Source organism: Sander vitreus, chromosome 1 (assembly GCF_031162955.1).
Source record: "Sander vitreus isolate 19-12246 chromosome 1, sanVit1, whole genome shotgun sequence".
Classification (NCBI taxonomy): domain Eukaryota; kingdom Metazoa; phylum Chordata; class Actinopteri; order Perciformes; family Percidae; genus Sander; species Sander vitreus.
Genome location: NC_135855.1, coordinates 37,185,530 through 37,329,708, shown reverse-complemented (window position 1 = coordinate 37,329,708; position 144,179 = coordinate 37,185,530). Strand labels below are relative to the sequence as shown.

The 144,179-nt window shown below is 40.1% G+C and overlaps 7 protein-coding genes and 3 pseudogenes across 8 annotated transcripts; 8 read left to right on the top strand and 2 right to left on the bottom strand.

Moving 5' to 3' along the window:
* Positions 1–26,231: 26,231 nt before the first annotated feature.
* On the bottom strand, positions 26,232–30,807 carry LOC144520552 (hatching enzyme 1.2-like). Its single transcript, XM_078254336.1, has 6 exons — positions 30,739–30,807; positions 29,928–29,949; positions 29,726–29,776; positions 28,863–28,994; positions 27,590–27,707; positions 26,232–26,502 (listed from the first exon to the last, which is right to left on the bottom strand). Exons 1-6 carry the CDS (start codon positions 30,790–30,792, stop codon positions 26,247–26,249), a joined length of 633 nt encoding a protein of 210 aa, XP_078110462.1. The 5' UTR covers positions 30,793–30,807; the 3' UTR covers positions 26,232–26,246.
* Positions 30,808–37,438: 6,631 nt separating this feature from the next.
* LOC144520479 (protein NLRC3-like) lies at positions 37,439–48,086 on the bottom strand. The gene is given in 10 exon segments (XM_078254215.1): positions 37,439–40,104; positions 40,106–40,461; positions 41,581–41,627; positions 41,751–41,924; positions 42,181–42,351; positions 42,448–44,221; positions 44,487–44,709; positions 45,316–45,394; positions 47,733–47,847; positions 47,973–48,086. Coding segments are annotated over 10 exon segments (3,192 nt in total). The 5' UTR covers positions 47,998–48,086; the 3' UTR covers positions 37,439–39,876.
* A 1,075-nt stretch (positions 48,087–49,161) lies between these two features.
* Positions 49,162–55,231, top strand: LOC144520545 (uncharacterized). The gene is made up of 8 exons (XM_078254323.1): positions 49,162–49,317; positions 49,415–49,517; positions 49,602–49,721; positions 49,862–49,978; positions 50,099–50,206; positions 53,816–53,894; positions 54,482–54,704; positions 54,979–55,231. Exons 2-7 carry the CDS (start codon positions 49,429–49,431, stop codon positions 54,680–54,682), a joined length of 714 nt encoding a protein of 237 aa, XP_078110449.1. The 5' UTR covers positions 49,162–49,317; positions 49,415–49,428; the 3' UTR covers positions 54,683–54,704; positions 54,979–55,231.
* Positions 55,232–55,507: 276 nt separating this feature from the next.
* Positions 55,508–56,804, top strand: LOC144523333 (NLR family CARD domain-containing protein 3-like; annotated as a pseudogene).
* A 1,470-nt stretch (positions 56,805–58,274) lies between these two features.
* On the top strand, positions 58,275–65,884 carry LOC144520486 (protein NLRC3-like; annotated as a pseudogene). The gene is made up of 7 exons (XR_013502231.1): positions 58,275–58,404; positions 58,993–59,215; positions 59,485–61,197; positions 61,244–61,414; positions 61,655–61,829; positions 61,953–61,999; positions 64,424–65,884. The product of XR_013502231.1 is annotated as a protein NLRC3-like (transcript).
* A 1,942-nt stretch (positions 65,885–67,826) lies between these two features.
* Positions 67,827–78,841, top strand: LOC144520509 (V-type proton ATPase subunit d 1). Its single transcript, XM_078254264.1, has 8 exons — positions 67,827–68,040; positions 69,074–69,245; positions 74,153–74,331; positions 74,787–74,866; positions 75,768–75,845; positions 76,217–76,393; positions 76,630–76,707; positions 77,538–78,841. The coding sequence occupies exons 1-8, from the start codon at positions 67,914–67,916 to the stop codon at positions 77,697–77,699; spliced, it is 1,053 nt and encodes a 350-aa protein (XP_078110390.1). The 5' UTR covers positions 67,827–67,913; the 3' UTR covers positions 77,700–78,841.
* A 2,834-nt stretch (positions 78,842–81,675) lies between these two features.
* foxr1 (forkhead box R1) lies at positions 81,676–88,685 on the top strand. Its single transcript, XM_078254298.1, has 7 exons — positions 81,676–81,796; positions 82,731–82,823; positions 83,185–83,411; positions 85,908–85,976; positions 86,286–86,413; positions 88,023–88,255; positions 88,657–88,685. Exons 1-7 carry the CDS (start codon positions 81,676–81,678, stop codon positions 88,683–88,685), a joined length of 900 nt encoding a protein of 299 aa, XP_078110424.1.
* A 7,116-nt stretch (positions 88,686–95,801) lies between these two features.
* LOC144520502 (C-type mannose receptor 2-like) lies at positions 95,802–105,588 on the top strand. Its single transcript, XM_078254252.1, has 6 exons — positions 95,802–95,894; positions 97,832–97,996; positions 98,710–98,934; positions 99,391–99,617; positions 101,616–101,938; positions 103,825–105,588. The coding sequence occupies exons 2-6, from the start codon at positions 97,842–97,844 to the stop codon at positions 104,014–104,016; spliced, it is 1,122 nt and encodes a 373-aa protein (XP_078110378.1). The 5' UTR covers positions 95,802–95,894; positions 97,832–97,841; the 3' UTR covers positions 104,017–105,588.
* Positions 105,589–116,539: 10,951 nt separating this feature from the next.
* On the top strand, positions 116,540–136,808 carry LOC144523324 (uncharacterized). Its single transcript, XM_078258818.1, has 12 exons — positions 116,540–116,598; positions 124,342–124,485; positions 127,450–127,711; positions 128,478–128,596; positions 129,119–129,362; positions 131,522–131,638; positions 132,611–132,634; positions 133,932–133,973; positions 134,454–134,485; positions 134,758–134,842; positions 134,979–135,119; positions 136,788–136,808. Exons 1-12 carry the CDS (start codon positions 116,540–116,542, stop codon positions 136,806–136,808), a joined length of 1,290 nt encoding a protein of 429 aa, XP_078114944.1.
* A 1,768-nt stretch (positions 136,809–138,576) lies between these two features.
* On the top strand, positions 138,577–143,845 carry LOC144523315 (uncharacterized; annotated as a pseudogene).
* Positions 143,846–144,179: the final 334 nt, after the last annotated feature.

Below are 144,179 nucleotides of genomic sequence, written 5' to 3'. Positions count from 1 at the left end.
TGCACAGCACTGTTTTAAAATTAACAATTTTATTGCACAAAGTAGCAACTAAACATGAACCCAAACAGCAGAGAAGGCGTTTACATACTGCATGACATAGAATAGCCTACATCAGGCATAAATCGCACATGTAACATATCCATTTGTGCATTCATAACAGCATTGTTGCTTCAGGACTATGGTCAGATCATGAGCAGCAAATGCGTTACCAGTAGTAAAAGAAAAATCAAAGAATGAAAACTTCCAGCCAAGCATTGTTTGAATTATGAAAGATATAATGAAAAGTGGCCAGCAAGGAAGAAAACTAAAAACTACGTCTCTCACAGATAACTTATTTTCTTATTTAATGTGGGCAAATCACAGACACGTTTTCAGCTAAAAGCCATCATCAGTGTTCACGATTTCTTACTAAATAGGAAGGTTACTAGTTTATTTAAATAATAACGCAAGAAGCATGAATCATGTTTTACTTAATGTTACCCCTGTGAGGGCCAGCACTCAAACAAACTGCTCTCTCTCTGATGGGCTGTCAGCGCCAGTGAGTAAAGTGGGCGGGCCAGTGCCGCCCTGGCCCATTACTGACTACTGATTACTGACCAGGTATGGCTGCACTCTCTCTCTCTCTCTCTCTCTCTCTCTCTCTCTCTCCCTGACACACACCCACACACACACACGTAGCCTACTGCAGCGTGCAGTTCAGTGTGTCAAACATTTAGAATATTAATCTGAGCCTGTCAGTGGCAAAACGATCACTTTCGTGAAGGCAAATACAAGCTGGACAATTGTCCTATTAACTTACATTGTAGCTTGTTTCGCCACTGCCGACCACAGCGATCTTGCTTAATACTGGACCAATGTCAAACATTGTTGTTCCCATCAGTCACTTAGACACAAAAACAGAGGAACATTGGGTCCAGTTTGGACTGCTAACTGCTAATTATAAGCTGTGCATTGTCCCTGTCAAATAAATAAACGTTGATTGTTCCACACAGGTGGTCAGTGGCGTGGCGTGAATTCCACTCTACAATTAGTACTCAACATTAGTACTTTGAAAGTATTTCTAATTTCACAGAAACCACTGAGATAGATGGATAGATAGATAGATAGATGTACTTTATTAATCCCAAACTGGAAAATGACTGTGTTACAGCAGCAGGTTTAAGACACACAACATCCACACAGAATAACAAGAAATGATAATAAATGAAGTAAAAATACAAGAACACCTACTCCAACTTGAAAAAAAGTAGAAAAAAATGAATTTATACACATACATATATACAAGTAGGGAATGAAAATATACCAGATATATACCAAATATAAACCAGCATATATACACATATGAGAAATATTACATTACATGTCATTTAGCTGATGCTTTTATCCAAAGCGACTTCCAATTAAGTGCGGTCAACCTTGAAGGTGCAAACTCCAGACAACAAGCAGTAAGTGCAAGTACATTAGCTCTAAATAGGTAATGCTACAAAGAGCCATATGAAAAGTGCAGTATCAAGAGATATATATATATATATATAGTATATTTTTTTTTTCTTCATTATCCAAGGTGTAGTCGGAAGAGATGTGTTTTTAGCCTTCGCGGAAGATGTGTAGGTTTTTGGCCATCCTGATGTCAATAGGGAGCTCATTCCACCATTTAGGAGCCAGGACAGCAAACAGTTGGGATTTTGTTGAGTGATTAGTTCTCCCTCGCTGTGAGGGGGCAGCAAGCAGGTTGGCTGATGCAGAGCGGAGCGGGCGGGTTGGGGTATAGGGTTTGACCATGTCCTGGATGTATGCCGGGGCTGATCCGTTCGTGGCCCTGTATGCAAGTACTAGTGTCTTGAAGCGGATGCGGGCAGCAATTGGTAACCAGTGAAGAGAGCGGAGGAGCGGTGTAGTGTAAGAGAACTTGGGGAGGTTGAAGACAAGTTGAGCTGCTGCGTTCTGTATGAGCTGCAGGGGCCAGATGGCACATTCAGGCAGGCCAATCAGGAGGGAGTTGCAGTAGTCTAGACTTGAGATGACTAGAGCCTGAACCAGAACCTAAGCCGCCTTCTGCGTTAGAAGGGGACGTATCCTTCTGATGCTATGCAGCATGTATCTACACGATCGGGTGATAAGAAAAGCTGTGCGACTGAATGACAGAGCCAAGAGAGTTGGTGTACAGAGAGAAGAGGAGGGGACCCAGGACTGATCCCTGAGGAACCCCAGTTTTGAGTGGGTAAGGTTCTGAGTAGATCCTCTCCAAGTTACCCGGTAGGTTCGGTCTGCCAGGTAAGATTTGAGCAAAGAGAGCCTGAGACACCCAGATCCTGGAGTGCTGCAATGAGGATCAGATGGTTCACTGTGTCAAATGCAGCAGAAAGGTCCAGAAGGATGACGATGGAGGAGAGAGAGGCTGCTCTAGCGATGTGAAGCTGCTCAGTGACGGCAAGGAGGGCAGTTTCTGTTGAGTGGCCAGCCTTGAAGCCAGACTGGTGGAGATCAAGAAGGTTGTTCTGGTGGAGATAGGTAGAGAGTTGATTATAAATGGCACGCTCAAGAGTTTTGGAAAGAAATGGAAGAAGGGAGACGGGTCTGTAGTTATATACTTTAGACGAGTTGAGTGTTGGTTTTTTGAGTAGTGGGGTCACTCTTGCCTCTTTGAGGGCATCGGGGAAACAGCCAATTGACAAGGAGATGTTGATGAGATGGGTGAGGAAAGGAAGAAGGTCAGGAGCAATAGACTGGAGAAGGTGAGAAAGGATAGGATCAAGGGGGCAGGTGGTTGGGCGGGCGGAGGTAATCAAAGTAAGAAATATAGAATATATATAAAATATATATAAAAACACGTAGTGAAAGTAAACATGAGTGTGCAATTTGTACTTAGTGTAATAGTGTAATAAATTATGTAATGACAGTGATATCTCACATTCAGTGAATCTTGTGTTTTGGATCTACTGTTGGTGATGTGGCGCTGTTTTTGTTCGGTGCTCTGCACAGATCTCCGTTCATCCTCGGCTCTCTAGTGCTCTGTGAAAGTGAAAGTATGCGCCCTGTGATTTGGAGCTGCTCCAAAATGTACAGGGTTCTTCCTTGGCCCATGTTACACCCTTACACAACGTTAATTGAAATCGGGCCAGTAGTTTTTTCTGTAATCCTGCTGATAGACACACGAACAAACCAAACTGAAAACATAACCGACTTGGATCAGACAATAATGAACCCTCAGGCTTTTTGGGAGGGTTGTGCAAAAACTAAAACACAACAAAAATCATCTGAAAACTCTTAATGGCATTATGTAGCTGTATTTAGGAACAATTGCACTGTCTGCGTTTAGCGTCTTGTTCCTGTTTCTTGAGCTCTGCTCGGGAATGAAGCTTTTTTTATCCAAAGTAAAGATCGGATTTAAAACTTTTCTTACCAGGTTCATCGGTCAACACTTAGTATAAAGAGTGTCTGTAGACAGGAGTATGCATGTGAAGAGATGAGTAAATTTCCATTGCCAAATAAAGCTCTTCTTAAAAGTGAAATTAAGGGAAATGAGGTGTTGCAGCAGCACAGGGGAAAACTTACCAGTGACATCTGCATACATTGTATACTTTAAATTGACATCTAATTTAAAGGGCCAAGACAGACTCATCTTCAAAGCTAGATGTATTATGAGACCAACCAGGTTAGAATCAGCTTTATTGGCCAGGTTTGTGTAGACAAACAAGGAATTTGACTCCAGTAATCTTTGCTCTCAAAGTACAACACTTAACATATTAAGAATAAAAACAGAGATGACGGTAAGAATATAAAAAATAATGTACATTATAACAATACAATAGCATTTACAATTTTACAAAAAATATACAAAAGAGAGGGAAGGAATAGTGCAATATCAGTCAATAGACTGAGATTTTAGGATTTAAATATGAGTACAGTGCAAGGCAGATCAGTGCAATGGTAATATATTAATAGCAATATTGTAATTGTAGGAATGAAATAGACATGAGGTAGATGAGCACAACAGTGGTGGTTGACTTTGTTCAGTGTGAGGGTGGGGGCTATTCTGAGTGTTCAACAGAGTGACTGCTTGGGGAAAGAAACTGTCTCTGTGTCAGCTGGTTTTGGCGAACAGTGCCCTGTATCGCCTACCAAAGGGAAGGAAGTTGAACAGTTTGTGACCAGGATGTGAGGGGTCTGCAGAGATTTTTGCTGCCCTTTTCGTGAAAAAAGAAAAGAAAAAAAGACTAGCACGTCTAATGGCTGCTGCTCTGTACTTGTGACCGATATTGGTCTTGGGACTTGGGATGAGATCTCATCACACCTCTAGTGCACATATATAATTGATGGGTGCTTTCGATAGGTGCTTTGTTGTTCATAATTGAGCATGAATTGAGCATACATTGTTTAATAAATCACAATAGCATAGATCAGATGAGCTTTATTTTATGGATCTCTTTATTTATAGTTTAATGTCTGGTATGAAGGGATGTGTTCTGATAGAGACACCAATGTCATTGGATACAAATTATTGGGAAAAGAGAAAACTGCTCCAGGATCAATAGCACTACACCTCCTAAATCACAAATAAGTCTATTTTTAAATGACTGTTATTGGAGGTTTGAAACAGTTTAGGGAGGTAGGTTAATGTTTTGTAGATTTATCTGTGAATTAATCTTTGGCAAACTAAAGATATATACAGTATATGTGTTCATGTATGTATCACATATAAAACATCAAATATTTACTTTTTCCGTTTGATCTTTTGCTAATTCCCATGCTTTATGGTCAATATTTGTCATTTCTATCTAATGTGAAGTTTGTGGCAAAACAAAAGCTATTCAATACTTTTCTACATTTTGTGTTTTGTCAAAAAAAGAAAAAAAAACATTTAACAGGAAAATAATATTATTTTTAAAGATGCAGTTGCACACGCAGTTAGGTCCGTGGGACTCCAAACAATGAGAAAGCAAAAGACTGTCCACTAAACACAGTCTTTAAAGATTACCCAACATAACTAAAACCCCTCCAGACTGGTTTACCAGGAACACATCCTTGTGTGTCTTATAGAAGATCATAACAAGTCAGCCAATTCATTGTCCCTCCGACAGAAATATGCAAGGGCGTTACTTTTGTCACGTTAACATACTGATCACTTACTGTATTTTTTTACAAAACAAAGCAGGAAGTCATTTAGTTGGAAACACGAGGGGTTGGGTAATGCTGCATTACTGGATGCTTTAGAGCAGCTCCACAGTCATGTTGGCGTGCATCTTAAAACTGACATTTACTGTAAGCTTGACTGCTACCATGTACACACCCCAATTCCAATGAAGTTGGGACGTTGTGTAAAACGTAGGCTTTAGTAAAATGATATTGCAAGTTTAAACATGTGCACAAGGATCAGATTTCCCTCAAGACAAAGTCTGTAACTCCCTAGCAAACTGAATACATTTACGTAGCACTACACCTCCTAAATCACAAATAAGTCTATTTTTAAATGACTGTTATTGGAGGTTTTAAACAGTTTAGGGAGGTAGGTTAATGTTTTGTAGATTTATCTGTGAATTAATCTTTGGCAAACTAAAGATATATACAGTATATGTGTTCATGTATGTATCACATATAAAACATCAAATATTTACTTTTTCCGTTTGATCTTTTGCTAATTCCCATGCTTTATGGTCAATATTTGTCATTTCTATCTAATGTGAAGTTTGTGGCAAAACAAAAGCTATTCAATACTTTTCTACATTTTGTGTTTTGTCAGAAAAAAAACATTTAACAGGAAAATAATATTATTTTTAAAGATGCAGTTGCACACGCAGTTGGTCCGTGGGACTCCAAACAATGAGAAAGCAAAAGACTGTCCACTAAACACAGTCTTTAAAGATTAGCCAACATAACTAAAACCCCTCCAGACTGGTTTACCAGGAACACATCCTTGTGTGTCTTATAGAAGATCATAACAAGTCAGCCAATTCATTGTCCCTCCGACAGAAATATGCAAGGGCGTTACTTTTGTCACGTTAACATACTGATCATATACTGTATTTTATTACAAAACAAAGCAGGAAGTAATTTAGTTGGAAACACGAGGGGTCGGGTAATGCTGCATTACTGGACGCTTTAGAGCAGCTCCACAGTCATGTTGGCGTGCATCTTAAAACTGACATTTACTGTAAGCTTGACTGCTACCATGTACACACCCCAATTCCAATGAAGTTGGGACGTTGTGTAAAACGTAGGCTTTAGTAAAATGATATTGCAAGTTTAAACATGTGCACAAGGATCAGATTTCCCTCAAGACAAAGTCTGTAACTCCCTAGCAAACTGAATACATTTACGTAGCACTACACCTCCTAAATCACAAATAAGTCTATTTTTAAATGACTGTTATTGGAGGTTTTAAACAGTTTAGGGAGGTAGGTTAATGTTTTGTAGATTTATCTGTGAATTAATCTTTGGCAAACTAAAGATATATACAGTATATGTGTTCATGTATGTATCACATATAAAACATCAAATATTTGCTTTTTCCGTTTGATCTTTTGCTAATTCCCATGTTTTATGGTCAATATTTGTCATTTCTAACTAATGTGAAGTTTGTGGCAAAACAAAAGCTATTCAATACTTTTCTACATTTCGTGTTTTGTCAGAAAAAAACATTTAACAGGAAAATAATATTATTTTTAAAGATGCAGTTGCACACGCAGTTAGGTCCGTGGGACTCCAAACAATGAGAAAGCAAAAGCACTGTCTACTAAACACAGTCTTTAAAGATTACCCAACATAACTAAAACCCCTCCAGACTGGTTTACCAGGAACACATCCTTGTGTGTCTTATAGAAGATCATAACAAGTCAGCCAATTCATTGTCCCTCCGACAGAAATATGCAAGGGCGTTACTTTTGTCACGTTAACATACTGATCATATACTGTATTTTGTTACAAAACAAAGCAGGAAGTAATTTAGTTGGAAACACGAGGGGTTGGGTAATGCTGCATTACTGGACGCTTTAGAGCAGCTCCACAGTCATGTTGGCGTGCATCTTAAAAACTGACATTTACTGTAAGCTTGACTGCTACCATGTACACACCCCAATTCCAATGAAGTTGGGACGTTGTGTAAAACGTAGGCTTTAGTAAAATGATATTGCAAGTTTAAACATGTGCACAAGGATCAGATTTCCCTCAAGACAAAGTCTGTAACTCCCTAGCAAACTGAATACATTTACGTAGCACTACACCTCCTAAATCACAAATAAGTCTATTTTTAAATGACTGTTATTGGAGGTTTTAAACAGTTTAGGGAGGTAGGTTAATGTTTTGTAGATTTATCTTTGAATTAATCTGTGGCAAACTAAAGATATATACAGTATATGTGTTCATGTATGTATCACATATAAAACATCAAATATTTACTTTTTCCGTTTGATCTTTTGCTAATTCCCATGCTTTATGGTCAATATTTGTCATTTCTAACTAATGTGAAGTTTGTGGCAAAACAAAAGCTATTCAATACTTTTCTACATTTTGTGTTTTGTCAGAAAAAGAAAAAAAAACATTTAACAGGAAAATAATATTATTTTTAAAGATGCAGTTGCACACGCAGTTGGGTCCGTGGGACTCCAAACAATGAGAAAGCAAAAGCACTGTCTACTAAACACAATCTTTAAAGATTACCCAGCATAACTAAAACCCCTCCAGACTGGTTTAACAGGAACACATCCTTGTGTGTCTTATAGAAGATCATAACAAGTCAGCCAATTCATTGTCCCTCCGACAGAAATATGCAAGGGCGTTACTTTTGTCACGTTAACATACTGATCATATACTGTATTTTGTTACAAAACAAAGCAGGAAGTAATTTAGTTGGAAACACGAGGGGTTGGGTAATGCTGCATTACTGGACGCTTTAGAGCAGCTCCACAGTCATGTTGGCGTGCATCTTAAAACTGACATTTACTGTAAGCTTGACTGCTACCATGTACACACCCCAATTCCATTCTGGGTAATGAGTACTTTTACTTTTGGTTTTACATTTTTTCGATAAGACTTCTATACTTATAACTTAACTACGAAAACAGGACTTGTACTTGTAATGGAGTATTTTTACAATATTGTTTTGCAATTTTTACTAAAGTAAAATATGAAAATGCTTTTTTCACCGATAGTTGCCAATATCAGAACTCATTTTCCTCCTAATCAGAAGAAGTCATTCATTTATGTTTGAAAACATCAAAACTAACCCTAATCATGTGACAGAGATTCATAAATTATTCTTCAGATGCTGCCACATGTTGAGCATCATGAACTAATGAGAAAAGCTCATGCACCAAATCTTAAAGGTTCAAAACTTAGTTAAGAGAAAGGTCTGACAGTGGTTATTCCTGAAAACAATTGGAAAGAAAAAAATATCTTACAGGCATAAATACTCCCGGGAAAGCACAATCACAACTCATTCTTTTTAAAATTCTGAAAAGCAGCTCCAAAGAAATTATCGCAGCTTAAGTTGATAAATAGTGACACTTGCTGGAGATGTGGGGAAGCAACAGGTCCTTTGGTGCATATGCCATATAATTTTGACAAAACTAAAGTTATGTAAGGTAAAATTGTTGTTTTTCTAAGTAAGTTTTAAAAAGTACAACTGATAGGTACTTCAGCCCTGTGTGGCTTAATATCAGAGCCTAACACACTGCACACTACATATCAGAGACTTGTAGTAGAGGATGTAGAGAGGGTGCAGAATGACTTTAAGACACTGGAAATCAATCATCATGTCATAACTTTTTATGAGTGCGTGGAGCAACTGTTCAAGATGGCATCATATTAGAGCGTGACAATAAGAATGTCAGGGAAAAAGGATATATTTGCAAGGCATGGGGACCATTCTTTGGAGACTGAAAGGCTGATCTAATTATGGGGTTAAATGTTTTTTGACAATGGGCATTGTGATGGATGTAATAAGAAACACGTAGCTTTTGTTCCATTTTAGCCTTTATTGGCATCTCTGTTTTGTTTTTGGCCTTTTTTTGTTTGTTGTGTTTTTAGCTTTAAAGGTATGATATATATTTATAATGTTTTCCTAAAAAAATTATCAATTATCACTCATGACCCACTAGAAGTGTGTGGTGGTGTTTGTATCTGCAGACCCTAACCCTCTGCCTCTCTTTTCTCTTTATTTTCCTGTGTGCGGGACGTTTCTGGGCGGTAACAAAGAGCCTATTGGTGTGTAACCCCCAGCCAACAGCAGCGTGCAGGGTGTGCAGTCCGTTCTCATTCCCAACCGCCGCTTTGCCCCTCAGCTTCTCATATCGACACACAAATCTAACTCACACCAACACACAGAAAGAGACAGGCACCTTCCTGCGGAGGTGTGGTTGTGTTTATTTTTGCTTTAGAACCCAATTGCTGCGAAACAAGATGAGAAGAACCTTCTATTCCACTGAATACTGCTTTGTTTGCCGCTACCTCTCTTCATTCACTCTCTATCTCACTTCACCACCACTGCATGATCTCTCTCTCTCTCTCTCTCTCTGGTCAATGAGCCGGGGGGAGGGGCCAACTTTCATAAAAAAAGCCATATTCACTATGGATTTTACCTTTAAAAACTGTTCAAATTGTGATATAAGATGGATACCATGTGGTAATATGCACCTGCTAAACAAGATGGCAATTCTTGTTTGAATAAACACTTTTAGGCAACACTTTCAACTCTTTCTGTAAGTTTATTCAATAATCTGCAGATGGACTCACAGCAACCCACGTACATCAAGTGCATGTATGATCAAATGAGTGAGGATAGGTGTTAAGAGCCTGTTATTCAACTTCAGGCTCAAGCATTATTATATCACAGAGACACGGACATGCTTTGTACGTTACAAATGTTCAGCGTCATACCTATAGGTCACTGGGAGTCCAGGGGTTACATGAATAATAAGAATACATCATTGCCTCTTGGCTCCCATTTAAAACAATATATAGCTTTGCCTTCTGGCTCAGCTCTCTTTTCGTCACAACGGTGCGATAAATTGAATGTAATACCGCACCCGCTGTGCCGATTCTCCGACCAATCTCCCGCTCCATTGTCCCCTCACTCGCGAACAAGACCCCAAGGTACTTGAACTCCTTCACTTGGGGTAAGGACTCATTCCCTACCTGGAGAAGGCACTCCATTGGTTTCCTGCTGAGAACCATGGCCTCCGATTTAGAGGTGCTGATCCTCATCCCACCCGCTTCACACTCGGCTGCGAACCGATCCAGTGAGTGCTGAAGGTCACAGGCCGATGATGCCATCAGGACCACATCATCTGCAAAAAGCAGCGATGAGATCCCCAGCCCACCGAAACTGCAACCCCTCTCCACCCCGACTACGCCTCGATATCCTGTCCATAAATACTACAAACAGGATTGGTGACAAAGCACAGCCCTGGCGGAGGCCAACTCTCACCTGAAATGAGTCTGACTTACTGCCGAGAACCCGGACACAGCTCTCGCTTTGGTCATACAGAGATTGGATGGCCCTGAGAAGGGACCCCCTCACCCCGTACTCCCGCAGCACCTCCCACAGTATCTCCCGGGGCATCCGGTCATATGCCTTCTCCAGATCCACAAAACACATGTAGACCGGTTGGGCATACTCCCAGGCTCCCTCCAGGATCCTTGCGAGAGTAAAGATCTGGTCCGTTGTTCCACGACCAGGACGGAATCCCCATTGTTCCTCTTCAACCTGAGGTTCGACAATCGACCGAACCCTCCTTTCCAGCACCTTGGAGTAGACTTTACCGGGGAGGCTGAGAAGTGTGATACCCCTGTAATTGGCACACACTCTCTGGTCCCCCTTTTTAAAAAGGGGAACCACCACCCCGGTCTGCCACTCCTTAGGCACCGTCCCAGACTTCCACGCAATGTTGAAGAGGCGTGTCAACCAAGACAACCCCTCCACACCCAGAGCTTTCAGCATTTCTGGACGGATCTCATCAATCTCTGGGGCTTTGCCACTGTGGAGTTGTTTAACTACCTCAGCAACTTCCACCAGGGAAATTGACAACAATCCCCCATCATCCTCCAGCTCTGCCTCTACCATAGAGGGCATATTAGTTGGATTTAGGAGCTCCTCAAAGTGCTCCTTCCACCGCCCTATTACCTCCTCAGTTGAGGTCAACAACGTCCCATCCTTACTGTACACAGCTTGGATGGTTCCCCGCTTCCCCCTCCTGAGGTGGCGAACGGTTTTCCAGAAGCACCTTGGTGCCGACCGAAAGTCCTTCTCCATGTCTTCTCCGAACTTCTCCCACACCTGCTGCTTTGCCTCTTTCACGGCAGAGGCTACAGCCCTTCGGGCCCTTCGGTACCTTGCAACTGCCTCTGGAGTCCTCTGGGATAACATATCCTGGAAAGACTCCTTCTTCAGTCGGACGGCTTCCCTGACCACCGGTGTCCACCACGGTGTTCGTGGGTTACCGCCCCTTGAGGCACCTTAGACCTTAAGACCACAGCTCCTCGCTGCAGCTCCAGCAATGGAAACTTTGAACATTGTCCACTCGGGTTCAATGCCCCCAGCCTCCACAGGGATGCACAAAAAGCTCCGCCAGAGGTGTGAGTTGAAAGTCTGTCGGACAGCGGCCTCCTCCAGACGTTCCCAATTTACCTGCACTACCCGTTTGGGCTTACCAGGTCTGTCCAGAGTCTTCCCCCACCCCCTGACCCAACTCACCACCAGATGGTGATCGGTTGACAGCTCCGCCCCTATCTTCAACTCATACGGACTCAGATCAGATGAAACGATTATAAAATCGATCATTGACCTTTGGCCTAGGGTGCTCTGGTACCAAGTACACTTATAAGCATCCCTATGTTCGAACATGGTGTTCGTTATAGACAATCCATGACTAACACAGAAGTCCAACAACAAACAACCACTCTGGTTTAGATCAGGGAGGTCGTTCCTCCCAATCAGAGGGCCACCATATGATCTGAAGCCCGCTTTACTCTTCCTAATAAGCTGATGCTAGTCCAGGCTGCTAAACAGTGGACAACCTGCTCATTTATTTGGACACTGAGGTCATAGGCATTGGGTGTGGGGGACCTAGATCCCGTCTCGCTCAGTCCTCCCCAGACTAAGTACTGTGTTAGCCCTACAAGGCGGCGGCAATCACTCCGACCGTTACACTGATCAGTAGTGGGATGTATGCACTGTGTTTTACACTTTTAGAGAATACAGTAAATTTTCTACTTACAGCATCTGTAAAGCTTGTTAACACGGGCAATGTCATTGACACTCATTTGTGTGGCATCTCCAAACTCAAGGTTAGGATTGCTTTTAGCGGTGATGGTTGGCAAGTCGTTTTTGGAGAAGGAGTATCTTGAGGAGCACAGAACACAACATGTTTAGTATATAGACACACACAGAGACACACACTGGCTGGCTGGCTGGTTGTGCTGTTGACTTATGCCGACCTTACACCAAACAACTTTTCAAGCGATTCCACTGTCGTGAACTAATTTTCCAATATCAGAATGAAATCATGAGAGTCTTGCTAGAGTTGGTTAAATAAACGCGGACCTCGGGGTACTGCCGACATTCATCTAGCGGTAGCTAGCTAGCTTGGTTAAACTGTTCAAAAACAAATCTACTGTAGTTGTAGTCTTGCAATGTGTGACCCTGCAAGATCCCCAGTCTCTACATATTACGACAGTCTATAACATTAGATGTGAGATTGTCTTTAGATGTGAGATATTGTCAGACTTTAGTCTTTTAAAATCTGTTCAAAGTCTTGTAGTGTACAGTAGGCATTAGTTTGTTCGCTCTTTTGGATTTTCTTTCCTTTTGAATATAATATAATGACTTACAATAGAGCAACCTAATAGATAATGTATATTAATACACTATAAAAAGAAGTGGAATGTAATTATGCACATTTATTCAAGTACTTAAGTAAAATTTTGAAGTATTTCCATTTATTGCAACTTTATACTGCTACTCCATTTTGAAAGGCAAATGCACTTTTTTACTCCTCTACATTTATTTGCTTACTTTAGTTACTAGTTACTTTGCAGATTCTGATCTATACAAAATATAAATCCAGTGACAAAGTAGTTTGTATAATTACAGGTTAAACTAAACAGCAGTATATACAGTAATTAAAATGAGCTCCATCTTTACCAGCTGCAACATCAAAGTGATGAACACATTGATGCCAATAATTATAATCCAATAATATCATACATATGAATCTGAAATGAGCCATTCTGTGTATGACTTTGAATGATTTTGTTTTTAACTTGTAACAGTGTTTTAACACTGTAGTATTACTTCTTTTAGGCTACTTAAGTAAAAGATCTGGGTAACACTTTATAATAATGGTACATGAATTATCATGAATTCATGCATGACTACATGCATGAAAAAGCATGAATTCAGTCATGTAGTACTTCATGAACTATCATTAATATACATGGATTTATAGTATCTCATGCATGACTTAATGCAGGAACAATACGTTTATTAATGCATTAATTAAGGTATTTGAATCATCATGACTTCTGATTTATTAATGATGTTCATGTCTTATTCATCAGGTAAATCTGTAGTTAAAGTGACAGAACAAAAAACTGTCCAGTCACAGCAGTGTACATATATTCTAATGAATTATAGTGTTGTAATCATCATTAACTAATTATTACTTCTTCATTACTTCATCATGTTTGTGGCCCCTGAAATAAAGTGCTGACCTGGACCAGTCACAGCAGTGTACATATATTCTAATGAATTATAGTGTTGTAATCATGATTAACTAATTATAACTTCTTCATTACTTCATTATGTTTGTGGCCCTTCAAATAAAGTGCTAACCTGGTACATCTTTAACATTGATAAATCAGATATGATTAATGGTGCCATAAAATTGAAATGTATTAAGAATTAAAGGAGTGGGTTTGCAAAATTATACTAAGGTCACTAGATTTACACAAAATATAGTATACTGCAGATGCACTTTTATAGTTGCTTTATTCACAACATAAGGCACTTAAACAGTAATGCCTGAGAACAATGCTCACCCAAGTAGAATATTTATGAATTTGACTTTTTACTAAGTTCTTAGTAGGTAGGTTTCAGGTCTGTAGACCTGAAAATTCTTTACAAAAAAATAAAAAAAACAGATGCATGATCTGTAAGTGCAAATGTTTACAAATAGTAAACATTCAAAAACAGCTTCAAGATCCAACTTAAATCCTATAAAAAACAACAGAAATACACAATTTTCAAAAAGTATGCAAAATTAAGTTGTAGGCCTATGATGTCCAATAACATGACAATCAACAAGTTGACCCTTTTATTTCTTGTAAATGTCCAGCAAGGATCCAGCTTCTTTTTTTTTTTGAATTGCTGAAGCTGTAGGCTCCTGCTCACAAAAGCCCTTACATGTTTCAGCAAACCTTTTGAGGCTGTCCTTTCTTTTAAAAGTAGACCTCAATGTCTTGTACAGCTCGTGGTTGGTAGCTGCAAGTTCAGCAATTGGTACCTGATCTACATTGGTATTCCGATCTACTCCAAGCCTTGCATAGGCTTCCACTTTGCTGATGCCATCATTCCTCACCATCTCCAGCACCATGTTGTAATGCTGGATGGAGTGGTCAGGGGTTTTCACTGCAAGACAAAAAAGTAGCATGATCAAATGAAACTTAAAACCCACCCTATTTGCTTTATCATCAGAACACTAGCTCTTAACACAGTAGTCAACCCTAGCACACATTGAAATACTTTAAGTACAAATTGTGCAGCAATAGTAACAATAATAAGGTAAAATGCAAACTGGAATCAGAGCTCTCTTAAGTTGCATTAGCAACGTTTCAACCCAACTCTTACTCGAGAACACAATAGCAATGTACCCAAATCAGAATTTTCTAGTTGAGTCAACTCAGCCAGCACTTCAGGCCAATACCTTGAACGCTGACCATGTGACAATTACCCCCTTAAAACATAAAATGTCACTACGACCTCCCTGCAACCAAATATCCTGCATAAAATCAAGGGTAAAATCAATGCTGCTAGCTAGCTTCTCATTTTTTATTTTTTTATTTTATCAGCTTTATCACCTTTAATTTCATGAATTACTACAAAATGAAACTCTTGAATGTTATCTGATAAAAGTGCATTGCAAGCCATTGTTCACACGCTTGCCAAAGATGTTTGTTAGAATGAGAAATGCCATTTTGTACCAATGTATCATTTAAAAAGTTAGTAAGAATTGCACCTGTACGCTTTGGGGTGTCTCTCGGTCAGTAAAGAATGTAACTGTTAAATTACTGCGCACATCTGGACAGCAGTCAAGCAATAGTTAATGCTAGTGGTTAGTATTAGGGCTTGACTCAGAAACTGAGATTCAAATTTGGGTTCCATCGACTGATGTTAATACCTGACTTTTAGGGGCCAGCCCGAGCAAATGAGGAACTAATAGGTATATAAACTGACTAGTGCCATCATAATTACTTAATCAGAGTGATATGTGCCAGAAGATAAAACATGTAAAACATAACAACTGTAGAAGCTGTTCTTTCTAAATTAATAAATCATTAAAAGTATCACAAAAGAATATGGTAATGCCATGTGTGCATTTAGACGGTAGGAGGAATCAAGAGACTACACAGAGCGAGGCATGTGAGCAGGACACATACAGTATGTCTATGACTCTCTATGAAATAGGGATGCCACGATGGAGGACATTTTTTCGCTCGTGAACCAAACGCTGACTGACCACTGCTGTTACAGATAAATGTCAAAGTTATAAGCAGCACTGCTGTCAATTTCGATTATGCCAACTTCAGTCTTTTGTTTTACGATATACAGTCATCCAAAATTAATTCTGGCTGAGCCTGTTTTGCAGATGTTGCCATTTTCTTTGGGAGTTCTTTATGACTGCTGCTATGATGGACTCTGCATCGCAGAGTGAATAAACACCACTACCACTGCACTCTCTTGCAAAGTGTTCTATCAACAGTTACTTTAGGACTTTGTGATACCTACTGGAAGACTTAGCCTGAGAGGTATATATATGCTTCTGCTCACAGATTCCACCATTTTGTCAACATATTCAGTACTCAGCGGCCTCATTCAACTTTTAGTCCTAACATTCAGAGGCTCATCATAGAGTATTTGAACAACTCAGGCCCACATTTTTAAGCTTTTGTTTTGTAACGGACTTGGACTTTTGGTTGTCATATAGGTGTTTACCATATGACCTCAGAATCAGAGGACTCTTCAGATAATTGGTTTATACGATTCATATTTTCTTCATCTGATCTTCTTTTAAGAACAGATCTGTTTTACATATAGCTCTCTGTGTTTTCCTTTTCAGAGCCTTGCAAAACAAACATAAAGTGAGTTCTTTATTTTACTGATCTTCCTTATCGACACATACATTTATGAACTTGTAATATATAAATCATCTTTATACATTCTCTAATTCTCCTCAGTGACATCTATAAATCACCATTCTTTAAGTAATGCATCCACACTCAATGGTTTGCTCTTCCTACTGGAAGTGTCTGGAGTAAATTATTCTGGAAGAGACTAGAAACCTCTGTAGTCTCTTGCTTTAGCTTTTATTGTCTATTATAATAGCATAATAACGATATTAAGCTATAACTAAATTATAAGCAATCTCATTCCATCTCTTTAATGTTTCACTGCAGACTGAAACACATGCCACATACTGCATTTCTTTCTTTTGCAGAGGTTCCTGGATGGTCAGTGCAGAGGTGAAGCACTGTACATTTTGAGACAAAGCATATAGACAAATTTAGAGAGATAATACCTTCGCTACAGATGATGTCAATGTTCTTTTGCTGCCAGTCAACGCACGTTTATGTCTATTGTTAATTTGAGTGAGGGCTGGAGATCATCATGAACCTTACAATAGCTTATATACAGCACTAGACAATGCACATAAAGCAGACACCTTTAGCAGTAGTACTTTACTTTTTTTGTGACTGATGCGGCACTAAAATATGTGATCAAAGTCTGTCAGGATTTTAAAAGGGTATGAGGTTACCAACAATACAGACAAAGCAACTCTAGGATTACCTTTATTTCACTGCATCTTGGAGACACTATAGCGGTTTTTCTGCGCCTTACCTCTTCAGTGGAGGCTGTTGCACTGGGCAGACTGGGTGGAAGATTACACAAGACAAAACAGAGGAGAGTCAACTTAAAGCATAATTTTGCAGTGTCACTATCAGTGTCACATCACTTATCACCTGCTTATTGTTTTTTAGAGGTTGTGGGTAATGTGTGTCATTTCACTCTGCAGAGGCAGAAGGGATGATATGAAGGCACACGAGCCTGCTACTGCCCGCTAATTCAATGTAATGCGGACCACCTGTACCCTTTAGAAGTGACATTCACGTCTTCCAGAAGCTGACACGCCAAATCCATTTTTCGCATGACCGAAGTGTTGTGTAACGTTAACAGTGTGGCATTATTTCAAAACAACAGATCTAAACTAAGTAGCCTAATATGGTGTTCCAGAGCTTTGGGACTACAGTGATAGCGTTATCCATTGTAAAAGAGGACAAACATCAGCTTTTATAGCTGACGTTGACTCACCAGTAAAGGTGGAATAACCAATACGAGAAACTGCGCACCGAGGTAGACACGGCGCTGACGTTAGCTTGTTCTTGCTCAGCTAGCCATGGTTAACAGCGTCACGCTTTGTGACGCTCTGGATACTATAACATGCTTTTCGTCGAAATACCAAATTAGCAAGATCATGTATCACTATGTCACATACCACTAATTCATGCATGTCATACTGCAGGTTTCTAGCCTTTCCCACTTCGCATGAAAGCTGAAGGATTCCATGCCTAGGTTGTTTTCCGAGATCTCGCATCGCTCCTTCCTCTAACTCCTCCCCTCTGCCTCTCCACAATGTCGTCGCGTAACGCCTCTCTGGTGCTCATACTGCAGAAACCGTGTAGAGAGTTTTTCTCTGCCCGAGGCTGAGTCAAGTGGAGACTCCTGAGGTGCTCTGGATTTCCACGAAACCCAGGAGCGATACACTAATTGTCAGAGAACACGGCGGCCCACTAGTTGGCTGGATTAGGCCTCAAGAACGTTTATGATGTTTTTGTGGAGCATCTCTGCAGATAGCGCTATGCGACTTTTAACAGGAGGCAAAACTTACTATTCGAGTCAGGGGCACTGGGCTGAGACTGTCGCGAAAAGGTCACCTCTGCTCTGTTCTCTTGATTGGTTAGGACTGCAGCGGGCAGATGCACATCGCTGATAGGCTAGCAAACCTCACGTTACGGGCCAACATAATCCATGGTAGTTATGAGTTCTGAAAAGCAAATATTGTGTTTGACTGAAGGAAAGGCAACTAAAAGGAAGGCAGTCATTGGCTGATCAGATGGCTACAAAACAAAAAGCTTTTGAAAAGAGAAATAAGGTGCAGGTTATGTCAAAAACGCAATGGAAGCTGAAGAAAGAAACATGCCCAACAGGACATGCTCACTGATGGGTGGTACTTTAACATATCATACTATCAGTCTTCACTTCTTCTCCTGTACTTGTAATCCCATTTCCTTAAACACTGTTTTCCTGACTGATACTCTGTCTCGTCATTTTTACGAAATGCTGTGCACTTTCAATCAATTACCAATATGTATCATTGTTTGTCATGTTTTTTATAATGTATTTATAGTGTTGTAGTGTTGTATTAAAATGTTATTAAAACTAAATTTACTGAAATATCCCATGGTTAAATGGTTTTGTCCTAATTCAGGACCATCATTGGTCCTTATGATTGCTGCATAAGCCACCATTAATCATATCTTATTTATCAATATTAAAGATGGTCCAGGTCAGCACTTTATTAGAAGAGCCACAAACATGATGAAGTAATGAAGAAGTAATGTTTAGTTAGTCGTGAATACAACACTATAATTCATTAGAATATATGTACACTGCTGTGACTGGTCCACGTCAGCACTTTATTTCAGGGGCCACAAACATGATGAAGTAATGAAGAAGTAATATTTAGTTAATCATGATTACAACACTATAATTCATTAGAATATATGTACACTGCTGTGACTGGACAGTTTTTTGTTCTGTCACTTTAACTACAGATTTACCTGATGAAGAAGACATGAACATCATTAATAAATCAGAAGTCATGATGATTCAAATACCTTAATTAATGCATCAATAAACGTATTGTTCCTGCATTAAGTCATGCATGAGATACTATAAATCCATGTATATTAATGATAGTTCATGAAGTACTACATGACTGAATTCATGCTTTTTCATCATTAGTGTACCATTATTATAAAGTGTTACCAAGATCTGAGTACTTCTTCCACCACAGTGACAGTACATTCGAAAACACTCACTTGCTGTACTGCATGACAGAGTTGAAGTCGTAGGGAGTACCCAAGTTGTTAGTTGCCACCTTAACGAAGTTTGATTCAAATCCTGCACAGGAGGAGAGAACAGACCAAAATATTGAAGCATTTGCCCCTGCTAGCTAGAGAGCAGTCTGTAGCTCTCTCGGCTGAGTTGGGTTATTTAAAGTGCTCATATTATACTCATATTTTCAGGTTCATAATTGTATTTAGAGGTTGTACCAGAATAGGTTTACATGGTTTAATTTTCATTTTAATTTTTTTAAATTTTCATATTTGTTGTACTGCATATTGCTGCAGCTCCTCTTTCCACCCATGTGTTGAGCTCTCTGTTTTAGCTACAGAGTGAGACATCTCACTTCTTTTTTGGAGCAGTTTGTGAAAAGTGTTTTCTGGTAAGTCCCTTTGGAGTGGACTTTGGGCTTTTTTACTTTGTAAACCTATAACGTGCACAAAAAAGATATAAAACATAATAAAGGAAAGGGAACAAGCCACAAAGCATAATATGAGCACTTTAAACCACTTTGGTCATGTGGGGTCATGCATGAAACAAAAGATGTTTTGATGGCGCTGTCTGACTACAAAGCAAGGCAGCTTTATTTGTATAGCACATTTCAGCAACAGAGCAATTCAAAGTGCTTTACATAAAAACAGATAAAATACGAGAATAAAAGTTACAGTGCAGTATAAGAAATTAAACATTAAAGAGCAGTTAAAAACAGTTGTTTTTTCTTTATTTAATTTAAGAAAGTTCTGGCACATCCAGTCGTTAATTTATTCAATGCACATACTCAGTTGTTGTATTGGACTATAGTCCCCTGGCGATAAGGTTATGTAAATTTGTGTGTCATCCGCATAACTATGGTAACTTATTTTGTTGTTTTCCATAATTTGAGCCAATGGAAGCATGTAGATATTAAACAGAAGAGGCCCCAGAATGGAGCCTTGGGGAACTCTGCACGTCATATTTGTATGCTCAGATGTATAATTACCTATAGACACAAAGTAGTCCCTATTCTTTAAATAGGATTCAAACCACTTTAGTACTGAGCCAGAAAGGCCAACCCAGTTTTCCAATCGGTATAGTAATATGTCATGGTCGACCGTATATACCATATTTGCCACTATCTGTGTTTAAGTGGATGCCATTAAATACTTTAACAAGAGCCGTCTCAGTGCTGTGGTGTGGTCGGCATCAGACTGGAAGGCATCAAAACTGTTGTTTAGTGACAAGAAAAGGTTGAGTTGTTGAAAAACTGCTTTTTCAATGATTTTACTTAAAAATGGAAGGTTTGATATCGGCCTATATTTGCTCATTAGTGACGTATCTAGATTGTTCTTTTTTAAGAGTGGCTTGATTACTGCAGTTGTTAGGGCCTGTGGGATGATACCTGAGAGAAGAGACATGTTTACAATCTGTAGAAGATCAGAAGACAAATATTTTGAAACATTTTTGAAAACGCCCGTTGGTAGAATATCAAGGCAACAGGAGGAGGTTTTCAGATGTTGTATAATGTCCTCCAGGTTTTTATGGTTGATCGTATGAAATTGTGTCATATTGGAATTAGTTTTGCCTGAACACATATCCTGTACTTGATGTGGAGGCACTGACTGTTTGTCTAATTTTCTGAATTTTGTCTTTGAAGAAGGAGGCAAAGTCATTGCAGGCCTTAGTGGATAAAAGTTCAGATGCTACTGGTACTAGAGGGTTTGTTAACCTATCGCCAGTAGCAAATAAAGCACGTGAATTATTATTGTTTCTGGCGATAATGTCATAGAAGAAGGACCGCCTTGCATTCTTTAGTTCCAAATTATAAATGTGAAGTCTCTCTTCATAGGTGTTATAATGGACCTGGAGATTAGTTTTTCGCCACCTGCGTTCAGCTTTTTGACACTTTTCTCTTCTCACCACTATAACATTTCTCCATGGAGATCTTTTCTTACCAGAGACAGCTTTGACCGCTTTGACCGACAGCTTTGCAGAAACTTTTCCAGGGACCAATTAGCAATTGTTAGCATGTTAGTCTTGCATTGCCAGACCTATATCTCCACAGCGCTGTGGAGTAAGGTCTGGCTCCACCCAGATACACACTGGGATAAGAGGAAAAACACTGGGTTGTTTGCATTTCTCTAAACCAATCACAAGCGCCGGAAGGCACTAAGCTCTGGTCGCAGAGACGGCGGCTCTGTAAAATAGTCTCGGGAAGGCCTTATAACATGATCCAAATTGTCTTCAAAACTTGCCATTTTTAGTTGATAGCTATGTAGCTCGAAATTTGAGAACGAATTTGAGAACGGCAAGGTGAGGGACATCAAAGGCAATTATCCTTAAAACATACTTTCCTTGATCCAGACTATTGGCATGTTAACTGTAGATAGTGGTACTGTTAAGTGTTTTGACCCTAGTGTGTTAGGGTACTATGAGTGGCTCTCGGGAGACGGCCCCCAGAAATAGTGGTGTATGTACGGCGGGAACTCCAGGCGTGTAGACGCTGTATCTGTGGAGCTGTGGACGTTAATAAAGAGGAGTCAAACTTTCACTCGGTTACATTATTGACAAAACAACATGGTGTCAGAAGTGGGATTCTGGAGACATTCCTCGGACGACTCCGTCCCTAGAAAGTAGCCTACGCTAACGTTTAAAGTCTCAACCGCGGTAAGCAACAACACAAATGGCAGATGGATTCAGACGTCCGGACCCTCTCGTTTTCGATGAGAACGTGGCAGAGCATTGGCGCAAGTTTGAACGAGAATGCAATATCTTCATTGCCGCCGCACACAGCGATAAATCTGGCTATAGAGAGGGAACGGTCATTCACATATTCGCCCGCGGTACTAGGAGCAGATGACAACATCATCACTCCAGCGGAATCCAGAGAGAACCCCGAGTGTCTTAAAAGGAAGTTTAAAGAAATATGTAGCCCTGAAACAAACGTGATAATGGAGAGGCACAACTTCAACACCAGACATCAAAAACCTGGCGAAACCATCGAGGCATATGTGAGTACATTGAGAAATCAAGCCAAAAACTGCAATTTCGGTGCATTGGAAAACGAACTGATAAGAGACAGACTGGTATGTGGAATAAGTAGCGACAGTGTCAGACGCACACTGCTAAAAGAGACTGACCTAACGCTGTCCAAAGCAGTACGCATTTGCCAAATCAGCGAACTCACAGAAAAACACTGCAAAACCCTCTCCATGCCAAAAACTGTGACAACCGCCAGTGTGGATGCTGTACAAACAAAACATAAGAAAGTCTACAGCAAAATGAAGCGCACTATGAAGGAAAATTCACCATCAATCTCCAGCTGCCAGAATTGTGGGGGGACCCATCCAGCAAAACGTGACCAGTGTCCAGCTTTTGGCCAGCAGTGCCACAACTGCGGGAAACAGAACCACTTCAAAGGCCAGTGCAGGTCCGCCAAGTCATGCAGACCAAACAGACAGGTAAACCAGCTATACGCCGAAAGAGACACTGGCAGTGACAGTGAAGACACATTCACAATTGAAGGCTTGTCTTTGCATGATGATGAAGGGACAACTGACAAGGAAGGTCGTTGTTTTGTGACTGTTAATGACAAACAACTTAATCTGAAAGTGGACCCATGGGCGAAATGTAACGTTATGTCCCTACACACGTACAAACTCTTCAGGCACGCTGAGGAACTGCACATGCCAATCAAAAAGATCAATCTTGTAGCATTTGTTGGATCTTTGATCAAACCAATTGGCACAGTGACATTATCATGCAGGCTAAATGAACAGCAGTATAGCCTGCAGTTTCAGGTGGTGAAAGAAAATGTTCACTCCATTCTTGGCCTACAGGACAGCCTAGAGATGAAGCTGGTCACTTTCAGCAGTGAAGTATTCCACCTAGACTGTGTAAAGGATCACACCCTGTCACGGAAAATGTTTCAGGAATATGCAGACCTATTCAAAGATGAAGTTGGTGACTTACCTGTAACATACTCGATGAAGGTAAATCCAGAAGTAACACCAGTCGTCAGCCCTCCACGTCGCATCCCAGCTGCCATGCAAAAAAAAAGTGGAACAAGAGCTCCAAAGAATGCAAACTCTGGGAGTAATTGAACCTGTGAATGAGCCTACAGAATGGGTTTAAAATTTGGTAGCAACCCATAAGAAAGAGACGGGTGACGTGCGCCTCTGCATAGACCCCAGAAACCATTAACAAGGCCCTCATGCGCCCTCACCATCCCATGCGCACAGTGGAGGAGGTTGCCGCTCAGATGGCAGGTGCCACCATCTTCTCCGTCCTTGATGCCAAAAGCTCCTTCTGGCAAGTCAGACTGGATGATGCCTCATCTCTCCGCACAACATTCACAACTCCCTATGGCCGATTTAAGTTCCTAAAGATGCCGGTCGGGATTAGTACAGCCTCAGAAGTGTTCCAAAGAGCCATGAAACAAATCTTTGCAGGATATCCATGTGCTATAATCGTGGATGACATCATCATTGGTGGCAAAGATCCTGATGAGCATGAAAGAAACCTGAAAATGGTACTGGATCGTGCCAGACAGGTAAAACTGAGACTGAATCTAAGCAAATGCAAGTTTGGACTCAACGAGGTGAGCTATGTTGGGCACACATTCACAGAGGACTAAAAGCAGACCCTAAAAAAATAAAAGCAATTAGTGAAATACCGCCCCCAGAGGACAAGCCAGCTCTACAGTGCTTTTTAGGGATGGTAAACTACTTGGGTAAATTCATCCCAAACCTGAGTGAACTCACCACACCACTACGTCAGCTGCTTCACAAGGAAGTGGTGTGGAATTGGGCGGAGCACCAACAGAATGCTTTTGACAAACTCAAAACCTGCATCAGCAGCCCATCTGTACTCCATTACATGATGTAAGGCAACCAGTGACACTCACCTGCGATGCTTCACAATATGGTTTAGGGGCTGCCTGTCTCCAAGAGGGGAATCCGGTGGCATACGCGTCTCGCACACTGACCCAGACGGAGACAGGATACGCGTGAATAGAGAAGGAACTTCTAGCAGTGGTCTTCGCCTGCTACAAGTTCTACGACTACATCTACGGCAAGCCGGTCACGTTTGAGACCGACCACCAGCCCTTAGTCACCATTCACAACAAACCATTTCACACCATCCCAGCACGCCTGCAACGCATAATGCTACAGTTACAAAAATTCGACCTGGCTCTCACCTACAAAAAAGGAAAACACCTTTACCTGGCCAACACCCTTTCCCGTGCACCAAGATGCAACGTCAGCCCCCAGAGGCCAGAGTTCGAGGTGATGACAGTTCAACTGATATCTCCACGGCGCCTTGAAGAACTCCGTCAATACACTGCTGCAGACACAGTGCTGCAGAAACTCAGCCATTTCATTTAACAGGGCTGGCCAAGACGTCCGTGCAGCGTACCTACAGAGGTGAGACCATTCTTCAGTTTCCGTGATGAACTCACCGTCGAAGACAGGGTCATCATGAAAGGGAGCAGGGCAGTTGTGCCCACCGCCCTGCACTCGGAGTATTTGAAGGTGCTACACATGGGACACCCAGGAGTTGAATCCACAAAGAGAAGGGCGAGGGAAAGTGCTTTCTGGGAATTGTGAAGCAAAAGTGTGATGAGCCACGCTCACATGTGGTGGTTTCTGAAGGGAAGGAATACAGGCGTAACCGACGCCACATCCTGCCAGTGATGGAGCCGCAGCCTTCAAGGAGCACCACATACACTGATGAATTGAACACAGGAGGATACACACCCAACGCAGACATGGAGAAAATACAAGGGACTGAAACAACTAAACAAACACCACCAGTACAGTGTCACAGACAAGTCCAGAAAAGCCTCCCACCAGTGTATCCCAGCAACACGTGGAACCGCAGGCCAGGAACCCAGTTCAAGCTGCCACTTCCATGTATCTCACTAGGCAGAGTCTCTAGGCCAAATACAAAATACATGAACTGAACTAGCTACTCAATTAGTCTATTGAATCCAAAATGTTTGAACTAACACTTTGTTCCTTGAGAGCTACATAATGTTTCATTCTGTTAATGCATTTAGTTGTGGGATACTCGCAGAGTTCATGTTATGTAAACCAGATCATATTTGTGTTTCTATTATAAAACTGCTGTTAGTGCAGAAGTATGCGATTCAATGTTTCTCATGTTCAGGAGCCACAGCTAAAGAAGGGGGATGTAGATAGTGGTACTGTTAAGTGTTTTGACCCTAGTGTGTTACGGTACTATGAGTGGCTCTCGGGAGACGGCCCCTGGAAATAGTGGTGTATGTACGGCGGGAACTCCAGGCATATAGACGCTGTATCTGTGGAGCTGTGGATGTTAATAAAGAGGAGTCAAACTTTCACTTGGTTACATTATTGACAAAACAACATTAACTAACTAATACATAAATAATAGTTCATTTCTTATACAGCACTGTAACTTTTATTCTCGTATTTTATCTGTTTTTATATTTTTAATTGTTTTTAACTGCTCTTTAATGTTTTATGTAAGGCACTTTGATTTGCTCTCTTGCTGAAAAACCCAGTCTCACGGCAGTTCGTTAAAATTGTCACGTTATTTTTAATCTATTGATTTGTGTACACGGACACGTTCATCATATTTTTCGTGGTGGTCAGCACGAAATGGGAAGCATCAAGAACTGGAAAGGAACCCATCCACCGCCCCAACCAACCTCCCTGCGCGGATTTTCGGCTTTTCATACTACTTGCTACCGCCTGGCCTTGCCTAACACACTAAACTGACATGGTGAACATTTAGACATTATACCTGCTAACTATCAGCTAATTAGGATTGCCATTGCAAGAATGTTAGCATGTAGGTCAAAGCAAATGCTAACAGCCTCACAGAGCTGCTAGCACAGCTGTAGACACAGTCTTGTTACTTTCCTTATGTGTGACTCTTTGATCAAGAGGGTATAAGGGACCTGACCTGGCTGAATGTTCGCGGTGAGGATGGAGACGTAAGTGTCTCTGTCGGAGCGGACATGCTCGTGATGGAAGCCCAGAGCGTGGAGAACCTCGTGCTGCACCGTGGATGTGTACAGACAACCGTTTTTCAACAGGGAGACCTGCTGCACGCCTCCCTGCCGGCCCACGTAGGACCAACACCTGACACACACACACACACACACACACACACACACACACACACACACACACACACACACACACAGTTAAATCTCAGTAAAAAACTTTTTTTATGTACAGGATGTATTCTTCAGGATGTGTTTTTTGGGGAATCTTGAAGTGAACTATTGAAATGGATCCAAAAGGCGTACTACATCGCAAAAATCGGCAAAAATTAGCGTTTTCTAATTTAGTTCAACAGAAACACATTTCCCCTTTAAACTTCTCATTTGGATTAATTCAAAGAACTGTATAAGGGCCAAAAAAGGTAAAATTATCAAATTCTTCATACAAAAGAATCAAAAATTGGAGCTTAGTCCAAACATTTTCTTCTTCTTCTACATTCTTCTTTCGTCTCAGAAGCATGTTACTGCAGAATACTTAATACTTTGATTTTGCTGATAATACTTTTACTTAGGTAGGATGAGGGTTGAATGCAAGAACTTTGCCTGTAACGGAGAATTTTTACATTGTTGTACTGGTACTTATACTTAAATAAAGGTTCAGAGTACCAAACAAACAGGCAATCAGAAAATGGGAGCAGATGTAGAAAGTATTGAATGCAATCATAGATTAATGGGATTTTATTGTGACATTGTCTGGGGAGGACTTTGCATGTGTGACTTTGTCAGTTGTGTCTTTTCATGTTAGCTGTGTGTGTGTGTGTGTGTGTGTGTGTGTGTGTGTGTGTGTGTGTGTGTGTGTGTGTGTGTGTGTGATTTGGCCTCCTGATGTCTCATACAGTAGCAGACAGTGACATGCATTGGAGATGGCTCAACTACATTTTTGGATAAAAGCGTACGATCTTTTCTGGGAAATAATCTGAATAGTTTTTTTTTTTAAATTTGGTCTAGTTACAGTTTTTAATTTTGTTTTCCCTGAAGACTTGTTCCGTTTAGTTTTTTCTTTTGTCTTTATAGTCATGTGACAAATGTATACATTCATATGAAATGCCTGTGGCATACATATCTTGATAGCCCAGGTTATCCTGAAAAATGTCTATAACTTGACTATGCATTACGTGTGTGTGTGTGTGTGTGTGTGTGTGTGTGTGTGTGTGTGTGCCTACCCAGTTCCAGAGAAGAAGCTGAGGTAATCCTGCTGCGTAGTACGCCAGACAAAGCGAATGCAGGTGTATTGATGGAAGGTCAACAGGCTATTAATGATGATGTTGAGCTCTGCGATGGCTGCAGAGACAAAGAACAGGCTGCTGAGAAACAGTTCATACATTTCCTTAAACATAGAAACTATTGATTCAAAGTCTCACCTCTTATATCAGTTGGCAATCACAGACCTTGGTATGTGTGGGTAATAAATAAAGTCTGTACGAAGTAATAATTCATTCATCCTCTTTACTAGTATCGTCTTTAGTTTTACAATTTACTTATAAAATGGCTTTAATGATATTGCAGATTAAATTTAAAAAAAAGTTCATACTAACCAAATTAAGTTATTTAAGGGTATACATAATTACATAAATGGCATGTCTAGTATATGTGAAGAAATTGACAAATAAAGATGACTTGACTTGATAAAGGGTACCAACCAATCAATCGATAGGCGATATAATTTACATAAAAATGAGACCTGACATCTTGAATCATGTGGCACTGTTTAACACATCTGCATATTACAGGCATGGTGAAGAACTGCTAAAAGTTAAGAGATTTTATGATGATTTTATGATGATGTAGTTTGTGGTGCTGTTGAAATGTATTGCTTCACACTGACAGGTGTTTCTATGATTTAGTCTCTCCTCATTGATATAAATGGGTTGGACATTAGACACAAGTGTTGTAGTCCTCGAGATCGGTCTCGCCTCGGAATCGACCGCATTTTACTCAATCTTGTCTCGGTCTCAGATAAAGAGGACTCAGGGTTTTATTTCAAGACTAGGCAACACCACAACTGCCTTTTGACTATTTTATCAAGGCATTACTCATGATATGGCAGTAAAATAGGTGAATGAAGAAGAATCCTAATTTGTTTTTTGTGGGTGTTTTTTATGGGACTATAGATCTTTCAGATCAATTTGAAGAGTGCCTATGGTTAACATTTTTCACATTTTATCGTGTCATGCAGTGTGGGACTCGCACTGCTCTGGGCCACGTTCAGCCTGGATAAAACGTAGCAACGTGTATTTTTAAACTGAAACTGCGGTGTGTTGTTGTGTGCGCAGGCGCTCTGCATTTTTCTTACCATGGGTTTACAGACACGTCTCTGCTGATTGGGCATCACCGAACTTGCTAAATTACTTTTTATATGAGATTTTACATACTTCATAATCTTATTTCATTGCAATGACACTTTGGTAGCTCTAAAACAAAGTAACGGCAGCCTACTGTATTCAGGGCCGATGGTGATGGGCACGTAGACGTACCTTCTGGTTTTGGGCCACATGCAGCCTTTGGTCACGCAGGGGTCAGCATTCCTCTTTAAATTTGGTGCAATGTCGCCGTGGATCAGGGGTGTTTCTGCAGAACAACAAATAAACAGACACGTTTGACATGTTGACAGAAATGGACCAATGAGACAAGGCTTTTTCAGTTTTGATTATCCCTTATTTCTTCTATAAAATGTAAGAAAAAAAGTGAAAAAAAACTTGTCAGACCAACAGTTGAAAACCTAAAGATATTCGATTTACGCTGATATATAAGAAGAAAAACAGCAAATCCTCACATTTAACAATCTAAGACCAGCAAATATTTGGAATTAATCTTGGATATATGACTTAAAGCTTTAGTGCGTAACTTTTTGATATTAATGAACGTCATTGCCAAATCATCAGCTCCACACAACTCTCTCTGTATTTCTCAGTATGACTATGTTCAGAAGATTCTGGCGACTTTCCCGCGCAGAAACTCAATTGAAGATAATGACCTCTTCTGAAGAGTCCATCATGTTTTTTTAATCCTCCGTGTCCTCCTTGGCTACTAGCAACTGGGGGGTGTTGCGTGTTCAGGATTGTATCATGTGGCCGCGCCGACAGTTTTGTTGTCATTATTTTGAATTCCTCATGGGGGCGACAAAAACTACGAACTATAGCTTTAATTAATTAGTTCATTGCTTGTCATTATCAACTGTTGACAACTTATTTTATGTTGATCGACATCGACTAACTTTTTAGTTTCATTTTTTTCTACACTAAGTCTTATTTGTTGCCATCATGTATTTAGAGTTAGATCATATAAAACTTCTGTCTTACTTATGCCAGCATTAGCTCTCTCGATGATTTTAGAGACGTCCATCGACTCTTCTGGAAGCAAACAGAGAAAACAGATGACACCAGAAACAATGAGCAGCGGTTGAACTTGTCAATTATTTACATGTCAGATGTGAATCGAGAGGAAGAGAAAAGATACAATTCAAGGTCAATGTTTGAGGAATTATATAATTATTCAACTCACTTGTTGGAGCTCCTGTTGTTCCCTGCAACACAAAGGCACGACATTGCACATTATTAAATCAGGTTTTCTACCGTTTCATGATAACTCGGTTTCTGTCAAGTGAAAGCCGTCCTCATGAAAATGCGCTTTTTAAAAATTGTATTAATTTAAATTAAAGGATAACATGCTCTTTTATGGATTGCAACAATTTCCTTCATCTTAAAACATAAAATCCTTTAAAAAAACAATTAAATCAAGGGTGTTAAACTCAACTTCAATAAGGGCCACACTTGGAAATAAGAATCACATCAGGGGCCAGATATGTAGAGTTTATTAACATGCTTTTATGTAATCAAAGTCAAACATATTTGACTGTATTATTGCATGTCTCATATAGCTTTCTCAATTACAGTTATGTCGACATAAAGCCCTCAAAAAAAGTTCCTTAGCCATCATAGAGTTTTGCAAATCAAGCAAAACAATGATTACATTTTTTACAGCAACCTGTTTCACAGCCTAAATATGATGACTCTCTGCTTCTGTGGTAATTCCTGAGTCTCAAAGTCAGCAAATCTGCAAAATTCTGCTTTGAGTGTCACATAAACAGTTTGAAAAAAGTTTTCCGTCTTTTGGGTGTCTGCACACTACTAGGCAGGCCAAAATCTATTGTGAACCTAAATTGATATGCGGGCCAGATCAAAACTTGCAAGGGGCCGGATTTGGTCCGTGGGCCTTGAGTTTGACACATGTGAACTAAATTACTTAAAAATCGCACCAAACTCATAACAAAGGAGATTGTTTTGAAGCCCACTGTTTTAGGAGTCAGACTTACCGGGAGAACGTTCGTCAGCGACAAGAAGAGGACGAGAGAGATCACTGGAGTCATGATAGTGGTCCTCTCCAGTTAAACTGCAAATCTGAAAATAAAATCAAAATCTGAACAGAGTTTGGTGGTTAAGGAATATCTTTCATTACAAGTGCTGAATATGATAAAGTAAGAAGATTAGGAAGGAGATCCATGGAGTTTACCTGTGTTAGCTGGACTCTGATGCTGGATGCAGCAGGTGTTCAGCTTCGGACTCTTTATAGGCACCTCACTGGGTGTGGCCGAGGATTCTCAAATATCTGTTACGCTCCGCTGTCAGTCAAATATTTTGCTTTTGTTAAGCTGCTGATAAGAATAGTTAAACTCACAGGGAGTGTTTTGATTATTTTACTTATGTAAAAGTACATTTTCCACATATGAGTAAAAAGTATGCATTATAGACAAAAAATTGCCCCTGTGGTTGTTTTTTATCTTTATATTATAACTTTGGATTATTATTACTGATGCGCAAATTTATAACCACCATTCAACCCTAGTAGAAGTATAAAGTAGCATTAGATGAAAATACTCAAACAACACAAGTTTATTTAGTTGCATTCCGCCTCTGAAGATATCAGATATATAACCATGAATAAAAAAGGAAAATAAGAATTCAGGCAAGAAAAACTAAATCAACTAGAACCAGGACAATGGGAGAGTGCAGACCTCCAAGGCGGAAAGATCTGTCTCGCATTGTTCAAGTAAGTGAAAAATAATGTGTGTATGTGTGCCCTGTGATTAAGGTGTGCTCCAAAATGTAATGGGTTCTTCTTTGGCCCATGCTACACTCTTCCACCAAGTTTCATGGAAATCAGGCCAGTGGTTTGTCTGTGATCCTGCTGACAGACAGACAAACCAAATATAAACCTCCTTGGATTAGATAATAATCAAACCTTAGGCCTTTTGGGAGGGATGTGTAGAAGAAGAAAAAAAACACAATAACAAGAATCATTTAAAAAAACGTCCATGACATTAAGCAGCCGTGGAATGCATTCAGAAACAATTCGTGTTTGAGTTTAGCGTCTTGTTCCTGTGAAAAAAACAATAAACAAACTTGCTCAGGGATGAATCATTTTTTACCCAGAGTAAAAGATCCGATTCTGATGACTTTTCTCACCAGGTTCGAGCAAAATACCTTCATCAGTCAACACTTGGTGAATAGACTGTAGTCTGTAGACACAAGTATGCAGGTGAATAGTTGAGTAATTGCTTATTGTTCACTTTGAGAAAGACAGCGGCTGGAGTGAAACATGTCTTACGTCATAAAGCTTTGCTTTACAGGTCATGAAACAACAATCTATTTACCGAGTGTTGACTGATGAAGGTAGTAGTGATAAAAGTACTGAATAAGATCTTTACTTTGGGTAAAAATAGCTTCCTCCCTGAGAAGAGCTCTAGAAACAAGTTTTTGTTTAAAACAAGACACTAAACTCAAACAGAATTTAGTGTCGTTTTTTGTTGACACATTCAGTTTTTTTGACACATTCTTCCCAACAGACTTAAGGGTTCATTGTTGTTCTTGTTTTTCTTGCCTTTGCTCTTATTTTCTTACTTATATATATATATATATATATATCTTAAGTAGGATAATAAACTTAAGATTATTATCGTGGTTCAGGTGTTCCAGTAGCACAGAGGCATGCAGCTGAACTTAAACTTTAAATTGATATTAAAGCTTGACTGCCATGATGTAACTCTAAAGAACAAAGTCTTCTCACATGTATGATAGGTGCTTTGTTTTTCCCAATTGAGCATAATTATACATTACATCAGAATAGAATAGATCAGATGAGCATTATGTTATGGATCTCTTAGTTTGTGATATGTCTGTTATGTAGGGATGTGTTCTTATAGAGACAACTATATTTGGTATAAAAATTGTCAAAAAAAAAAAAAGAAAGGGAAAACTGCTCCAGGATCAACTACGGTTGATAAGCATCTCCCAAATTATTACATTTTGGAAGAAAGAAAATAGGAAATAGATTGCAGATAAGTGGAGAATATATATTAGTGTTATTATTAGTGTTTCATTTTGTGACATGTTTCCTAAACACAGAAATGCAAAAGTCTGACTAACTGGCAAAATTATATATTATATAGTATTTCTAGTATATATCCACGACATTGCATTTGCAGGATTGCTCTGGTGCCGCTGGAAATTCCGCCGGATGTCCTTGTCCTTGAGAGACTATAATATTTCTAACCAGAAAGATTATCATAATCGATAAAATGCTTTACCTGTTTATTATAAACCACACAGGTTTTCTGTGCCACGTCGACCTGAAAAATAACCAGAACCGACATTGTTGGAGTTGTAATCAAAAATCTACTTCCCCTGGCAAATTTTGTGCTATCACTGCGACTTTTTTGATTAATTCTTCTTTTTGTTAATTACAGTTTTGACCAATTAGTAGCTACACAAGTAATCAAGAGTGCTAATTTCTTAGCAAACATGGCAGACATGACGTGGTACCGAGCTTTTCAGCCAACTCTCAGCAGATTTTCCAAAATGTTGAACTATTTCCTTTAAAGTTTAACTTGATTACTTGAAACTTACTTTAAAGCTAATTTTCAGTTTGGAGTCCTGGAGACCCCCAACTTAAAGGTCAAACGTGATTTTGAACTGATTATATTCAAGCAGAAGTACACCTCCTTTATCTGAAAAACGATGCTGCATCGATAATCGACCAGACCATAATCAATTATGCCTTTATCGAAGGCATAAGAAACGAGATTTTCTACGTTTCTGCATTTTGTGTTTTGTCAGAAGGAAAAATAACATTAAACAGGAAAATAAAAATGATTTTTAAACATGCTGTTGCACATGTTGTTGTTGGGTCTGAGGGAGTCCAAACCATGAGGAAGGAAAGTCTGTGTCACCTAAACACAATCTTTAAAGGTCAACATCACTCCACTCAAACAACCAACAACACCTCCAGACTTGTTTACCAGGAACACATTCTTGTGTCTCTTATGTAAGATGTCACACCAAATAATGTATGGATGGGGAAATACTGTAGTTGGAAGGTGGTCCATGCAGGCCAGCAACCATAAAATAACAATCTATCAGATGGCTCTTAATCCAAGTTAAGTTTTTCAGTCATTTTAAATTGTCCAATTCTTTCAGAAGTTTTTTTTACTGGAAATTAGAAATATACCTTCTTATAAACTCTGTATGATCTTCAGTTCTTTATTAAACTACTGTATATGCTCATTCCGACAAAGTCTTATTTGCGCTACTTGCGCTAAAAGTCCTCTCATTAATTGATGTATTTCTGTCTGTCTGTCTGTCTGTCTGTCTATCATCAAAGTCTTAAGAAAGTCTTAAGAACAAGAAGGGGAACAATCTAGTTATTGTATCGACACAATGAGGCATACCACGCTAAATGACTGAGAGGGGATGGAAAAACGTCATGGAAGGATCCTTTCAACAGCCAATCAAAAGCTGTGACAACAAACAAAGTGAAACGTGTCAAATGCATGGTTGAAGTTCAGTTAACAGGTCATTATTTAGATTGAAACTGTACACATTTGTGTTTTTCACTTTTCATAAACCCATCTGTACACATTGCTTCCCCCCCCTTCCTTTTCTATAAAGCTTAAATGTCCTGACGCAACGTCACATTTGTCTTTTGTTGAATTGAGGCCCACAGGCACACTTTCCACCTGGTTCCAGTTGCTTTGTAGAAAGACCAGGAAGAAGATTGATTTCTGGGTGAGACAGGTCAGTATTTATAAAGAAACTGTCCAACTCAGAAAAACAGCAGCATTGGTCGTTTGTTCAAATGTGGAAAATGTGGAAATTCTTCTAGCCAGCAACCTCTTGCAGTGCCGTGATTAACAATAGTCATCTCTAAATGTACTTAGTTACTTCCCTTTACTGTCTCTAACATGTGTTAACCCTCTGTTTCAGGAAAATACATCCAATGGAACTGGGACTACAGCCAGTTTGAATACTGTGCATTTACATTACATTACATGTCATTTTGCTGACGCTTTTATCTGAAGCGACGTCCAATTAAGTGCTCTTAACCTTGAAGGTACAAACTCCGGGCAGCAAGAAGTAAGTGCAAGTACATTAGCTTTAAATAAGCCAAGCTACGAAGAGCCATATGAAAGTGCAACTGTGAGGTTTTGTTTTGTTCTTCATCCAAGGTGCAGTTGGAAGAGATGTGTTTTTGTTCTGTGGCGGAAGATGTGTAGGCTTTGGGCCATCCTGATGTGAGTTGGGATTTTGTTGAGTGATTAGTTGTCCCTCGCCGTGAGGGGCCAGCAAGCAGGTTGGCTGATGCAGAGCGGAGTCGGCGGGCTGGGGTGTGGGGTTTGACCATGTCCAGGATGTAAGCTGGGCCTGAGCCGTTCGTGGCCCTGTATGCAAGTACTAGTATATATGCAAGTATTTAGTTTTGGTAAATTCCAATGGAGGTTATTAAATCACTAAAAATCTCAATTTGGTATTTGGATCCTTCCCCTGTTGCCTTGCACACACCAGCTGTCCCAGTTATTCCATTAATTAAAGTTATTTCCCAATAGAAATGGCTATATACTATGCAGTTTATCTTTTGATAACTAACATGTAGCGTAGCCAGAGGGTCAAAAAAGGATAGGAAAGCAAACTTCTTGAATTCCAACAAGTGCATATAGTGTGCCAAATACACGTATAAATGAGACAAAGTTCAAATAAGAAACAAACAAACTTGAAACTATCAAAAGAAAAACTTGAGCAAAATAATAAAATTGACTTGTCCCAAATGAAATAAAGCACACGTTTGTGGCCCAGGATAGTAAATGAAATGTTATACAAAAGCAATGGCAAAATTATAGCAAACTGAAAATTAATAAAATATGAAAATAACTAAAGCAATGTGAAAAAAATGCACAAGAGACAAGTGTTGAGTGTAGGGAATCTCACCCACTTAGTCACAGCTTCACACACATCAACGACTCAATTACACTTGAATCAATTACAAGTGCTAGTGCTTCTATTACCACATTAATAGACAATTAAAGTCAATCAATTCTTTAGCTTTTACCCTCTCATACTATACTGTAGTACAACTAAGCATCCTCTGCTCTCTACTGGCCTTAACGGTGTATAGCACTTGACAATATTTTGTTGAGAAAATCTACCTAAAAAATAAATTATATTGGACTATAACAGTGATTTTGGACACATATTATTATTATTATTATTATTTTTAATGAAACGGCCGTGCATGTGTGACATTAAAATCACGTTATAGCAAAGAAACACATGTAACCTAAAGCCCAGATGTTACTGATTCCTTGTTTTTGTTTAATTAGTTAGTTTATTGTATTTAATATAACTATACAAACTACATTACAACAACTTTAAGTGATCGCAGAACAGTACATATAATCATCCTCTGCTCTCTACTGGCCTTTGTAAGTCAGTGTCACATGTGCACAGTATAGGTGTAACTCTATCCTCTTAGTTGAATGCACAGCCTGTGTGATGATAGCTGGAACCTTATGAATGTAATTCTAACTTTTGTATATAGCCCAATTGATTATTTTAAGAAGCAGGCATCTAATGATTTGAAGATAATGAAGTAATGACAACAAAACTGTCGGTGCGTCCACATGACACAAACCTTCCGTGATCACACACCACCCCCACGCAGTAACTTGTAGCCAAGGAGGACACAGAGGGTTAAAAAAACAAGATGGACTCTTCAGAAGAGGTCATTATCTTTGCTCGAGTTTCTGCATGTGAAAGTCGCCACATGACACCATTTTCTAAACACAGCCATACTGAGAAGTACAGAGAGAGTTGTGTGGAACTGTTAGTCTAAATTAGCTTTGTAGCAACTCATTCGGCAATGGCTTGAATGTAACGGACGTTCATTAATATCAAAAAGTTACTCACTAAAGCTTTAAGTGATATTTGCTCTCTTTCATTTGAAACAACCCTTGGATACTGTCAGATAGCTGTTGGTTATTTACTCTATACATACTTTTGTGCAGTTTTAAAGTCAACAAGATATTTAAATTTTAATGCTGTAAGTTTGATGAAGAGTGGGTTAGTTGGTGCTCTTTAAATGGTTTTATTTACATTTCTTATGGCTCTCTTTTGAAGGATGAATATAGGTTCAGTGTTTGTTTTGTTTCCCCACATCCGAACAGTAAGTATGTATTTAAATCCCTTTGAGATGACACACTGTGATTTAAGGCTCTACATAAACATGAACTTGAATCAGCAGAAGGCTAATATTAGGAACATTTTTATCTTCATCTCTGAAACGCTTTGCCGATATTGACACGTGTTTTATTGTGTTTATTGTCAGACTCTTTTTAGACTCTCTTTAAGAAGTATGTCTTCCTTGTTTTGGGTTTCTTTGCAATGAAGGCAATTGTTGCCAATGCTGATATAGCAACTTTTCTGCAGGATTTTCATCCATTGAATCAGCCTTTCACCATCTGACGGGACATGCACACGCATCTGCATTTGAACAACAGCCAATAGGAACACCCTCTCTCTAAAATGACTTGTGATTGGCCAAAGTCACAGGCTAGATTTTCTAAAGCCTGAAACTGAGCCAAGAGGAGGTGCAGAAGTATAGTTTTCTCCCAGACCACTTGAATTACAAAATACTATAAGATTATTATGGGATTTTTGCCCAATGACGCCAAAAAAAACCCCAGCTTTAATCAATCAATCAATCACTTTATTTACAATATATTGTGCAGCAGTAAGACAAAAAAAGATAAAAACACAAACACACTCCATAAAGATACAGATTAGAAAAGAAATATGAGTTAAACATATTTTAAAACTATAGAATAAGAAAATTAAAATCTAAAACCTTAATTTGGGTCCTGGGTGGGTATACTGTTTGTGCTGTGTCACCTTTTTCTCACAGAGTTAAGTTAAGAGAGTATGATTGTATTTGTATAACTAATCAATTAATATCAAGAGAAATAATTAAGGCTTATATATTCAAAGGTGTAGGTAGGATTGTGAAGATCCAGGACTTAGCCAAAGAATTTGAACATCGACAACTTCTCAGTCTCTCCCCCCTTTCTGCTAAAGCCCAAAATGGTCTCCTAAGCCCCTCCCCCCACAAGGGAGAATGAATGCGTGTGCATTCATTCCCCCCCCAGCCCTGATTGGAGCATCTGAACAGGGAGCGGTGGATTTTTGCAAATCGCACTACAGGCTAGAGGAGCTGGATTTTTTTTTTTTTTTATTACCTGCTTTATGTAGTTCTACTCAAACATAGGGTGAGTTTCAGCAAATATGACAGAAAGTTAGTTTTATAAGACTTACCTACTGCATCTTTAATCACTCAGTCAGCAGTTTTAGATGTTTCTGTGCAGATTTGTAGATAAATATTGAACTTAAACTGAACAAAAAATAAAAATTAAGTATGCTAATAGCTAAAATGTTAAATGTGGTTTTGTTGTTAAATGTATTTATGTAAAAATAGCTTACATTTTAAGTTTTCAGTGACAAAAAAAACAACATCCTGCACTGATTCTGTTTTTCGTGTATCTCTCTTTTTCGTGTTTATATCTGTGCTTAAGAGAGGTATTTGTGTTGAAAGGTCTCCTGAGCTTTTTGCTCATTGCTGCATTAGTAGTTCCCTGTAGACAGCTAGCTTAACCTACCCACAGAAAGCTGCAAGCCAAGTAGCTTTTGCTGTACAGTCAGATTTCAGTTCTTTTCACCGGCTCAGGTTTGTTGGCCCATGTCAAAAGGTTGTTCAAGTTTTTGTGTTTTTATGACCATAATTCTTAGAGTTAAAATTACAGCAAGGGAGCCAGCCTTTACAATTTACATTTACAAATTAAATGAGAAAAAACGTAATCTTCTGTGTTGCTTTTGTTTTTGGTTTGAACTGTGCCCCCAAAACTGAGGTATGTGCCAAACTGCAGATTCTATTCAATATCTTTGCTAAAGAGTGATATTTTAGGACTGCAAGCATTTTGGTTCCACAAAAAGCCATGAGCAGAGGAGGTATTGCTTTGCATGCTACGTTTACACCTAGTCTCGGTTCGGAGCGTGTGTGTGCGTCGCACGGTTCGTCAGTACGCTGTTAATGTGCACTAACCACTTACTGCCATAGTGCCCACTTTCGAAACCTATGTTAAAACACTTACTGGAAACAGCGAGGGGAATGAACAACATGAACGCAACACATGGCAGCTGATTGGACGAACGCGTCACGTGGTTCAGGCTAATTTCAAAACAGACTCTAATGGCGTCTCGTTCTGAATACGATCTCGTATTTTACGAAAATAGTTCACCGAAAAGTGTTTCTGAAAACATTTTAAGCGAGAAATAGGCCATACAGTTGCTGAATCTGTCTGTTTTTTGATCGACAAAGGTCAGTTTAAAAGATTTTCGTCAGATTTTGAGAGGCGACGAGCGCTCCTCAGGTGGAGTGTGGAGTGCTGCAGGTCACGTCACATGCAGAAATGTCAAGTGGGAGAGATAAGGAAGGCTGCCCGGAGTTGGAGGATGCTCCAGCGTCGTATATAGTCTGGTGTGTAGGAACATTTTGGATTTCATGTTACCTATGATGACAGCGGAAATAAAACAATAGATAGAACTGCCACTGTATGCATGTATTGTGCAACATGCATTCAATATGCTAATTTTAGCTATATCATATGCTGAAGTATATTTCTGGAGTGTTAAAGATTAAAAGAAAAAATAACAAGAACCGTACAGAACCTAAAACCATGATACGAACCGAACCGTGGATTTTGTGAACCGTACCACCCCTAGTTTACATGCAAATGTGCAAATGAAGATTTCAAAAATCTCCACTCTGGCCAGAGTTTTTAGAAAGAATCGTTTTCAGAGGCGAATTCTCCGTTTGCGTGTAAATGAAGGGCACAAACAAAGGGAAATGTCTCAGTTTTTCAAAATAACCATGTATGTGTAAACAGGGCCGCAGTCTGATTTCAGTTGTTTTAAGTGGCTCCTGTCTGTTGTCTCATCTGTGTTGAGAGCTGATAAGATTCAGTATTTCTTTAAGCTCTGTCCATCACTTGCTCTAACAGTCACTATTTCTACTTCTTAACGTCTTAAGCGCCCTCAGTTTAGGAACCCCTGTTCTACACAGGAGGCAACATTCATTCTTCAAACTGTGAAAGATAAACTGATGGTGGTAAAAATCTCGAGTCAGTCCCTAACTCGTGCATTCGTCCAAACCCAAACGCAGGGTAGAGGGGTTCAGTGAATGTGGAGTGGAAAGTGTGGAGGTGGATCTGTTTGATCGAGGAGACAATGGAGGGGAGAAAGTAGAAGGACACAGTGCCAGCAGCCCAGTCCAGATACACTGCTATTCTGTAGAAGTCAGAGGGAGGGAAGTGTAGCTATGTCTGTTGGTGTGTTATTGTGCCAAGCAGTGTAACTCTTAGTGGTGCAAAGCAGACTCCAGGACTGATCGTTCCATCCAAAACAGCAGACATCACTGTCTCCTCTCCTGTTGATTCCTCTGTATGTCACTCCTATATGAACCATTCCTTTACACCGGACCTCCCAGTAACAGCGCCCATTCAGACCCTTGCTACACAACAGCTGTTTCCAGCTGTCAAATCTCTCTGGATGATCAGGATATGGCTGCTTCTCCTTCACCACCATCACTCGTCTGTTGTCGTCAGACACTGAGAGGTTTCTGTGTGCTGTGTCTGGGTCCAGTGAAAGCTCACAGAAATCTGAGGGAGGAAATAAGATACAAAAATGCAGCGTTAAGTTGACTTCCTCTTGCAGCAACTACAGTACTGCAGCTTCCACCACGATTGAAAATGACGTTGGATGGAAACATCACTCGCTACTGATTGGTAAAAGCAAAATTATATAAACCACACACAAAAGGAACACAGTGCCAGGCAAGTGGACAGCTCTATGTACAGGTGTGAATGTGACTACAATGCATTGGGGACGCATTTAGATCTGCCGCTTATGGCCGCATTCTTTCAGCAATGTGTAAGCAAATATGTCCTGGGGCCCAATGAAGGACCACCTACGCAACTGACGTCCTCTGCGTAAGCGTAGCATTCTTAAATCATGTATGCTGGCTATGTCCACAAGGTCTGACATTTTCGAAAAGGCCATAGACCTTAGTGTCTATGGAGATTAATTTATGCATCCAAGTAATTGTAGTTTCAACAAAGCTTTAATTTAAAAACACTGGATTAAAAATATAAAATACAAGACGTACAAGTGTTCATCCAAACACCATCAATTGTTTAGTGTGCACAGGAAGTAACTCTGGCCTTAATACACAAGGCAGTCACATGATCTCATGGCATGAAGTCACATGACTGCTAAGATGTAGTCCATTTGTGTTGCCAGAGAAGATGGTGTCCGAGCAGCTTCAGATGATGCCCCTTCCACTGCTAAGAGGTGGAGCAGGATGGTGTATCTGTAAAGCGCCTGGGAATGGTTTTCAGAACCATGTTGTAGGCTGAAGACAAATGATGTCTCAACCCACATCCCCTATTTAAAGAGGGTCACTCTACTTTAACTAATATGGCCTCCTTTACGCCTCTTTTAAACCACCTATCCTCTCTGCTGTTTTCATAGACCTTAGTGCGAGTGCATCAAAAATATTGGGTGCAATTGTAAATCACAATGACTAATGCAATCACTGGAGAGAAACATCAAGTCTATATTATTAGTCTTTGCTGGTTTCATGACAAACTCATAGGGAAAATAGGTCTTTAGAAAGTCACTATAACCACCACTGTATTTACCAAAAAGTTCAAATATTCCTTAATGCATGATATTTTTTACATGGGGATTTAGTCAATAATCATAAAAGTTTAACTTACACCTGAGGGGTGATGAGTTTAGACGACGCTTTCCACAATGATCAATCCTGTGAAAGAGGTAGAGAATTGTGAATGAGAGAGAAAGACAAATGAACACAGACACTAAAACATGCACACAAATACAACTGGTGTAATGTACTGTATCTGAACAATTATATAATCTATTCTACTTGAGAGTTTCCAGTTTCCAGTGTGGGTCATCTAGTCCGTCATACAGCAGCGTCACTCCTGAGTCTCCTGGATGGTTGAAGCTCAGGTCCAGCTCTCTCAGGTGGGAGGGGTTGCACTTCAGAGCTGATGCCAAATCAGCACAGCCTTTCTCTGTGACCAGACAGCCTGACAGACTGTAAACACATACACAAAGCTTCATGTTTGATTGACACCCTCATTAATTAATCATTTTGACGCAAGCTACATTAACTGTTAAATCGAGGGGTTCACAGGCTCAGCTCACCTTATTGTCTAATGCTACATATTGAAATACTTTAGGCCAAACAGAAAACGGACTACTAAGGAGGTCAGATAACTTTACTGCTGAATAATGTTAATGATTATAAACCAATAATCTATTTAAAAGTTAATCTATCAGCAAATACTGACCAGAGACTTTCCAGTTTACAGTGTAGACTTCTAAGTCCACATGAGAGCACCTTCACTCCTGTATCCTGCAGGTCATTGTTACTCAGGTCCAGCTCTCTCAGAGAGTTCTTGGAGGTGAGAACTGAGGCCAGAGCTTCAGCGCTTTTAGATGAGAGGTTACAGCCACTTAATCTAAAGAAGAAATAGTAGTTTGAGTGTGAAGTGTTTCCTTGTTTTCTAGAACAGAAATGTAACACATGTTATGCTTCCATGTATCTGTACACCTACAGAGCTGTTTTGGATGCTTTGACCACTGGCAGCAGCCGCAGAAAACCCTGCTCGGAAGCAAAATATTTCCTTAGGTCAAACACGTCTAGATCTTTTTGTGATGACAGTAAGATGAAGACAAGCGCTGACCACTGAGAAGGAGAGAGTTTGTCTCCAAAGGAACTTCCTGATCTCAGGTACTGTTGGATCTCCTTCTCTAGAGAATGGTCATTTAGCTCATTCAGACAGTGGAACAGGTTGATGCTCTTCTCTGGAGAAGGATTGTCCCTGATCTTCTTCTTGATGTACTGCACTAGCATCTCTTTGACCTCTTGTTTACGTCCTGTCGTTTTCAGCAGGCCTCGTAGGAGAGTCTGATTGGTCTCCAGTGAAAGGCCCAGGAGGAAGCGGACAAACAAGTCCAGGTGTCCATTTGGACTCGCTAAAGCCTTGTCTATTGCACTTTGGTAGAGGTGTTTAAAGTTTGATCCCCGTCTTCTTCTTCTCAGTTTATTAACGCCGGTGTTGATGAACGTCAGATAGACATAGAGTGCAGCCAGAAACTCTTGAACGCTCAGATGGACAAAGCAGAACACATTGTCCTTGTTCAGCCCACGCGCATCTTTGAAGATCTCTGTAAGTAGTCCTGAGTAGACGGAGGCAGATTTTATGTCAATGCCACACTCTTTCAGGTCTGCTTCATAGAAGATCAGATTTCCTTTCTCCAGCTGCTCAAAAGCCAGTTTTCCGAGAGTGAGAATGATCTTCTTGGTCTCTGTGTTCCAGACTGGATCTGTCGCTGCACTGCTGTGATACTTTACATTCCCCTGTTTGGTCTGAACCAACAGGAAGTGGATGTACATCTCAGTCAGGGTCTTGGGCATCTCTGGTTTCTCAGTGGTTTTCAACACTTGGTCCAGAACTGTCGCAGTGATCCAGCAGAAGACTGGGATGTGGCACATGATGTGGAGGCTTCGTGATGCCTCGATGTGGGAGATGATTCTTTTGGCCTGCTCTCCATCGCTGTATCTATTCCTGAAGTACTCCTCCTTCTGCGGGTCACTGAAGCCTCTCACCTCTGTCACCATGTCAACACACTCAGGAGGGATCTGACTGGCTGCTGCAGGTCGTGTGGTTATCCAGAGGCGAGCAGACGGAAGCAGTTTACCTCTAATGAGGTTTGTCAGCAGCACTTCGACTGAAGTCGACTCTGTAACATCAGTCAGGATCTCATTCTTGTGGAACTCAAGAGGAAGTCGACACTCGTCCAGACCGTCGAAGATGAACACAACCTGGAACTTTTCAAACCTGCAGATTCCTGCTTCTTTGGTTTCGGTAAAGACGTGATGAAGAAGTTCCACCAAGCTGTACTTTTTTGCTTTCAGCAAATTGAGCTCTCGGAAAGTGAATGGAAAGATAAACTGAATACTGCGGTTGGATTTATCTTCAGCCCAGTCCAGGATGTACTTCTGCGTTAAGACTGTTTTCCCAATGCCAGCCACTCCCTTTGTCACCAGAGTTCTGACTGGTTCATCTCGTCCAGGTATCGGTTTAAATATATCCTCACTTCTGATTGTTGTTTCTGAACTTGTCGGCTTTTGGGATGCTGCTTCTATCTGCCTGACCTCATGTTGTTCATTGGCCTCTCCACTCTGTTCCTCTTTTATGTAGAGTTGCGTGTAGATCCGATTCAGAAGTGTTGGGTTTCCTGCTCTGGCAATCCCCTCGAACAAACTCTGAAATGTGTTCTTCATTCTAGACTTTAGTTTACGTTGGCAAATTGCAGCAAGAGTTTCTGATGAAGTAACAGACAATATCAGTCAATTGATGTAAATGCATATATTTCACAAGTCTTTGATTTTTCTTACAACAAATTACCCTAATTTGAAAAAACAAATGCTTATTGAAATCTACATTATCCAATCCCACATCTACAACCTCACATTTTGAACAACTTGTTTAGACAACAGGCTAATGTTGGTTCAAATATGGATTTCATACATCTATTAGAACATTTTATTTTTTTCAGAAGCAGTATGTAATTCATAAAAGCATCTTACTGCTTTGCAGGGAGTCAGCCAACTGCTCCTGCTTTATGTGCCTCAGGAAGTTCAGTGTGAGCTTCATAAAGGCGTCTTTGTTGCTTTTTCTCTGCTCTTCTTCTTCACCTTCCATGACTTCATCGTCTTCATTCAGCCCCTCTAAGCATTCTGAACTTTCTAGAACTTTCTTGAACTTCTTCAGCTCATTCTTCACAAAAGTCACAATGTTCTCTTCAAGAACCTATAAGAATACGGTGTATAATTTAAAAAAAATGGTCTTACAATGATGGAAACAGAACCTCATATCCATCTGGCTCTGCTGAAAGCTGGCTCATCTAAAACCTGAAACATGAGCTATTCAAACCTAAATCCTTAGCTTTAACTTGTAACTTTCTTCTAAATAAATTTCCACATATTTTTCTTAATTTAAGCAAATTTAAATTCTGCTGTGTATGACATGAAATGGATTGTGTGTTCCAGTGGCTAAAAAGGGTTATTGCAGATAAAACGGCCTCCTTATGTCACACTTGCAACTACATAAGATGCTTGGATCTCAGCCAATGCATGTACAATAACAAAGTGTGATCAAACAAGTTTGAATGTGTGGGACTTTTCCAGACAGTAGAACAGAAGAAGGCTTTGAGTGAGTGCCAAAACAGACACAGACAGTTTGGTTGTCTTTGAATTTGTACTTAGATCTCTACAATGTTGATATTGAAAGTGATTAAATCTGTATTTTAAACAGAAATCACAAAATTAATTTTCACTAATGCACATACAAGTTCAGAGGATTCAATTTAATTCATTGTTGCACCGTATGATGTGAAAAAGTTGTAGATTTCAATACCATGAAAATGGAGTCCAGGTTCTGCTGATGCTTCTGGACAGGACGAACACTGAGAACCTCTGACCTCTTCCGGTGAGCTCTGTAGAGCCAGAAAACATGAGGCCAATTCAGACATGTACACACACACACACACACACACACACACACACACACACACACACACACACACACACACACACACACTTTAAAGTGCCCATATTATGCTCATTTTCAGGTTCATAATTGTATTTTAAGGTTGTACCAGAATAGGTTTACATGGTTTAATTTTCAAAAAGCACCATATTTTTGTTGTACTGCACAGCTCTGTTACTGCTGCAGATCCTCTTTTCACCTGGTCTCTGTTTTAGCTACAGAGTGAGACCTCTTTTCTTCTTCTTCTTCTGTACTATCTTTGCTTGCTTTGGAGCTCAATTACCTCTACATAGCTGTAAATTAAATGGTAACAAGAAATGGCTTACATTTTGGAGACCAGATTTGGTCCCCAAGTATGATGTGAATCACCATAATTTAAATGTTTTTTTGTCCACACAAATAGATAAATAGGAACACACCCACAGGATTCTTTTCCGCTGTGATTTTTTGAGGGAAAAGAGTTTGATGGACCGTTTTCAAAGTCATTGATTTTTGTTTAGAATAAAGTTTTGAATAACTGCAACCTTCATTCTACCTGCGGTAACACTTTACAATAAGGTACATAAAAATGTAGGTAGTTACTGAGGAACGACTGAGGAACAAATGAGTAATGAATGGTTAGTTAATGATTAGTTACTAATTGACTGTGATTCAAGCACTAATGATTAGTTACTGGTTAACAGACTGGAATAACGCATTTAGTTACTCATTCATTTAACAGTAGCTACCAGTCTGTTTACCAGTAGCTAATCATTAATGCTTAAATCACAGTCAGTAACTAATCATTAACTAACCATTCGTTAGTCATTCATTCCTCATTCGTTCCTCAGTAACTACCTACATTTTTGTGTACCTTATTGTAAAGTGTTACCCTACCTGTGCTACTAAATAGTAACATATCCATGTCATTACAAATCTATCCATTATCTTTACCCACTCAGCCTTGGCAGAAGGCTGGAGGGCATCCCAGCTCACAGCTGTTTTTCTAAATTGCATTCACTGATTATTTTCAACATATATATTCTTCAAACCTGTACATCCATTGTGTTTAAAACAAAATATAAAAAACAGATTTACCTTATACTTTAAGATATTATATTGTTACCAATTCACAATTCTTAATTCACTGACTGGACAGGCTAATCATTTTCATCTTTCCTTGTATAAAACATCCTGTGGTCAGTTTTCTATCTATCTTTTGGAATGAAAATGTACATTTAAAGATTCCTCTTCCATTTTCTTCACCCACTCAGCCTTTGCAGAAGAAAATGAATGCAGGTTTCCTGAAGAATGTTGATCTATCGCCAGGTACTTTCCAGTAACGCAATTTAAAAACAACACAGCTTTTTCCGTGACTGACTTCCTTGAAGTCATAATATTCAGGGTTTTGCCTATTGGAACTCCGAGATATTAATTGAATTTATGTCCATTTCTGCCTTCAAATCTCTTGACCTCTAAGTGCTGGTTAGTAAAGTCTTTCACCTTTGAGATCAATAGACTTGTCCTTAGATCAATTATCCTTCACAGACCCAAAGCTGAGTCTCTCCTTTAATAAAATAAAAATAAACTGAACTCCTCCACTCAAAAATACTTGCTTCACTTGGATGTTTTGGCTTCTCTGTGAATTTCTGAATCAGGTATAATACAGATCAACAGCAACAACATTCTTGTGCTTTAAATTTCAAATTTTTGCGCAGAGTTCAACGCATTCTCATGAATGAGTTCAGATGATAACGTACGAAAACTTATGCACGACGATTCGAATGATATCCTATTTACGTTGCAGTTACCTTTAGCTGTCTTTACAGTTAAATTTAGCCTAGAAACGTTGATTATAAGCTGGGTACAGGGCAGTGTGGGGTGACGGTGGTTTCAGAGGCCATTGCAGTTGAGTTTAGCTGACAAAAGGTGGCCGTAATGCGGCGATGACAGTTAAGTTTAGACACCAAAATGACTAGTTAGGATTAGAAAAACATATCGTAGTTTAGTTAAAAACACTGGCCCTCTTAAGAAGTACTCCTGGGACACAAACTTAACTTCTTAACTTCTCCTGGGACACAAACTCTGCTTCCCCGCTTGAGGCCCAAACCACCCATCCACCCCGACCTCCTCCCTACGCCAATCTGAGTGGTTTTATGTGTCATACAGTCAATGTAGTGCATACAGAAATCAATACCTGGAAAACATATGAATAACAATTTTTGACACAAGGAGGCTGTTTTCAACTTCATTTGTGAAGGGGAAAGGTTTTCTCCTATCCACATCCTTGTGCTTTAAATTCTTACCTTGTCTCAACAATCGGCCCATTCTTGAACTCAATAGGTTCCGGTATAGACTGGACACTCTTGATGGACAAACGGTTGGGTCCAGGGGAGTCTGGTCTCCCCTTGCTTGACTTGACTTCAACACAACATAAACATGTAACATTTAAATTCCAGGCTATGAATTCAACATGTGTAAATTAATGACTCTAATTCAACAGTAAAAGTGACATAATAACAAACTTGTATGTTTAAAATGCTCACATTTGATTATCAGAATGGTCTCCATCCTGGAACTCGATAGGTTCAGCTACAGAACAGCCACTCTTCATGGACACACAGCTGGGAACATGTTTGTCTGGTGGTCTCTTCTGCTTCACTGGGCTTCAACACAACATAAACAAAGTTGATTTTAGAGCTCTGAGAGAGTGAACAGTCATAAGCATTCTGAGAAAAGTTTATCTATACCTCTTATCTCTGGTCTGGCTGTCATGTTGCTCAGACAGAGTGACTTCAGAGGCAGAGACCCCGTCCTCTCTCTCTGCAGACACATCCATGTTGGAGTGTACTCCTTTCACTTAAACAAAAGAACGGCAAGGGCTCCATTTAACCTCATGGAATATGATCACACCAACTAGTATGTCACATTAATTACAATTCATTTGTGAGTAAGTTACTTACCTGCAAATCCGATTTAAAAGAAAATTAAAACAGAAAACACTCATCATTCTCCGTCTTTTCCTGAGGGTTTGTGTCGTCTGATTTATTTCTGTCACATCCTCATGACTTTACTGTCAGCTTCACAGACCAGTCCAACCTGTTATGAGACTATATCCGGGCCAGGAAATAATCACAGATGAAATGACATAGTTCTACTGTGTCTCTAGATGGTGGTAAATAACCTTGCAATTACTTGCCATAACTGAACCTTTGAACTCATCTAAAAAGCTCTACCAACCTCAAATCGATTGAGTCTTCATGAAGACACATTTTTTAAAAGTTTGAACAGATTCAGTTATTCTCTTTTTGTCCGGCTTAGTTGAAAATGTGCAGGTTTCGGGGTGGGGTGTATGGATGGAGGAGGTCGAAGAGGTACTGTGGGGCCAGGGCATGGAGGGATTTGTTGGTGAGAAGGAGGATTTTATATGTGATGCGGGACTTAATTGGGAGCAAGTGACGGTGGATGAGGGTTGGGGTGATGTGCTGCCAGGGCTTGGTGTGGGTGAGGACCCTGGAAGCAGAGTTTTGGACATACTGGAGCCTGTCTAGGGTTTTGCTGGGGACCCCAGACAGGACTCTTTTGCAGTAGTCCAAACGGGAGGTTATGAAAGCATGAATGAGGATATGTTCATTTATAGTATGTGTTATGGCCAGTGGTAGAATGTAACTACAGTCAGGTCCATAAATATTGGGATATATTATTGGTGATTATTTCCTGGCCCAGATTTAGTCTCATAACAGGTTGGACTGGTCTGTGAAGCTGAGAGTAAAGTCATGAGGATGTGACAGAAAAAAATTAGACGACACAAACTCTCAGGAAAAGACGGAGAATGATGAGTGTTTTCTGTTTTAATTCTTTTCTACAGTGCTTTTTAAATCGGATTTGCAGGTAAGAATCTTACCCACAAATGAATTGTAATTAAAGTGGCACACCAGTTGGTGTGATCATAAATGGAGCCCTTGCCGTTCTTTTGTTTATGTGAAAGGAGTACGCTCCAACATGGATGTGTCTGCAGAGAGAGAGGACGGGGTCTCTGCCTCTGAAGTCACTCTGTCTGAGCAACATGACAGCCAGACCAGAGATAAGAGGTATAGATAAACTTTTCTCAGAATGCTTATGACTGTTCACTCTCTCAGAGCTCTAAAATCAACTTTGTTTATGTTGTGTTGAAGCCCAGTGAAGCAGAAGAGACCACCAGACAAACATGTTCCCAGCTGTGTGTCCATGAAGAGTGGCCGGTCTATAGATGAACCTATTGTGTTCAAGGATGGAGACCATTCTGATAATCAAATGTGAGCATTGAAAACATACAAATAAGTTTGTTATTTTGAGTCTTTTACTAATTTGAATTAGTGTCAGAAATTCACTTTATTCCCTTTATTCGATTCATAACCTGGAATTTAAAATGTTAAATGTTTATGTTGTGTTGAAGCCAAGTGAAGCAGGAGAGACCAGACTCACCTGCACTCAGCTGTTTGTCCTGGAGGAGTGGCCAGTCTATAGGTGAACCTCTTTGTTTTAAGGATGGAGGCCCGGCTGATAATCAAATGTAAGAATTTAAAACATACTTTGTTATTATGTGACTTTACTGATTTGAATTAGAGTCAGAAATCCACTAAAGGTCAGTTGAGTTGGAGTTTGAATGTTGAATATTTATGTTGCGTTAAAGCCAAGTGAACCAGGAGAGACCAGACCCATCTGGACCTACCTGTGTTTCTGTGAAAAGAATGCAGTGTCTGTCTATAAGTGACCCTGTTGAGTTTAAAAATGAGCCACGGTAAGAATTTAAAGCACAATAATGTTATTGCTGTTGATCTGTATTATATCTGATTTAATGTGAGCACAGTGAAACTTACAGAGAAGCCCAAACATCCAAGTGAAGCAAGTATTTTAGTAGTTTATAACCTGGAATTTAACTGAATGTTGAATATTTATGTTGCGTAAGGCAAATAAAGCATGAAAGACTCAGCTTTGTGTCTATGAAGCATGACTGGTCTAAGAATGAGTCTGTTGATGTCAAGGTGGGAGGCCACTTCTTAAAAAAGACGTTTGTTAGTCTGAAGTCAGAAATGGACTAGCTAAACCTTGAATTTTTAACTTGTGTGTTTTCAAGAAAGTCAGTCACAGGAAAAGCTTTGTATTAGTATCAGTATGGTTTTTGAAGTTAGTTACTAGAAGGTTCTTGGCAATTATTCAACATTCTTCAGGACACCTACATTTATTGCCCCACAATTCAAAGGTCTGAATGTTAGGTAAATTGGCCTTGCTAAAGTGATGTCTTTTTTTTCGGGCTGTCAGCGTTAACGCGTTAATCGCGATGCGATTAAGGGCCGACGCGATGCGATTCATTTTTTTTAATCGCATGCCGGCATTTATTAATTTATTTTACACTTCACTCGGCTTTGCGTCGTGCCTAACAGGCTACTATTTTGACCCTTTGCAGCACTTACTTATCATCAAGCTGCCACTTCCTCATAACACATCCTGCTGCTGCAGGCTGCAGGCATGATGGAGAAAGACAGCAGCAATGAAGTCCTGAATGGCACTTTTTATTTTCCAAAACTCCCGGACGGCTCGTAGACAAGTCGAAAGCCATATGCACGTTGTGTAAAGCCGAATTAAAATATCACCAAAGCACATCAAGCTTGAGCTACCACCTACGGAGCTAAGCATAGTGCAGTTAACGTGATGCTACCCGCTAGCATGCTACAGAGTGCTACTTGCCGACCTGTGGATGAAACCAAATCCCAAAAAATTACTACAGCTCTTGCGAAACGGGTGGCAACTAACTGCAGACCTGTCAGCATCGTAGAGGACTCGGGTCTTAAAGACTACGGTTGGCATGTTCTGACCCGTCTCATTGCCGTCGAAGGGGACAGCAGCCCCACGCACAGCCTGTATGACACGGAGAAAGCAGCCACACTGGAACTGCTGCAAACGCTGTCTCATTAACCGGTGATCACTGGACGTCAGTGAGGAATCAACATTATTTAGGAGTTACTAAACACTATATTGACTCTGGTAAGGATAGAGATTTTTAGTTTTTTAGTTAGGAGGAATTGTGCAATAATGACAGATTCACACATTTTTCTTTTGTTTACAGTAAATAAATAATTACAAATCTTAAAATCAAGTTCATAAAGTAACTTTCTTTGCATTCATTTGATTCCCAATGAAGATACACTGGTAAAAGTTGCTTTCGATTGTTAATATGTACTTAAAAACTGTTCTGAAATGCATTCAGCGATTAATCGCAATTAAAAAAAATGTATCGTTTGACAGCCCTACTTTTTTTGTTTTCTCATTCGCTTTACACACATAAATACAAATCACATTAAAGAAATTTAAAAATGCATGCAAAGGATGAGGTAGAAACCTGTGGTGGCCTATATAAAAAACACATCCAAAGGACATATAAAACAATTAAATGTACAGTAGACGTACACAATCACCAGTACGTTTAAGTATTCGGAGTCAAATGTTTTATATAAAATTACTGAATTATTTTTCAAATAAAAAAATGCAGAGAAACAGAAGTAATTGCTGTATTTAGACGGCAGGGCCTTTCTAAGTCTGCGTTTATACAAAGAAAATGACACAGGATTCGATTCAATTTACATTTTCATTCTAATAGATAAATCCACAAAATTTGACAGCAAACTGACCAAGGGATGTTTTATACAAAGGAAGATGAAGATTCTTAGCTTGCTAGTCATGTTGGGCAATTATGAAAATGTAAAATGTTAACAAAATAATATCTGAAACTATAAGGTAAATCTGTTTGTATATGTTGTTTTAAACACAAATGTACAGGTAGCAGTACTGTCTACAACATGCTCAACCAACAAAGCTCAGTCTAAAAAGGTTGTACACAACAGTATAGACAAAAACCTGTCGATTTTAACCTATTCAGGCTAAAATTTAGTTGCACCGGCTGAACCAGCAGCATTGGCTCTGCATAGCAGTTATAAAATTGACCATTCTATTGCACAAAGTGGCAACTAAACAGCAGAGAAGGCGTTCACATACTGCATGACATAGAACAGCCTACATCAGACAGAAATCGCACATGTAACATATGCTTTGTGCAATCATAACAGCATTGTTGCTTCAGGACTATGGTCAGATCATGAGCAGCAAATGCGTTACCAGTAGTAAAAGAAAATCAAAGAATGAAAACTTCCAGCCAAGCATTGTTTGAATTATGAAAGATATAATGAAAAGTGGCCAGCAAGGCGCCAAATATAGACAGTGTATCGAGTCCACGGCAGTGACAGGATCAAAGAAAACAACGTCACTCACAGATAAGTTATCTTCTTATTTAATGTGGGCAAAACACAAAAGTGTTTTCAGCTAGAAGCCATCATCAGTGTTCACGATTTCTTACTAAATAGGAAGGTTACGGTTACTTAAATAATAACGCAAGAAGCATGAAACACATTTTACTTAATGTTACCTCTGTGAGGGCCAGCACTCAAACAAACTGCTCTCTCTCTGATGGGCTGACAACTCCGCTGGGGAAATGTCTGCACATGCTGCAGAAAAGTTCGTCCTTATTTACACTATATTCCATCCAAGAAAACTGTCGATACCACTTTAAAGAGAAGCCATTGTTGTCGCGCTAACTTTTAACAGTACATTGCTTAACACATCCATGGTAACGTTACATTGTCTAAAAAGCCAGCTAGCTAGCTGCTGAAGGCAGCCCGAAGAGTCTGCCTGTTGTTACCATAGAACAACCAAGAAGGCTTCCTAATTGTTTGATCCTTATTCTATGGTATAAACCGTATTGTTTTAATCAGAAGAGAAGACACATTAAACACACACACAGTTAGTTCTGTTACTATTTATTTTTTTACATACTTTTGAATATTTTTCATAACAAAACGTATTTTGATCAAGCTTGGCTGGATGGGCCAGTGAGTAAAATGGGCAGTGCCGCCCTGGCCCATTACCCACCAAGGCTGAGTGGGTAATGATAATGCATGCTTTGTAATGATTTGGACATGTTACTATTTGTAAGTGCAGGTAGATAGGTTGCAGATATTCAAAATTCTGCAGAATGCAATACTGTGTGTGTTCCTATTTATCACTTTGTGTGACACAGTCACATTATGGGGATTCACATCGTACCTGGGGACAAAAACTGGTTTCCACGATGTGAACCATTTATATAAGAGCTATGTAAAGGTACTTGACTTGAAATTAAATTTGCGTGGTTGGTGTGTGTGTGTGTGTGTGTGTGTGTGTGTGTGTGTGTGTGTGTGTGTGTGTGAGAGTAAATGTTCTATTCTATATATATATATATATTTTAAACCAGAAACAGATGTCCACATGTATGTGTGTGTTTCTGTGTGAATTGGTCTCTTGTTTTCTGGGTCTACAGAGCTCACCGGAAGAGGTCAGAGGTTCTCAGTGTTCGTCCTGTCCAGAAGCATCAGCAGAACCTGGACTCCATTTTCATGGTATGGAAATGTAAAACTTTTCACATCATATGGTGCAAACAATGAATTAAATTGAATCCTTTGAACATGTATGTGCATTAGTGAAAATAAATTATGTGATTTCTATCTTGATCACTTTCAAGATCAATATTATACAGATTCAAGTACAAATTCAAAGGCAAGCAAGCTGTCTGTGCCTGTTTTGGCACTCACTCAAAGCCTTCTTCAGATGTACTGTCTGGAAAGTTCACACATTCAAACCTGTTTGATCACACCTTGGTCATAGCAGTCAGTTATTGTACTTGCACTGGCTGTGATCCAAAAGTGTGACAAGTTTTATAGCAGTTGCAAGTGTCACATGAAAAATAAGGTTGTACCTGCACAACTATTTTGGACACAAAATCCATTTCATGTCATAAACAGCAATTTAAATTTGCTTCAATCAAGAAACAATACATAATAATGTGTGATAATCTACAAATTTAGGTCAAAAGACTCATGTTTCAGTTTTTAGATGAATCTGCTTTCATCAAAGCCTGATGGATATGATGTTCTTTGTTTTCATCATTGTGAGAAATTCTTTTTAATGATACACTGTTATTTTCTAGCTTCTTGAAGAGAACATTGTGACTTTTATGAAGAACGAGCTAAAGAAGTTCAAAAAAGTTTTGGAAAGTTCAGAACACTTGGAGGGGCTGAATGAAGACGATGAAGTCATGGAAGATGAAGAAGAAGAGCAGAGAAGAAGCAACAGAGACACATTTGTGAAGCTCACACTGAACTTCCTGAGGAACATGAAGCAGGAGTAGCTGGCTGACTCCCTGCAAAGCAGTAAGATGCTTTTTATGACTTAGATACTCCCTTCTGATAATATGAACCAACATTAGCCTAAAGTATAAACAAGTTGTTCAAAATGTAAGGTTGTTAATGTGGGGTTGGATTCCTGAATAATGTTGTTTTTTATTAAGCATCATTATTTCAAATTAGGTAATTTGTGATAAGCAGAACAAGAGCGTTGAGAAATGCATCCATTCATCAAAAGGTGTTCTCATTTCACAAATTTACTGCAAAATCCATTTACTGATGTTATCTATTACTTCCTCAGAAACTCTTGCTGCGATTTGCCAACGTAAACTAAAGTCTAAAATGAAGGACACGTTTCAGTGTTTGTTCGAGGGGATTGCCAGAGCAGGAAACCCAACACTTCTGAGTCGGAGCTACACAGAACTCTACATCAAAGAGGGAGAGAGTGGCGAGGTCAATGAACAACATGAGGTCAGACAGATAGAGGCAGCATCCCAGAAGCCGATAAGTTCAGAAACAACAATCAGAAGTGAGGATATATTTAAACCGAGACCTGGAAAAAGATGAACCAGTCAGAACTCTGGTGACAAAGGGAGTGGCTGGCATTGGGAAAACAGTCTTAACGCAGAAGTACATCCTGGACTGGGCTGAAGACAAAGCCAACCACAGTATACAGTTTATCTTTCCATTCACTTTCCGAGAGCTCAATTTGCTGAAAGCAAAAAAGTACAGCTTGGTGGAACTTCTTCATCACGTCTTTACCGAAACCAAAGAAGCAGGAATCTGTAGGTTTGAGAAGTTCCAGGTTGTGTTCATCTTTGACGGTCTGGATGAGTGTCAAACTTCCTCTTAACTTCCACAACAACGAGATCCTGACTGATGTTACAGAGTCGACTTCAGTCGAAGTGCTGCTGACAAACCTCATAGAGGTAAACTGCTTCCGTCTGCTCGCTCTGGTTAACTACACGACCTGCAGCAACCAGTCAGATCCCTTCCTGAGTGTGCTGGACATGGTGACAGAGGTGAGAGGGCTTCAGTGACCCACAGAAGGAGGAGTACTTTCAGGAAGAGATTCAGCGATGAAGAGCAGGCCGGAATAATCATCTCCCACATCGAGGCATCACGAAGCCTTCGCATCATGTGCTGCATTCCAGTCTTCTGCTGGATCACTGCAACAGATTCTGGACCATGTGATGAAAACCACTGAGAGAGCAGAGCTGCCCAAGACCCTGACTGAGATGTACATCCACTTCCTGGTGGTTCAGACCAAACAGGGGAATGCAAAGTATCACAGACAGTGCAGCGACATATCCAGTCTGGAACACAGAGACCAAGAAAACCATTCTCACTCTCGAAAACTGGCTTTTGAGCAGCTGGAGAAAGGAAATCTGATCTTCTATGAAGCAGACCAGAAAGAGTGTGGCATTGACATGAACCTGCCTCCGTCTACTCAGGACTACTTACAGAGATCTTCAGAGAGGAGCGTGGCTGAACAAGGACAAGGTGTTCTGCTTTGTCCATCTGAGCGCTCAAGAGTTTCTGGCTGCACTCTATGTCTATCTGACATTCATCAACACTGGCATTGATAAACTGAGAAGAAGAGGGCAATCAAACTTGAAACACCTCTACCAGAGTGAAGTAAACAAGGCTTTAGCGAGTCCAAATGGACACCTGACTTGTTTGTCCGTTTCCTCCTGGGCCTTTCACTGGAGACCAATCAGACTCTCCTTCGAGGCCTGAAAACACAGGAAGTAAAACAAGAGGTCAAAGAGATGCTAGTTCAGTACATCAAGAAGAAGATCAGGGAAAACTCTTCTCCAGAGAAGAGCATCAACCCTGTTCACTGTCTGAATGAGCTGAATGACCATCTCTAGAGAAGGAGATCCAACACTACCTGAGATCAGGAAGTTCCTTTTGAAACAAACTCTCTCCTTCTCAGTGGTCAGCGCTTGTCTCTCATCTTACTGTCATCTAAAAAATATCTAGACGTGTTTGACCTAAGGAAATTCTTTGCTTCCGAGGAGGGTTTTCTGCGGCGGCTGCCAGTGGTCAAAGCATCCAAAACAGCTCTGTAGGTGTACATGGAAACTACTCAAACCACTATTTCTTCTTTAGATTAAGTGGCTGTAACCTTCTCATCTAAAAGTCTGCTGAAGTTCTAGCCTCAGTTCTCACTCTCCAAGAAACTCTCTGAGAGAGCTGGACCTGAGTAACAATAACCTGCAGGATACAGGAGTGAAGGTGCTCTCATGTGGACTTAGAAGTCTACACTGTAAACTGAAAGTCTCTGGTCAGTATTTGCTGGATAGATTAACTCTTTAAATAGATTAATCATTTATAATCAACATTATTCACCAGTAAAGTTATCTGACCTCCTTAGGAGTCCGTTTCCATTTGGTCAATATGTAGCATAAGACAACAAAGCTGAGCTGAGCCTGTGAACCCCTCAGTTTAACAAATAATGTAACTTCAAAATAAAAATGATTGACTAATGAGGGTGCCAATCAAACATGAAGCTTTGTGTATGTGTGCAGCCTGTCAGGCTGTCTGGTCACAGAGAAAGGCTGTGCTGATTTGACACTCAGCTCTGAAGTGCAACCCCTCCCACCTGAGAGAGCTGGACCTGAGCTTCAACCATCCAGAGACTCAGGAGGACACTGCTGTGTGATGGACTAGATGACCCACACTGGAAACTGGAAACTCTCAAGTAGAATAGATTATATGATTTCTACAGATACAGTACATTACACCAGTTGTATATGTGTGCACGTAGTCAGTGTTCATTTGTCTTTCTCTCTCATTCACAATTCTCTAACTCCTTCCACAGGATTGATCATTGTGGAAAGCGTCGCCTAAACTCATCACCCTCAGATGTAAGTCAAACTTTTCTGATTATTTACTAAATCCTCATGTAAAAAAGATCATACATTAAGAAATGCCCGAGAGCTCTGCCTGTTGTTACCATAGAACAACCAAGAAGGCTTCCTAATTGTTTGATCCTTATTCTATGGTATAAACCGTATTGTTTTAATCAGAAGAGAAGACACATTAAACACACACACAGTTAGTTCTGTTACTATTTATTTTTTTACATACTTTTGAATATTTTTCATAACAAAACGTATTTTGATCAAGCTTGGGCTGGATGGGCCAGTGAGTAAAATGGGCAGTGCCGCTCTGGCCCATTACCCACCAAGGCTGAGTGGGTAATGATAATGCATGCTTTGTAATGATTTGGACATTTGATTTGGACACTATTTGTAAGTGCAGGTAGATAGGTTGCAGATATTCAAAATTCTGCAGAATGCAATACTGTGTGTGTTCCTATTTATCACTTAGTGACACAGTCACATTATGGGGATTCACATCGTACCTGGGGACAAAAACTGGTTTCCACGATGTGAACCATTTATATAAGAGCTATGTAAAGGTACTTGACTTGAAATTAAATTTCATGGTTGGTGTGTGTGTGTGTGTGTGTGTGTGTGAAATGTAAACTGTTCTATATCTATATATATATTTATATATATATATATATATATATATATATATATATATATATATATATATATTTTAAACCAGAAACAGATGTCCACATGTATGTGTGTGTTTCTGTGTGAATTGGTCTCTTGTTTTCTGGGTCTACAGAGCTCACCGGAAGAGGTCAGAGGTTCTCAGTGTTCGTCCTGTCCAGAAGCATCAGCAGAACCTGGACTCCATTTTCATGGTATGGAAATGTAAAACTTTTCACATCATATGGTGCAAACAATGAATTAAATTGAATCCTTTGAACATGTATGTGCATTAGTGAAAATAAATTATGTGATTTCTATCTTGATCACTTTCAAGATCAATATTGTACAGATTCAAGTACAAATTCAAAGGCAAGCAAGCTGTCTGTGCCTGTTTTGGCACTCACTCAAAGCCTTCTTCAGATGTACTGTCTGGAAAGTTCCACACATTCAAACCTGTTTGATCACACCTTGGTCATAGCAGTCAGTTATTGTACTTGCACTGGCTGTGATCCAAAAGTGTGACAAGTTTTATAGCAGTTGCAAGTGTCACATGAAAAATAAGGTTGTACCTGCAATAACTATTTTGGACACAAAATCCATTTCATGTCATAAACAGCAATTTAAATTTGCTTCAATCAAGAAACAATACATAATAATGTGTGATAATCTACAAATTTAGGTCAAAAGACTCATGTTTCAGTTTTTAGATGAATCTGCTTTCATCAAAGCCTGATGGATATGATGTTCTTTGTTTTCATCATTATGAGAACATTTTTTAATGATACACTGTTATTTTCTAGCTTCTTGAAGAGAACATTGTGACTTTTATGAAGAACGAGCTAAAGAAGTTCAAAAAAGTTTTGGAAAGTTCAGAACACTTGGAGGGGCTGAATGAAGACGATGAAGTCATGGAAGATGAAGAAGAAGAGCAGAGAAGCAGCAACAGAGACACATTTGTGAAGCTCACACTGAACTTCCTGAGGAACATGAAGCAGGAGTAGCTGGCTGACTCCCTGCAAAGCAGTAAGATGCTTTTATGACTTAGATACCCCTTCTGATAATATGAACCAACATTAGCCTAAAGTATAAACAAGTTGTTCAAAATGTAAGGTTGTTAATGTGGGGTTGGATTCCTGAATAATGTTTTTATTAAGCATCATTATTTCAAATTAGGGTAATTTGTGATAAGCAGAACAAGAGCGTTGAGAAATGCATCCATTCATCAAAAGGTGTTCTCATTTCACAAATTTACTGCAAAATCCATTTACTGATGTTATCTATTACTTCCTCAGAAACTCTTGCTGCGATTTGCCAACGTAAACTAAAGTCTAAAATGAAGGACACGTTTCAGTGTTTGTTCGAGGGGATTGCCAGAGCAGGAAACCCAACACTTCTGAGTCGGAGCTACACAGAACTCTACATCAAAGAGGGAGAGAGTGGCGAGGTCAATGAACAACATGAGGTCAGACAGATAGAGGCAGCATCCCAGAAGCCGATAAGTTCAGAAACAACAATCAGAAGTGAGGATATATTTAAACCGAGACCTGGAAAAGATGAACCAGTCAGAACTCTGGTGACAAAGGGAGTGGCTGGCATTGGGAAAACAGTCTTAACGCAGAAGTACATCCTGGACTGGGCTGAAGACAAAGCCAACCACAGTATACAGTTTATCTTTCCATTCACTTTCCGAGAGCTCAATTTGCTGAAAGCAAAAAAGTACAGCTTGGTGGAACTTCTTCATCACGTCTTTACCGAAACCAAAGAAGCAGGAATCTGTAGGTTTGAGAAGTTCCAGGTTGTGTTCATCTTTGACGGTCTGGATGAGTGTCAACTTCCTCTTAACTTCCACAACAATGAGATCCTGACTGATGTTACAGAGTCAACTTCAGTCGAAGTGCTGCTGACAAACCTCATTAGAGGTAAACTGCTTCCGTCTGCTCGCCTCTGGTTAACTACACGACCTGCAGCAACCAGTCAGATCCCTCCTGAGTGTGTTGACATGGTGACAGAGGTGAGAGGCTTCAGTGACCCACAGAAGGAGGAGTACTTCAGGAAGAGATTCAGCGATGAAGAGCAGGCCGGAATAATCATCTCCCACATCGAGGCATCACGAAGCCTTCGCATCATGTGCTGCATTCCAGTCTTCTGCTGGATCACTGCAACAGTTCTGGACCATGTGATGAAAACCACTGAGAGAGCAGAGCTGCCCAAGACCCTGACTGAGATGTACATCCACTTCCTGGTGGTTCAGACCAAACAGGGGAATGTAAAGTATCACAGCAGTGCAGCGACATATCCAGTCTGGAACACAGAGACCAAGAAAACCATTCTCACTCTCGGAAAACTGTCTTTTGAGCAGCTGGAGAAAGGAAATCTGATCTTCTATGAAGCAGACCTGAAAGAGTGTGGCATTGACATAAAATCTGCCTCCGTCTACTCAGGACTACTTACAGAGATCTTCAGAGAGGAGCGTTGGCTGAACAAGGACAAGGTGTTCTGCTTTGTCCATCTGAGCGTTCAAGAGTTTCTGGCTGCACTCTATGTCTATCTGACATTCATCAACACTGGCATTGATAAACTGAGAAGAAGAGGGCAATCAAACTTGAAACACCTCTACCAGAGTGAAGTAAACAAGGCTTTAGCGAGTCCAAATGGACACCTGGACTTGTTTGTCCGTTTCCTCCTGGGCCTTTCACTGGAGACCAATCAGACTCTCCTTCAAGGCCTGAAAACGACAGGAAGTAAACAAGAGGTCAAAGAGATGCTAGTGCAGTACATCAAGAAGAAGATCAGGGAAAATCCTTCTCCAGAGAAGAGCATCAACCTCGCCTGAGATCAGGAAGTTCCTTTAGAAACAAACTCTCTCCTTCTCAGTGGTCAGAGCTTGTCTTCATCTTACTGTCATCTAAAAAATATCTAGACATGTTTGACCTAAGGAAATTCTTTGCTTCCGAGCAGGGTTTTCTGCGGCTGCTGCCAGTGGTCAAAGCATCCAAAACAGCTCTGTAGGTGTACATATGGAAACTACTCAAACTACTATTTCTTCTTCAGATTAAGCAGCTGTAACCTCTCATCTAAAAGCGCTGAAGCTCTGGCCTCAGTTCTCACCTCCAAGAACTCTCTGAGAGAGCTGGACCTGAGTAACAATGACCTGCAGGATACAGGAGTGAAGGTGCTCTCATGTGGACTTAGAAGTCTACACTGTAAACTGGAAAGTCTCTGGTCAGTATTTGTGGATAGATTAACTTTTAAATAGATTAATCATTTATAATCAACATTATTCACCAGTAAAGTTATCTGACCTCCTTAGGAGTCCGTTTTCCATTTGGTCAATATGTAGCATAAGACAATAAAGTGAGCTGAGCCTGTGAACCCCTCAGTTTAACAAATAATGTAACTTGCATCAAAATGATTGACTAATGAGGGTGTCAATCAAACATGAAGCTTTGTGTATGTGTGCAGCCTGTCAGGCTGTCTGGTCACAGAGAAAGGCTGTGCTGATTTGACACTCAGCTCTGAAGTGCAACCCCTCCCACCTGAGAGAGCTGGACCTGAGCTTCAACCATCCAGGAGACTCAGGAGTGACACTGCTGTGTGATGGACTAGATGACCCACACTGGAAACTGGAAACTCTCAAGTAGAATAGATTATATAATTTTACAGATACAGTACATTACACCAGTTGTATATGTGTGCACGTGTTAGTGTCTGTGTTCATTTGTCTTTCTCTCTCATTCACAATTCTCTAACTCTTCCACAGGATTGATCATTGTGGAAAGCGTCGTCTAAACTCATCACCCCTCAGATGTAAGTCAAACTTTTCTGATTATTTACTAAATCCTCATGTAAAAAAGATCATACATTAAGAAATAGTTGAACATTTTCGTAAATACTGTTATTTACTTTGTTTTCTAGAATTAAATGTGAAGGTCAACCACTCTTATGTCAGTACCCTAATTATAAAGCTACAGCCAGGAGAGAGCTTAGCTTAGCATGACAACTGGCTATGTCCAAAGGAAACATAATATGCCCACTGTAACAACGCCTAATGCTCACTAATAAACACATTATATCTCGCCTGTTTCATCTGTACAACGGAAGTGTAAAATTAAACTTCCAGTTTAACTGGGCGATGTGTGCCAGACTATCTCTTGGCCGGGCATAGTGACTTTCTCAAGTCTTATTTTCCTCATGAGTTTGTCATGAAACCAGCGAAGACTAACATAATATAGTCTCTCCTGTGATAGCATCAGTCATTTTCTTTTCAAATTGGGTCATGATTCACCTACTTTCAGCGCAGTTGCAATGCTGTCAGTGACCCTGTTAAGACCTGGCATTAACATGCGTCATGCGTCCTTCATTGTGGCCCAGGACATATTTGCGTACACACGGCCCAGACCTCCTCCGAATGTGGCCTAATGATAGGATCTTAATGTGTCCTCAGTGCATCTTGGGTGCATTCACACCTGTACTTAAAGCTGTCCACTTGTGATCGGATCACGGCATGCTAATTCCAGGTCTGAATGGGGCCAGTGTTAACATGGATGGTCTTGAAAATGGCTGCTGGGAAGTCCTGCAGTAGGGTGACCAGACGTCCCTGGTTTCGGTGACCTGTCCCTGGCTGGAGCTGTCCCAGGAAATGTCCCCTGTTTTCATTGTGACTGACAGACCCGAAATTGGAATGAAAGAAACAAAACATTGACCAAACGTATAGTCGTGCACCCTACACGCGCAGGCTCAAGACAGCCAGAGCAAGCGCTGCTCAGAGCTCAGAGATGTTTTAGAATGCCCATTTTATGATGCTAAATTTACTGTTTATTTACATGGAGTCTGGTGGGTTTAGTTTACGCAATTTCGCAGACTTTTTTATGTTTAAAAAAAGGATCTTATTCTTTAACAGAAAGGTCAACCTCCTTAGAAATCCTTTCCATAACATTGTCAGACACTTAGAATATTAATCTGAATCTGTCAGTGGAAAAACGAGCACTTTTATGAACGTAAACAAGCTGGACAATTGTCCTATGAACTTACATTGTAGCTTGTGACGCCGTTGCTGACTGCAGCGATCTCGTTTAATACTGGACCAATGTCAAAGGAAAATATTTCCTCAATAGTTTTAATTGTATCCGATACTCAATGAGCTGTTGCATAAACAAGCCTAGCGTGAAGCAATAAAGCAAAAGTTGTTTCAGTCAGATAAATGTAGTGCAGTAAACATTACAACATTTCCCTCTGAGGTGTAGTGGAGTACACGTATGAAGTAGCAGGAGGGGTGATTCTAGGATCAGACCTTTAGGGAGGCTCAGCCCCTAATGAGAATGTGACACGGATATAGTGCATGCAAAAGTGTTAATCTGCGCCATGAAATTACCAACTTCTTCACAACCGCACTCCTGCTCTCTCTCTGACCGATAGAGACTCAGCCAAAGGCGTGAGTCTGACACAACCACCTCAACCAGAATCACAGCTTTCCAATGATATTAGCGCTAGTTGCTGTGACAAACGGCTTGCGAGAAAATTAACATTGAACTTACATGAAATGTTATCATATTTGCATTCTGCATACATCTCTGCACACCCATTACTCTGTGAAATATCTCACAAACTCTTCACTCAACACGCAACGGTACAACAAGCGGTTCCCGGGTAATCCGGTTTTGAAAGTGCAACAAAATTTCTACATGTATTCTCATGTAAACTATTTATATCAGCACAGACATTTTTGTAAATTGCTTAGCCAGTGTATCCCACCATAATGGTTATTATATTGCCAGATTCCAGACAATCCCACTTACTTATATATATCCCACTTACAAATATGAATATATATTTCTACTGGTATGCTTCCTAGTGACATTAATGCAAAAATATGAAGAAAAAACTATTCCACCTGTGTGTGCATGGTTATAATTCTGAAGTGCAAAATAGTTCAGGCTACATCACAAATATTTCCATCCATAGATAAGAATAATCAAGTCTAACCTCTGAATTTATTTTCAAAGTGCACCAGATTGATGCATTTAAATGTTAAAATAGACAAGTGTCCCCGTTTTAAGTTCAGTTAAGAGGTATTATTAGAGGTTATTTTATTTTGCCCGTATCAATCAGTAGCAAGTGATGTTTCCGTTGAACCAACGTCATTTTCAATCATGGTGGAAGCTGCAGTACTGTAGTTGTTGCAAGGTGCAGTCAACGTAACAGTGTGTTTTTGTATCTTATTTCTTACCTCAGATTTCTGTCAGCTTTCACTGGACCCAGACACAGCACACAGAAACCTCTTAGTGTCTGAAAGCAACAGCCGAGTAATGGTGGTAAAGGAAAAGCAGCCGTATCCTGATCATCGGGAGAGATTTGACAGCTGGAAACAGCTGTTGTGTAGCGAGGGTCTGAATGTGCGCTGTTACTGGGAGGCCCAGTGCAAAGGAATGGTTCATATAGGAGTGACATACAGAGGAATCAACAGGAAAGGAGACAGTGATGTCTGCTGTATTGGATGGAACGATCAGTCCTGGAGTCTGCTTTGCACCACTAAGAGTTACACTGCTTGGCACAATAACACACCAACAGACATAGCTACACTCCCGCCCTCTGACTCCTACAGAGTAGCAGTGTATCTGGACTGGGCTGCTGGCACTGTGTCCTTTTACTGTCTCCCCTCCATCGTCTCTTCGGGCAAACAGATCCACCTCCACACCTTCCACTCCACATTCACTGAACCCCTCTACCCTGTGTTTGGGTTTGGTCGAATGAAGCGTGAGTTGGGGACTGAGTCAAGGTTTTCACCATCAGTTTATCTGTCACAGTTTGAAGAATGAATGTTGCCTCCTTTGTATAAAAGGGGTTCCCAAACTGGGGCACTTAAGACAGAACCTTAAGAAGTAGAAATAATGTAGAAATAGTGACTGTTAGAGCAAGTGACGGATAGACGTAGCTGAAGAAGACATACTGATTCATAGGGGAAGCTAGCTGTGGGAACTAATTAGGGAACTAATGCAAAAATGGCAAATAAGCTAAAGAGACCTCTCAACACAAACACTTCTCTTAAACAAAGATACAAAAGTGAATAAGAGAGATTCATTAAAAACAGAATCAGTGCAGGATGTTTGTTTTTTGTCTTTGAAAACGTAAAATATAAGCTTTACATAAATTCATTTAATAATTAACATTAAACTATTAGTCAAATACGACAGCAAGCTACAAGTTTTATGTCATATTCAATGTCTCCAGGTCAATACTGTGTAGAGACTTTATTTTTTTGTTTGAAAGCAGAGAAATGTGCCGTTTCAACGAGGTCTTCCGTGCAATAGGCCTTCCAGAATATTTTTAATCCATCCTGGAATTACAGTGTCTTTTTCTAATAAATCGAAAATTCTGAATCTATAAATCTAGATACGTAATGTTCGATATATCCGCATGCTTCAAGCTAGCATCATTCTAATTGTTTAGCATGAAAGCTAACAGCTTAGCCTTTCTAAAGTGGTCTTCTATTTGATCCTAGGCCTTCCTATTTAAACTGGCTTTTGTCTCATGTTTGTAATTTTGTTTGTTTTTAAGTTTTATTTCTTTTTGCTCCTTCATTTTACTGTTATTGGGTCTTATTTTTTTTTCAACATTTTCTTTCTTTTGAAGTACTTTGTGACTTTGTCTGTAAAAGGTGCTATATTAAATAAAGCTATTATTATTATTTCAGAAGCTTTGTAATCGGGTCTAGAGCTTTACTGTCTTTTCAGAGGGTTTTACAATAATTCCAGAATCATGAATCCACAACAGAACTGTTATTTATTCATCTTTTTGCATGAAAAGGTATAATTTTACAAGGGGGTAAACGTCTGTCAACAACCCATAGCTCCTATGGCGCCATTTTGATGCTAACAAGCACTCACCCGCTGTTAGCATTCCATTGACTGCCATTCATTTTGATGTCACTTTGACAGTGAATAACTTTACATCTGAAGTGTTTAAAGACTTTATTTGTCCGTTGTTTATTTCTAAAGAAACACGACAATGTATAAAATGCTCCATTACCTTGTATCTCATGTTATGGCTCCGTAGTAGACGTTTTTGTAAAAATAGGCTAACGATTGTGTCATAACCACGCGACTTACTGTTGCATAGTAGAGGAATTACAGTATAGTACAGGAGAAACTTGCAGGCAGTTTCGACTTACATTAACTGTTTAAGTTTAATTACTAATGTTAACTAGCATTTTAGTTAGCAATAATTAGCCTGTGCCTATGTTATCTCCTTACATATACCTACGCTCTCCGTCTCTGCAAGATTGGGAATGATTGAGATTTCTCTTGGCACAGCTACCAGAAGACTTACAACTTTCAGACAGGTTGCTCACATCACATTTACGTCGTCTCTCCAAGATTGAGAATGATTGAGATTTGTCTTGGCACAGCTACCAGAAGACTTACAACTTTCAGACAGGTTGCTCACATCACATTTACGTCGTCTCTCCAAGATTGAGAATGATTGAGATTTGTCTTGGCACAGCTACCAGAAGACTTACAACTTTCAGACAGGTTGCTCACGTCACATTTACGTCGTCTCTCTCAGTTGGAGGCTGCGCAGTAACGCTCAGCCATCACCGGAAAAGTGCTTCTAATATCCTTCACTGGTCTCCGTCCAGAGAAACAGGATCTGTTGGTCCATTCTATATACTATCTATGTAATTTTACTGTTAGCCATATTGACTCCTAGAATGCAGTTGTGCGAGTGTGTCGACCAATCACAGGCTGTCTTCCAGAATCTTCTTTTGTCTTTGGTGTTTTACACAGCCAGCATCTGCGATGTCCTCAAAAAGTAAAAGTATTCATTTGTGGAGTAAAATATTCATTGTCAGTGTTTTCCTATTATATCTGATGTTTCTGGATTGCTATTGTTGCTGAATTAATGTGTAAGTTGCTGTCCTGTGAGAACCTAAAAAACAGCCCTGTTTTCAGTTTTGTGATGATGCATTTTCCAGTTAATCCAAGAGGCTTTTTAAAGACATTTAGCTTAAGAAGAGAATTTTCTCAACACATAAAGAAACACTTCCTTCCTCTTAGTTTATCACAAACATTCAAAATCATCACATCTAGAGATAAATGGTTTTCATTGGTCAAGAAGGGGATGAAAAACTGTCATCTGAAAAGTAACTAAAGCTGTCAGACAAATGTAGTGGAGAAAAAAATGCAATATGTAGGCTACCTCTGAAGTGAAGTGGAATACATGTATAAAGTTGCAGGAAATTCAAAAAACTCACATAGTACCTTGAATTTGTACTGAGTAAATGTATTTAGTTACATTCCACCACTGCCCAGTAGCCTATATAAAGTAGTCTACTCAAAATGAGCTCCTTCATAACCAGCTTTTAAGGTGATGTTGCCTAAACATAGCCTAATCAATATGTATCAATAATTAGAATACACGTTCTTAGATGCATTACTCTGAAATGGGCCATTCTGCAAAATGAGCACTTTTAGTTTTAGTACCCTACTGCAGCACACACACGCACACACGCACACACACACACACACACACACACACACACACACACACACACACACACACACACACACACACACACACACACACACACACACACACACACACACACGAATGACCGGTCAGATGATGGTCACATGGTTCAGTCAGCTGATGCTAACGCTAACAACCGGGACTCTGACTGTTCTCCACCAGCTGCAGAGAGAGTCGGATCTGACGGTCAGACAGGATGCCTTTCTCCGAGCTATATTTTAACGTGGACAACGGCTACCTGGAGGGGCTAGTCAGAGGATTTAAAGCTGGTATACTGTCCCAGGCGGATTATTTAAACCTTGTTCAGTGTGAGACCCTGGAAGGTGAGTTAAACCAGATGCTAGCTAACGGCTAATAGCTAGCCGCACAGGGCTAATTCAAGCTAACGCAAGCTGTCAGACTCAAAGCTAGTTAGCTCGGTTTAACTATAATGTTGCTTTTTATCATACTATCCGACACTCCATGTTGTATTATTGGCACTTAGTGGTAGTCGTCAAGCTTTACAAAGGCAATTTACACGGATTAACTGTGAAATCGTATTTGATATTTGTTATTTTAAGCTTGCTATACTCTAAATCCTAGCTAGCTAACATAATGCTAACCCAAGCTAAGCAAATATAGCTGTCTATTGATCAATGATGGGCTTTCTTAGAGGAAGTGAAATTACAGTAGGAAGAGATTTTACACTGTTACTTTAGACACTATAGCGTTGACAAAATGGCAGGTGTCATGGCTCTAATGACACTCCCGCAGTTTATTATGGTCATTAACGATTAAACTGATTCCGACCGTTTTTCTGTCACACATCAACATAACTGAGAGGAAATGTTCACTGATGTTGTTAAACGTTACTTCACAATCCTGCACTGGTGGAAGAATCGAAGTAAAAGTAGCCATACTATCTATATATGTTAAAACAAAATACAAGTCCTGCTTCCTCCCTTAGTCAAAGCACAAAAATAATCAAAATATACCAAAAGTTAAAGCACTCGTTATGCACAATTGCCCATTTCACAATCAAATATTCGTGGATCATAATTATTGATGTATTAATGTGTTTATTACTGCAGCTTTTAAAGGTGGAGTATATTTTAATTACTTTACATACTCCTTATGTCCTGCAAAAATACTGCAGTATGCTTTAAAGACTGGTCAGCAGCTATAAAGTGTACAGAATTTGCTAAAACATGCAAACATAGTGGTATGGTTCTAACAGTAATGTTCTGAGATGGATGTTGAGCAGGGGAATTTCAGGATTCATTACTGGTCTTGCAGCTTGATTTTTTTTCTTTTTTTTCACACTTATTACCACCAATCACAACAAGGCTTTCTAATCCGCCCGTGTCTCCCCTGCAGATCTGAAGCTCCACCTGCAGAGTACAGACTATGGCAGCTTCCTGGCAAACGAGGCGTCTCCTCTCACTGTGTCCGTTATCGATGACAAGCTGAAGGAGAAGATGGTGGTGGAGTTTCGCCACATGAGGAACCAGTCGTACGAGCCGCTGGCCAGCTTCATGGACTTCATCACGTAAGTAGAAAGCTGTCGTGTTGAAATAACTCCTAACTTCTTGAACTATAACCAGGGTGCGATTTTTTGAAAAAAAGCGGCGAGTTGTTTTGATCATGCACAACAAAACATTGAATCCAAGAAGAAGAATTGAATCCCCCTTCCAATACCATAGATATAGTGCCACAGGGCCAGGCATGCCAAAACACCTATTTATGAACTTTAATATGCAATGGAAAATAATTTCAAATAGCACAACGTGGTGTCACTTTCAAACCGGTGAGCGGAGTTCACTTTGCAGCGAAAACAAAATACTTTTACCCAGGAAACGCGCGTTCATTCCTCTGGAGTTTTTTAACCACAATATTTTTCCTAAAATTTACTAGTCGTTTTGGTGCCTAAACTTAACTGTCATCGCCGCATGACGCATCACTTTTTCTGGCTAAACTCCACTACCACGGCCCCTGAAAAGACCGTCATCTGGTGGTGCCTGCAGCCGGCTCACAGTCACCTATTGGCGGCTAAACAACAACTGCTGCTGGTAGCCGGCGTCCTGGAGCTCTGTAGCGGTTAAATACAACCAGCAGCTGCCGCTCGGATTTTATCGTTCTGTGGCACTGTAGACTGTTCTCGTTACAGCGCTTTACTGAGTTTAAAATACTTCTATTTTAGGTATATAATGGTAAATTGGTGAAGTAGCATTGATCACTTTGAGGGGGGGCATACATTTAGTCCCCACCGGGTATAGAAATAATTCAGCAGAGCTATGTAGACTAGAAAGGGGGAAATTCCACGCATCCCCCCTCCGGCAAATCACACCCTGACCATAGCATTGTAAAAGTCATCTCATGTAGCTTTAAAGTTGCAGTAAATTTACTTTTCACAGTATGTTCTCTTGCATAGCATCATATTCTTATTCAATATGGTTATCATGCATTCTGTGAAGTAGTTTTCGCCTTGCTGAGAGAAATTGGTGGATAAAACAACTTTTGATTTTTAATGTTGATAAAATGACTCTTGTGAAAGTGTCTTATAGGTGCCCATTAACTACAAGTCACACACACTTCACATAACTGAGGACCATTTTCCAAAGCATACCATATGTTTTCCAGCTTATTTATTAACCAACAAGACAGCCACTGGTTTAGGTTTGTTTCAGTACACATGACAACCAGGGGGCTGTTTCACAAAAGCAGAATTTATAAATCCAGTGTAACTGAAGGCTTGATCTAGTCTAATCTGTGCATCCTGGCTTGGTGTGTTTCGCGACGGCCAAGCCAGGCTGAGGAGGAGCGACTAGGAAGGAAGTTTGATGAAGTGAAACCCATTATTTGTAAGAAACACTGCAGCTGTGATGAAACGGCGAGAGAAAACGTTTCAAACAATCGCAGACCGACTGAATGTGTAAGTAGCCTAAAAAAAGACATTATGTGACCACGACTCTGAACTGTAATAATTCTAACATTCAAGGAGTTTGGCTATTAATGATTTGCACACATTAACAGTTGTATATTTTGGATTAAAAGTGAGCAGAATGGTTTCAGTTAAGAGAAGTGGTTCATATATATATATATATATATATATATATATATATATATATATATATATATATATATATATATATATATATATATCAATCATTCAGTCCGTTCACTATTGTCTGCCACACAATTTCTAGCTGTTTTATTATAGTGAGTTTGCTTCTTCCCAAATATTCTTTGCTTCCTTGTATATGTGGACATAGAAAAGAAAGACGCTGAAAAATTGGACTCCAAAATCTAGAAACTATGAAGATAATTAAGTGATAAACTCAATGCACACTGTAAACATGACCGTAGCAGGGTATTCATCTGTTATTTCCCCCGAGCAAAACATAAGGTCAAAAACCATTGAGGTGAACTAAGACTATAATTAAGGAGGATTGTACAATTGGGATATGTTTTATAATTGTACAGTCCTCTCAAATTATAGTCCCAGTTTACTGGAGAGAACACAAATTGTGTGCTAAGAATTGCAAATAAAAAGCACATGAGTAAAATACATGATCCTTTATTGTTAAACCTTGTGTTGTCTTCCCGTCGACCGTGCAACTTTTAGTTTTTCTGGGTCAAAATTTAAAGTTTTGGTCCCGATGGTTTTGTCACTTTTTTCGACATTATTTAGTCACATTTTCCCGACGGTTTTGAAGCTTTTTTCGAAATTTTTTTTTATGTCACTTTTTCCGATGTTTCTGTCTGTACTTTTCTTCGCTTTTTTATGGGACATTTTGGCATTTTTGAAACTTTTTCTGACATTTGTGTCACTTTTTTTTCAACGTTCTTTTATAAAAAGAATTTCAAATGCTATAAAATTGAATAAAACACCCAAATTCAATGAAAGTAGTGAACTGATCGTTTATTTAACCTGAGAAGAGCGTTGTAGGGAACTATCCACATTATTTATTTTGACAACTTGGTTGAAAGAAACCCAAATTTCTGATATAGAAAATTTTTCAAAAAAGGGTCAAATTTGACCCGAGGACAACAGAAGGGTTAAAGAATAGAAAAATAAATAAATCATCTAAAAAGATCTATTGGTCTCTGACCAGTCAGCCACTGTTAATACCATTATAGAAACACACATGTAGTAACGACTATCACGTCAATCATTTTTATAATAATGGTCACAATGTTAAAATAATAACAATGTTAATAATAGTATTTAACTGAACAGCAACATTAGGGCTGCACGATATGAGGAAAATATGCGACATCGTTGTTGAATATCGCGATAATGATATTACTTGCGATAACTAAACAGATATTAAAGTGTACTCAGTTCTGCATTTCTGCTGCTTTCAGTATTCTTCTAAAATACAAGAAATTGCTTGTTGATTTTGAAACAAACGAAAGGAAATCATTTCTAACATTTTATTGAACAAAGTGAACATTGAATTAAACATAAAAGGCAGCACTAAAAAAAGAACGACGGTAACATTTTAAAAAGCAGTTTTCTACTGCTATGTTCTTTCAACTAAACACAAAAAAATCTCTGAGTGTCTATCGCGATATGTCGCAGCCTTTCGCGATAAGTATATTGCGCCAGTTGATATCACAATGATGATAAAAAAAGATATATTGTGCAGTTCTAAGCAATATGTACATGTGTTACATTACATGTTAATGCAGGCTGATAACAATAGGGTAAAACCACTGCTGAGTGAACAGAAAAGGCTCCAGGATTAATAAATCCTGGCTGTTAGCCTGGTCAGGAGCAGGCTAGCTGTACAGAATAAATCTCCATGGTAACTTAGGTGCTTCTGCTTTCGTGAAACCGAGTCAAGGCTTAAATCATCCAGGATGAAGGGGAAATCCCAGTTTAACCCGCTATCTATCTTGGAGAAACTTGTTTGAGGTTGCTATACCATAACAGTGAATATTCACCTTTCTTTTCTCTGTCAAAGTAACGTTATCTTGTGGTAGTACAGCTGTATGCAGGGGCTGTTGGATGGAAACTCATTGGTGCGTTCAAGTATGCGTTGACATCTGAGAACTGATGGTCATTTGCTGTAATACAAAACCATTGATGACTTATGTTGTTGGAAAAAAAAAAAACAGTCTTGGCCCTACGAAGATCTGAGTAGGATTGAAACGTCTTTTGTGCCATGAAGCAAGTGTGCAGGCGTTATCTTTTTTTCTTTTTTGGAAAAAAAACAAACTCGGAAGACAAAAGCTTAGATAAATGCCATTCAAATCATTTGTTTCTTGTATTGCAATTTATTTAGCTGTCCAGCAGTCATTTAGTGTCCTTAAATGAACCAACAGCAGGGACAATTTTGAAAGTAGGGCTATGCAATTAATCAAATTTTTATCGCGATTTTGATTTGAGCTCAAAAGAAAAACAATTATTTTGCACTTTACGTTTTGCAAGTAAACTCCTCGTCTTAAGTTAAAACAGGAAAGTATTATAAGGAAATGTACAGTTCAAGGTGTATTTGTTTCTTAATGCAACGTCTTTCCAAAGGTAAATGAGAAATTGTAAAAATAGTCGTTATTTTAATATTGACCAAAAATAATTGTGATTTTCGATTTTGCCATAATCGAACAGCCCTATTTGAAAGTTGTTCTTGGCCATGAATGCATTACGATGCGACTGAGATAAAGGGGACTAAATGTTCCTAGAGTTCCTGTTTCACTGGGTTGTTTTTATTCTGTACTATAATTGACTCAGACCATGGAAGCCTTGAAATGAATGTAACACGTTATGGTATGCTTTCATAACAGTTAGCAGGTATTGGAAAATATACCTTATAGCAGAGATCTTCAACAGGGGGTCCGCGACCCCTAAGGGGTCCTCAGAGGTGCTGCAGAGGGGCCTCCAAATTATTGTTAGATAGTTCAAAATGATACAGTATATGTCTGAAAATATACTGTACATTACCATGAATCCAACATAATATTTTTTAAAGAAATCTTTTTTGGAATTTACACAACATTGATGATAGGCTTACTAGCCTCTAGGTAGATAGCCATAACGTAGCACACAGTTAAGCTTAATGAGTCACTGTGCCACATGTCAACATTAAAACCTGATTTATACATGTGAATATTTTAACAATTATTATTTTAATAGCTTAGTATTCTGTGCACCATAAATAAGGTACAGTATAAAGGCTTTAGGCCGCCCTACACACTATTGTAGGCCCAGTTTAATTTGCAACTCAATTTCATATATGGTTAAAGATGGAGGGAGGGGTCCCTGCTCAATCTCTTTATCAGCTGAGGGGTCCTTTGCTTAAAAACGTTGAAGACGCTAGCCTTATACTATGTACTATTAATGTGCTAAAAATTGCTATACAACATATATGATGATTTTTAACAGAAAAAAAGCCAAAAGTCTGCTCACAGTGATCCTGCTACAACCTCTCTCCACCCACCTTGTGTCTGCAGGTACAGCTATATGATTGATAACGTCATCCTGCTGATCACCGGCACCCTCCACCAGCGGGCCATCTCTGAGCTGGTGCCAAAGTGTCACCCGCTGGGCAGCTTCGAGCAGATGGAGGCGGTCAACATCGCTCAGACCCCCGCCGAGCTCTACAACGCCATCCTGGTGGACACGCCCCTGGGTGCGTACCTCCCTGTCTTTTCATAGTCATAGTTAATATGTAATAATAAGCTATTGCACTGTTCAATCCCTGCACTGTTCACTTTTGCACTACCACCATTGCACACACTCTACCATAGCACCTTATCATGGTCATTGCACCACATGTTCAGTCCATACCAGACCTTTGGAATCACTTCATAAATTGTTAACTCTTTAAATGTATGTGAGTGATTTTATGTATGTGAGATATACGTGTGTTTGTTGTGTTATGGTTGTCTAAGCTACTGGATGCCTAAAATTTCCCTCGGGATGAATAAAGTATCTATCTCTATCTATCTAAGATAATCGGCAAAGAGGGTGTGACAACTTAATCGTAATGTCTCTTGCAGAACAGCAGATGGCGCCAAAGCTTACAAAACATCCAAGATTTCCTTTCTGTCGGTTCGATGTAAATTCTTTCTCGTTTCTTTTCAGCTGCTTTCTTCCAGGACTGCATATCTGAACAGGATTTGGATGAGATGAACATTGAAATAATTCGTAACACACTTTACAAGGTAAAGCATATTGTAGTTATGATCGTAGAAATTATAAACATACTAATGTGAGAGTTTACAGACTAAAAGGTAGTATGAACTGAAACAACAGCAATTGGTTAGTAAAATTAAAACAAAAGATGTAAAATAAGAAGATATCAACAACAACTCAAGGATTGTGGATACTTTGTTGAATATTTTAGCAGTTTGGGGCAGTGGTGGCCTAAAGGTTAGAGAAACGAGCTTGTGTCTGGAAGTCGTTGGTTCTATTCCCCAGACTGGCTGCTCAGTAGCCGATCAGACTGCGGTTGTACTGAATGTGAGTGTCATCAGGGCGTTCCTGAAAAAGAGAACATCACTCTCAGTGAAAGTCTTAAAGGAACACAGCGACTTATTGGGACTTTAGCTTATTGACCGTATCCCCCAGAGTTAGATAAGTCCATACATACCCTTCTCATCTCCGTGCGTGTTGTAACTGCCTGACACTCCCACCGCTAGCCTAGCTTAGCCCAAATCACAACATGTAAATCGGAAAATGTTGGCGTTATTTTGTCACTTATTGGGAGCAGTAGGCTAGTTGGAACCGGTTACCTCCAGGATCTGTGCTAAGCTAGGCTAGCGGTGGGTGCGTCAGACAGAGTTACGACACGCACGGAGATGAGAAGGGTATGTAAGGACTTGTCTAACTCTGGGGGATACAGGGAATAAGATAAAGTCCCAATAAGTCGCCGTGTTCCTTTTTAATGTGAAAAAAGTGATGTAAAAGACAATATACATTAAGATTAGTTTTGTTCTAAATTGATACAATGATGATGATTTTTCTTAAACTAATAACATTTTAAATAACTGGAATGATTTTGTTTATGTATTTGTTTATTTATTGGTTACCTCAATTTACATTTTGACCCAACTGCCCTCTTAGGCTTACCTGGAAGCTTTCTATAAGTTCTGCTCCACCCTCGGAGGAACCACGGCTGACACCATGTGTCCTATTCTGGAGGTGGGTCTCTGCTCTGTTTTACAGGGAGAAAACAAACGCGAACACACACATACACACACTCAATCGGACTTAGTCAGGACTTATGTCTGAATTAAAATCTGAAACGCCAGCAGGAAGTTCTGCTATGGAGCAGATATGGACCTTCACTGATGTCTCCACTGGTTCTCTGCTTAAGAAAAGGGATCAAGTTTGTCACCTACGGGCCACTGGTGTTTTCATTTTGTAGCCAACAAAAATGCCATGTGTCAACAAAGTTGTATAGGGTATTGCATTAACTATATGGATTTATTATATTATTAAACTGACCTGGGTGAAAGTATCAGCTCAGTCTGTCACTTGTTGCTCCGCTGACCTTCCCGTCTCTGCTGCAGTTCGAGGCAGACAGGAGAGCCTTCATCATCACCATCAACTCGTTCGGCACGGAGCTGTCCAAGGAGGACCGCGCCAAGCTCTTCCCCCACTGCGGCAAGCTTTACCCAGAAGGCCTTGCTCAGCTGGCCCGGGCAGATGACTACGAGCAGGTCAAGGCCATCGCTGATTTCTATCCTGTAAGTCCAAAAGCCTTTGGTCTGCTGAGGTCCCCTCAGCTTTGAAATATAAAATTTAACAATTGACAACTTGTCGTTGTTTTTTTTATACCAATCCCTCTGGTTTTTGTATACAAAGTTAAGGCAGCCAGTGTGTCTGTAGAGATTGTTAAAAGATTGTTGATTCTTCTGTTGGTGTCTGTTGCTGTTAATCACTATCACTGTCAATATGTCTGAACTTTGCCTCTTGTCCTCAGGAGTACAAGCTGCTGTTCGAGGGTGCCGGCAGCAACCCAGGCGACAAAACACTGGAGGACCGTTTCTTTGAGCATGAGGTGACACACCGATGAGCAGACATACAGTACACTGACTTCCAAGTGGAGAAGCACCTCTCTCTCTTATGCCTCATAACCACACATATACAGCTGCACTCGGTCACGATTGCATCATAGTTTCAATGTCCACTGGAAACTTTTCAAAAGCAATGTGGTAGATGTGGTAACAGATGCTTTGTGGCTGTCCTTGAATATGACAGCCTTGTGTTGCTCCTAACCTTCTCTGTCATCACTCACACTTTAAATGTCCCTAGACTGGAGCTTAAGTTTATTATAAGGATGTCCATTAGCTGACGTCTAGATGACCAGCTAATCTTCCTGGGGTCCAAAACAACATTCAATCAGACAATATTAAAACATTTCATGACATATAAAGGAAAAGAAAAGAAACATAAACTCTAACAAGTATAAAACAAAATAACAAGGAAACAACCAAAGACATCTAAAAAAAAAAATTTAAAAAAGAAAAGAAATACATTACACTATATTACACAACATGACACATGGGTTTATAAAACCTCAAGATAAAAAAAATTAGGTGAAGGTGAGATTTAAGTTTCTTTTTAAAGCTTTACTTTCCTTTGATAAAACATATGTTACTTGGGAGATTATTCCATGAAAAAATAGCTCTGTGAATGAATTTCTTCAGACCTATTTTGTCATTTCTGTACTGCAATGTCATATTGGCAGACATGATTTATATCTGCAAAAAGCTAATATAAGCCCATATTAGGAGGTTGCTTGCCATTTTTTTGTTTGGTGATGTCTGTACACTCATCCGTCTCTGTCTTTTCCTGTCCTTCTTTCCCTCTCCCCCTTCCTCCTTGCAGGTGAAGCTGAACAAGCTGGCCTTCCTCAACCAGTTCCACTTCAGTGTCTTCTACGCCTACGTCAAGCTGAAGGAGCAGGAGTGCAGGAACATCGTGTGGATCGCCGAGTGCATCGCACAGCGGCACCGCGCCAAGATCGACAACTACATTCCTATCTTTTGAGCCCCCTCTTTCCCCCCCCCCCCTATCCTCATGTCATTCAGTCTTATGTCTCGAGCAGTGTCTCCAGTCCCACCTCGGTGTTAAAGATTCTGATGGTTTGATGCTAAATTTTCTACATTCTTCACTCGCAGGTGTTGTAATAGAAGGTCCAGCCCGGCTCATTATTGCTTACAGCGTAAAACACACGTTCAACTTAAATGCAGAGTTTTTAAGCTGTAAAAGAACGACACGAGCCCGGTGGCTGGTGCTTGTTTTAATCAGCTGGAGGCAACTCATTTGACTTTCAAACACTCAGCTCTGATTGTGCAAATTTTCACTGCTCAGTATGTTGTTTTTTGCAGCATGCAAAGCCGACGTGTCCACCTGACACATCGACTGACAAAACACACCAGAAGAATAATTTGCAATTTACTCAGTCCAGGAATTAACCCTCCAGCCAACCAGAACTGAAACGCCTCGGTTTTACTTTCCCTCGAACTCCCAGCTCATCAAACAGCAACCATCTTGTTGAGGTCGCGGTAATCATCAGGCGCATTAAATGCTTAAAGGTGCAGCGTTTGGATTACGTTTTGGATTTATCGCCAAAAACAGTAAAAAAAAAAAAAGAAAAGTCAACGTTGCAAATCTGATATTAACACGACCGCAGAACTCCAGCCAGTCATGGAAACATTCCTCTGCTCAGCGTCAGGTCCACCATGTTCTATATAACCTGTATTTATTTCTGTTTTAGTGCTAGGTTTTGTTGGCATGTCTGGTCATTTTCTGTGTTTTCTTCCCCCAAAAAAACTAACGAGTGAAGTGTGTGAGCCCCCACCTGATTTGCTGTCTTAACTAGATCGTTGTTAGGTATTTAAAACACCGCAGCTGAAAAGGAGCTTCCAGTCTTCGCCGTCCCCGTTCCTCTGTGAACTCTTTGAGTCTCTGTAAATGAGCGTACTAGAATGAGGTGAAATCTTGTGAGTATATGACAGACTTAATGTTCAAACTATACGAATATATATAGATATTTAAAGATAACTATATGATTTTTTTTTTTTTTTTTCATGCTGTAAAAAAAATGATTTATTTCTGTTTTGATGTTTCTTACTTGTGAAATGTGTACTGTAAATGTGACAAAAAATAAAGACTACACTGCACTAACACAGATCTGGAGACATTTTAAAGACCTATCAAATGGCTTTGAAATAATATCACTAGTTTGATGTGTTAGTGACAGATGTAGGAAATGGAGACAGGGTTCAGCAGTATATATAGAAATTATATATATATATATTTATTTGTGTACAATATGCACATGGACACCTGTATATGACTGAAGAGTAAGGTTTTATAATTGCCAGTTGTTAAAATACAGTCAGGTTTTTGCTTTGCTATGTTAAAGACGAGCAGTACGCTGCGGATGGTCAAATGTCTAACAAACAAACAAACAAACAAACATCACTCCAGGGCCCTATTTCAGGTAGAAGGTTTAACAAACTCTGAGTCTAACCCTGATGTCTGAGTTGACTTACCCTGAGATGGGAAACTCTGAGTTTTCGGTTTCAGAACAGCTGATATGAGTTGGTTCAATCAACTCAGAGTAGGTTCACCACCACAATCAATTTAATCATAAGGATAGCCTAATATTACTGGTGAAATGGTATTGAACCTATAATCTGTTTCATTTCTGCGGACGAAAAAGTACTACGCCTACTAATCCCATTCTGAGGCTGCAGCACCATCATTAACAGCATTATAATTCATAATCTTTTATTTCAAAGCTTTTACATCATTCTCCTGCAATCCTCCTTTTAAAAACGTTTAAAACCAGTTTCAGAGCGAGTCACACTCTTCTGACGGCGCTTTGCTACAGCGGCTTTACTGAAATGCTCCGCATCACCAATGTTGTAAAGACAAATGCCGTTTGCAAAAAAACGTAATGCGACACAACTAATCTGCTGGGATGTAAGAGCATAGATGGGTGACGTTAGTGATATGAGGACGGATAAGGTTATGTAGGCTACATAACTGATCGACTGGGAAGAAAAACGACACCGCTCAAATAGGAAGTTATCTAAAAATTAAAATGGGGTTTCAATATCATCTCCCGACATATAACACCCTGCGAAGTAAAGCAGCTTCTTCATCAACGGGATCGTCGACAAAAGGAAATGCCATGTTTTGAGAAATAAAACGTTTTATAGTCTGCCTAACATGGTTAATAAACCAACATATTTTTTTTTTATTCATGCCGATAACAAACTGCGCTAAAATGCGCCTGATGCAGACTGAATGAATGAAGGAAATGAAAGAGCGCTGTGTCAGAGGGAGGAGACTGAGAGAAACTCGAGGTTTCTTGATGAAAAGCTGCTCCCGACCAGGTTAGGTTCAGACTCAGTTACCATAGTAACTGACTCTCAGGTTAAGTCGCCTCTCTTTCTGAAACAGAAAACCCAGAGTTACCCTCATCTCAGGGTTAACAAACTCAGAGTTTTCACTAAACCTGCTTTCTGAAATAGGGCCCAGCTGTCTTATAGGGTTTCAAGAACGTGCTCAGAATGACAATGACAATTTTTTTTTTTAACATGTTCAAAACAAACTAAACAGAACTAATGTTTAAAATGTACATCTTAGTTTAGCATGTTAGTATGCTCACATTTTAAAATTGCTCTAAACACAAGGCAATTTGGTCTTAAAGTATTGGACAAATTGAAATTTTGACCCGGCGTTTTATGAAAGTCAAAGGATCACCAAAGTGATGTGCCGTTCAAAACATGCCTGTTTGGAATACGTTGATAGCTTGGCCTGTGGTTGTTAAAATTTGAATGCAGGACTTGTGTCGTATAAATAGTTTTTCTAGTAGTAGTTACTGTAATGGCTTTACTTCAGAAAAGTTTTGAGTATGTCTTCTCCCAGTTAGAGAAAGGGTAAAAAGTAAAGCAAGCCAGTGTTTGCCAGGGCCCCATTCCAAAAAGGCGTATTAGTTACTTTTTGACATAACTACCAGGGTTATAAAGTAGAGCATGGATAGAATTAGCGGAGGGATTTTGCCGGCCGTAACATCATTGGTGTTATAAGTTGCTGCTGTTGATGCCCAAATCAGTCTGCAGAGCCCTGAAGCCCCACCCCCGTTTGCACCAACTTCGACACTGCGCTTCCTCGGGCCCCCCAGCAACACACCAGCAAAGTGTGACGAAGATCGAATTAACGGTTCTCAAGATATGTGAAGGACACAAACAGACAGACTTGCTTTACAATTAGTTAAATTCATTCTAAAGGGGAATGTGTGTACCAACATTTCATGGCAATCCATCCAACTGTTGAAATATTTCAGTCTGGACCAAAGTGGAGGTCTGACCAACATTGCTTCCCCGTGACCTGCACCACTAGCGGGGCTAATGAAATGCAAAGATATAAACCTTAAATTTGAATTTTAAAATTCCATTGTTCTGGTCACACAGGAAAACAGAAGCAGGGGCTTGTGGGACAATCCAGATGTGTCAGTGTCTAGCAGAGCTCCTCAGTGTCTCAAAATGTTCCCTCTCAATTTAAAGAAGAGTTTCTAAGCCTCAACAATTTAAACTTGATTTTTAGTAAATCAGGGTTTTTTTTTTAATTCATTTTGACAAATCAGGGTCCACTTACGACCTTTTTCCTGAGCTAGACATTTCAAAGTCTGCAGAGAGTTTGTTTAGTCATGTAGACAGCTCAATCACAACAGGTGGTATGGGGTGAACTGATCGTTTTAACATTTAATCTACGAATAACACATTTAGATTGATTAAATTCAAATGTTGCAGGCCCAAATATCTCCCCTATAAGAGTGATTCAGCACAGGCTGAACTGTTTAGGTGTAATTGAGTCCAATCAGGATGTTCAGCTCCAGCTGTTAGATCCGCAGCCTGCAGGGCTGTCAGTGAATGTGGAACTCTCAGCAGAGAGCTTCTGAACTGAATCGAAGTGAGAGGGAATAAACCCAAAAAACCACTTCCAAACCATGACCTTACAGCTTAAAACCAAAGCTCGACTCTTCGACCTGCACTGCTCTGTGGGCCTGACGGACTGGGACATGGACAAGGAGCTGAGACTGGCAACAACCACCGACCAGTTTTACCACGGTGACCAAGGACGTATCTTGGGGTTCAACACTGTGTGTGTGTGTGTGTGTGTGTGTGTGTGTGTGTGTGTGTGTGTGTGTGTGTGTGTGTGTGTCAAAAATTTTTCTCTTAATTTTCCTCATTCTGGTGATTTTTTTTCTGCAACATTTTGTGCCCTTTCTGAATCAAGTTATGGTGCAAATGTCTTTATTTATGTAAAGGAAATTATAATTGGTTATTGGGGGGTGCAGTAGTCAGTTTTGATAATTGGGGGTGTTGTAACCCCCCCCACCCTGTAAATTACGCATATGACGGTGACGGTTTCCTTTACTCTGTCGTATTTGGCTTAGCTAGGATGATTGTCATTCATTCCCATTAAATCCAAACAGCACAAAAACCCACAGAGAAGGAAAGTGATGTGATACGGAGAGGGGGGATTATGAGAGAATGGGCCCGTGGGCAAAGACATGCAAAAGCATAGACACATATACGGGCACAGACATATATGCAAAGGCCCCGCCACCTCTCCTACAGTTAAAACACATTTAGAGTTAATGTTGTACAACCAGTCCTAAAGGTTCCCTGTGGAGTTTTAGACCTCTAGTTGTGCTATGGAGCTGCTTTTCTACGAGTGGGTCTCCGTTTGTCTGTGGTTTTGTCTTTTTGAAGTCGTTTTGAGTCTCTTTGTAGGTATCTTGAGTCTCTTGTGTCACTTCGTAATTGTTTTGGTCTTCTTGTAGTTATTTTTTTGTCTGTAGTCGTTTTGTTTGTCATTTTTGAGTGGGTCCCCGTTTATCTGTGGCTGTCTCTTTGTTTTTGCTTTGTGTCTTTTTAGACATTTTGTGTCTCTTTGTGGTGGTAAACTGAGTCTTGGGGTCAGATCAACTGATTTAAAGTGCAGCCTGTCAGTGGGTAATGTTTGTGTGTCGATGTGTTAATGTATCACTGATGACAGATGACAAACTGAATGATCAGTACGTGGTCCAGAGGCCTTCTGCAAGAGCCTCGAGAAGAAAAGATGAATTCATTTGGTACGATAAAACGTCAGGTGAGCTGCTGCTGCATTATCATTTACAGCTTTCTACTTCTTTTTCTTTCTTTTGTTTTCTTTTATAGTACACCATATTTTTCCTTTTAACCTTTTCAAATCTGTCATTCTATCATATTAAAATTATCCTTTTGTTTAGGTTTGGTGTTTCTCACCACAATGCATTGTGTGTATCCTTGAGGCTTCGAAAAATAGTTTGACATTTTGGGAAATACGGCTTCTTGTTGAGCGTTAGCTGAGAACATCAATGTCTGTCTGTAGAATTTGAAACTACAGCCAGGAGATGGCTAGCTTAGTTTAGCTAATATCTTTATTTTGTTACCGTACAAAAAGCAATGCCATTGATTTGTCTGTCCTTCAGACACCTTTGTGAAGCCAAACCTGTGGCTGTTGGTGAATCCTAGTATTGCCTGCCCGATCCAGTATGGAGAACATACAGCAGATCTGCAGACTCTCTGTGAACCGGCTGAGCAAACGCCTCTACTGAACCCTGCAGAGACCCAACGTCAACTCACCACAGAGCTCCACATGTTTGACCCCCATGGTGCTCCTCTCCAGGAGGAACTGCTGCACTCCACTGAGTACATGGTACAGTATGCACTGCAGGCATCAACAATCACATGTTCTGTTATAGAGTACCCGTGGTGTTTTAGACCAGTGATTCCCAACCAGGGGTAATTCTACCACACAGGGTACTTCTGTTGTTGCCACGGGGTACTTGCAAAGTTTGTGGAGCAACTCAACTTATTTATGAATGCATTGATGAATGAATAAATGGTTTAATTAAAAGAATATATCAGCTGTAACACCTGAACATAACACAAAAGTTTAAACCGGTAGCTTAAAGTAATAAACGGTTGAAATGAGTTAAAAGTAATGACTAAATGGTTGAAATAGTTAGCTAAAGGTAATGAAAAAAATGTATAAATAAATATCTAAAACTACTGACTAAACCGTTTTTAAATGATTCGCTAAAAGTAATGGAGGAATGGTTGAAACATTCAGCTTCACTTCGTAGTAGTAGGATTGTTGCCCAAACCAGGCCAGCTGACAGTCTTGCCTGGGCCCGGGACGAGATAATCTTAGATTATTATTAGATTGAGCCTCTGTCTCTGCCTTTTCCAGCTGACAGTTTGTGAAATATAAATAAAACATTATATTATTATTTGGGGTAACTTAGGAAGATTTTGGGGTAGCTTCGGCTTTTATACAAGCTAATGGACGTTAAAGTGCCCATATTATGAAAAAAACAATTTTTCTGGGATTTGGGGTGTTCTTTTGTGTCTCTGGTGCTTCCACATGCATACAAACTTTGAAAAAAATCCATCCATGCTGTTTTGAGTGAGATACGGTTTCTGAATGTGTCCTGCCTTCAGTCTCCGGGTGAGCTGTTCAAAATCGGCACGGCTTGTGACGTCACAAGCCGAAACGAGCTGGCTAACCGCAACAGTTAGCTTGTAGCATTAGCGTTAGCATGCTAATGCTAACGCTAATGCTAACGCTAGCATGCTACCTCGTTCTCAAAAGAACTACTTACATGTGCGCCCTCATTTAGAAGTCTCCCAGCTAATCCTGCCTTGTAACTGACCGAAGTTGGAGAAACAGCCTTTCTTTTACTGTCTATGGAGCTAGCTAGCTGACATGATCTACATCTGAGCTACTGCGCATGTGCGAGTGCAAGCAAAGATAGTACAGAAGAAGAAGAAAAGAGGTCTCACTCTGTAGCTAAAACAGAGACCAGGTGAAAAGAGGATCTGCAGCAGTAACAGAGCTGTGCAGTACAACAAAAATATGGTGCTTTTTGAAAATTAAACCATGTAAACCTATTCTGGTACAACCTTAAAATACAATTATAAACCTGAAAATGAGCATAATATGGGCACTTTCACATTAGAGCTGGTCTGTTAGGTTACGTTACAAGGCTCGTAAACGTTGGCTGCGCAGTTTCTTACCTTGCTCTACGTTGACTTTACTAGTTCCAGCTTCACCGTCACCACCCTTTTTTTATTTGTTTAGACGATCTCTAAGGCCTCTATTTTATTCTTCTCCTTTTTTTCTTTCCTTTTCTGAGCACCGGACTAGTGCTGACCGGACATTTTAAGCGTACTGAACTTCAAAACAAATGACATCAAATTTTGATCAGTGGCCAAACCATTTTTGTGTTGGGGGTGGGGGGTTCTTGACCACCAAGGACAATTAGGAAGAAAACAAAAGCTTTTATGTAACTGAAATATTACATATTTCTTTCCACAAATTTTTTTTTTTTAATTATTCCATAATTTAATGAGTTAATGAAGTGAATGAATTCATTAAATTATGGCACTAATTGTAAAGCATGGCAAATTATGGCAGCTCTGCTAAAATTAACTATTGGAGTTCAGCAGCTTGATAAACGTTGGGATAAACGATAACTTTAGTGCATGAAGCATTTTTCGTTTACAAGGTAACTCCTCAGGGACCCTTGAGCTGCATATTGTATGACATTTGTAGGTTTGCAAAGCTAAATTAACATGCCGTTTACCCCTGGAATTAGCAGGAGATCTGTAAAATGACATACGACCATGTGCTTTTGTATTTATACCTGGTATTAATAAGTTCTTGTCTCAATTCCGGCCACATTATGATCAGGTCTTAATATGCAAATTATAGGCAGAGCTTTTGGACTTGTTAACACACATAGCGTGTCCCAGGTCTAGGAGAGCGATGATGCTGTGTAGCCTTTACTTTTTAAGGGCTCATCAGTAGCTTTTTGCAGGGCAGCAGGAAGAGGTATAGGTAGGTGACCTTTGCATGTAAGCAACATGTAAATGCATGCATGCATTTACAAGTTGTTTTTACTTATGCAGACTTGTAAAAGCTCCAAATACAGATCGGAAAATAATACCAGGTAAAAACGGGGTCTTGTATCAGGTTAAAAGGTTTGGCTACATTTGATCGACATACAAAAAAAAACAATAAGAAAGGTTAAGGTTAACACGTGAAACCTGCTTTTAATAAACCCCCACAAACACTAACACAGGATTCCCTGCACTGGTTCAAACTAGTTCGAAATATGAATGTAATTCCACCATCTTTGATTATTAGATCAAGAATGAAGACGTCTCCTGTCGACCAGCCAAGAACGGACGCAAGGGAAGGAACACAAAGGCCAAGGTGAGAACACTGAGCTCGGGCCTAGCTCAGGTTCCTCCAGTGGGATGTAGGGAACCCTTTAAAAAACCTGATGCCTAACAACAATGTTTTTGTCCAAACTCTAACTTTGATTGTTGCTTGTTTAATCAATGGTATCAATACAATAATGGGCTTTAAATATCTGAGGAATGAATGACTTTTCCTTCAAGTTTGAAGCAGAGTGTGGAGTTTGCATGGGTTTCTTCTGGGTGCTCTGGAAATGAAAACTATCATTCATAAGCGCCATAAGTGGAATGAATGGGCTTTTAATCAGATTGTTCCTGCTTCCAGGACAATAAGATCCTAAAGCCAGGATGCTGGCCTCGCCCACCTGTGAATTACTGCATCCTCATCGCCTTGGCGCTCAAGAGCAGCCACACTGGGAGCCTCAAAGTCCAGCAGATTTACAACTTCACCAGGTCAGACTAATTGGAAGCACTTACACACAGAAAAAGAAGGTGCTAACTGGAACCAAAAATGGTTCTTTGGAGTGATGCCATAAGGGAACCATTTTTAGTTCCACAAAGAACCTTTTAAAGGCGCACGCCGTTTAAAAAGAAAAGTAGTCCAAAAATGTTTGCATTTCCAGTGTTTGCTCTAGAATATTTTTTCAGCGGTGGCAGAGGGGGGGTTTGGACGGAGTATGGGCTTATCTGCTAATGTAAGCTACCGACCGTTACCTTGAAATCATCCAGAAAATAGACGGTACCGTAGGGTGATTTAACGTCACCGCTCATTTTACACACAGTTTAACAACAAAACACTGAGCGAACATTACTAGCTACATTTTTCATGTTGGTTTTGAGCGGTATGCACCCCCACTAACCTGGAAAACGGCTTTAAAACAGTAACGTTACTACAGCGTGTCGGAGGAATACACAGTCTCTTGCAGCGAGAGGCAGAGGGACCGTCACAGCAGCGTTAGCTAACATTAGCTTCTTGTCTCATCTGGGGTCTGATAAACAGTAAATTCATCAACTTCAGTGTCCACAGTGCTATTTTCCAATAAACTGTAGCTGTCATATTTCACGGTCGTGAGTGCGGATTTCATGTCGCGGCTTTCCTCGCTGTTCATCACTTATTGAGTGAAGTAGTACTCGCCCTGTTGTTTATTTGGTTGCCATGACTTCGCGAGTGATGACGTCCTGTCACTGTTCCAGTTGCTCTGCTCACCCTAGGGGGGGAGAGAGAGCGGATGACAGTTCGCTTGAGTTCAGTAGAGCAGATAGCACAACGACTTTATCACTTTTCATAAACGGCTGAAGGAGCGGTGGTGCGCGGTGTACGTAGCGGAAACCCTGTTGTGCGTCTGCCCTATTTCTGCCACCGTGGCGCTGGGAATTTTGCCGTGGCGCACCGCCACTATGCTATCGAACGCTCGTACACGCACTGTATAGTGGGGGGATGGAGCGGGGTCACTAAAGAGGCGTTTTCATCCGAGAGACGCTGTGATTGGTGGATAGGATATGGAGCAGGGGACTGATAGCGACATAACCAATCGCACTATGACAGACGCTCCACTTAGCACCAACTGCAATGTTTATTTTTAAAATGTATGTACCCTACTGGCAGTCTGGCACACGCGGGTGCTCGGTATTCTCCGTGGGTGCTCGAGCCCCGGAGCACCCACGGTATCGGCGCCTATGACGGTACATGCATGTATTTGGCCATTTAACAATTTTATTATTGACTATTTAATTCAATTACATTACAAAAAAAGAGAAAAAAGTTACATAATGACAATACAAGCAATTTAGATCCAACCAGGCAATCTGATTGGCCAAACATTCAGAACATGCTCAAATCTGCATGACAGCAACATTACAGAGTTGAATCAAAAACTGATTTCACTAATCAGGTATAATATAGTCGGACATTTTTTAAGTTGCTGGAATAAAAAAAATCTTCCAAAATGTCAGACTGATCCATGAAGGGACTGTGTGTAATTTGTAATGGTAAACCTTGACCTATTGCACGGCAGCCTTGTTTTCGAAGGCCCTAATATTCCTCCTCCCTGTCCGTTCCCAGGGAGCACTTCCCCTTCTTTCAGACGGCGCCAGACGGCTGGAAGAACACCATCCGCCACAACCTGTGCTTCAACAACAGCTTCCGCAAAACCTGCAACCAGGTGTTCAGAGATGGCAAGAGGAAGTCGTGCTTGTGGCACCTGACCCTGGACGGCCACCGCCGGCTAAAGGACGAGATCCGCACATTGACGGGAGAATCCCTTAAACAGCTGGAGAGGAGCATGTCACGCCCAGGTGAACGTGATAAAACCTTAATCTGAGGGAATGCATTTGAGGACATCTCAAATTACCCAATTTGAGATGTCAACAACTCAAACAACCTGTAAATTACGCTCTTACTGCTATAATTAATGCTATTAATTTGAGGGAATTAATAATATGGTAACAGAAACAAATAACAAATTACTACTGAATACCTTTTGGGGGTTATACATTTTGGATGGTGCTGATTTAGATTTTCACCAAAAGTGCAACAGCAACAGAAAAATATATAAAAATGGTTAATGTGGCAAACTTGGGAGATTTAATCTGTATCAAAGATTTAACTTAAAATGCTTTAAATCTAAAGACTTAATCAAGTGAGTTTCTGTATGTGACAGACAGAAGTGTTAAAATGACTTTTCTTTTTCTTTCAGATGTAATTCAGAGTTTGTTTGCACTGTGAGTGACTGCAGGTGTAGAAGGTATCAATTAGTTTAATGCATAATACAACTTAATATGCAGAATGTTTCTTCTATTATGCTGAATATTATTTATGAATGTATTTTGTTTAATTCTTGTAAATGCTTGATTTAGAAAAACAGAGTGCAGTCAGGTGAATATATTTGCACAATGTCATCAGTTAAAAAGAAATATCTCTAAATACATTTTTCGTGTATGCAATCAAGTCTGATTGTCTTGGTCAAATGTTCATTCTATGTAGGAGTCGAGATTCCCCCCCCCCCCAACAAGTCCTCTAAGTTACAGCTATAGTATAGTGCGTAGTTTCTGTCTCCCCAATGAGGAATTTTAAGTCATGACAACAAAACTGTCGGCGCGTCCCCATGATACAAGCCTTCGGTGATCACGCACCCCCCCCCCCCCCCTCCTCCTCTGCGCAGTTGCTAGTAGCCAAGGAGGACATGCACGATTAAAAAAACATGGACTCTTCAGAAGAGGTAATTATCTCACCAACCTTGGTTAGAGAACATGGTTTGGGTAAAATTTGTTTCAAATATTACGAGTGGTGTTCAGAACAGTGACTGAATCATCTTTTAAGATGTCCTGATGTGACTGAACAGTAGCCTACAATGATGCAACAGTTTTATTTGCCTGCTTCCTGGTGTCTCTTAAGCAAAATATGTCTGTTTTTTTTAAGTCTGTGGGTAAATCTCTGCTTCATTTGCCAACATTTAAACATGCTGAATCAACATTGTTTTTGGCAATGCAGCAACAGGAAGCTGATAGTTGGTTTAAGTGTGTCTACTAGTCGAATGATTGTTCTTATAAGTGGAAATCAAAGAAGTGAGATGTTCAGCTTGATGTTGGAGGCTCATCGGACAGCAACGGGTGTTTCTGACTGAACACGTCGCAGCACAAGAAACGGCAAAAAACATCAGGACAGGTAACGACTCCGACTGACAGTGGTGGAAGAAGTATTCAGATCCTTTACTTATGTAAGAGTGCTAGTACCACACTGTAAAAAAATACTCTGTTACAAGTAAAAATCCTGCATTGAAAATGTTGCTTAAGTAAAAGTATGTAAGTATCATCAGGAAAATGTACTTAAAGTAAAAGTGCATATGATACTACATATGTTTTGTGCGCAAAAATCTTGATTTGTAAAGTAATTTAAGATGTCAGATTAATGTAGAGGAGTAAAAAGTTCAATATTTCTCTCTGAAATGATGTGGAGTAGAAGTAGAAAGTGGCATGAAAAGACAAGTAAAGTAGAAGTACCTTAAATTTGTACTTGGTACAGTTCTTGGGTAAATGTACTTGGTTACATTCCACCACTGCCGACTGAATAGTGTTTTTTATTGTCTAATAAGCCATTTGTCTTTATTAAGAAATGGCCCCAAATATGTTTTTGGTCTTTAACTGCCTGAGATATTAAGGGGTCTGTGATTGCATTTTCATCAGCTGAGAATTATAAAAAACTAAGTATTTATTCTCTCTACAAACAATAGTACAGCATGGTTTAATATGATGCTTTCTGTACAACAGAAGTCTGACGATGAGTTCAGGACCTTTCCTCCTCCTCCTTCCTGCTCAGACTGAGCAGTACTGTGTCTGGACTGGGATCAGTGGTGTGGAAAGGATACTCGTACCAACCAAACCATTACACCTGGCAGGACCCTCAAAGCTACTGCAGGAAGTGAGGTTTTACGTTTTATTCTCATTTACATTAGTCTATATCCATGACGTTCCACTTAGGTGCCGCAGGATATTCCTCCGGATGCATGTCTTTTCTGCCGATTTCCGTTTCCTTCCGCTTTCTTTGTGTTGGAGTTCTAAACTCCGTTGGATTTCTGAGGACTATGGTTAACTGTTCCTCAGATCTCTGCAGGGTAAATCCAGACAGCTAGCTAGACTATCTCTCGCACAACTAAAACAACTTTTGAACATACACATGTTCCACCAAAACAGGCTATTTTGCAGAGGCCCTGTGGCTCCATGTGGAGCTTAGCCCCGCCCATGATGATTTTGATTGGTTTAAAGAAATGCCAATAAACCAGAGCACATTTTTCTCCCATCCTGGAATTCTGTGTGGACTAGCCAGACCCTGTGACTAAAGAGTGTAGTTGCTGTTCCTAAACGGTCTTGTATTTGTAATCTGTATCTGTTGTCCCTTGTCTGTTTTTTCATGCTCTTCTTTCATAATTTAGTTTTTTTTGTAATGGTATGCTGTCTTGGCCAGGTCTCCATAAAAAAAGACATTTAAATCTCAAATGACATCCTGGTTAAATGAAGGTTAAAAGAAAAATAGGTTAGAATTTGTAGTTAGGATTACACAAATTAAGGCTTGAATGTAACATTGGAAATAACATGGAATTAAAGAGCTAAGTAGATAAATGGAAACATCACTTGTCCATAAAGCAATGCAGTTAATAGTAACTTTGATGATCCCTTTACTTTTCATTTAGCACCATCAAGTCGAAGTTCCAATTTGTACAGTTTTATGACCAAATGTCTGCAAAACTGACATTCCCATCAGCCTCATATGTACTGTAATACTAAAAATCCTCTACTATAAATATGAATTGAGGTTCTGATCACTTGACTTTTGACAGATGTCGTTGTAAATAAATAAAAAAAGATGTATTTTTTTTTTTTTTTTTTTTTGTCCAAACAGCTCAACTTCCTTCGCTGATCTGGCCACCATCTTTATGCAGTCTGATGAAGATAGTATAAATGTGTGGGGATACTATGCATGTACAAACTAGAGATGTTCCGGTACCGATACCAGTATCGGCGCCGATACTGCCTAAAACGCTGGTATCGGGAAGTACTGGAGTTTATGCACCGATCCGATACCATGTAATAAAACCCTAAAGAAATTCTACGTTTATTTATGTTCTTTTCGCGTTATAACTGACTGTCAAACTGCATAATAAAAGAACGTTTTGTGGCATTCATTGTTCATGTTTCACAAAGAGTTTAACCTGAGCCAGACTGACAACAACAAAGATAGAAATAATATCATCCATACAGGGATAGTAGTAATCAGTTGTTAAAACATAACAAAAATATGACACGCTGGTATTGGATCGGTACTTGGTATCGGCCGATACGCAAGTTCAGGTATCAGAATCGGTATCGGGAAGCAAAAAATGGTATCGGGCCATCTCTAGTACAAACCCATAAACTCCTACTACTGGGTTTGGTCTAATGGAGATTACTACACCAATCTACAACCATATGTATGGAGGATATATTTATTCATAATTCAAATTTGAAAGTCCAAAGAGAAAATGAAGCAAGCTCAAATTGAAAATGGTATTATTTTACTACGCTACCAGGAAAAATCATGCCATAATTAAATGTGAAATGTAAAAGCTTAAATAGAAATACTTAAATTAAAATCTCAAATAGAAAAAAAGATTTTAGCCTTTCCCCTTTTTATAATTTTCAATTTGACTTTTTATCTTTTGAGTTTTATGTTTTACATTTGACATTGACATTTTAAGATTCACCTTTTACATTTTGATTTTAGCATTAAGCTTTTCATTTAGAAGTGACAGGTGTCAATTTAAATGAGGTGTGGCCCAACGGCTGGTGGGAGGGTCTGAAATGACTTCCAGCTGACAGCGGTTGCTGTTAGTATTACTGGCCGACCAGTAAGCAAGCGATCCCGGCCACCGCAAGCTGGCTGTCACCTAAGACTGGAGCTTCCAAGTCCGACAACATATTGGAGCAAATGTGCAATTGGCCATCAATTTTTGTTTTAATTATTAAACATTGTAGGCTGCACGACCGAAAACAAGTCTGCAGCTGTCCACGGAACGTGAAAAGTATGTCCAAGCCTCTCGCACTGTGAACTGGGACTCCGTTCCCTGCTTAGGTTAATGCTCTGTTTACGAGGGTCGGCTAACAGTCAGAAAAAAATTTGCATTCCTAGTTATTTTTTTATTGTTTTCTTGCAAAATACAGCTCATCTTTAGCCAAAAATCTAAAGTTGTGGGATGGATAGTTAACTTTTTGACAAACCGTAATCAGACTTTCATCTCAACTGTGTTGCTGAAGTTTCAAACATCTGTTCTGCAGGGGGAACATTGAGGTGGAGCACTGGGCTGTCAGAGTACAGAAATTGGGCATCGAATGATCCAGGGAACGACGACTCTGTTTCCATCTCCTCGACGAGCAAAAAGATGGCTACCCAAAGCTGCTCTGCTCGATTTCCCTTCCTCTGCTTTGCTGACAACCTGGTCCTGGTAAAGGAGAACGACGTGGGAGAAGGCGCTGGAGCACTGCCGAGCTCTCATTTCAACCTCCCAACCCAACCTTCGCTACGAGCTGGTCAGCGTGCATCCTGGAGTAGACCACGACTACGTGATGAACAAGGTCATGGAGGCCGACACTGAGGAGGTGGGTTCATTTTCAGTGACACATGCGTGATTTATGCCTCTGCATTAAATCTAAACCGTGGCTACGTACGTCGGTATGTGGAGACACGGATCCTATGCCGTAGCCTGACGTGTACCTCTCAAAAAAGAAATGCCAGTAAACTAGAGCACGTTTTTCTCCTATCCCCAAATGCTGTGTAGACTAGCCAGACCCTCCCTTGCAGCACTTTGGAGGATGGTCTGGCAAAGCGAGACTACATGTTAGATGAACGCCAGGGCTTTAGGGCTCTCCAGCAGTTGCTTTGTTGCCTGTGGTTGCATGCATTTCTCCGGCCGTTCTGCATGGGCTGAGCTCCCTCCTCCTTTCGCCCGGGCTACATCGCGGCTTTTTCAGCAGTCTGAACGGGGCTCCCTCCTTCCCCTGCGTGGGCCACATCTCTAGCTCTCTAGCTGCCACCATGTTATATTCTGGTCTTTAACACTCACGATACTCCACAATATCAGTTTAGTCATCCAACGGCGATAGTTTATTCAACGTTCTTTTGGCAAACATGCATAAGTGGGCTCACACACGGCTACTCTGGTACCTCTAGGCAGTGTTGCCAACTCTTTTCCAATGAAAGTCGCTAGCACCAGCTCTAAAAGTCGCTAGATGACGTCATACGCTCATTTGCATATTTTTGACGTCATTACGCAATCATTTGTATAAAGCTTAGTGGTTGTGTCAGCAAGGTAGATAGAAGGAAATAGAACTCTTTAGCCAAATAATCACAAATTCAATACAGGAATTTATTTTACCTTTTTATAATTATTACTTAGGTAGCCTATCTTTTGAAGTAAAAAAAAAAAAAATCTACAAAGGGAGGGGAAAAAGATCGATGAAGAATTCTCAAAGAAGGCTGGCTTGTCCAGGCCAGCTCAGCGGCGTCTTTCTCCCGTCGCGTCCTGCTGTCTCTCCTACCTACACTGGCTCCCGCACACCCTGTCCCCCTTCTACCTGCCTGCACACTGTGCGCATTGCTGCTGCACATGAGGAGAGAGGGGAGAGGCTGCTCCTCAGTCACAGAACAGAAGACTGTTTGTTTGTTTGTTCGTTTGTTTATTTATTTATTTATTTATTTATTTTGGCGGCTAAAGGAGAGAAATACCTTGCGTGCTCGCTGGACAATACTAGTGACTTTTCTACAGAAAGCCGGCAGATTTGTCGCGAGTCACTTTTTTGAAAAAAAAGTCGCTAAGGGGGTCTGAAAAGTCGCTAAATGATAAACTTCTATGGAAAGTTGAAAGATAATTATGCAAATAGTTATAAGTGACCTTGTTTGCAGTTTTATAGATGTCTCTTTCATAATGATGGTGGAGGAAAATGCTTTGTGGACAGCAGGTGGAGGCTCATTAGATCTTTCCTCTCCTTAGGTGTGGGCAGGCCTCCGTTTCCTGGCCGGTGAATGGCTGTGGGTGAACGGGGCGAGTATGTTGTACTCTGACTGTACTCTGAGGTTGTACTCTGCCCCCCCCCTTGTCCAAGAACAACACAGGCAGCGTGGAGACCAAGCACATCCTGACATCACCCCTATCATCTGCATCAGGGTGGTCACTAGCAGAAGTTTATCTTCACACAGCTTCTTCAGATGGTAGACATACAACTGTGTAGGCTTTCAACACACATTATGGGAATGTGTATCCTACTATGGAATATCTTTGCAAAAGTTTGATCAGTTTGAACAAGTGTCTCTTATAGACTTAGTCATATGTGATCTTCATATATTATTAAATTACAAAAATGCTACATCCACTTAATTTAAAAATGTAGTAGGTTTATACATAGGTTTTTCAGTAAGTATTGGTGTAGTGTAGACCAAAGACACTCATTGTATGCGAACAGCCCCAACTGCAGAGAACTTTTCATATTAAAGCTTTACAGTAGTTCACTTAAATAAAAAGAAATAAAGCACAGTTCCACTTTGTTTCCTCACTGTTTCAATTTTTGTGGAAATTGATAGTGTATTCTGTAGATTATCCAATATAAATACATGCTAATAAAGGTACTAGTACATTAAGGACTACTACTAAACTACTTTTTAAGTGAGCGCTTACTCAAAAACAAATACCAGAATCTCAGATCTTTTAACCTGATTGTCAGAAGGTTTTTTTTATTTTTTATTTTGCAGTAAAGTTTCCTAAAAAAAACAAACTATAAGGACACTAAGAGAGCAGACCTCTTAATGTTTGTATCCGTTTTGTGAATTTGGATATGCTCTTAAATGCAATGGGTTCTTCCTTGGCCCATTCTACACCCTTCCACCACCAACTTGACCAGATTTAGGCTTAGATTTAACAGTTACATTTCCCAAACCAGCTGGTGATACTGTGCTGTTAAGATGGACTCTATTGTTGCCCTGTAAAAGATTGGCATAATATTTTTGCTGGCACCAAACAGTTTGTCTTCATAGGAAATGGAACCGCTGATGGATTCTGGCACTGACGCTTGACACCTGTGTCTGAACTGTTGACTTTAACCATCTTGAAGACGTTCTGATGCAACTCTGAACAGTAGCCAACAATGATGCAACAGTTTTATTTGCCTGCTTCTTGGTGTCTCTTAAGCAACACCAGGATCTGTTTTTTTCAGTACTGTAGGTAAATATCTGCTTCATTTGCCAACATTCAAATGAGAGCTGGTTTAAGTGTGACTGCTAGTCAAATGATCGTTCTCATACGTGGAACTCAAAGGAGTGAGATGTTCAGCTTGATGTTGGACTCATCGGACAGCAACGGGTGTTTCTGACTGAACACGTCGCGGAACAAGAAACGACAAAAATAACAGACAGGTAACGTGTGGTTGTTAGACAATTTAGACAAAATTTAAATTTTACGGACTTCTCTCTTTATAGTCCCATCTGCAATAATCATGTCTTTCTCCCAGCCAAATTAGATCCTGTCTTTGTCCAGTGGCTAAGGGCAGGATTAAGTAAATTCAGTGATCTCTACATAGATGGTACTTTTGCTACATTTGATGCTCTTTTCTCCAAATTTAACTTACAGTGGTCTAAACTGTTCTAGCTTCAGATTCGCCAGTTTGTTTGTACCATTAGCCCATGCTTTCCTAATTTACCTCTAAAAAAAAGGAATAGATATCACTCTGCAAATTCCCATGCATCATAGAGGTCTCATCTCAAAAATCTATAATAGTATCGCACCACTTAAAGTATCGCTCGATAAGATCAGAGCAGATTGGGTGGAAGAACTTGGAATAAATATCTCAGATGCAGCGTGGGATGGTGCATTATATAGAGTAAATGGGTCCACCTCATGTGCCCGCCTTGGCTTGATTCAGTTCAAGGTTCTCCATCGAATCCATTATAGTAGAGTCAGACTCTCTAAGATATATTCTAATGTAAGTGAAAAATGTGAACGTTGTCATGTTGCTAAGGCCGACCTGGCCCATATGTTCTGGTCCTGTAATAAGCTATATAATTTTTGGACTACGATATTTCGAACTTTATCTGAAGCTTTTAGCAGAGCTATTCAACCCAGTGCTGAAATGGCTATTTTTGGAGTTCCAGTGGAGGGTATATCAATGACAAATAAAATTAAAAATGTGCTTGCTTTTTCAACTCTCCTGGCCCGGAGAAGAATCCTGTTGGAGTGGAAATCAGCACATCCACCCAAAACCACCTCCTGGATGAAAGACCTGATCCTATTCCTTAAGCTAGAAAAGATAAAATATTGCATTAGAGGGTCGACCCAAAAATTCCATGATACAATGGGCCCCTCTACTATTTTATTTTGAGAAACTTGAAGTCCTCCCACAAAACTGAAAATTAAGCAGGAATAAATCCTGTTGTGTTTGTGCTTGTACCTCCTTGGAGACTCAGGGACCTCAGAAAACCTGCACATATAGCCTACTTGTACGGTCTTGAATATCCACTTTCTCTCTTATTTATTTTGTTTGTGTGTGTGTATATATATATATATATATATATGTGTGTATATATGTGTGTGTGTGTGTGTATGTATATATATATAATTTTTATTTTTATTATTTCAATCTTGTTTATTTTCATATATATATATATATATATATATATATATATATATATATATATATATATATATATATATATATATATATTATGTTACTTATATTTATTACTTGCAATGTTTCTGTATTTCTATGTTTCCTAATTTGCTTGTGTTTGGTCTATTTGCATGTGTTGCACATTGAGCTCTCTTTGCCACAATATAGGAGGGTATAGGGGCCACACTCAAAATTCAAAAGCATGATTTGAATTGTAAAATGGACAGCAGTTGTGCAAACGCTTTTATATTTGTAGTAAATAGGCTAAATCTGCAAAAACATTGGTCTGGTCCTAATATGAAAAACGCAGTCAACTGTAAGCACAATGTTCTTCTGGAAAGGATACATTGAGTTCAGGCATCAAATTCTTGCTCTTTGTAATTTTGTTGTTCATATTTCTCTTGAAGGTTTCAAGCCAGAAGTTGTGATGAATACTACTTTTTCTTTTGTCTCGAGAACACAAGCTGGACCACATATGAATACACTTTTTTTTTTTTTTTTATAATTTGTATACTTTATTGATCCCCGGGGGGAAATTACACTTGTTGCACTCTGTTGTTGGAACACACTACATACAGGCCTGTAATACACACACATGCTCAGCACTTAAACATGCACAATTGGAGAGATTTCAGAGTGAGGGGGCAGCGAAAGGGTCAAATAAATACAATGCTCTCTGTACAACAGAATTCTGAAGATGATGATGATGAAGAGTTCAGGACCCTTCCTCCTCCTCCTCCTCCTCCTCAGCCTGAGCAGTACTGCATCTGGACTGGGATCAGTGGTGCGGAGAGATTACTCGTACATCTCAAAGCATTACACCTGGCAGGACGCTCAAAGCTACTGCAGGAAGTGAGCTTTTACGTTTTATTGACATTTACATAAATAGCTATTAGAAGTGACCAGGTAACCAGGATTTGTTCAGAACTTGGCAGCACATCTTTCTTCTCTTTTGCCCCCTGGTCATGGAATAATCTTCATAACACATCAGCTTATTGATTCGGTCTCCCTGGGAGAGTTTAAAACTCTGAATAAAAAAACTAAAGAGTGCAGTTGCTATTCCTAAACTGGCTTTTGTATTTGTATGATGTATCTGTTGTCTCTTGACTGTGTTCTATTTTATAATTTTCTTCTCTTGTTATGGTGCACTGTCTTGGCCACATCTCCCTCCAAAAAGAGATTTAAATCTCACGGCACTTCCTGGTTAAATGAAGGTTAAAAGAAAATAAGTTAGAATTTGTAATTAAGGCTTGAATGTAACATTGCAAATTAAATAGAATTAAGAATTAATAGGATATAATTAAGTAGATCAGCATCACTTGTCCATAATACAATGCAGTACAGTTAATAGTAACTTTGGTTAACCCTTTACTTACATTTTTAATTGAGTGCAGTCATTAAGTCAAAGTTCCAATTTGTCCAATGCTTTGTTTTATGAACAAATATCTGCAAAACTTATGACGTTCCCGTCAGCCATGTAAAACCTCCTCTACTATAAGTAGAATTTAGTTTTGAATCACTTGTATTTTGACGGATGTAGTTGCAAATACTTTTTATTCGAACAGATTAACTTCCTACACTGATTTGGCCACCATCTTTACGCAGTCAGATGCAGACAGCATAAATGTGGTGCCTTATCATGCATGGATCAGCTTGCACAAACTCGATGGAATCTCCTGGATTTGGTCTCATAAATATGGAATGAATGTCTCTGGCCAAAATCAGTACTACTGGGGGAACAACGAGCCATACAACGAAAACTGTGCTGTCGTCTATTACACCAGCCAAAAGTAATGGAGATTGTTCTAACACCATTTTTAAAGACTTATACAATTTTTTTGAATGTTGTTTTATATATATATATATATATATATATATATATATATATATATATATATTACTTATGTTACTTATATTTATTACTTGCAACGTTTCTGTATTTCTATGTTTCCTAATTTGCTTGTGTTTGGTCTATTTGCATGTGTTGCACATTGAGCTCTCTTTGTCACAATATAGGAGGGTATAGGGGCCACACTCAAAATTCAAAAGCATGATTTGAATTGTAAAATGGACAGCAGTTGTGCAAACGCTTTTATATTTGTAGTAAATCTGCAAAAACATTGGTCTGGTCCTAATATGAAAAACGCAGTCAACTGTAAGCACAATGTTCTTCTGAAAAGGATACATTGAGTTCAGGCATCAAATTCTTGCTCTTTGTAATTTTGTTGTTCATATTTCTCTTGAAGGTTTCACGCCAGAAGTTGTGATGAATACTACTTTTTCTTTTGTCTCGAGGACACAAGCTGGATCACATACGAATACACATTTATACCACAGTCGAAGTCATGGTCTGAGGCCCAGCAGTATTGCCAGAGTAAGAAATACAGAGATCTGGCAACTTTCCTATACAGTTCCGACCTATACTCTGTCCATGAGCAGGATTTTCCAGTCTGGACTGGACTGCACAGAGAAGGTATAAGACCAACATAATTGCATCCTATAAACTGCACTTATGTATTCATATCATATTCATATTAAGAAAACTGACCATGCAATACACCCTATGGAATATTCCTACAGAGTGGCGAAAGGAGTTGAGGATTGCTATAATCAAATTAGTCTACATTCTGAAACATGTACCATGGAGTAAAAAAACCCTGCTATGTTGTTTTTAGGGATGTTAATAATTAACAGTTTGACCATTCATTTTTTTATTCTATTTTTTATGTATTACTTTATGATTTTTACCATGCACAGTTTTAATATGTATCATATTGCAGGTTTATGTAAAGCACTTTGTCATTTGTATCTGTGAAAAGCGCTATATAAATACATTTTATATACTTAGTAACTGACATAAGAATTTAGACGGATATGATGCTACTATCAGTTAAACCAGGGGTCTTCAACATTTTTTAGGCCAAAGACCCTTTAACTGTAAGACAGACGGAGCATGCAGGGACCCCCTACTACATACAGTATATTGTATAAAATTAAGTTGCATCTTAAACTGGGCCTAAAATAATGTGTAGGGCGGTCTAAAACCTTTATACATACATTTTCATGGTGCATAGAATACAAAGGTATTGAAATAATTGTTGGCATTATTTTATAAATTACGTTTTAATGTTAAACATACACGTGGCACAGTCAATCCTTAGGATTACCTGTATCTGTGGATGGCTATATTACCTTTAGGCCAGTAAGACTACCATCAATGTTGTTTTTTCACAAATAGGCTGATTTATATTTGCTAATATGTTAGATTTAAAGTAAAAACATTTCCCCTCAGGGAGAAATAAAGTTATTTGAATTGAATGTTGAAGAAAAATCTTTAAAAAAATTAACAACTAAAAATAATGAGGTGGCCCCCTGCAGTAACTCTGAGGAACCCCTGCAGTTCCTGGACCCCCTGTTGAAGATCTCTGAGTTAAACAAAAATAATAAGTAATTTGCAAAATACTATATACTATACAATCTATTTCTTAACTGCTAGTTAACTTGCTATTGCTTACTTTACATTAACAAGTTGCGTTTTAAGCTCTTCTTTTCTGATCGTGGCGTTCTGCTAGACAGCGCTCACAGCGGAAAACTACGTGACACATACATTGTGACCACTACATTCATGAGGACTGGCGAGTTAAATCGACCGTCCTACACGCAGAGTATGCGCGGCAGTCCCACAGCTGACAACCGTGCTGGTAGATGAAGTGCAGACGGTGGACAGATGTAGTGTGTCGGTCGCGCACCCGATTCGAGGAAAAAGGCACCATGTGTCCACTGATGCAAGTCCACAAATGTCCACGGAACATGGAAAGTATGTCCGAGCCTCCCGGACGGTGAACTGGGAATCTGTTGCCTGCTTGTCGGTTTTCAGTTAATAATCGTTTTTCGAGGGTTGGCTATCAGACAGAAAAACTCTAAATTAGCATCACTAGTTCAACCCCCAACTTTGGCCAAAAAGCTGATGTTGGGATGGATAGTTGACTTTCTGACAAACAGTAACTTTCATCTCATCAGTGTTGGTGAAGTTTTCACAGAACATTGGAGGTGGAGCACAGGGCTGTCAGAAATTGGACATGGAATGAGCCAGGTAACGACGACTGTGTTTCCATCTCCTCGAGGAAAGTGGCTGCATGTGTTCATGACAGTACATTTAACGTTGTGGCTGCGCGACCGAAAACAAGTCTGCAGCTGTCCACCGAACGTGGAAAGTATGTCTAAGCTTCCCGCACTGTGAACTGGGACTCCGTTCCCTGCTTAGGTTAATGCTCTGTTTACGAGGGTCGGCTAACGGTCAGAAAGAAATTAGCATCCCTAGTTATTTTTTCCTGTTTTCTTGCAAAATACAGCTCAATCCCCATCGTTAGCCAAAAAGCTGATGTTGGGATGGATAGTTAACTTTTTGACAAACCGTAATCAGACTTTCATCTCAACTGTGTTGCTGAAGTTTCAAACATCTGTTCTGCAGGGGGAACATGGAGGTGGAGCACTGGGCTGTCAGAGTACAGAAATTGGGCATCGAATGAGCCAGGGAACAACGACTGTGTTTCCATCTCCTCGAAGAGCAAAACAATGGCTACCCAAAGCTGCTCTGCTCGATTTCCCTTCCTCTGCTTCGCTGACAACCTGGTCCTGGTAAAGGAGAACAAGACGTGGGAGAAGGCGCTGGAGCACTGCCGAGCTCTCATTTCAACCTTCCTACCAAACCTTCGCTACGAGCTGGTCAGCGTGCAGCCTGGAGAAGACCACGACTACGTGATGAACAAGGTCATGGAGGCCAACACTGAGGAGGTGGGTTCATTTTCAGTCACATGTAAGAAATGTTTTTATAGGTGCTAGGCGCTATGCAGTTTTGGCAATTTCTTCGCTGTTTGCTCACAGGTTTCTCTATAGAGCTCCCCCTACAGCTTCAGAATAGATATTTGGCAGCTCCTATGTTTACTTGTGTCTGACTCCTTGCCCGGTCAGTCTACTGTTTTCTCTTTCTCTGTTCCTTTGACAATGCTTTCCTAGCTTTCTGCTTCTTTTTTGCCGGCTCAGCCATGCCGATAGTGTGAAAAACTCCATCGCTACCTAGTTCTTATAGCTAGCCAAGCAATTCGTTACATCGCAAGACCTGATATCACACGATACTTCCTGCAAAAGTTGCAAGGGTGGTTTTTCTGCCCACAGGCGCTAGGGGGAAGCGAGACGACCAACATTCAACCCGAAAAATGTTATATAACCATTCCAATGACTCCGAAGCTGTTCAGTTAAGGTAAATTAAGCTAAAAAAAACCCTGCATAGTTCCCCTTTAAGGGGAACAGAATGAACGTGTTATTTTCCCCCAGAGCAAACGTAACATAAGCTTTTTTAAATCATTTATTTTCTACCAGTTAGCTGGCAGTCAGAAGGCCTCCGGCTTGGAGGGGAAATTCTATGGTACTTCATCTGTACAACCATTCCTTTTTTTTTGACACTACATCTTTGATATGTGTGAAAGGTACAGTCATGTGACACTTCACCCATCGTCATGAATAACACAAAATCTTTACATTTTTATTCCCCTTCACCTATACATGGTGATACAGGTGAGAGACAGGGTACATCCTGGAGAGTGTGCCAGTTGATTTAAAGCATACAGAAGGAAAGACAACCAGTCACTCTTACATTCACAGCATTTTTGAGTTATCCGGACCAGCATATTATTGGACTGTGAAAGGAAAAACACAGGGAAACATTGAAACCCTGACTTAGAAAGACTCCAATCAGGACCGTCTTGCTGTGAATTGACTGCTTAAAATGACTTTAGCTACAGCTGGTGCAATAAATGCACTGAGCATTGTCCCTGTTAAATAAACAGAATACACATAATACATACAAAAAAACTGGAATAGCACTCAGAAAGCGTAGACCTTTGCCAAAGCCAGTGGTGCATTCATGTGCTCCTCGGAGGGTCCCATTACTGGGTTGGAAAGCCGTTCTTCTGACTTCGGTATGTTCATGAGCTTTAAGTCATTATGTGGAGACAACAAGGACGCTAAAATAGATGTGTTGTGTTTTATTGCTCGGTTCATTTAAACAACACATTGATAGCCATTTCCAGTATTTGTGTGAAGACGTAGTGCAAAGGAAACGGATCAGGTGAACCTTAAAATACAAATATCTGCCCTGTAATTAATGCTCTGGAATTAATGACCACAATGTGAACACACACAATTTGTTATGGGGTTACTTTTGTGTTGCTCTGCGCCTGAGTCCCATTGTACATCAATGTGATCCTCAAGACGTAAAAAACACAGTGATTGTGATTATTATTATAATTATGATTAAGTACTGTTTACTGAACTCTAAGATGGTGCCCATTTACTCCAGTCAAAGCTTTACCAAGCACATATGCTTCTGTGATGTGCGGCCTGCTGCATCTGCTCATAATCTCTTTCTCCCAGTTCCCACCAGCACGGCTCATAAACTTCACATTGAGATTACATCATGCACGTAAACATAGCTTTTCTAGGCTCTTGGAATGTACAAATTTATGTTAAACCTTAATGGTTTGAAAATTAATTATACAAATAGTTATAAGTGACCTTGTTTGCAGTTTTGTAGATGTCTCTTTCATAATGATGGTGGTCTACAGGGGGAAAATGCTTTGTGGACAGCAGGTGGAGGCTCATTAGATCTTTCCTCTCCTTAGGTGTGGGCAGGCCTCCGTTTCCTGGCCGGTGAATGGCTGTGGGTGAACGGGCAGAGTATGTTGTACTCTGACCTGCCCCTCTGCCCACCCCTGGTGCAGCACTGTGGAGCCTTGTCCAAGAACAGCACAGGCAGCGTGGAGGCCAAAGACTGTTCTGAGAAAAGGAACTTCCTGTGTTATAGCACATCCTGACATCACCCCTATCATCTGCATCAGGGTGGTCACTAGCAGAAGTTTATTTCATTAGATGGCGATAGATATATACAACTGTGTATGTTTTTTAACACATTAAGGGAATATGTATCATACTAATAACTTTGCAAACATTTGATCAAACTTTATAAAGAACTCTCTTAAAGTAAACTTTGACTCAACTCTATTTAACAAGCGAGTCTCTCATAGACTTAGTCATGTATCAGCTTATTAGAAGTTAGTAATTTAAATCAAATGATAAAGAAACTGATTTAAAGTTGACTCTGATATGATGAAAGTCAAGTCGACGTCGACTAGTCGCTGATGACGTCATTGACATTTTTTTCACAAGTCACTAGTCTTATAAAAATCACAGGAGGAGAGAATGCTTTGCATTGTAGCTAGCTGTATTTTATCACCCTTTAATTACAACCCTTGTATTGATTTTCTTAAGATGCTTGCTTTCTGTAGCTTAGCCTTTCTAGCATTTTGCAACCTGTCCAATTTATCAGCAAGCGCTTTTGCATCGACCTTAACTGACGTTACCCGTTTTTCAGTTTGTGCTTCAACACCGCTACTCACACTATGGGTTTACCAGTGGTAACTTCACGCACACCATTCCCGGTAATTATGTCTGCGCATCTCCATGATAGTCAGTCAATCAATAGTTTGCCGTAACAAACGGTCAGTGCAAAATCTATTGTCCGTCCTCGTTGGCAACCAATGCATTGCGTTTATGTATAGTTAGGTGTGCACACAATTGAAATGGCTATTAAAGCTATAGTGCGTAGCTTCTGTCGCTCCCATGAGGAATTCTAAGTAATGACAACAAAACTGTCAGCGCGTCCACATGATACAAGCATTCCGTGATCGTGCACAGCCCGATCAGACTCTGTGTGATGATCCAGTGATCCGATGCTCGACAGCCTGTAACGTTAGCAATAGCACGTAGCTCCTGCGTGTCTTTACACCAACAGCTTTTAGCAAACGTCCTTTAATGTAGCCGAAATCCAAACAGCTACAAGGCAGCGCTGCTCAATGTCTCACGCCATGTCCTTATGTCCCAAATGTTCCGTGGCTTTCAAATGAAGTTCCAAAAGAGCTGTGTTTTTGTCAGTGACAGTGCTACATGTCTATGTTGTTGGTAAAAAAATCCACATGATCAGCGAGTAGTCGACGTCAAGCTCAAAACGTCATTGTGAAGTAGTAAAGTCAATTAGTCTGCGCAACCCCTAGTAGGGAGTAGGTTTCACGTAGCAATTCTTTATCAGTAAATATTGGTGTAGAGCAGACCAAAGCTGCTCATTATATTGAGGTGAATAATATATGGTCTATTGTTGAAGTAGCATTGATCACTTAGAGGGGGGGATACATTTTGTCTCCACCGGAGATATATAGAACAGAAAGGGGGAAATCCCATGCATCGCCCCTAGAAAATTGCCCCCTGCTATTCACGCTTTAACTGTTTGTGATAGTTTGCAATGATTACAGTTTTTGGTTATTACTGTTGATTAGCTCACGACCATCACGACCATACAGTTGCATTTCCCTACATGTATTTTGAGAATATTAACACAATAAACGGATCCTTAAACAGAAAATAGAACCTGTGCCATTTCTTATTTGTGTCTACGTTTCACTTTTCACACTGTTTAGCTTAAGGAGAATTTACATGGACACAGGCCACTCGTGTTCATAACTCACTGTGAATCATGTCCATGTTGTAATGGAAACACTGGAGATGAAACTGATTCCTGTCATTGATCACTGAGTGTTGCTGTGAAGAGAAACACACTCTGTAAATCACTGAAGTCAGCAGGAAGAGTATCGGTGTTGGCACACACACACACACACACACACACACACAGTGCATCCACAACAAAAGTGTGTGTGTGTGTGTGTGTGTGCGCTGAGCAGCTGATGGGATTACTGTTCTGCTATCTTGGGAGTGAAATAGCTGAGTCGAACAAGAAGATTCTAGTTTTTGAAACAAATAATTGAATCAATACAAGAATATCTGGAAAATATAAAGGCGGATGAATGGTATTGTAGTGGACCTTTCTGTTTCTTCACAGCTAGCTGCCTCCGTGTGTTGTTTAATGAATCTGGCAGCTATTCAGTCATGAATGTTTCACAGATGTGTCATGCACTCTTTATGAGCGAGCGATGGAAACCTTTCCTGGAAGGCAGCGACTTATTAGAAACCGTGCGTGTGTGTGTGTGTGTGTGTGTGTGCGCGCACAGACAGAAATTGTATGAATATAGTTTCTCTGTGTGTAGTGTGAAGAAAGTTGCTTCTGGAGTGCACTAAAAAACAACTTCATAAAACAAATTAACAAAAGCAAAAACTCAACATTTCTAAATTATGTTTGTCATTGTTTTCTAAAATCCCCCATATGCGTAGTTTTTGAAGAGGAGCCTCCATCGCCAAAACAAATAATTTCTGAGTGCCTTCCAAAACATGTTTGACTGAAAAATGATTCAATATTTCACTTTATTCCTAAATTCTGGGATTAAGGTATGTTTAAAAACTACTCAAATAGTTTTTTAGTTATGAAGAAAGACTTGACGTCATTGCAGGTTGATCTAATGAGCATCTGCTCATTTGTCTTTCAAGAAGCAAGTCCATTTTTTTGTGTTTTCCAGGTAACGTGCGATTAAATACTCATAAGGTGACAGGCTGCTGACACACTGAAAAATATCCCTCTCACACGCATACATCGTGACATTGAAAACCAATCTCAGACTGCCTCCGTAGTGCTAATGCTTTCCCAAAACGTTTCACACAAAATCAAGAGGCTTCCGTCTTCTAGTGAAACCAAGAGGCCAACTTAAAAGAGATCTGATGAATTGTGAAATCTGAACCCTGACTCTTCCAGCTGGCTTAGAAACACCATGGGGACTTTGTGGTTATATTGTCAGCAGTAAATCAGCTATAGCTGTCCATCTATTGTTTAAGGGTAACAACATTTTTTTTTTTCAACCTTGTGTCTAAGTGACACAAATAATCGTTTGACATTGGTCCAGTATTACGCATGACCGCTGCAGTCGGCAGCGGCGAAACAAGCTACAATGTAAGTTGATAGGGCAATTGTCCAGCTTGTTAGTCTGGCTATCACCAGACCAAGCTCAATCCTTTAAGATGGAACATCAGTCTGGGGACTCTGCTCTGTATTTTCTACTACACAAGAGGCGTGATCAACGGGCATATTTCAAATGACTCTGTACGCAATTGGATAGTCCTTCAACCAATCAGACCAACGATCCGGGTGACATTGCAGCGACAGCGGCATCAGCGGGTTGCTGCGCTTCAGTGGCTGAATGTAAACAAGAAGCTGCTTGGTCGCTTCTCTATCGTCATCTTGTTAAACCCGCCAATAGCGCGGCAGGTGGATAAGCCAGTTTGTGATTGGTCCCCGCAAAATTGTAACGGAAGCAGGATAGATAAACGTACAGGTTTCCAGCCTGAGCTGCAGGGCGAAATCAAATCGCCGGCAGATCGGGCTGGGTTTACCCAGTCTAGTAGCTTGTATTTACATTCACAAAAGTGAGTGTTTTGCCACTGACAGGCTCAGATTAATATTCTGTCTGCGAACATTATGGAAAGGATTTCTTAGGAGGTCGACCTCTCAGGTTTCTGGTTTGCTAAAGCCACCAGACTCCATGTAAATAAACAACAATTTTAGCATCGTAAAATACACTTCATTCAAAGCCGTTTTGGGTTGTCTTTCCACTTTTCCAACCATGACAACTCTAGTTTTGGTTGAAATAAACGCGTAGTTTACCGATTTACATGTGAAAATATTTTGGCTGTATACACGCTAAAAGTATACATTTTTTAAATGGAGTCTGGTGGGTTTAGAGCTAGCAACTTTAGAGCTGTTTCTGGTTAAACAACAAGGTCTTAAAGAGGTTTCTTAATATTCCTTTAATGATCCTTTCCATAATGTTGTCTGACATAATCTGAGCCTATCAGTGGCAAAATAAAGCACTTTTAGTGGACCAAAATGTTGATCCACATTTGACCCATAGGGTCTGTGGCTGCCGTTCACAGCGTTCACGCTTAATACTGGACCGGTTTCAAACATTGTTGTTCCTATCAGTCACTTACACACAAAAACATAGGGTCACAACAATAGGGTCCAGGTTGAAAAAAACGGTATTTACCCTTTAAGGAGTTAAACGCTAGTCTTATTTCATTCCCTTTTAATAGTATTTAGAGATTTGGTACAAAGAAATAAAAAAGAATCTGCGTCAAGGGGAGATTAAAGTGGATTAGAAGTTAAGATGAAAATTGACAAAATTGCAGCAGTTGAGCTGACGTGACTCATTCTCGCCTTGACCTTTGGAAAAGTTGATGTCAGAGTTTTGTTGTTTGCTTTGTTGATGTAGGCAGACACTTTAGTCCACAGCTGTGTGATCTAACAGAGAGCTTGCCATCCTCGATCCTCAGAATAGATCACTTCCAGAGAAAACCCAAACATCTCAGTCACTCCAGCATTCTCGAAATGTATTTACAGAATACATATATACTTTATCATATTAACAACTGAGAAGATAGTAGGGCTCTCAACGTACAGTATATTCTAATTTTAAATATATAAATATACTGTACATTCGAATATTGTTCCTGGCGTGGGCCTGGTCCGTTGCTCCCTAAACAATTGAGCCCAGCCATACATCCATGGGTCAGAGAATTCACACCATGGTTCACAGCAAGTTAGTGGACGTGTTGAGGATGTTTCATGTGGCTGGCGCTACTGGAAGTTAAAAAACAAGGGTTAAGAAGAAGACCCAGGAAGTGCGCCGGGCTTCAAACCCAATTTGACTAAGCAGCCAAACTGTGGAATCACAACTTCCATGTCCGTCACGTGATGCCATGGGGCCCAAAAAGACATTTTCTCATAGAGGTCATGGCGAAAGAGACGTCTGTGAATCAGTGGATACATTTTTCCGAGCGTCACAACCAAGCAATATGACTTGTTTCAAGGTCTTATTGAAACCGAAGGCCTTATTATACATCTATGAAGAAGACGCCACAAAGACATCAAAGAAAATGTCTAACTGGGGACACGACTAGATTTCAATCACTTCTATCGTTCGTTTATTTTGTAATGTGTCGGCATGTAGATCTTTTAAAATGCATGTCTGTTGAAATACTGTAAATAGTTGTGTCTTCCGTTGTATTGGTTTGCCCTCTAATGTACATAATGCACAAAAATAGATGTTCGGATATATTCAAACCTATGTTTTTTTTGTGTAAGTGTAGCTATCTAGCTCTGAACACAAAGTACAGCTAATGCTAATGGGAATGTCATTAGTTTTGCAGGTATTTTAGTCATAAAACAAAGTATTTTTTACCATAAAACCATTATGAACAGATGAAAAGACAGGATCATCAAAGTCATAAGACTTCATCCTCTGGGGAACATGAATATCTGAACAAATGTTTGTGCAAATCCATCTGGATCTTGATATACAGTATTTCACTTGATAAATTAAAAAGTTGACCTGCTGGTGGCGCATGAAGAAAAGTCAGAGGTTCACCAAACTCATTAGGACAGACCAATTGACAGACCGACAAAATAACATTGCCATCCATAAAGCCATGCAGCTAGGGAAGCTGAAAGCTATGTCAGGTGGATGAACAAAAAAACAGAAGGTTGGCTTCCATTAAAGTCAATACAAACCATATAAACTCAAAGATGCTGCAGGACTCTTCCTGTAACAGGTTTAAAGGTGCACTATGCATTCCTGCATGACGTTACTTCTGTTGACGTTCCTAGTAAATTTCAAACAAAAGAGAGCAAGCTCGCCCCTCCCCCCATGTTTCCATAACTGTCATGACTAACTGACTAACTGTCACTAACCCCCACCCCCTCCCCCAACCATCATGTCGGTGATTGGCTGGAGTGGTTTGTTGTATTTTGGTGCCTATCCTGTCCCCCTAATGTTTGTTTGACGTTTACGACCCCTGTGTTGTCTCCCGAGACCGGGCTTTTTCACAGTGTATTAAGGGGGCAGGCAGCTAGCGGATCAAGGACAGATGCCTACGCTTTGCGATAAAAATGAAATCCCGCTGAATCCATGCAGGAACTCATAGTGCACCTTTAATGACAGCCGGAGTTACATCCGTGCATCAATCAATTGATACACTAAAACAAAAATGTACCCCTGAGGCAGTGTTTCCTTTCCAAGCTGCATAGCACCTCCCACAAGCTCTGTCAACTCTAACATTCTCTCGATTAGCTCTTGAATGCTCCTTCTTGACGTCACTCACCTTGAATCCATTCCCTCATCTGTCTGGATCGGATCGGCAGCGGCTGCTTTCCTGCCCGTGACAGCGTTTTTACGGGACAGCTGGCAACGGTTAGTTGCTCTCTCATTGCGAGAGACTGATGGGCTGTTTTTGGCTCAGAGGGGAGAACAGAGCTGCAACCTTCAGGCTGAGACTTGGGACGGAAGTTCTCAGCTTGTACAGTAAACTTATAAAACAGCAACATGCCTGCCAACCTTACTGTGATTAAACATTTGGTTACGCAAAGATTACAATGCAAAGGCAGCATGAAGACAAAGTCAGTGGATAGAGCAGAGGCAGGTTCACTCCAGGTGACATGAGTTGAGGAGACACATCTGCTCGAGTTGGAAATGTTTTAACCTCCAGCCAGACATTTTTATGACGCAAGAAAATTGAAATCAGTCTGTTTGCTAAATATCTACACATTGTGTAAACTGATCCTAACGGTTTGTAACAATTACTCATCTGTAAGACTCAACCAGACTTTAAAGTGGTCAATATGAAATGAATAATTTATTATGAATTTACGTAGAAGCAAAGGAAGATTTAAGTGACAATCTCGACGTTTTCTTCGGTGGCACCTATGGTGATGAGCGGCAATTGCAGGTGTCTTTTTAGATCTCACTTTCACTCGTTTTCATCGTCTGTAGTCATCGCTCTTTTCTTTGTTTGTTCGACCATAGTAACCAATTACTCGCAACGCAAGCAGAGACCGAAAACAAAACCCAGCACGCCGTTATACCCACAAGTAAGTTGAAAAGTCTGCCTTCCCTCTCTCCAACCACTGCTGGGTGATGGATGAGCTTGTGAATTTTCCAGGGAATGTCGCCACAGAAACCCAGTCCGTAATACTTTGTACTATAAATCATCAATGGGCCATGTGCTCACTCGCCTATAGAAAGTTAGCTATAAAACTAACTTTCTGTCATATTTGCTGAAACTGACTCTATGTTCCAGTAGAACTATATGAAGCAGGTCATTTAAAAAAGAATCCAGCTCCTCTGGCACCACCTACAGCCTGTAGTGTGATTTGCAAAAACCCACAGCTCCCTGTTCAGATGCACCAATCAGGGCCAGGGGGGGGGTGTCTAACTGCGTGTCAATCACCACTAATGCACACGCATTAGCTCTCACTTGTGGGGGGAGGGGCTTAGGAGACCGTTTTGGGCTTTAGCTGAAAGGGGGGAGGGACTGAGAAGTTGTCGATGATCAAATTGTTTGGGTGAATCCTGGATCTTCACAATCCTACCTGCAGCACCTTTAATAATGACTCTGTGGAGTTTTTAAACAATATTTTGGGGAGTGGCTCCCCATGGTAAAAACAAATTGGTTAGATTGCTGAGGAGTTGGAGATTTTTGGCACACCGGTCACTTTGATCACTTTCTTTCAAAAATTACAAATAACTCACTGAAAAAAATGTAACAAATGACTGGTGTCTTAAACACATTTTTGATGAATAGTCCCTCTCTGCGCAAACCTCGGACAAATACATTGCATTTTCTTTGACTGCTTCACCATAAAAGCCCCCTAGGTTTTTCACTATAGCGTATGAAGGCATTTACTGTAAAGCAGCAGCAGTCAGACATCTTTGGATTACATTAGCAGTAGCGTAATACAGATCTGATACGGCTTTAGGAGATTGAGTATTAACAGTGAGGCTGTTATCAATGAGATAAAATTACACTGAACTGCATGCATGCATCATCTCATTGTGCATGTGAAGACAATTTTAATCCAGTGCAGGACTGGTGCACTCTGCCAGTAACAATGAAAACTACTATAGAGAGAAGTTACTAAATACAAAACCATTGAATGGCTTTTTTTCCAGAATGAATGCCAAGATTAATAGAGTCAAAAACAGGGTTTGATTTCATGATAATCTTTTGGTTTAAAACACCATTCAAAAGCCTAAAACTCAAAATAGCCTTTGTGTTTTAGTATTATAGTTTACTCTCTATTCTGGGTTAATAATTGGAATAGTTGAATCCATGTACATTCACAGATTGAAACTCTACAAACTGTGGTGAATATCATACGAAACTGATAACATGTATAGCCTATTGATTATCAACTTATTAGAGCTATAAAGAGGGAGAACTGAAATTCAAAGAGCTGTCAGCCACGAGGTTTTCACAGGACAAAAACACAGTTGTGTTTTGCTAGCTGAACTCCTCCGTTGGGGGAAACATTGGAGAACGTGTTGTAGTTGGCGTTGGGGGCGGCGACTCCGTCCGTCACCATTAGCCTCATGCAGCCGAGCCGTTAAGACAGTCAGACTGTGTTAAGTGCATGCTGTGGGAGTGTTGCTGTGGCAACCTCTGTGGAGTGTTTGTGAGTGTTTCAAGGTCCTGTGGGATTTTTGGGGGGGTGGGTGAGTGAAAAGAGAAACAGTGTGTGTGTGTGTGTGTGTGTGTGTGTGTGTGAGTGTAAATCAGTGTTGGCTGGAAATGCCTGCGTGACCTAATGCACATCTGTGTGTTGGACTGATAGACGAAGAGAGTTTTTAAAGAGAAAAGTTCCCCTTCTGTCTTTGTGTTCAGAAGCAGAGAGCTGAGTCTGTTATCTGAACGTCTGACAGACAGACAGACAGACAGACAGACAGTGTTCAGAAGCAAAGAGCTGAGTCTCTTATCTGAGCGTCTTAAAGACAGACAGATAGACAAACAGACAGCCAGACAAACACATACACACACACACACACACACACACACACACACACACACACACACACACACACACACACACACACACACACACACACACACACACACACACACAAGACAGAGTCTCTGACAGAGACGATGAGACTCTGTATTTGGAGCTGGACGGAGCAGATCAGCTCGTCGCCTCCAGCAGCTGCTCCTGTTCTGAGCTGCCATATCTTATTCATAACCTGCCCAACAGTAACCAGATCCAACAAAACTCATTATTCCTCCAGCCACCTTCTCAGGCTGCTGCTATTATCTGAGTTTTAGACACAACAGCTTCTTCTCTGATCTAAAGTCTTCATTTCAAGTCAGTTTTCTGCTGTTTATTATGTTTCTATGCAGACGGTATTATATTTACTCTTTCTAGGATGTTTTTATTATTATTTGTGTTTCATTTCCGATACCATAAAGATGGAGCAAAAACTTCAACAGTTTTTTCCTACAACATATTTACAATTCTCATACATTTTTGACATCAGAAATTCCATTTAAATATCTTTACTTTTTTAAATTACTTTCACAGACCTATGAAAGGTACTATTACAGACCATGTACAAAAACAGTAGAAGAGTTATTTGTTTTTAGATTTTGCTACAAGCTAAACTCCAAATTAACCCTAATATACTTAGAAATGTAGTTAAATTATTATTATTATATATGTCCTAATCCTACAGAAATGATCATATACTATTGTATTGGAGTTTTTTATTGTTTTTTGAAACAATGGTGCTTGACCAGTTATCAGTTGCAGTTATCGGCGCCCCGTTCTGCAGGATTTACATTTCTTTTTCAGATTATGTTTTGTCAGGGGATATTTGCAGTGTTCCTCTTCTTGGAGGAACACTGCAAATATGTTCAAACTATGTAAAATAACTCCATAATATGTGTCCTATCACCTCAGACATTTGTAAAGAAGACAAACACACAGAAATAAGAGAAAGCCCAGTCTTGTCTGTCATGTGCACATTTTGAACTTGTCATTTATCATCTTTACTTTTACATTACATTACATTACATTACATGTCATTTAGCTGACCCTTTTATCCAAAGCGACTTCCAATTAAGTGTTTTCAACTTTGAAGGTGCAAACTCCAGACAACCAGTAGGAAGTGCAAGTACATTAGCTTTAAATAAGCAAAACTACAAAGAGCCAGATGAAAGTGCAGCTTTAAGAATATTTCTTTTCTTTTTTTTTATCCGAGGTGTAGTCGGAAGAGATGTGTTTTTATCCTTCGGCGGAAGATGTGTAGGTTTTCGGCCATCCTGATGTCAATAGGGAGCTCATTCCACTATTTAGAAGCCAGGACAGAAAATAGTCGTGATTTTGTTGAGTGATTAGTTGTCCCTCGTTGTGACGGGGCAGCAAGCAGGTTGGCTGATGCAGAGTGGAGTGGGCGGGTTGGGGTATAGGGTTTTACCATGTCCTGGATGTATGCCGGGGCTGATCCGTTCGTGGCCCTGTATGAAAGTACTAGTGTCTTGAAGCGGATGCGGGCAGCAACTGGTAGCCAGTGAAGAGAGCGGAGGAGCGGTGTAGTGTGAGAGAACTTGGAGAGGTTGAAGACGAGTCGAGCTTGTCTGATTGACACTTCCAGGTTTTTTCGCTGCTACTTGGAACTTAAAAGAAAACAAAAAGCTAATCAATTACTAAAGGTCAGCTTGACCTTTAACATTCAACATGTTTGAGGGGTTTGTTGAAAAGTGAAATACCCACCAGTGATTACCAGGCTGTAAATCAGTTCATTGTATATACATATACATTACTTTTCATTCCTCTAAGTATATATATTTTTTTCAGTAGTTGTTCTGGCATTTTTATCTTTGCTATCTGATTTTATTTTATTTTTTATTATTTTCTGTATGTGTGTGAATGAGTATGTGTGTATGTCCTTGTAACAGAGTAATTTCCCAATTTAGGATCAATATGTCCATCTATATATCCATCTATCTATATAAAAAAATGCATTGTTTCTGTTCTTGTTTTGTTCCTGTTACCTGTAGTGCTATTTATCAATCTAGATAGTGTTTGGTGTGAGTTGCCCAGTGTTGGAGAGATGGGCCGTAGAGATGTCAGACTTCTTTCTTATAGGATATACTGGAATTGTTGGGTTTTTGTAAATTATAAGTGTAAGGTCTAGACCTACTCTATCTGTAAAGTGTCTTGAGATAACTCTTGTTATGATTTGATACTATAAATAAAATTGAATTGAATTGCATTATATAATGGAACTAGATGGCACTTGGATTGTGGTGCTCAGAGCGTAAAAAATCAAACTCTTAAGCAATGTCTCTTTCCAGAAATCATGAGCCGATTAGATAATCCACAGTTCATTTAGGAACTATTTTTTTCTACCAAACTATACCCACCAACTGTATTATTCATCGTGCAGAAGGAAGTGTACTCATGGACGTGGGGCTCGTGACAGCGCGAGATGTAAACATTAATGGTGTCCTTCTCGGCTGGTAGATGCTAGATCGGATCCGCTAGACATGTTGACGTCAAAGGACGTGCCTCGTGGCCCGCCTTATTTTTGCCTTATTCTGCCTCTGATTGGCTTACCCTGTTATTCTTACCTTAACCCTAACCAATCCTTATGCCTAAACCTAACTACGTCGACACGTCTAGCAGATCTGATCTAGCATTTATCTTCTCAGCTGAGCTGTAGTGTTAGCTAGCTAATGTGAGATAACGATATTGGATAGCTATTAACTATACTTTATCCAAGCTAGTAATGAAAGGACCACGAGCACGATGCGTGGTGATAAAGTTGGTGGGTGTAGTTTGGTAAAAAAAAACTTAAACTGGAGAGAAGGCATCTCTATGGCTGATAACTCCAACACTGGGCCACTCACACCAAATATATCTAGATTGATAAATAGCACTACAAATAAAGTAATAGGAAAATTATGTATTTTTGAATTTGGGGTGAACTGTCCCTTTAAAAGTCAGGACTCTCGAGCAATTTTCAGGGAATATCCACAAACTGTCCAACCTTGTCATTTCTTTATTCCGAAAACAACATTCGGCTGCATGTCACAGTCATTGTTGCATTTTTAAGATGCATGAGTGAGTGACACTAGAGTTGATTATTTTTTTAATAACAAGCTGGAGTCTTTAAATGTGTTAACAAAACGACTGTATGCAAACACTCTCTGCCTCTCTCTGTGTCATTGTGTCCTCACAATATGAATATGTACAATACACATGCATATAATATTGTTACTGATCCACCGTGATGATATCATCTTACTTTCCCCCTGGGTGCGAGGGGGGGAATGCTTCAACGAAAACCACATGGAGGGAGAGAGAGAGAGAGAGAGAGAGAGAGAGAGAGAGAGAGAGAGAGAGAGAGAGAGAGAGACCAACATAAGCCACAGAGACACACGGAAGAGAAGAACAAGAGCAGCTGTAGGGAGCATCTGAGCCTCTAGGACCAGACCCGAGGTCGAATCTAGGACCCGAGGCTGCACGAAGACCAGAATCCGGACCCCAGACCAGGAGCAGCCCAGTCCACCATGTCCGAGCCCATCAGAAGAAAAAGCTCTAGCAAGCAGCTCCTGCAGAACCTCATCAGGTGAGAGAAAAATGCCTTTAACACATGACGATCACAGTTTTTATTTTTTATTTTACTTGTTCCTGCAGGATGACATGAGTTAATTATGTGTTCATTATGTGTTTGATAAATCTTTTAGTTTGTTGACAATTACAGTTACAACTAAACTAAACTAAAACCATGAGTTCAGTACACCCAGCAGTTTATGAAATATGTAAATTAACTCTCAACCGGATTTACGTTAAAATATGGTTTAGTGACATTCTGCCTGCATAATGAGTACTTCTACTTTTGATAGTTCAGGAACATTTTCTTCTGATAACACCTACATCCTTTTTCTTATTAAGTTCAATTTTATCTGTATCGCGCTGCATTTACAATTGAATGGGGTGCCAATTAAAAGTAAGGGAACCCCTTGGATTTCTCCGCATTTTTGCATAATTTCTGCAGAAAATGTGGCCCGATATTCTTTTAAATTCACAATAACGAATCTGAGTGAAACTATATTATAAAAACAGTTGAATGTTTTCACTTGTTGATCACATCTCCACGTCGGCCAGGAGGAATTGTATTTCCCAGTACAAAACAGTTATATATTAGTTATATTTTAGAAATGTCTTGATCATGAATGGCTCTCTTAACTTCCTGTCACAGAATCTCAAGGGTTTAACGTCACTTTCCTTATGTCTATGCCATTTTGTATTTCATGTTTCACTGTGTTTAGCGGAATTTCTGTGTTACATCTCCCAACTTCTATTAAGCATCAATGACTGACAGCTACCCTGAAACTTAAGTTTGGATATTTTAAGTGGGGTTGTATGAGATACTTCTTCATAGTTTGAAGAAGCAGACAGGAGTACCAACACTGTGTTTGCTATATTTAGAATATTTTCAACGCTTTACCTTGCTGTCAGACAGCCCTTTCTGACAGAGAACTGAAGCCATTATCTCTGCTCTCTCCAAAGCCACCAGACTCTGTTGAAAAAACAATAATTTTACCTTGCAGAACATGGGGGTTGCTAGTCTATGGCTGCCTCCGTCGGTTAGTTTGTCTGTGTTATTGTCAGTGTTTAAGTAGAACTTTCACATATCTGTACTTTACTTCGTTATCTATGTTTCCAGAAACTTTTACTTTTACTCCACTACATTCCCCCTGAATAAAATCAGAAGAAATTTGTTACACTGGAAAACAGCAGGTTTGGCGAATCATTGCTTCTAGCTTGCAAGTTAATGTACGTTCCATTCCAGTTGGTGACGTAATGCCTGTTTGTTGCCAAGAGTAACAAAAAAAAAACATAGGCCAAAAGTTTTTTTTACTTTTACTTCTAATAATTAAGTACATTTAATATCTGAAAATTACTTTTGATAGTTAAGTACAGTAAATATCAACAACTTTATTTTACTAGTAATATTCTAAAAGGTGACTTTAATCAATCACCTTTTATTGTTGTTTATGCTATTTAGTTCTCTGTCGGCTTAAATTGGCCACTTTAAACAGCCTACTGTTATTTATCTCTTCTAACAGGCACCAGGAGCCTAATTTATTGTGCTGTTTTCTATATTTGCATCTGTCTCCTAACTGCTGTTCCTGAACATCAGCAAGTTTTTTTTGTTTCCTCAGTGATCGCTGGAACATTGCTGTGTGACATCACTGAATATGACACTGAGCTCTAAGTTCAATGGCTTCCTTTATAGCTGCAACTTCCTTAATGGCCATTACATCATCTGGCTGTGTCCTGAACACCCCTCCTGCTCAACTACACACACACACACACACACACACACACACACACACACACACACACACACACACACACACACACACACACACACAAAGAAAATGCATTTCCCCAGGCCTCCATTGCCTCATTGTGTAAATGGTGGAAAAAGTGATGCGTATCAGACAGATTTCCCCCCACAATTTGCTCGTTTTACATTTATGCTTCACAGCATCACGTTAAATGTCCCAGCAGACCCTGAAGGTACCTGGAAGTACAGACTGCCCTACAGAGACAATGCCCTGACAGCAGTTATTCACTGGGAAAATAAAGCAGAGCAGACATGCCTCATCTACATCTACTACAGTTTGTGATTTCCTACATTTAACACATAATGCCTTTTGATAGAGGGAAAACAACACAGGACTTTCACCCAGGAGACCGGGATTTGTGTCCCGCATGTCACGTTTCCTAAACCCAACCGTCCTGTTCTTCTTTTACTAAACCCAACTGTCCCGTTCTTCTTTTCCTAAACCCAAATGTCCCGTTCTTGTCCCGCATGTCATGGAAACATACCTTTTTATAAGCCCACCCACGACCTTTTCCTTAGCCTAACAAAGTGATGCCAATAGTCCCGACCAAGCGCGTTTAGATAAAGCGCGTTATATGAGGCTAAAGGAGACTTTTAGCGTCAATAACAACGCCAAAGGCACCTGACCAAACGTCCGTATTTTACGCGATGGGAGTGAGAATGTGTTGCTTTTCCAGCTTTGTGTTCAGTGACTATTGTTTGCATTTCTTTAAACCAATCACAATCGTCTTGGACGGCGCTAAGTTCCGGATGCAGCGACGGTGGATCTGCAAAATAGTCTCAGGAAGGAACTTGTTTTGCACCCCGCGAAAGACAACATCTCATCAAATATTAAGTTAACTGTTGACACAATACAGTAACGTGAGCTATTTAAATTAGCTGGATACATGGTTAAACGTAATTTGCTCTTACCAGTGTATCTCCGTGTGTACTTCGTCCACATCAATCCCACCAATCGGTCCCAAAACATCCCAGTTAGAGAGTAAATGCTGTAAACAGAAGCAACTGAAGCAATGATCCAGATAATCAAACCTCATCCCCAGTTGATCTGGTTCCACCCCAAAAAAATGGCCTGACTGAGAAGCCAAAACATCCCTATCACACATCAAATTGATTTACAGAAACTAAAGATAAACTCTTGCCAACATGACTCCCCCTACATCTCTAGTGGGTTTGATCTTATGTAGGTCACTTTCCCACATAATAATGACCGCAGCATGTTTGACTCACTCATGGCCAGTGTCCTCACCAGCAGTCATAACTAATGACATTCATCAGCCTTTTACATTTGAAATTGTTTTTTGCACTTTGAAGATATTCGTTTTGTGATGATTTCATTCAACTAAATGTTTGATTAGCTGACGGGTTGACATGTTGAGAGAATTAATCACATTTTTTGGGCAAAGGTCTTTGCATTGAACTGGCCAGTACAAAGGCTATTGTGTTTTATGTATTTTTTAATGGGAACCAACAGGTTTGAGGATTTGGCCTGTTGTTCTTTCATGATGCTGCTGCAGTGTTGGGACTAAATTCACAATGTGCTTTTACCAGCAGATTTTAGCATTCCTCCCTCTGTGCAAAGCTGCAAAGTGTAGCTTAAACTAGCATGCTAGCAGCTTAACAAGGAAACACAAAGAGGGAATTTTGTTCTAAAAAAAAAGACTAAAACTAGAAAGGTACTTCATTGTCTCACTCAGACAGCTTAAGTCTCAGATGCACTTGTAGTCTATATCTATGAAGTTCCAATTCCGGGATTGCTCCGGTGCCATCAGAAATTCCGCTGGATTTCACTCTTTTCAGCCGGTTGTCCGTTACCTTCCGTTTTGTTTGTGTTGGCATTCTAAACTCCGGTGGATTTCTGAGGACAATCATGGTTAACTGCTCCTCAGATCTCTGCAGGGTAAATCCAGACAGCTAGCTAGACTATCTGTCCAATCTGAGTTTTCTGTTGCACGACTAAAACAACTTTTGAACGTAAACATTTCCCACCAAAACAAGTTCCTTCCCGAGGCTATTTAGCAGCGGCACCGCGGCTTTTCCCAGTGCTTAGCACCGCCCATGACGATTGTGATTGGTTTAAAGAAATAAACCATAGCACGTTTTTCTCCCATCCCGGAATGCTGTGTGGACTATCTAGACCCTCCCCCGCAGCGCTGTGGAGGAAGGTCTGACAAAGCGAGACTAATTCACTTGTAAACTTTGGAATATATTTTTTCATTGAAAGAGGACTGTGGATTTTGTCTTCCATCACTTTGGAAAGGATCCAGTATGAACAGGAGGAATGGTTACACCAAGCAATTCATGATATATGGGCACCCGACTATCGTTTAACAGACTTGAACAATTATGAACTGAAAAGGATAATTCTGGTTTATTACAAATTGGGTTTTGTTTTTGTAGGTTTGGTTATCGTTTCTAATGATTAAAAAAACTATCAAATATAATTTTATTTATCCTGAGGGTAAAAGGTTGTGCAGCAGTTGCACTACAAAGTAGAGTGGAGATATAATAAGTGCAAAAATAAATATAAAATATCAAGAAAGTGCAAATTCAAGTGTGCAAAATGCCAAAGATATAAGAGGTTAACAATAAAGCTATGTATGTACAAATCCAATGAGTTAATGAACTTGATCATTCAGACAATCGGACAGGTTTTACTGTAAAAATGCTAAAATGTCAGATTATCTTAACACCTTTATTTGGAATGAAATGAGTTACCTGAAATGTTGATAATAATCACTCATTTGCAGGAAATCTGTTTGTGCACAACTTAAGTAAGTGCAGTATGTCAACGTTGAACCAGAAGTCTGTAAACTATGATGGATGTTAGCTACAGACAGGACCCGCCTTTGTTTTTGCTATCAAACAAGTTTGGCTAACCTAATGGTTTGTTAAAGACATGTATGACATATGACATGTTTCTTGCCCTGTCAGACATTTTTATTAATGGCACCATATTCTTTAAAATCTCAGCAATTACTCTTGTGAGCACATCGTTATCATGGCCAAATCTCTGAAAATATGAATACTTTTTAGACCATAATTATCCTTTAATAACAATGACACACTTTGGAAAACTTGTTTGTACCCGACCAACAGGTGTTCTCCAGAGATGTGACTGATTTCAAATGGCTGACTGGATATTTCCAAAGTTTTTGTTATTCCAACTTTTTGACAGGATTTTCTCCAGACCTCCATAAGTATGACGAGTTGGAGTTTGGGCTACATGGGATTACAGTCTCTCTCCATCCTCCATCTTTTCACGTCCTCCCTCCCTCTCTCTTTCTCTTTGTTTCTCTCCAGAGATTGAAGTGAAGGGAAACAGCACAGCTGGCTCCAGCTCCACCAGATGTGCTTTGACAATAAAAAGAGTTATTGTTATCAAGTCCCTCCCTCTAGAAAGACGAACCGAATAAGCTTTTTATGAAAGAGAAAAACTAAATTTTTTCTCCTATGATTTTTAAAATCCACTTACCTCATAAAATCCTAACTATAATAGGAAATGTGAATAATGTGTTGGCTGTCAAAGTGGTTGTTGAAGCAGATAACATGGTTTTCATTTCTTGACTTATACAATCTATCATCACTATGCTTGCATTCCGAGCCCTACAGTAGTTCCCTGCGAAGTGGATTGCACAGGTCATTTATCCATGTGAAGTAAGATTCCAAGGGAGGGAGCAACAATGCTCAATTCAAAGGGAACTGTGAACTGTGTAGAAAGGACTTGAACAACGGTTCATCACTTTGCCAGAAGTTGAGAAGCAAGATTGACCGTCAGTCTTTGCACCTCATTGGAATGACACTGTACATCTTGTAAATTAACTAATCACGTTTATTCACAAGTTACATACATTTCAGTAGAATCATTTTTGTAATGGTATCAGTTTTTTTTTTCAATTTTTGAAGTTTAGAAGTGTAAAATATCCACAGCAGCAGCAATGTATCCAAGGTGTTAATGTAACGTAATGCACGGAGGAAGGGATATCTGCGTTAGTGACGCTGCAGGGTGCTCCCAATGGACGGATTTTAACAAGGACATTCCCTTGACGAACATTCCACAAACAGGGAGCAGGGAATAGGGAGTACTGTTTATGTACACTGTGGAATGGAACGCAGTTTATATGTAGCCGGTCCTGTGTTAGAAACCCCTCTGTCCACAAACTCTCAGTCTGGGGCTACTTCTTCATGGTTTGGGCTCCAATTAAATAGAAATCTTATTGGTCCATCATACAGTGCTATTTTACAGTCTATGGTTAATTTAGACAATAATATGTTTCCAACATCCATCCATCTTCTTCATCCGCTTATCCGGGGTCGGGTCGCGGGGGTAGCAGCTCCAGCAGGGGACCCCAAACTTCCCTTTCCCGGGCCACATTAACCAGCTCCGACTGGGGGATCCCGAGGCGTTCCCAGGCCAGGTTAGAGATATAATCCCTCCACCTAGTCCTGGGTCTCCCCCGAGGCCTCCTCCCAGCTGGACGTGCCTGGAACACCTCCCTAGGGAGGCGCCCAGGGGGCATCCTTACCAGATGCCTGAACCACCTCAACTGGCTCCTTTCGACGCAAAGGAGCAGCGGCTCTACTCCGAGCTCCTCACGGATAACTGAGCTTCTCACCCTATCTCTAAGGGAGACGCCAGCTACCCTCCTGAGGAAACCCATTTCGGCCGCTTGTACCCTGGATCTTGTTCTTTCGGTCATGACCCAGCCTTCATGACCATAGGTGAGGGTAGGAACAAAAACTGACCGGTAGATTGAGAGCTTTGCCTTCTGGCTCAGCTCTCTTTTCGTCATAACAGTGCGATAAATTGAATGTAATACCGCACCTGCTGTGCCGATTCTCCGACCAATCTCCCACTCCATTGTCCCCTCACTCGCGAACAAGACCCCAAGGTACTTGTACTCCTTCACTTGGGGTAACATGTGTTCCAACATGTGTTTGGCAACTGTGGCAACACATTGCGAAAGATCCTCTCCTGTTTTAACATGGCCTCTATACACAAAGCCATCTCCATAAAGAAATAGTTTCCCCAGTTTGTTCTGAAAGAACTTAACAGGTCTGCACAGAGCCCTGACCTCAACCCCATCCAACACCTTTGGGATGAACTGGAATGAGCCAGACCTTATCACCCAACATCAGTGTTTGACCTCTGATGCTCTTGTGTCTGAATGAGAACAAATCACTGCAGCAGGCTCAACGTCTGGTGTAAAGCCTGAAACCAGAAGAGTGGAGGCTGTTAGAGCAGCAGATTCATGGATTCGTGGTTTTGGAACGAGATGTTCACATATGGGTGTAATGTTCGGGTGTCCACATACTTTTAGCCATGTAGTGTATCTGGTTCTGGAGCCTTTAAACCTCTGAGGATTGAGGGATTTGGGACAGCTTTGGAAGTAGTAGAGGGAAAATAAACTTTATCATAGTCATCATACAACATCTCTTCAACCGCAGAACAGATGAAAGCTGTGTGAATACATTATTTTCATAAGTAGTTTTGTTCATATTTGTGGCTTTCAGCCTTATGGAGGATGAACTTAAGCTTTACTGCTTCTGTCTAACCTCTTAAAACACTAATAACTGTTATTACAAATTCATTCTGTGAAGCCAAACATTGGTCAAAGATAAGTCATGGATATGTCAGGACTAATTTGGAGAAATATGTACAAAATGATGCGCAAGGCAGATAGAATATTGCCATTTGATTAGCGTCCAGTGTATGTGGAACAAGCAGATACAGAATATATACTGAATGTGATACTGTCAAACTGTGTTAATTAAGATTATTTTTCTGACCTTAAAGCTACAGTACTTTAGGGGAGAAAAAATAAGGTGTATGTTAAGACTGTTATCCTTGGAACTCCTGAGATGTTAACTGGCTCCTATAGGTTCTTAAATGAGTGTGTTTGGGGGTGTTTTCGGAGTTTGGTAAAAGCCTGTTGGCGTCCATGTTGTTTGCAGTTTGACGGCTCAGCGGAGCCAGGAGGATGCTGAGGAGGTGGAGCGGGAGCGAAGGAGGAGAGCCAGGGAGACGCAGAGAGGAGAGGGGAGTCCCTCATGGCCGGAGCCCCCCCAACACAACCAGCTCACACACCGCAACACAGAGTGAGTACCACACACTTTACTCCGCTGTACAGCTGTCTCACTTCATGAAAATGTAACAATGAAAGCTTGTTGTAATGTGGCTGTAGATGCACCACAGTCTCAGTCAAAGTGAGACAGGTAATACAGATTTGTTTCTCAATATCATTTTCTGTAAGGAAGTTTCCATCTGCCTGTCTTCATGCACTTTTATATGCCTCCGCGCTGGCGGAGTGTCCATCTGTTCCATGCTGGTAAACTCAGGAATGCCTTGAGAGAATTTCCTCAAATTTGGCGCCAATGTCCAATTGGACTCAAGGATGAACTGATTAGATTTTGGTGGTCAAAGGTCATCAAATAACACATTTCTGGCCATAACTCAAGATAAGATAATTCATATACGATAATTATTTCTAAACAGATTTCCTAGAATGTTGAACTAGTGGTTTAATAAAAAGCCTTTAGTGAGAACAACATATGGTTTGTGTCTCTTTAATAACTCTCCTCAGCTCAGTTTTGGACCGCTAGATGAAGTCTTGTGTTTTAAAATCTTTGAGGTGGGGTGAGCCATTTGTTTTAGTAAAACTGTCCTAGATGTTTACAGCTGAGTCTCAGTCTCCATTACCTGTAGTGCTGATCACAGGGGAAAATACTTGTTTGTTTCTGTGTAATCAGTAGGTTCTGTCCAGTGATGCTGCAGGTGAATGAGCTGAGAGCTGCTGTACCATCAGTTTCTGTTTGATCAGTCAGAGATGTGACGTCTCTCTCTCTCGAGGGGAAATATCCTCGTCACCTGAAACTTTGAGCTGCTGAGCAGCAGTAAGACACACTGTTCACTTCTTCAGTCATTCTTCTTCATTGTTCCTCCTGCAAGATTTGAATAGTATTACTCAACCACTTGTTCCACAACAGGCTGAAGCCTGTTACACTAAAGCTCCGACAGCAAGTGTACAGTCACGTTTTGTTATTATCAAGAACACTGGCCAAAATTCAATAATTTCAGACAGCATGGTCTACAAAATAGCCTGACTGTATTCAGTCTTTGGTAATACCAGATAAAGCAGTGTAACTAAGTACATTTACGCAAGTACTGCACTTAAATACAGTTTTGACGTACTTGAGTATCTCCACTTGTGCTACTTTCTACTTCTATATTTTGATGCTAATACTTGTATTTTTACTCGCTTTACTTCTAAACATAAAGGATCAGCTAACCATCCAACTGAACTCAAAGGACACCAGTATAGGGCCTAAACTGTGTTTGCCAACAGTGTGACTGTGTATGATGATTTCTCTGTCGGCCTAAATTAAATGAAGGTTAAACACACACAGCTAACATTAGAAACCACATGGAAAAAAAACATCAGCTTGTAGGTGTTTAGTTAGTGCTGATGAGGTCCAGTCTGCTGATCCAACGCTGCAGCGCCTCTCTGTTTATTGTTTCCATGGGCACCGTTTCTGTTGCCATGGAGCCTAAAGCTCTAGGTCCTGTCTGCCACCTGTCACATAGATCAACACTCCTGCCCTGTGAGAGACCTTTGGGTGACACTGTCAGCAGCAACAGTAGACAAACATTCACACCGTGCAGCACCATATTTACATTCTGCAGATTTAAACCTTTTCAACCAGACAAAAGAAGAACACGTCTGTGGTGTCACTCATCATTCGGATATGGATTTAGCAAGTTTAGCATGTAGCAAGTTTGGGCAAACAAAATGGAGGAGATGAGGCAAACAAGGGCATCATGGAAGAATGTGATAGGATGGGTCAATAAAGCAGATAAGCACAAAAATAGGTTTAATACAGTGGTGTTGTCTACTTAATACGCATGTATACGCAGTACACCCACTAAGAAATCTCCAGGATTTCCATATACCCACTCAAAAATGTGCAATGATACGCAACAACATAATTTTGTGACAGAACTTTCACTTCAGATATTTGTATTCACAAATATGGGGTTGAGTAATGTGACAGCAAACTAAACTAACACTGCAGAACATGTAGAGAGACTTTTCTCCTCACTTAGCGCAGAGCGTAGTGTGTGCATAGCGACCAGGCCCAAATGCTCCGCCTACACTAACGCCAGTATCCTCCCTTCACCACACATTTAAGACGAATATAAGTAGCCTATCTTATTTTGTCCTTGTTGCTTTGGGGTCAACTTTTGTGATCCAGACTTAGGTCTCTGATATGAAAGTCCCCTTACTGCTTTATATCCCATTATATTTTTCATATATTTTTTATGTTATCTGTGTTTTCCTTCTCATATTGTGATATTATCTGTATCGTGAGCGGTGTATCAAGTATCGTATTGTGAGGTACCCTGTGATTCCCAGCCCTAGAAAATACCTTTAATCAATCCTCTGAACCACTGACTTGGTTGTATCACATCTGCATTTCTTCAAACATCCAACCAATAGCTTGAGTGCACCTCTTGTCATGTCTCCACTTGGTTTTTCTGCTGCCAGAGTCCTTACATACAACAGAAAATCGGACCATATTACACCTGAATCCCTACACTGGCTTCCTGTGAGTTATAGGATAGATTTTGTAAGTTGTATTATTGGTCTATAAAGCACTGACTGGTCATGGACCAAAATATATACTGGATCTGTTGGTTCCCTATCAAGCATCCAGACCCCTGGTTGGTCTGGGACAGGTTTGTTGTGTGTTCCCAGAACTAGAACCATACAATGTGAAGTGGAATTTTGTTATACTCCTCACCTGTGGCACTAAGTCCCTGAAAATCTGAGGTCTGCTCAAACGGTTAGCTCATTTAAATCAGGGCTGAAAACTTTATTGTTCACTGCAGCTTTCTGAAATTCGATACATTATTTGTCTTAACTATCTATTCTTGACCTTAAATGTACTGGCTTGAGTTAATGATTTTAATGTCTATTTTATTTTATTATGTTATTTTTTTATTATGTTTACCCATTGTTTACCAGCTGTACAAATAAATTTGCCTTGCCTTGCCTTTCTCAGGTTGGACGAGGAGCTGAAGCCCAGATGTTGCTTGGTTCTGGAGGAGGACGAGGGCTTCAGCGACTGGAGTCACAGGTTGGAGGGTCGTAATGAGCAGGAGGTGCAGGATGACTGCAGGGCCAGAGTGCAGATGCCTTCAACACAGCAGTGGAAACCAGAGCCTGGACAGGAGAAACAGCAGCAGGGTGAAGAGGACGAGAAGGGATGTGATCCAGAACGAAGCAGTCGGTCACAGGAAGCTTTAACAAGACCTCCAGAGAAGGTACACACCGCCTAGTCCATATCAACGACGTTTCATTTCCAGAATTGCTCCGGTACCACCGGAAATCCTGCTGGATGTCCCTTCATTTTGGCCGAATGTCCGTCACCTTTCTGCTTTCTTTGTGTTGGCGTTCTAAACTCTGGTGGATTTACAATGACTATGGTTAACTGCTCCTCAGATCTCTGCAGGGTAAATCCAGACAGCTAGCTAGACTATCTGTCCAAGCTGAGTTTTCTGTTGCACGACTAAAACTACTTTTGAACGTACACATGTTCCACCAAAACAAGTTCCTTCCAGAGGCTGTTTTGCAGAGGCACCGCTATTGCGTCCCTACCAATGACGACTGTGATTGGTTTAAAGAAATGCCAATAAACCAGAGCACGTTTTTCTCCTATCCTAGAGTGCTGTGTGGACTAGTAGCCAGACCCTCCTCCGCAGTGCTGTGGAGGAAGGTCTGGCAATGTGAGATTACTGACCGCCCAATAGATCAATACAGTCAACTCTGGGTGGAGCTTGTCTAGATTGTTCTGGATGTGTGTAATATTTGGCCCAGTCTCACCGGGTCAATGTTAATTCAACACCTTTTTTGCAAATGTGACTTTCACAGTTGGTTTCCAGATTATATTGCAATCTTTTGGCATGCTGCAATAAATTGTTTTAAAAATTGCATCCAACAAGTTGTACGGTAATAAAGTTTTAAAACTTGAAAACTTCTTTTAGCTGCATATTATCACTGTAGAGTAACATGCTTTTGGTTAATTTTTAGAAGTCCAGCAACAGATACAGCTCAACGGTCTTCCTGTCACAGGACTCCAGGCTGCAGCACGCCATGGGCCAACCAGCAGACAGGACGTCCTACCTGGTGGCCGGGACGATGAGGCCACGGTGTGTTCTCCACTCACTGTCTGTTTTTTTATCTCCCTTTTCTCTTTGCTCAGTGTCTGGTGTGCTTAAGTCCTGGGATCTCAGCATGCTAATTTCTCTCATCAATACCTTTTTAAAGCTTTAGTGCGTAACTTTTTAATATTAATGAACGTCCGTTAAATTCAATCCGTTGCCAAATGAGTTGATACGAAGCTAATTAAGCTAATATCAGCTCTGTATTTCTCAGTATGGCTACTATGTTTACAAAATGGTGTCGTCCAGCAACTTTCGCGCGCAGAAACTCAAGTTAAGATAATGACCTCTTCTGAAGAATCCATCAGGTTTTTTTAATCCTCTGTGTCCTCCTTGGCTACAAGTAACTGTGTGGAGGAGGGGTGGGGGTGGTACACGATCACGGAAGGCTTGCGTCATGTGCATGCGCCGACAGTGTGGTTGTCATTACTTAGAATTCCTCATATGGGAGACAGAAACTAGGCACTATAGCTTTAACTTTATTAACCAGTTAAATCATCTCGTCCACAGCGGAGGGGCATGCAGAGTGGATGGGGAGGTGGAGCAGCAGGAGCTGAAGGAGGATGTAAAAGAGATGCAGGCTACTCTGCAGAGGGAGTGTACTTCAGCAGAAAGCCGACAGAGCCCCAGAGATGAAGATGACCAGGAGGAAGAAGAACTGAGCTTCACAAATGAAGAGAAGGACGACCTCCACCTCAGGAGGGAGGAGAGACACAGGGAGGAGGAGGGGGAGGAGCACAAGATGCCAGACAAGGTTTGCTTTTCAATAATACTGTTGACAGTATTATTATTACAATATTATTACTCTGAGACAGAGTGCATTTAAGTCCCGCCCCCACCGGAGGGGAAAACAACTCTCCGCTCTCTATTGACTTGTATTGCGTGACGGTGCCTACTCGTCAATCCCGTCTGCTAGCAAACAACAGAATAATGCCTAAAAGTTTCTGTGTGGTGACATGCACTACCAACAATGTAAAGAACCCAAAACTTAAAGGAGAAATCCGGCACAAAATGAACCTAGGGGTTAATAACACATGTGTACCGAGTAGACCGTTCTCTGGGATCTGTTTTCATGCTAATCGAATGTGACCAGTTTTAGCCCAAACCGCTAAATAGCTTATAACGCTAGTCGTTGGGGCACGGGTAAAGTAAAAAGAAATCGCTATTTCTATACCACGAACAAAGCTCGAAATAGCACCACACTTCCACGGTAGCATAATGAGGGTCCCTACATGTAAACCGAAACATTGAGAACTTTGTAAGTGTACAGACAGTTTATTAAAAAGATAGTTTAGAAAGACAGTACCGTTCCTGTATACAGGCAGGCGCCATCTTGGGAAAGCAGTCACGACCAGTCAAACGACGAACGCCGTGCTTGAGCTATGTTACTGGTTACTGGTTGCACGGCGTTCGTCGTTCGACTGGTCGTGACTGCTTTCCCAAGATGGCGCCCGCATGTATACGTGAACGGTATTGTTATATGCCGACCTGTAAAACTGAGCTTTTATGAACATGTGTTAGCTTAATTTACAGGAATTATAGTTAGCCTAAAACTGACATTTGGATAATTGACTTGGTAACAAAATGCTTGCTGCAAAACGTAACGTTGGGCATATCGTTAGGTTAATGTCAGGATCCCACAGTCTACCTATTCTTCCTGCTTATTCCTCACGTCTTATTGTCTGTGTCCACATAAAAGCTCAGTTTTTCGGTTCAACAGTTTTGGGTTCTTTACATTGTTGGGAGTGCATCCCACCACACAGCAGCACTGTTTCCCCCTTCTGTGGGCGTTGCTTTCCGAGTTGACAGGATGCACTTTGTCTCGATTAGGCTACTGTTGTAGCCTACTACTACCTCTAGTGCTACTATCACTAGTATCCGTAATTTGTTTTCTCAGACCTAAATGACATTTCTCAGATGGTTGGTCTTTCTGTCGTCCATCATCTTAGTCGCCCCCAAGTTATGTTTGAAATGACCATCCAGATTGTGATAAGATGAGATAAGAAGCCTTTATTGTCATTATATTACAATGAACACAACAAAATTGCAAAAGCCCCTCCCAGCGGTGCATATTGCACGCATCTGTATAAAACATAAAAACAAAAAACATTCATTCAACAACCAACATTCATCATAAAACAAGGGCGGGTAGGTTGTGATAAAAATAAACATATTGCCCAGATCTTAATAATCATATAATAGCCTAGATGTATAAATATTGTCCATATGTATATATTAAAATGTATACTAATTAGTTTTAAGAGTCCCTGACTTTTTGTCATGCCCAAATATCTCTCGTTGACATCAAGGTATCTTGAAAACTGATTTACCTTTTTTACAGCTCTCTAAAACGTATTTTGTTACTTATGTCCGACTCTTTCACATTGGTGTTATAAAGACGTTTACTCGTATTATTAATAAAATACTTCTTCTACTAAGCAGAAGTGTGCCGACAAAACACAGAAAATGTCTTGTTTCCCTTCACGTGTCATTAAAACATTTAATCAAACACATGCATGCAAACTCACAGTTCATAGAAATTGGCTTCAAATCTGAAAGTAATAAAGTCAAAGAATGCAGCTTTGGCTCGCGGGGTGTTGGTATGATGCCTGCAGCCAGACAATGATGCATTGATGATGTAAGATGTAGGAATACATTCCTACTTTTAGCACCAGTGCTTTGTTAGTGTTTTATTAGTCTTTTGCCACCAAATAACACAGTGAGGGTGAGCAGCGTGAACACGCTTTTAAAAGAAAAAACTAACAGGTACTTAGGAAAACTTTTGAGATTACGGAGAGACTTTTTAACATAAGATATTTATAATACTGTTCATGCTGCCTTTTTTTTCTATTGATCAGACTTCTGAGTATGACATTGTAATATTTGTTGACATTTGTATGTTGGTGGTCCTAGAGCTCAATGGAGGGAAGGAGGAGTGAGGAGGTGAGCAGAAGATCTGCAGCCTCTCGTTGCAGCAGCAGCGAAGGCGAGGAGCTGTTAAACTACGGTCCCATGAGCCCGACATTCAAGGTATCTCAGCAAACCAAAGGGGGTCTGTATAATAAAGTTTTCCAGATTCAAATAGCCAGCATCAATAAGTGACTGTGATGTATATGACTGGCAGTCTCTGTCTCATAATGCTTTTGTTTCATCAAATTGAAGGAACAACAGCCATAAAACATCCGTTTTTTGCTGTCAAACTACATATACAAATCTTTTTAGAGCGGCCATTTTGCAGCAGCATTTAACAACCCAGTTGATGAATTGATATTCAATATATTAGCCTTTGCTAACGCAGGTCATCTCTCCACATACAGTGACATATTGCAGTCGAAATAGAAACCCTAAAAATGACTGTGATGTTACAGATGAACAAAGTCTGGATCTGATATCTGTATTTTCCTTGATAACACAGTGGCATAGTGCATGCTTTAATTTCAGTAAAGTTTGAAAGTTAGGGAGTTTTTCTGTATATCTGGATCTATTTCTGTGTCTCAACCGGCAGCGGCAGATGGCTGCCTACCAAGAGTAAGGGACTGTCTGAGGTTTCTGCCTGTTTTAAGGAAGTTTTTCCTTGCCACTGTCGCACCAAATGCCAACTACCAAATTATAAATGAAGTGTGGTCTAGACCTACTCTATCTGTAGAGTGTCCTGAGATAACTCCTGTTATGATTTGACACTAATTGAATTGAATTCTCTAAAACTACATTTCCCATGAACCCAATCGGTTCTGTTTGCAATAAGGATGTTGCCATTCTGTTCTGAAACATTAAAACATTCTTCCCATTTTATGTTATAAAGCTGATGTGCAGATTTTGACCAATGTGTTGGATCAGGGACCGAGGTCAACTTCAGAGGCTGCCAGTCATTAAAGTGATTGTGTGGCTTCTGCCTCTAAATCAATGTGATGAATCACTGATGGTGAAATGATTAAGTGTTGTGTCATGTTAACCGTGCTAAAAAGTGTTTTGTCTCTTTCACGCTCCCCGCTGTTCCTCCAGAAACTCCTCATTCAGTTTTACCCAGTAAGTCCTGTGCATACTGACTGTTGTTACTGAATACTGTAAGTTAAAGAGCCCTTAATATATTCCTTTTCAGAGTCATATTTGTACTCTTGGGGTCTCTTAGAATAGGTTTACATGCTTTGATGTTCAAAAAACATATAATGTTTCTCATACTGCTCATTGCGCAGCGCCTCCACCTGAAACACTCTGTCTGAGCTCTTGGCCCCGCCTTCCTGAAAAGCCCAGTCCGCTCTGATTGGTCAGCTGGCCCACTCTGTTGTGATTGGTCAACCAAATTCAAACAGGACACTGGGCTGTGCTTGCTCAGGCAGCACCTATGGGCAGCTCATTTGAAAAACTGGGCTGGCTTTCTCAATTAATGACATCATTAATAGAGGAATTTCCATAGACAGTAAAATAATGGACACAGCTACGCCATTTATTTCGAAGGAGACCAGTGAAGTCACTTTTCCAGTGATGGCTGAGCATGCTGCGCAGCCTCAAACTGAGCTTGACGACGTAGATGTGACGTGAGCAACCTGTCTGAAAGTTGTAAGTCTTCTGGTAGCTGTGCCAAGAGAAATCTCAATCATTCCCAATCTTGCAGAGACGGAGAGCGTAGGTATATGGAAGGAGATAACATAGGCACAGGCTAATTATTGCTAACTAAAATGCTAGTTAACGTTAGTAATTAAACTTAAACAGCTAATGTAAGTGGAAACTGCCTGACAGCTTCTCCTGACTATACTATAATTTCTCTACTGTGCGACAGAAAATTGCGTGGTTATGACACAATCGTTAGCATATTTTTACCAAAAACGTCTGCTATGGGGCCATAACGTGAGATACAAGGTAATGGAGCCTTTTATACATTGTCGTGTTTCTTTAGAAATAAACAATGAACAAATAGAGTCTTTAAACGCTTCAGATGTAAAGTTATTCACTGTCAAAGTGACGCCAAAATGAATGGGAGTCAATGGGATGCTAACGGGAGGTGATGGCTTGTGAGCCTACACTCTCTCCATAGGAGGTACGCTTTTCGGATGCTCGCTTACCTCTTTGGGAATTTCAAACAGGAACATGGGCAAGCCGTTTTCAGGCAGTTGAGAAAAAGTACTGTCTGTGAGAGAAAGGTGTGAAATTTATACATCTATTACATACACAAAAAACATTAAAACACACTAAAAGAAAGGGAAAAATCGAAAAAGCATAATAGGGGCTCTTTAATTTTAAGAGTAAGGGGCTGTACGTTGTACTTACAGTCATTTAGTCTGAGCCAGCAGTAATCTATAGCTCAGCACTGTGTGTCTCTTTACAGGATGAAGTGAACAGCAGAGTCTCAACAGATGGTAAATGCACGGTGAGTGTCAGGGTCAGAGGTCAGCAGTTGCCATAAGATCCTTCTGTTGTGTTTTTGGCTTGCAGAATAAATTACAATCAATTCTAATCTCTATTCAAAACCTAATTTTATTCATGTTAGCACACTGTTTTATTTCCAACTTGTCTTATCTGTTTAATTCTTTTTTCTGTCTTCTAATGTGATAAAACTAGGCCCTGTCTCTTTAACCAGGATTACTAATAAAATAAAGTAACAGCTCATTTTAATCTAACCCATGTTCCAGATTTAATGTTTTCTCAAATCCCTCCCTCAAACCATTAAGAGAACTAAGTTTCTGCCTTGCTCTGTGAAAAAACTTTACAACTTTGTGCTGGTTTGCAGATCTGAACTGCAGCCTGCTTCAATAAAAAGTCTGTGTTACTGTTGGTCATTTCCCAAGTGTGTGTTTTCAGTATAATTCCTGTGAGTTTTAATCATCGATTGTCTTAATTATTTTTTCAGATCATAGAGAGAACTGAGTCTCTGAGGAAAAGGTGAGTGTGTGTGTGTACAATAAGCTTCACTGACAGCACATCAGAACTGCAGAAAACTGTTATTCTTCTGTGGGTTTAACTCACCCATTGAGTTCAGAACAAACAGACACGCTGCATCAATGGAACGTGACTTGTTATTTCCAAACTTTTCCTCTTAGCTCACGTGCAGCAGCAAAAATGTCCTTTGTACAACAGCTGCATCTGGACTTTGATTTCTAACCGAAATATGCTTTTGCCATGACTTAACTGGACATTTATCCATTCTGCTAAAGCACCAGCAACATAAAGAAGACGCTACCACCTGTTGCTGTTTCCAAGATTGACAAGAAACTGGAGCAGTACACACATGCTCTTGAGGTAAAACCCTATTAAGTTACTCTTTTTTTTCAATGGGTATTTTCCTTTGGAAAATATGGAAAATACTCAAATACGGTGTCTCAGTGTATCACAATGTTACATCCAAACTTCCTGAATCTTGCTTTATTTTTCACAGGTCTCCTCAAAGGAAGGCAGATCGGCCAGTCAGCTGCTGCCGGACCTGATGAGTCCCACTGAAGCCGTCTCCTCCAAGAAGAGCCTGTTTGAGGCCGGAGAAGCCTGGAACCAAAATGCAATCTCAGTCACACCATCTAAGGTTAATGACGAAGTTTTTCGCCATATAATTTGGGCTTTAAATTAACTTTTTCGGCTAGTAGATTTTTAAAGTTACCAGCCAATCTGATTTTCTACTAGCTACATTTTGTTCCTCCTAACTAACTTTACTACTTAATTTCAGCTCCTCTGGTTTGTTTTGCGCTGTTCCATTCCACTCCATTATAGACAGAATACCAGCTGAGATCAGTTGCATTGTTTTTTTTAAATTCTGCGTTCTTACATAATTGCAAAAGGGTTCGCCAATGTTTTCTCAGTTAGCCTTTTAAAATGATATCAGATTAGTAAACAGAATCTGCCTTTGGGACATTGGATGAATGGTTGCTGGTGATGGACAATGTAGATATTGCATTAAAGATCAGCCACTTCTTTCTACAACAGTCGACAAGCCTTTTGCAATAATGTAAGCACATAATGTAATCTGAAAACTGCTGCCCTGATAAAAAAAACAATGCAACTGATCTCAGCTGGTATTCTGTCTGGAATGGAGTGGTATGGAAATTTCTAAGCGACCCCAAACTTTAGACCAGTAGTGTGTGTGTGTGTATGTATATATATATATATATATATATATATATATATATATATATATATATATATATATATATATATATATATATATATATATATTCTTAAAGCTGCACTTTCATGTGGCTCTTTGTAGTTTTGCTTATTTAAAGCTAATGTACTGTACACACCTACACTACTTGTTGTCTGGAGTTTGCACCTTCAAGGTTGAAAGCACTTAATTGGAAGTTGCTTTGGATAAAAGCGTCAGCTAAATGACATCTAATGTAATGTCTTCTCAGTTTCAGCGTTGCTCGTAATCGATACTGCACACGCTAGGCACGTAGCCAACGGTTGGACGACACGTCACGACATAGTGTTCATAGGAAATGTAGGATTAGCTCTACAAGCAGACAGTGTGGCCAGAGGGAGATTACATTTCCTAGCTAAACACACAAAACTGCCCAAATGTTTTGGCGGGAAACAGACCACCGTGGAAACATTTCTGCAGCCTGCCGATTCAAACATACACAATGTTGTTTGCTTCATTCATCACTGGCCTTATTGGCACGTTTGTAACTTTACATTACTCGCCAAAGTTAACTTTTACTTTTACTTTTATTCAGCAGGTTGGCGTGTGTCAAGTTAAAGCCCTGCATATAATGTAACACGAACAACTGGCACGACTGATAAATAACGGCTCCTCCTTATGCTCAGTTCCTATGAGGAAGTGTTCAGAAGTTTAATGCTGCTGTTGTTTAACAGTGAATGTCCACTTGAAGGAAAATGTACAGGTGAAGTCTTTATTATTTTTTATTTGTAGGCTATTCATGACTGAAACAGCAGCAGTTGAATGTGATCGCTCCATCTGAATGTGCCTCAACCCGGGGTACCTGAGGGTACTTATGCAGTTACCTGGGGTGGGGGGGTACCTGGAAAGAGTGTGGTACATTTTGATTTGGTTTAAAAAAAAATTGCAGCTATCCAAATTCGCAATAGCTGCAACCACATGCGTATGGATCTATACACCTGTGGACGCAGCTATTGCGAATTCACGCCTTTATTCATTTTCATTTTTTTTGCATTCACATACACACAACCTCATACTGACACCTGACCTCCATGCCAAATTTTGGCCTCCCAGGGCGAAAACTGTCGCCACTAAAGGGTGGGAAAATGTGTGGACCAACCGACAGAGCAATTTTTAGTGAGTAAAATGTACACAAAAAAAGGAATACAAATTGGTGTGAGGGCAGTTTCTTAAAACTAATTACTACGTGACAAGAGAAGTCAAACTTAAAGTGCACGAAAACATCACCAAACCTGCTAGAAAACAAACCTACAGGATCACAATATGTATTAATATTCACTTTTATTTAATTCTTAAAGGTCCAATGTGTATATACAATACATACAATAGGAATTTCTCCCATCTAGCGTTGAAATCATATATCGCAATCAACTCTCTCGCGCCACGCAGTTCAAAGTACGTATTACAGCTACGGTAGCCTTCACGCTTCAAAAAGCCGATCTCTTGCTCTTTTCAATATCCTTTTTCTTTTTCTGGGCGAAGAAGAAGACTCCTGTTCATGAAATTTTGATTTTGAATACGTGTAGTCTTCCATGTTTTCTTTTTCAAACCCATTAGCAGCATTAGCAGCACCTGTGAGTTTATCATGTGACAGCGAAAACGCGAAAGGCGGCGCAGTATGTCCTGTATGTCCCTTACCAGCTAAAGTATCTCAAGATGGAGCATGAATGTGGAGCGTCTACCCCTGTTGATGCGAATGCAAATGTAAAATTTCAAGCCAATAGGAATAGTTGAAATTGATGGTGGTGGTAAATATTCATGAAAAAGGACAAGTTTGTGAACGGGCAACACAGATTTTGATAATGAACAACTAAACACGTTACACACTGGGCCTTTAACAGTGTTAAATGACTCCCAGTTTAAGAAGAAATGCATTTTAAACCACGACACCTCTTCTATGCCTATGATAAACAGTTCATATTTAAAACATTAGTTTTTACAATCATATTTTTTGTGTGGTCGCTCAAAACATATTCAATAAAAGTAGCAGTGTGAAAACTAAACAACATTTTGTGTAAAGTGAAGCTCTGCATCAGGGACAATTTGACATTTTCTGCTACCTTGCATTCTTGAAGGACAGGTGTAGCATAAAAAGAGTATTACATGAACGATAGATGGGGGGGAGGGGTGGTGTTCACAGCAATTACAATTATATTTCTTCTTCTCTGTCTCAGGATGCAGATGGTTTAAAAGTTGGTGTGGCTGATCTCATCAATCAGTGGGTGAAAGGAAGTGAAGATGGGAGCAGGTGCAGCTCACCCTCCAGACCAGCAGTGAGTCCAATTTTTACCCTGAATGACCAGGATTGTCTTCTCTTCTTCTTCTCTTTGCATCATGCTCTTGCAGTGTTGGTGGGTATGTTTGGCAATACTCATAAAGTATGTTTTACCCCTGAGCTGATCTTTTTCCTAACAAGTTTCAGTTCTGTGACATGAGATTTACAACAGCTGTTTATTTTGTGTCAACTTTTCTGCTCAACTCTCTGTCTGTCTCATAACTTCCTGACAGCATTCCTCTCAGCTTCATGCAACCACACCCAGCCCTTTTCATCTGGTTTAAATCATCATCACTCAGTTTTAAAGGGCAGACAGTGAAAGACTGCCCCCTTGTGGCTGCAGAGATGACAAACCGTGTACTTACATGTACTGTGTGTTCCTATATTTGCAGGACATGAAACCTGGTGGTGTTTCAAACAAGAAGAATTTATGGGAGAGCCTCGGTGACACATTATCTTCTGGAAGGGAAGGGAAGGTACAAATTCACACCAAAGTATCTTGATTGATGCTTCTCTTTAAAAAATATTGGCTAATAGTGTTATTCTACAGTGATGCAACAAGGAAGCATGATAGGTTTGGGTTTGATCCTTGAGGCAATGTCTATTTGTGAGCCCGCTGTCACAGGTTATGGCCTTAGTGTGGACAAACATTTGGATCAATTCGAACAAAGAAGAGAAGACGTTTCCTCTTTTTAGAGCACTGCACAGATGAAAATATCCAGATGTTGCCTAAACTTGAGAACAGTTGTAAAAATAAAAATGTATGTTTGTATTGTGACACTATAGGTTTGGAAACACGAACCTAGGGACTTCCATTATTAGTCTGAGGGGTCACTAAAGGATTGAATGGACAGGGAGAGGAAATCTGCCACACAAAATTATAATTCATTATAATTATTCTTTATTATTTCTCCACATTTTGCCTTCACATTGTAAAATGCTGGATACCATCACCTCTTCTGGCCTGTAAAAAATCTTAACTGCTCACTCATGTCTGCACTAATGTCATAAACTGTGATGAGTTATGCTTTAGCTAGTCTCGCATTGCCAGACCTTCCTCCACCACGCTGCAGAGGAGGGTCTGGCTAGTCCACACAGCATTCCTGGGATGAGAGAGAAACGTGCTCTGGTTTATTGGCATGTCTTTAAACCAATCACAATCGTCTTGGGCGGTCCTAAGCGCCGGACGGACGGATCCCCTGATGACACAGGAAGATATAGTCTCTCTCGGGTCATCCACAGGTCACAAGTGACATTGTTGGTATACATACTTGAACTGCGTATGCGCAAAGGGAATATTCAGTGCTTTAAGAACTGCCTCTGGCAGGCAGCAGGGATGAAATAGAACTACAAATCATTTTTATTTTGATGTGTCACAAGCACACTGATTAAAGTTTTGGCTATTTTTTATTTTTTTTATTTCCTTCCCTTTAAATATTTTTTCAGGCTCAAAACTTGGATTGCTTGAGAGAAGTTATTTTCAGTCTCTAATCTATCAAATGTGCTGCATTCAGGGACATCATGAGAGCTGAGATACAAAAATAAAACAAAAACAAGACTCTAGTTTTTGTCTTTAAAATTAAACTCAAATCAAAGATGAATTTGTTAAAACTGCTGCTCGTTTGTTTACTGGTAGAAGGTTGTAATTTTTAGGAAGCAATAACTAAGATGAATAGAAAAATATCAAATACCTTCAGATGTAAACTGGAAAATATGTTGAAAACAGTTTGCACGGTCTGGATGAGGATACACTGAAGTTACAGCGTAAATGTTTGTGAATCTCTCACTGATAAGTATTGTTTTATCAACTGAATTTCAGGAGAGCTCCACTGCTAAAAGATATAAGTTTGTGGTGACGGGTCACGGCAAGTATGAGAAGGTTTATGTGGACAACGACTGCAGAGAAGACGCAAACTGCCAGTCAGGTACAGTTCCATTAACCATCCTTAATTCATTCATTTTCAGACTGTAATAATTTTAATTTTAGACATATTTAAAATGTACCTGTTGCTAGTTGCTATTTATTTTCCTTTATCATATTTACTTATATGCTAATTCACTTTAACATTATCAGTAGTTCAAATGTGGCTCACCTTTACAGACTGTGTTGCTCTTAAGTTCTGCACCTCGTTCTAACGGTAATGGTATTCATGTAAAGACAAGTAGAGTATATTAGGCACTGATATTGGATGTGTCTTGAACAATACTTATTTCCAAGTTTGGGGTTTAAAAAAATGACCAACTAACTTCGGTTAAGTCTCATATTACGTATTTTTCTTATTGTCAGTAAATTCCATGAAAAGACAAAACCAGCAATATATGTATCTATATGTATTGTGTGTGTATTAAAACCCTAATATATCTTCTTCCTCTGAACCAATGGGCATGGAGCTGAGAGTCACGCAGATTATTAACACAGTCGGTTTGGCTCTTTTCATGGGATGTGTTGACAATACCAAACATATAGAACCACACAAACATTACCTATTAAAGCTTTAGTGCGTAACTTTTTGAGATTAATGAACGTTTGTCACATTCAAGCCTTTGCCAAATGAGTTGATACAAAGCTAATTAAGACTCTCAGCTCCACACAACTCTCTCTGTATTTCTCAGTATGGCTTTGTTCAGAAGATTGTGTTGTCCAGCGACTTTCGCTCGCAGAAATACAAGTGAAGATAATGACCTCTTCTGAAGAGTCCATCATGTTTTTTTAATCCTCCGTGTCCTCCTTGGCTACTAGCAACTGCGTGGGGGGGCTTGCGCGATCACGGAAGGCTTGTATCATGTGGACGCGCCAACAGTTTTGTTGTCATTACTTAGAATTACTCATGGGGGCGACAGAAACTACACACTATAGCTTTAATAAGGACCTATGAGCTGTGATGTGTCACCTTTTAAATCTACAGAGTAACTGGTTCTGTTGGAAATTGCTATTGCTATATTTTAGGTGCCAACCACAGCATTGTGAAAAAAAATGTAAATACAAGATATGAGTTTCACATTCAACTTTATGCATTTTTGAGAAACACACAGTAAACAAAAACATATTATAGTCCAAGAATCACTGTTATAAACGGGGCTGTGGTTTGCTTATGGGGGTAAACTCCCCCCTACCTAAAATAAATTCCATAACATGATGGTCATCTTGGGGAAAACAACCATTTTTAAAAATCCAATATATCAACAACAACATGCTAATATCTACTACAGCAGCATCACAATCCTCCTAAGCTGTGAAACATCACACCCATCTGTCTTCTCCAGCTGTCACTCAATCTTCCTTTAGTCTGTCTTCCTATAGCAGGCCGCATCACCATCACCATCATCTCTTCATCATCATCATCATCATCATCATCATCATCATCATCGTCATCGTCATCATCATCAACATCATCATATTTATCATTCACCGGTATTCACTTCTACATCTTAGTTACAATCTAAACTCAGTAACATTGTTCACAAGTCCTGGACGCTCAGACTTAGGGCAAGAAATTACAATCCACCAACAGAATCACTGAGTTTATTTGTTACACTGGCTGGAAATGTTATCATGCCATCGATGTTGGAGGAAAACATTGGATCTCCAACTTTCAGAGTTGCCTACGCAAGTTGAAGACAATGCATTTCACTTAAAGACTTTCCTCAACTGACAGAGGAGCTTAGAGTCCTTAACATCATCAAAATAAAAGTGGAGAGTTTTCACACAACACTGGTGAAATGATGAAACAAGAATTTGACTTTTGGATGGGACTGGGCTATATATGTCCTCAAAATAACACAAAAAATAAATGATATTGTCAGTTCTCACTGTAACAATGCTAACATGCTAATGTTTAGTAGGTATAACCTTTATCATGTTCACCATCTTAGTCAAGTGTGTTAGCATGGTAACATTAGCTAATTAGCACCGAACAGAAAGTACAGCTGAGGCTGATGGGATTGTGATTCCTTTTGCAGTTATTTAGTCATAAACCAAAGTATTGGATGGACACATTAAAATGGCGTTGGATGAAAAGCCAGAGGATCACCAAAGTCAATAGGATTAATCCTATGGGGACCATGAATGGCTATCCAAAATGTATTGGTAATCCATCCAATAGCTGTTGAGATTTTCCAGTCAAGACCCAAGTGGTGGACCAATCATAAACAGACCTGACATTTCCATCCGTAAAGCCGCTAGAAACTAAGTTAAACATCCCCAAAGCACCTAGATTATAAACCTCAGCAGATAATATATAATCATGTAAACTGACATCAAAAGAAGAACTTTTAGGTATTGCAGTGTTTTTTTCCTTATTGCCCAGTCCCAAGATGTACCAGCCTGTGTGGTAGTAGTTTCTTGGCCTGATCGAAAGCCCGGACATCTGCCGCTTCATTTCCATCCATACCTGACTTGCAGAAAGCCTTAATCTGTTCTGACTGGACCTTCATGCTTCATCCATCTTTATTTTCCTTCTTTTAAAATCCATCTGCCCTGTTGTTCCAGGAATGTAAAAGCCCTATTTATTACAGAGATTAAAAACTGCCTACCAGCTGTGTACACTAAAAGCCTTACTTGTTTTAGAAAAATAGAAAAAGGTAGAGCATGACAAATGAAACAATCTTTTATCTAATAAAGTATCTACAGTACATGCTTTCAACACTATGTCTAAGCCATCGTCAAATGAAAAAAACAATCTGACCAAGTTGCTGAGTATATAATGTTCCTTTCTTTCTTTGCGTTATTGTTTCTTTTCTGTCACATCCATCCCATTTGATTTATGCACAGATGCCACACTCCTGTATTATTATAATAATAATTATTATTATTAATATTGACCTTTAAAAAGCTGTAACAGCTAACTTATAGACTAACCTATACAGCTACATTCTATAAAATTATGTACTGTATATTTCACATAGGGATGAATTTCTTTTAATGTTTTATCAATGACACTTTTAATCTTTTTCCCCTCAAGAAAAATGTACCTCCTCACTGCAGCCCTGATTTATAATATTAACCTTAATTATTACATTTACTAAATACACATTGTTTTATGTTTATCACTGCATCTTTCAATTTTCACTTCTCATCACCAAACATACTTATGCATCAGATCAAGTATCTGTGTCTGTAGCTTTCGCCGAACCAAATCCTCTTGCTTTCCTGTTGAAGTCCTTATGTTCGTCTTCCTGGGATTTGCGTTTTATCAGCCCCTTTTCAAACACTGCTGATATTTTCGAGAGTGGCTTCTCTGCCGCCTCTTTAAGCTTCCTGGCATCAAAACGGGGACTATACAGCAAAATCGGCAGCCGATTGACAAAGGAAGGAACTTCTGTTGGATTGTCTTTAAGTTCCTTTTTCTTCTCTGAATCTTTCTTGGTGGCGTTGATCTGGTGCATGATTCGATCTTTGGTGGAGAACATTTGAAAAAGGAGGGTGTCCCACATGTTCAACGCCTTGGGACCTTCTATGTTGTTAACCACCTCTTGATTGGCACATTTGTCTGCTGAAGACTTATCATCTCCACCTTGATCTGTTTTCTCGTTGCTGCCACTGGAGTCGACCTGAGAGTTGGCCTTCGGCACTGGAAACGTAAGTTCCTCTGGCTCAACGACCATGTGTTTCTTGAGCCGTGTCCATCCGCTGAGCTTACCCTTTAGGCCTTTCAGTTTTTGGGCTGTTTTGGGCTCAGAAGAAGATGTGTCTGCTTTAACGGTCTTCTTGTCAGCAGTTGAAGATGCAGTTGATGTCGCTGACTTCGTGGAGGGTTCGAATGCCGGGGCTTCCATCGGTGCAGCTGTAGTTTTGGTCCTCAGAACGTCCTTGTCTTTGAGTCCAGGTTTTTGCTGAGATGGCAGTGACGTTCCTCTGTTTGGGGATGGAGCTTTGACTGAGGCTGAGGCCTGAGGCAGAGAGGCAGGAGTGGCAGAGTCAATCACAGCGGCGTTAACTATGGACGGTTTCATGACTGTATCTGTTGTTGGCTTTGCAGGGGAAATGTTCTCTACTGGTAGCTCTGTCGAAGGCTGAACATTACTGGTGTGCAAGCTAATCTGGACCGGATCGGGGGGAGACTTTGAGCAATCTGTTTTTACAACTGAGGGTTTCGTTTCTGAAGTGGCTGAGGACGGTCTTGATTCTACCTGCTTATTGGGAGGTTGCGCTTTAAGAATAGGTTTACTGG

Bases quoted from the DNA above. Each gene is read 5' to 3' on its own strand.
- LOC144520552 (XM_078254336.1), bottom strand. From the start codon at position 30,792: ATGACTCCAGTGATCTCTCTCGTCCTCTTCTTGTCGCTGACGAACGTT. The intron at 28,995-29,725 runs GTAAGACAGAAG...GTTGTTCTGCAG, and splicing joins GAGAGCTAATGCTGGCATAA to AAACACCCCTGATCCACGGC. The intron at 26,503-27,589 runs GTAGGCACACAC...TGTGTGTGTCAG, and splicing joins AGCTTCTTCTCTGGAACTGG to GTGTTGGTCCTACGTGGGCC.
- LOC144520545 (XM_078254323.1), top strand. From the start codon at position 49,429: ATGGATGTGTCTGCAGAGAGAGAGGACGGGGTCTCTGCCTCTGAAGTC. The intron at 49,722-49,861 runs GTGAGCATTGAA...GTTGTGTTGAAG, and splicing joins GACCATTCTGATAATCAAAT to CCAAGTGAAGCAGGAGAGAC. The intron at 53,895-54,481 runs GTATGGAAATGT...GTTATTTTCTAG, and splicing joins ACCTGGACTCCATTTTCATG to CTTCTTGAAGAGAACATTGT.
- LOC144520509 (XM_078254264.1), top strand. From the start codon at position 67,914: ATGCCTTTCTCCGAGCTATATTTTAACGTGGACAACGGCTACCTGGAG. The intron at 69,246-74,152 runs GTAAGTAGAAAG...TTGTGTCTGCAG, and splicing joins AGCTTCATGGACTTCATCAC to GTACAGCTATATGATTGATA. The intron at 76,708-77,537 runs GTGACACACCGA...TCCTCCTTGCAG, and splicing joins ACCGTTTCTTTGAGCATGAG to GTGAAGCTGAACAAGCTGGC.
- foxr1 (XM_078254298.1), top strand. From the start codon at position 81,676: ATGACCTTACAGCTTAAAACCAAAGCTCGACTCTTCGACCTGCACTGC. The intron at 82,824-83,184 runs GTGAGCTGCTGC...TCTGTCCTTCAG, and splicing joins TTGGTACGATAAAACGTCAG to ACACCTTTGTGAAGCCAAAC. The intron at 83,412-85,907 runs GTACAGTATGCA...TTTGATTATTAG, and splicing joins TGCACTCCACTGAGTACATG to ATCAAGAATGAAGACGTCTC.
- LOC144520502 (XM_078254252.1), top strand. From the start codon at position 97,842: ATGATGATGATGAAGAGTTCAGGACCCTTCCTCCTCCTCCTCCTCCTC. The intron at 98,935-99,390 runs GTAATGGAGATT...TTTCTCTTGAAG, and splicing joins GTCTATTACACCAGCCAAAA to GTTTCACGCCAGAAGTTGTG. The intron at 101,939-103,824 runs GTGGGTTCATTT...TCCTCTCCTTAG, and splicing joins TGGAGGCCAACACTGAGGAG to GTGTGGGCAGGCCTCCGTTT.
- LOC144523324 (XM_078258818.1), top strand. From the start codon at position 116,540: ATGTCCGAGCCCATCAGAAGAAAAAGCTCTAGCAAGCAGCTCCTGCAG. The intron at 132,635-133,931 runs GTAAGTCCTGTG...GTCTCTTTACAG, and splicing joins TCCTCATTCAGTTTTACCCA to GATGAAGTGAACAGCAGAGT. The intron at 135,120-136,787 runs GTTAATGACGAA...TTGGCCTCCCAG, and splicing joins TCTCAGTCACACCATCTAAG to GGCGAAAACTGTCGCCACTA.